The sequence below is a fragment of the Eucalyptus grandis genome, chromosome 4 (genome assembly GCF_016545825.1).
Source record: "Eucalyptus grandis isolate ANBG69807.140 chromosome 4, ASM1654582v1, whole genome shotgun sequence".
Taxonomy (NCBI): Eukaryota; Viridiplantae; Streptophyta; class Magnoliopsida; order Myrtales; family Myrtaceae; genus Eucalyptus; species Eucalyptus grandis.
In genome coordinates, this window is record NC_052615.1 from 15,075,015 (window position 1) to 15,219,193 (window position 144,179).

Here is a 144,179-nt window from a genome sequence, read left to right on the forward strand (position 1 = left end):
TCTCTACGATCCGAGTGAGCGATCGATTGATCGAGCAAGACTTGGCTTAGGCGATCCAAAAGAGCCTGAGTCGCCGCACGGTCACGATCTCAATCGATCAGCCTGTGACACAAACATATGAGATTCCACATCTAAATTATCATTGTACTTCATCACATTCAGCTCTTTTTTTTTTTTTTTTTTTTTTTTCTCTCACCAGTTCTATTTTTCTCCACTAAATAATCATCTTCCTCGATAAAAAAGGCAGGGTCTTTCTCTAATCTAAATCCTCACGTCTGAGACAAGGAGCTTCTATCTATGGCAGCTTCAAATCTTTTCTCTCTTAACCCTCCACGCATTTTGCATTTGGCTAAGTCTACGTCCCCAACACCTTCCTTCACGGTGGTGAACCTCTCCATTCCAACCTCGAAGAACATTTTGAAGAGCTCGATTTCGTTGAACAATGAGGCCGTGAAGGAAACGAGAATTGGAGGTCACGTTGCTAAATCTCCTCTTGTTAAAGAGGCCGGTTATGATCAAATGCGTCCAAACTCCTTTTGAGAAATTGGACCGTGCAAATACGGGCTCAAATAATAGCAACAAATCAACCGAATACTTAGGTGATGCTTTTTTAATTATTTCTTAGGCATTTCAAATTAAAAGTACGTTGTGCTTGCTGACGTAAGAAATCTCGAGCTACTTAGGATTACTCGAACTTAGTTTGATGGTTACCCAACCTTGTGTTGATTCTTATAGTTGTTTCTAGGTATCTAATCGGATGATGAGATTAAACATTAAGGCTCCATTTGTTTCGTGAAAAATAAATAATTTGGATAGCATTTTCCTAAAGATAAATCACTCGTATCACCTGAAATAATCAGGCAATTGAGAATTTTTCATTATCAACAACAATTTAAGTTGAAATATTTTCGTGAACGCTGAAGATATTATTTTTTCTTTTATTTTTTGTAAGTGACACAAGTAATCATATTTAGGAAAATGTTTTTCAAATCGTTTATTTTTCTCGAAACAAAGGTAACCTGATACTAATGTTGAGTTTTAATGCACGTCATAAGTAGCTTGAGTGCTTCGTGGACCTTTCCTTGAACTTAAATCAACAGAATATTGAGATCAATTTCTGAAATAGGCATTGAGTTTCCAATTTTGGAGTCACGAAATGGAGCTTGACAATGGCAATACCAGTGCTTTGTTCTGAATTGAAATCTTTATAACATGGTGCTTCTACACGATTGACCCTACTGGACTGATATGCTGGCTCTGTCCCTGAATTTATTTATGCACGCATTCCATCAATTTCATTTACAATGTTCCATACTGAAAAGGAACTTAGACATATGATAATGGCAATAAAACAAGGAAAATTTGAAAGGAGAAAACACTCATATCTATCAAGAAATCTTGTTTCTCCAATGGCCGCAGTGTGTGGTTTGTGATAAATGAAATGGTAACTATTTTTTCATTCTATTTTTGACACGTGATTGATATGTAATCGATAATACTAGAATTAATCTATAAATACTTTTCATTTTTTTTTCCCTAAAAGTCCCCCTAAATACTTTTTTATGAATCTATACTGAAAATGTGGATGTTAAGTTATTGCAAGTGATGGAATTGATCCTAGTTGGGGCTGTTAGTTAGATTGTGGACAAACGCAGGAACGATCAATTAATAATTTGTTTTAAATTGACATTTCCATAAGATTTATGATAATTATGCGATGAAAGAAATTAAGTTCTTATTGAAAATTAATCAAGGACTAATCCTATAACTAAAACAAATTATAGGACGGAGATGGAACACTCTTCAAAGCGGGAGGACCGAAAGCGGGAGGACCAAAAGCACAATCGATAGGCACCACGTGTCGATTTGCTGGTGCTGACCGAGCACATTCCGTGCACATTTGGAGAAAAGTGGAATTATTACGTAGGAAATGCCATTCCTTGGTCGCGGACCCATTTAAAGGGTGTCAATGCTGTTGCTTATTTTAACCTAATAAATATGAGGCTTCTTGCGGCACTTCCCATCGACTCATAGATTTAAATAAAAGAAGAAAAAAAGATGCGTTTACCACTTGTGGAGAGAGTTGACCACTCCAGAAAATGTGGTTGAACCCTTCACCAGTTATAGCCTACAACAAACTCCTTTTCCGAATTTCATTGGCTTACCTCTTCCATGTGATTCTCGTTCATCATCACCATTTGGATCCCACTCCAGAAAATGTGGTCGAAACAGAACCCAACTACTGAAGCAAAACAATGTGGGTTTGTCCACTCACTTATATTTAACTATGTTAAACTGCATGTTGGGACAAAGCGTGCATTAACAGGCCCATGCTTAGCCACGACAGTGGTTGGACCTAACGGTAGATGAGACACATTTTGGCCAGGGTCATGAGTTTGATTCACGTCTTAAGCAAACTTCTAACGACTCGATTGCGTTGTTTAGTTGCGGCATATCTTGTATGGAGAGATTTCTGAATCGTTAGCTTACATCTTGAAGAGATTGCAATGATGTGCTAGCCAAGCTCAAACCTTTGAATCACGAGTGGTGTAGAGTAGTCATGGTTCAAATTGAATAGTCCGTATTAGGTATCGGGACTCATATGACAACTCTTAAAGGGGTTGTAGCACCAGTTGCCTTTCCTTGCTCCATTAGTTTATAACAGAGAAAATTAACCCGTGCCAAAATAGCTTCTAGCTCTATCTCCTCTCTCATGCGATGTCCTACCATTTGAGAATCTACAATCTAAAAATTTTAAGCCATTGGAGGATAAGACCGTTTGCGTATATAAAGCTTATATTAATCGTCATTAGGTATTTCCTCTTTTTTGTTTTTTTCGTTGCTGTCATATCTTGGCTATAGCCATGATGATGGCTGACTTGGTCAAGTTAGCATTTTCCTCAGTAATGTTGCAAAAAATCAAAGAAACTATTTTTTTTTAAGAGTATTGAAATATATCACATTAAACATTTTCCATTACTCAAATTTGATGGAATTAATGAAAGTTTATGACTGTACAAATTGATCAAGTTTTAGGACTTGATTTTACTATTTTAAAGTTTCAAGACGTGAATAAATTTTTGTGACCAGTTTTAGATTTGCTAGTACATTGATCCTTTATTTATTTTTCAATTTACCATGTTTTTTATGGTTTTTTTTCCTTGGTTACCTGTGCATTGAGCTTATCAACAAAATATCAATTTTAATTGGAGTTACTTACTAGCATTTTTAATCTCACTTGATCGCGACAAAGATTTTATTTAAACCTGTGTAAAAGAGGCTATTCCCTCTACATAATTTATTATATTCTGATCAGAAATTGGGAGGCAACCGCAAGTGGGAGCTGACGCAAGAACTTACAGGTTGAGAAAAGTTAGAGCATAAAACCTTTGTTAATTTTGAACTTTTTGTCTTCTGAAATGACAAAGTGGACGGTGTTTGACTTGTGAGATTTACTAATTTGAGTTTGATTGGCCATCAAAAAAGAATTTTACTAATTAATAATTAGGGAGGTGCTTTACTCATTAAGGACCACATGCTTCAATGGATCTTGCACAACAACGATCTTATCCCATGACTTTACTTTAAGTGGGGTCGTCTCCCCCCTTTATGTAGTTTTTAGACCCTAACCTTTGTTGTGTCGGAAGAAAACAATTTCATTTATTAAATCAAATCATTAAAGAAGACGCACTTAGTATATACACATATTAATTAGTCAGCCACTCAACAATATTTTTGATGAAAAATTTAAAAGATTAAGCAAGAGCACGCGAAGAGAATACTGTCATGTGACCAAATCAGTATGTGCAATTTCTTAAGTTTCTAGAAGAAAGTCTCAAATCTGGTTATTAATTGACCTTATGTGTATAATGAGGTGTCAAATTATCTCACATTGATTATTTATAATATTTTATACTCTTTGTATACTTTATATATATATAGATAGAGAGAGAGAGAGAGAGAGTTGGACATATTAAGTTTTTCAATAATCATCACAGGTACTACCAATCTATAAATAACATATCATTTCTTAAGAAATTTTCATGAAAAGATCATTGAATGCCATTAAAAATCAACAAAAGACATTAAAACAAACAAATAATTAAGCAAACAACCTTCTCTAGCTTTCGTGGGAAGTTTGTTCTTGCTCTTAATTATTTGAATGAGGTCCGTGTCAACATTCTCACATGATGCTTAACAAATTTATCTAGACATGATTCTATTGGTTTAAGTTACCAAGTCTCATTTGAATTACTTATCGAGGTATTTTTGGAATTTTCCACACACGTATCAGCTTTTCTATTGCTTTACCAAATTTTATTAGTTTGGCTAATCAATGTTTCAATTTACGAACTCTTTTATGAAACTATCACTTTCCTTGATTTTGGAGTCGTTAAGTAGAGCTTAAAATGGCAGCATAAGTGCTTCGTGCTGAGTTGAAAACTTTGTAACACGATGCTTCTACAAGATTGACCCTTCTTACTCGATATCGTGGCTCCATCGCCGTATATGTTTATGCAATGATCTGATCATTTTCATTTACAATTTTCCATATTATTTTTTTTATCTGTTATCTAACTTATAATATGATAATGGTCCTAAGAAAAGGAACATTTGAAATGAGAAATGCTCCTACATAAATTGAGAAAACTTGTTTTTCCCGTTGCCATTGCATGTACTTCGTGATGTTCCACACGTCATAAGTGGAATGCTAATTGTTCATTTCATTCTAATTTGGACACCCCTAATTAATATATCTTAAAAAATACATTATGATTGGAATTGTCATGAGTGAAAGGAGTCCCCGGCGTTTGCACGAGCTGATGCTGGTAGCCTAAATGCGATAATATTTTTCTATTCTAGTTATATGGTATTGCCCTTTTTAAATCGAAAGGCAGGCATGTTTCCGATGTCGGTCTGTTCATTCCCACGAATCAAAGTGCCGTGACACACCCCACCAAGCATAGGGCCGATACATTGTTACTAGTCAGTCTTAAGTCCTCAGAATTTTTATTATTCTGGTGCGTCCGCTCTCATAAAGTAATGTTTGTAAGTCTAGTATACTTGTGGGGAAATTACAAAAATCGTCCCCGTACTATTAGCCAACTTCAGTTTCGGTCCATGTACTATACTTCATTATAGTTTAGTCCCTCAACTTTTCTGTGGCAACGATTTTGGGATTAAAATTTAATTCAGGGATAAATGCATTGGAAGTCTTAAAATTAGTTATGAAAGTGCAATTAGATCATAAAAATTTTAAAATATGCTGTTAAGTCCTAAAGCTTATTAGTATTTTCTGTTTGCCAAGTTAAACGGAGCAAATGAAAAGACTTGATTGCACAAACTTGACAAATTTTAATATTTGATTGCACTTTTGAAAGTTTTAGGATTTAATTATATTTTAATAACAAATTTTAGAACTTCTAGTACACTTATCTCTTTAATTTACAATCAATGTGAGAATGGAATATGCTGACTACGCATTGACAAATCAATATGTGGCACCTACGTATAAAAGTTTCAATAAAAATTAGACTTTCGATCCACGTGCTAAAATAAATATTTAAATTGAGTCCTTGTACTTTGTTTTAGTTACCAAAACCAGTCCTCCTATTTTTTTTTTCAACAAAAATTTAATTTCTTTCATCTTAATCCAAAATCTCATAGGAAAGTCAAATTGAAATACGAGTGTTAGTTTAAAATTAGTTTAAAATTGCTATATTTACAAGTTCAACCAATTTAATTGAAAGACTTATTAAGATAAATGCCATCGTTAAGCATTTTCCATCACTCAAATTTGAAGAAGTTAAATGATTGTACTTATTGGTCAAGTTTTAGCCATGATTTCACTTTTTAATAGTTTTAGAACTTAATTACACTTTTGCGACAAGTTTTTAGTCACTTGGTACATTTATTCCTTATTTATCCATTAATTAAAAAAACTCTTCTATTGTATTACCATTTTGCATTTCTTTTTTGCCTTGATTACCGACGTTCTTGAATTTATTCACATGTTTTACAAAGTTCCACAAATATAATTGGAACAATTTATCTAAGTCAGACTAATAGAAGGTCGTAATTTTGTATAAGAATTGATATATTTAAGGTGTTCATAAAAATATCAAAACACCCTCAACTATATATCAATCATAAGAACAAAACTTGTTCTATTCAGAACAGTAGAATTCTCCTCTTATTTAAAAATCCATGTTGGGGCCTCACAATTGAATACAAAGAACGAATCTCCCTTCTTCATCATAATTCACATACCACACGCACAGCAAAAGAGTGAGAAGATGCCAATGACGCTTTTTCTACTTCTTTGCACGCTCAGCTTTTCCACCATCAGTGCTGCTGAATTCACACTCACCATAAGCAGACATTACTGCTCAAACTCAAGCACCATCGCTCCCAATAGCACCTACCAAGCCAACCTCATTCGTGTTCTTCATGATCTCGTCTCTAGTGCAAGTTCCGACCGTGATGAAGGATTTTCCGTCACATCGAGCGAGGCCGTCTATGGCAGCTTTATGTGCAGAGGAGATGTCTCGAAGACAGAGTGCATGGAATGCATCAAGAACGCGAGCGTTGAGATAACCCGCTTATGCCAGTTGACCAAAGTCTCTATCCTGTGGTACGATCAGTGCATGTTGCGCTATGCCGATGTGAATTTCTCCTCAACTGTAGAGATGGAACCTCTGTTGGACGATTACAATGGAGAGAACACAGAAAATCCAGATGATCTCGTGAAGCTACTGAACAAGACCTTGAATAGCGCTGCAAGAGAGGCTGCTTGGCATTCTTCTAGGATGTATGGCCATCGCGAGGCCAAGTTCACTCGGGAAAAAAAGTTGTACACGTTTGCACAGTGTGTGCGTTATCTTTCCAAGAACGATTGTTGGGAGTGCCTTCGCAATGCAACATCTAACCTCTTAAGCATCCAAAAGGGGAAAATCGGGGGCAGAGTGTTGCTTCCGAGTTGCTTTGTCCGGTCCGAGATTTACCCGTTTTATCAGAGAAGCTCAAAAGGTAAGGTAGCCCCTCATATTTTATTTGTCGAAGTTCATCATCATACTTGTTGTTTCTTCTAAGATAAACAGAATTCATGTTGTCCGCTTAAGCTGAGTCTTTGCTCTTCCAGATGTCATTAGAGTAGTCTGCCAGCAAAAGAAATTTTTTCTTTTCAATTCAGCTACAAATAAAATATTTACAGTTATATCACTCACAGCTCGTTTTAGTTAAGTACAGTCCATTTAATTGTCTGAAACAGCTTTCGAATGGAGTTGGGGAATATCCTGCTCTTATGTATGTGCTGGAAGATGAATTTATAACTGGAAGAAGCCACACTTTCTTGTATGTCAATGACACTATTAGCTGCGACAATGCAGGGACGGTGCCCTTTCAAGTGAAAATATCTGCCGCAACTTTCGCTGCTATTGTAGGATTGACGCTACCTATTTACATGATAGCTCAGCATTTACTGAGAGGAAGAAGAAGAAGAAGAGGAGTTCTAAGAAGGGACAGCGAAAGTTGCATAGAAGAACATCCAATTGGTAACTCGGCAAAACAATGCTATTGCATAAATACAATTTATTGATTTCATTTCACTAGAGTCTAAAGATATGTGAACCATTTAACTGCCAGTTCAGAGGCAAATTTCTGAGCTCCGTTCCCTGCAATTTGATCTGCAAACAATAGAAGCCGCCACAAATAAGTTCTTGAACGACAACAAGTTAGGGGAAGGTGGATTTGGTCCAGTTTACAAGGTAATTAGGATGCTCAAAGATATCATTCAGCTTTTGATTTATCAAGAAGCCAACACTAACTAATTCTCGTGTATATTCATAATGTAGTATTGTCGTTTACAGTGAAGCCTCTCGAAGCACCAGGGGATTTTTTTTTTTTTTTTTTTTTCATTTACATTAGTTAGATAGGAAAAATTTCGAGATTATGCATCTGGTTATCCTATTTCAATGCCCAATTGCATATACGCAATAACCAAAAGTATAACAAACGAAGAAACAATAAGATGTGTCTATTTTGGTAAATTTGATTTTATGTCTATTCTGTTATCAGGGCACATTGCCTGGTGGTCAAGAAATTGCAGCAAAGAGGCTATCTAGGAGCTCTGGACAAGGTGTGGAGGAATTCAAGACCGAGGTTGAACTAGTAGCCAAACTTCAACACAGAAACCTGGTCAGGCTTCTGGGGTTCTCCATGGAAAGAGATGAAACGATACTGGTCTATGAATACGTGTCCAACGGGAGCCTCGATCGCTTGTTATTTGGTTTGCCTCTCTTTTATCTCCTTTTCACCACGTTAATTCTCCAGAATTTCAATCTAAATGATATGTTTCGTTAAGAGAAGATGAGACGAAAATGTTATTCTGGCTAAATGAAGACAAAATAGATATATTAGTGACAGCTGGACAACGTAATACAAATAAACATCTTGTTATTATTCTACTTAGTTTCTCCGTCACTTCATTTCTACATGCACGAATGCAACTTTAAAGATAGAACACAGTGAAGAAGTAGATAGGGAAAATGAATTACTTGATAATGAGAACATTGATCCAAAGTTTATGAAAGCAACTATATGTGATGATTTGGGCATGAGCATTTTGCCAGTATTAGTCGATGGAACTTACAGATTAATTTCTTGACTGATGAATAGATCCTGAGCTCAGGGGACAACTAGATTGGTCAGTACGTTACAAAGTCATGGTAGGGGTGGCGCGTGGACTGCTATACCTTCATGAAGATTCTCGGCTTCGAATTATTCATCGTGATCTCAAAGCTAGCAACATTTTGCTAGATGCTGACATGAACCCAAAAATATCTGATTTTGGTGCAGCCCGGATCTTCAAATCTGATCAGACTCAAGCAAGCACTAAAAGAATTGTTGGAACATAGTAAGTACAACATCGGTTAATCTGACTTGTTATTGGCAATGAACAATGTGCCATTGGCATTGACTTGGAGCATCTTCTTGACAAGCAAGAAAAGCAGACTCGTCCTAATTTGTTTCTGGCAGAATATGTCCATAGTTAAACATTCTCTCAACTGTGTTAACATATTGTGTTCAATGTAGTGGCTACATGTCCCCTGAGTATCTGACGTTTGGACACTTCTCCATAAAATCTGACGTCTTCAGCTATGGTGTGTTTATGCTGGAGATTATAACTGGCAAAAAAACAGCCAATTCTTCTCAGTGGACTGCGATGAGGACCTGCTAGGCTATGTGAGTATCTTAATAAAGCCATTCCTTTTGGCTAAAATCACTTTTAATAGAATTACAACAGTACTTTGAACAAAAATTACTAATATAACTATTCTTTTAGGTTTGGAAGCACTGGAGCAATGGAATGCCATTGAAAGTAGTGGACCTAGCTTTAAGTGGTGCTTATTCTGTGAACGAAGTGATCAGATGCATGCACATTGGCTTACTCTGTGTCCAAGATGACATGGAAGACCGCCCTACCATGGATTCAGTGATTCTGATGTTAAACAGCGATTCTATTAGCATACCAGTGCCTCAAAGACCTTCGTTCTTCTTTCCTGGTAAGAAGTGCAAACAGGCACCTTGTGGTCTGAACTCTGATCGATCAAACAGCAAAGTGGACCAATCTGTTAGCAACATAATGTCGCCGGGGTCTCCGAGTAATAGCAATCATGCTGATCCAGGTCCATGGTAATCGAGATTTTGAGGCTATCATTTAGACGATTCATTGTTTAGATTACCAGATAAATTGTGTGGGTACGCTTCATAGCACATCATTGCCAGGATTCTGTTAAAGGATTGCAATGGTGGATACCTTTGATGAAAAAGTGGATATCACTTTTGCAAATAACGTTTATGATGGTAGCCTCTAAAAGGTTTTCCAGAGCAATCAGTGGACTCCGATATCTATTGCCATTACCGAATCTGTCATCATTTAGTCAGAGATCACCATCGTCTGAGTTTCTGAAAATTTTAGAAGCTTTTGCACGTTATGGCGTTAGCATTTTGAACTTTCTCAATAGTTTCTCAAGAAGTCTGCCTGAACTTATTGGCTGCTAAAATGTTCCACGGAGGATCTTATTCACCCTGCGCGTAAAGTATTCTCAGCCAATCACTCACGCAGAGTAATGCAAACCTGCTTTCAATATCTTTCTTCTATCTTCTTGACCTCAAACAGATACACAATATTCCAGCAATTAAAAGAGATAATCCAACAGCTAGGATTATGATAACGAGGGCAATATGACCTGAGTTTGTATTTATCCCGAAAAAGGAAGAGCTCTCATGTTAGATAATAAACTCATAGACATCAATCAGTGTTGAGAACCAATTACCAAAACTAGTTTTTAGGAGGGCCTGCACATTGAAAGGAGGACATAGTGTTATTCTATCAGTTTCAGATGAAAACTTCAGACACCGGCATATTAGTGAATACATATGGACAATGTCTAAGGTGGAATATCAGCTGGCAAGTAGACCTCAAGTTTCTTGTGTTATATTAGGGTGACCAAACTGAAGTCGGACAGATGAAATCAAAGTGTTTCAAACTAGATGAGGATTTGATAATTATTGCTATCCCATTCCTCCAAACGTTCCACAACTTTGTCCTCAGTTTCACCGGTAATAATAGTAGGTGACGAATATCACTGATAACATATCGCCAAATCTACCTCCTCTCAAAAAATCAAATGTTTTATGAGCCCAGAATATATAGTTTGATTCATTGTGAAATGGTCTGAATTTAGACTATCAGTTTATCTACTACGTGACTTTGCAGTGTAAAATTAGTAGATTGGAAGAAGAGATGTGAAGAAACCGGCACTTAGAGGGCACACGGGTAGAAAATAAAGCCGAAAACAGACTCAGCACATTGAAATGCCTTAGCAAACGATCGGAAAACGTGGGAACGATCGGTCAATGGTCAGGCCGGTCTAACTGAACTGGTCAACAGTCGACAGTCAATAGTTGGGCAAGGTCAACTGACGACGTGGCACGATGATGTGGTGGTGACGTTAGTAGTAATTGGCTAGAGCATGCACGTGGCTGGCAGGTGAGAGATGACGCCCGCAATGCCGTAGAGGCTTCTAGCGTGTGACGACGCGTAGATCGCAATTATAGCGGCGCTCGCTCGGTGGCATTTGCGGTGGCGATTGGCGATTTGGTCCCCGAGATTTGACTCGTTGGAGGACGGCGAGATTGATCTTGGAGTTGATTTCAAAAACAAGCCACCAAAAGCATCAAAACATCACTCAAAGGCATTGGTTCATTGGAGGCGCATGAATTCTATTCGCAGTGGCGCGTGTATGCGCCTGAGAGCTTGTGTGGCGGCAAATTGTTGCAAAATTTCAGGATTTGGCTTTCTAAGGGTAAAAATTCTGATGGTGATGGTGGTTTTTAGAAACAAGCAACGGAAAGTGGCGAAACAACACTCAAGAGCAGCAGCTTTGGTACTGTCACTCTGTAAAAGACTCAAATGGGCATTGCTCAGACAAAAAGTGATCGAATAAATAAATTATAACATTTAAGTGAATATCGTATAAAGGATATGACACTTGTGATATTTTTATCTCCACATATAAGGTTAGACTTGTTCATTCGGAGTACACCTATTATGAGTAATGTAGATTTGAGTTACCCTTAGTTTTCATTAATAATTTATTTTTTAGGACATATTTCAGTATTTAGCACACTAGCGAAACTGAAAAATTTCTTCCGAGCATCACCCCATAACTTAAGTTGATGTATTTACTAGAGGAAAAATGCATCATCTATTCACGCGAAAAATTTGTTATGCCTCGTCTTCTAGTATAGCAAGACAATCAGTAACCAAGCCTTATGTCATTAAGTGATCAATTATTCATGAACTGCTTCAAGCCCATGCACTCTCTCTCTCTCTCTCTCTCTCTCTCTCTCTCTCTCTCTCTCTCTCTCTCTCTCTATGTATATTCTGCGTTTTTTTTATTTGTTTATTTGTTGGCTTAATTTGGCTCTTTTTGTTTTGTTTTTGGCACCGTGGTAACATTTGTTCAAGTTAGCATTTTCCTTAGAAATATTGAAAAACCTATTATTAAAAAAGTTAAAAAATAGACGTTAAGCATGTTGCATCACTTAAATTATATTGGGTGATGGAAATTCATACTTGTACTAATTCGTCAAGTTTAGGATTTGATTGTACTATTTGTAAGTTTTAAGACTTAATTATACTTTTGCAATAAGCTTGAGGTCTTATACATTCATCATTTTTCTTGAATGTACCAACTTTTCTATTGGGTTATTTTTCCATTTTTACCTTGGTTATCGACCCCTTATATTTATTAACATTTTTTTAGAGAGTACCAACTTCAATTGCACTAACTTACTAACTTTTGTTCCATTAAGTTACCAACTCTATATATGTATATATATTTGGTTTTTTTTTTTTTCATACATTTGCCAACTAGTCTATTGATTTTCCAAAGTTTATTTGCCTCGCTTACCAAGTTTCGATTTATGAACCTTTTTATGAAGTGATCACTTTTCAATGATCTAGTTTCGAAGTTGTAAGTATTATGTTGTTAACTCTTATTTAGAGTCAGTTATCCATTCAAATTTGTTTTTCTTACTAACACTTGAAATTTATCAACTGTTAGTCAAAATTGCCTTCTATTTTTATTGGATGTAGTAATCAACTTGTTGACACCTAAATTTTGGCAACCCGATTAGTAATTTATTGCACAAAAATTAGAGGTTAATTTTAACCCCTACAAAAAATTATTATTTAATTGCATAGCATATAATTTTAGATGCATTTATTTATTATTATTGCATTTGCATTGGTGACGAATGGACCCGAATTGGTGGTTATGAGTAAATTGACAAGTTAGGCTAAGCCTATGAAAAAAGGGAATTAGCCCGAGCTCGTTATTTTTTTTATGATTGAGAATTAACTTATGAGGTTGACAATTTAGCGTTAGAGCCTTAATTTAAAAAAAAAGAAGAACATATTCAAAAGGCTAGAGCTCTCAAGGGCCGAAGCTCTCTCTCTCTTCCTACGTGGTTCGGACGATTCCATCTCGGTGCTTGGTAGTTTCCTTGATCATTAGCCGTTCCTTGTGTAGCCCCTCGTCTGTGAAGTGTGACACTAGTGGTTCCTATTTGGTGTATATACGCTTTGATCAACATCACAACAGGAGACCACAATTGAATCAAGAGTAGACGGTGATTGTTGGTTTCGAGTGGGGGTTTCTGGTCATGATCTCCACGGCTTGGGCAGCAAATTCGGTGACCAAACATTTGGTCAAGCACACGCACGTGAGAATAAGTTCTCCCTATCGCCATCGTTTCTCCACAATATCTTGTCCCCGCACCTTGGAGTCTTGTTTGCAAATTTCTCAAGCCGCGAGATACTGTCACTTATAGCCTCGCGAAGCTCCTCCATGTACGACGACTTTCCCTGCAAGTTGTTGTCCCGGCAATGCTCCGCGGCTTAAGCAGAGTAGCTATCGGTGGATCGCCTTGGAGGTTATACCGAGCTAGTTTCCAGTTTTGCAAGATTCCCCATTAACTACCGGGCCGAGTAACCATCGGACAACCCCTCCTAGTTGACGAAGTCGAGAACCACTGCTGGTTACTTCCACGAGCCATCACTGCAAGCTACACCTTCCTTGGTTGAGACCCCATAAACGGCCACATGGAGAATCGCCAACCGTCTACCTGTTTCGATTTGAAATCAAATTCTCGATTAAATATTCGTGCAATCTATTCAGGCGCGGGAAGGAGATATTGCAAGCCCATCTTTGTAAGGTTCGGAATCTAGGAAAAAGTCTATTATAATCTTGAATTTTCAGGCTGGTATTTGGTTTAAAGAAATAAAATCGGCGGAGAATATTCATCATGCATGGCCGGATGTGGGAAGATACGAGCATATGCACATAGGAAATTCGAAAGATCAGCATGAGCAAGGAATGTTGGGCACGTTCTACACTGCGGGCACATTGATTTGCAAAAAAAGATATATTCCTGCAGAGAAGGCATTTGGTCAACGAGGAAAAGAAAAGGAAATAGAATATATTTCAAAGCATGCACAGAAGAGGAAACGAAATATGCTGTTTTTCGTAATAAGTTCGGACCCTCTCCCTATAAAAGGGACCTTTCGCAGACTAGAGAAAAGGGGGATTTTCGGAGCAATACACAGAGAACACACGAGAGAGTTGAGGTTTTCTTCCTTGAGAGTGAGTCTTCGTAGCTGCAATTGGGGTCTACCAGCTTCACGATTCAGCGCTGCAAAGGACGTCGTTGACTTTTGCTGGTGTCACCCTCCACTGATCCGAATGGTGCCGAGAGTCATCCTTTCGGGCCGTCATCTCCAGCTGCATCTGTGACGCCGAAGCTTTTATCCCGACGTTGTTGCTGACTTCGTTGCGACGTCTAGGCCATGCACGTCATACCTTCTCCCTACTGCAGTGATCAATGAAGTCTGGCGAGTCAATCCCTGCGAAGCCACATCTCGCGCTTTCATGACGTGAGTTGGACCAGCGTACAAATAGCAAGCAACGGCCGCTATTCGCATCTTGTACTCCACGACGCCCCGGCTACTGTTCAGAACCGTTCCTTAGTCGAAGCAAGCACCACAGCAAGCTGTCCTTGCGCCATCACATTCGAGCCCCTATCGTGATTCACGAGCCGCCGTTCGAAGGCCAAATTTGGAAGCAAATATTTGGGATAGGTAAGGATTTTGTCTATGTTAATTTCCGAAAATTTTGTTTCCTTATTTGATATATTCATCGGTGCACATGATGAAATCTCCAATATGCCATGATATTCGCAACACGATTAGCCTTTTAAATTGGGAAATCTTCCTAATTTCGCAACGTACATATGATTGACGGTCCGATTTCACGCTCGAAATACGACCCGCAATCGTGCGGAAAAATCACCAATCCAATCTCACGCTCGAGATATGATTCGTGATTTTATTTAAAAATTGGCCAATCCGATCTCATGCGCGAGATATGATTCGTCAATTTAGTTCCCAAAATTAAATGGATGTGGATGATGTCTTGCTTGATTTGGTGCCGTGTTGTTCTTGATGCTTTATTTGTTTGCTCCCGTAAAAGAAAAAATATTTGAGTTAGATTAGATGCATGTTAGGATGTTACTTGTTTTAGATTATTTTGCATGTCTAGAATAGGAAATTTATTTATTTCGAATTTTTGAAAAAATGAAAAATATAAAAAATTAGGATGTTAGATTTCTGCTTCACTAGTATAAATTGCATGTTTAATTATTTGGCAATTATTAATTTCGAAATTTAAAAAAAAAAGGAAAAAAGGAAAAACACAAAATAAAGTCATTATGCATATGTCATGTAAAATTAGGGCATTTTTTGCACGTCATTGCATATTAGGGTGAAATTGCATTTAGTTTAATTTTAGATGATGTTTTTCTTAATTTATTATAGGTTTAGGTATTTTATCAAATAGATTGCATTTTAGGATTATTTAGGTTAAGATAATATTTTAGTTTAAATTAGGATTTGGCTCAACCTAATTCCTAATATAAATTAATTAGGATCTTAATCTAATTAGGTAATTTTCAATTTCACCTAATTTCGAATTTCATGAAAAATACAAAAAAAGTCATAGGTTAAATTAGTTTTATTATTTAGGATAAAAGGCATTCTTTTAGGAAAAAGAAAAAATGCCATATGCATGTCATTAGGGTTAGATTCATTGAGATGTATGTCATTTAGTATTTTTGCTAGGCCCATTTAATTAGAAATTACATGTCATTAGAATTAGGTCATTTAGTTAATATCGCATTGCATATTGCATGATTTTCATTAATTAAGTGAAAATAAAAAAAATTGCGTGTTAATTAGAAACCATATCTAGGGTTGTTAATGTGGATTTTAATTTAACATTGCAGATGCTTTTGTTGCTTGGAGGTAAGTTTTTGCAATTTATTTATTGTTTAACTGGGTGTTAAATTGGTGGTTTGCGCACCCGTATGATCACCTTACATGTTAGGAGATAGTTTAAAATCAATTCAAGCTGCCTGCAAAACCTTTTGTCAAAATAAAAGATATGGTACCGAAAGGGCGTTAGAGAAATCTAGCGTAACCAAGTCCCCCCGTACCAAAATCTCTGGTTCGTAGGAGTAAAGTAAAACTCCCATTACTTTACTTGGGTTTCTAATCGACCCACCAAAAATAGATTAGTGGCGACTCCTAATTGAAAATCAATTGCATGTTAAGAACTTGAACCTAAAGTCGCGAATTGGTATGGGCTTGGGAGAGCCCGAGTTAAGTCTAGGCTTAACAATCCATTAGCCAAACCCTAGGTGGTTCACCCCCGAAAAATTTGGGTCGCGACACAACTTTTTCCATTTAACTTATGAGTTAAGTTTAGTTTATCAATCGATATTTAAGTCATTTACCAACGTCTATTGACTCCTTTTGAAATTACCATTGTTACCGATATCTTTTCGACTATTATTTGCCTTGTCTATTAACGTTTTGAATCTAGTACCTCTCATAGAAATCACCATCTTTTATATGACTGAAAACGAAAAATTAACCTTTATCCAATTAAAAATATCGCAACTATTTTAGGACATTTCAAATGTAAAGTACCTTGTGCTTGTTGATGTGATAATGTTGAACTACATAAGATTACTCAAACTTAGTTTGATGGTTACTCAACCTTGTGGGGACTCTTTGGGTTAATTCTAGGTATCCAATTAGTTGATAAAGATTAAGCACCAATACTAAAGTCGAGTTTTAATGCATGTTATAAGGGATTTGAATACTTCATGGACCTTTCCTAGAACTAAAATTAACCAAAAATTAAGCTCAATGTCTCAAACAAGCATTGAGATTCCAATTTCGAGGTCATGACAATGGTCCAAAAAAAGAAGGAACATTTGAAAGGAGATCCACTATCATATTTGTCGCGACCAAATTTTCGGTTGTGAACCACCTAAAGTTTGGCTAATGGATTGATAAGCCTAAACTTAACTCGGGCTCTCCCAAGCCCATACCAATTCGCGACTTAAGTTCAAGTTTATAACATGCAAATGATTTTTCAATTAGGAGTTGCCACTAATCTATTTTTTGGTGGGTCGATTAGAAACCCAAGTAAAGTAACGGGAGATCTACTTTACTCCTACGAACCAGAGATTTATGAGTTCGGGGACTTGATTACGCTAGATTTCTCTAATACCCTCTCAGTACCATTTCTTTTATTTTCAAAAATGCTTTTGCAGGCAGCTTAAATTGATTTAAATCTAATTCCCTAACATGTGAAACGATCATGCGGGTGCGCAAACCACCGATTTAACACTCAAGTAAAGCAGTAAATAAATTGCAGGACTTACCTTAAAGCAACAAAAGCATCTGCAGTGTTAAATTAAAATCCACATCAACAACCCTGGATATGGTTTCTAATTAACACGCAATTTCTCTTTTTTTTTTTCACTTAATTAATAAAAATCATGCAATATGCAATGCACTATAACTAAATGACCTAATTCTAATGACATGCAATTTCTAATTAAATAAACCTAGCAATAATCACTAAATGACATGCATTTCATGAATCTAATTCTAAATGACATGCATATAATATTTTTGTATTTCTTATAAAAATTCGTAATTAAAAATTACTAACAATAAAAATCTAACTAAAGTGAGATATTATCATTTTTAAGTTAGGAAATAGACTAATCTGAATTCTATCTTAACTTAGAAATTTATCTCGACATGCAATTTAATTCAAAGATATTATCTAACCTAGATACCCCCTAAAAGTGCATTATAATATAATTAGAAAAGAATCTAACTATTCTATCATGCAATTCTATCTAGGAAATCAATTCTAATCTACATGATATGCAAATGCAATATTTTTTGTATTTTTGGGATAAATAAAGCAATTAAAGCAAGATAATCATCAAATCATTCGCGGTCATCAAAGATATTATCCATTGTTCGAATTTGGAAACGATATCTAACCAACTTGATTATTTCGCTTATAAAATCGATAAATTGATCTTAAGCCTTAAAGATCAAAATATCAATTTTATTCCATGGAATCAATAATTTCATCTAAAGCCTTATAGATGAAATCAAAGATTATATGCGGTTACGAATTAGGCAATAAATTCTAATTAAAAATATGCCTATCATTTAAATATGCACGCAAGATAGTGAAAGAAAAACATATATGTTCGGAGATTCAATCAAGATCACAATAGTTCAAACGAGGAAACAAAATATTCAAGAATTAAATCAGAAAGGATTTTAACCTACCTTGATTATTTGTTTCCAAGTTTGGACAAGCGACAGATCGCGAAAGTCATGGATCGATGACGCTTCATAGTGGCGATGTGTGGACTCCACAAATTACAGCTGGCTCGGGATGCTCGACAAGGGTGCTGGCCTGCTGTGTTGCTAGCTACGCTAATGGTAGATCATGGACGCTGCTGCCATTGGGCTGGAACGGAGGTGATATTGCATGAGCTATTGAACCGCGTTGAGTCACGACAGCAGGGACTGATCTGAAGTGTTGTGGTGCCACCGGGCTCGCTGAATCTCGTTCGCTGGTCGCCAGCAACCCCGAGAGTTTGCTGCTGGGGTGTATCGATGGAGGAACGGGGAGGTGTAGTAGCTTGGGCACTTGCTGGCCACAAAATTTGTCGAAATCAGCGAGCTTTCTCGGCGAAGGAGTGGACATCGAGAGAAAGTCTTCGTGTGTCTTTCGTGGACTTCAGGAGGCATGCGTCTTAGGAAGAATATCTATGCCCACGATTTTTATCCTCTGTCTTCATGTGTGGATTTTATGAGTTGGGTGCTGCAGAGAAGGGAAGGAGGCATGCGTACTCTCCCTTTTGTTGACTATTGTCTCTGGACTTTTTTTAAAAAAGAAACCTCCTCCTCGATTCCCTCATGAACCGGCGTGCTCTCATGATGCGCCACCTGCCTTTTTGTTGCCTTCTTTCCTTTGGAGTTCTCTACTTCAGATCACGTGGCCATGGGTTTCCCTGACTTGGTATTCTTGACCTTGGCCGACAGGTTGTGGTGATGGGACAAACGAGCAACGGGAAGCAGCAGCAAAGACACGTCACGGCCATCGGTGGCGCATGGCGAGGGGCTAGGAGACAATGCGAAGCTGCGACTGGCTTCGATCAAGAGAGCCTTGACTGTCTCTGCGGTTCACTCTTTCGTTCGTGTATTCTCGATGTGCGCTCCAAAATTCTGATTCGCCGACTCTCACCGTGGAGAACGTGAGTTCTCCCTTTTTTCGTGGCCGTGTGTTTATATTGTGTGGCCCCCGTGAAGAAACCTGGACTCGGGTGTGACGCGTGGATGCCCATGTGCTCCTTCACGGACGTCCTTTGCTTCGTATTTTATAGTGGGAGTTGGGCTGGAACTCTCGATCAGCAAACGACGTTCGGCAGCTTCATCGTCAGAGGGCTGGTGCAGCATCATTATACTGGACTTCTTAACGGTGCACTGAGTTCGTTGGGCCCGGATGGCGATGACTTGATGGCAGATCACGAACAGCAGCGGCTTGGCGTGGGCAGCTCCGTCATCATAGGAGTGGTTGGCTCGTGGCTGAAGGAGGGGCGATGCAGTAGTGTTGTCGATGATGAGAGCACAGTGGTGGTGTCGTGGCACGCCAAGACGAGCGTCTCCGCCAAGGGTTGACCGAGAGAGCTTCTTCTCTCCCTCTTTTCTCTCTATTGTGGCCGTATGTTTTCAATTGTGTGGCCTCCAAAACTTCGTGACTGTTGATCACCGCCAGACGAGGGGGTGCACGCTGCTACTTTATCATCGGAGAGGATCGCGACAAAGCTGGCCGTTGTCAATGCAACGGACGATTGGCAGCAGGGTCGGCGTCGAGGCACGGCCACGAACTTGACAAATTCATGGCCGTGAAGGGGTTTCAACCGTGACTTGTTCAGCTCTCGCGAGCGTGCCCTCTCTCAATCGTCTCTTCTCACGTGTGTCTCTCTATGCTCTCAGAATTGTAGCCATCCCCCTTTTGTCTATAGTGCGCCCATCTTTTATAGGTCAAGGACGTGACCGAAATCTCCCGGCCTATAATTTATTTCTTTCCTTTCTTTTTTGCTCCAATGGACGCACAAAATCCTGTCTGAGAGCATCCATGATATATATTGAAATTCCTTTTCCTTCCTCACGCTTGCATATCATGCATTTGTAAGCCAATTTTTCTTTATTTCCTGTTTCTTTTCTTTTCCAGCTCACATATGAAATCTACCATGAAATATTTCTTGTCTTGAAACATTGAATATATCACTCAAGATATGCCCCACGTGCGATATCCCCTCTTGATATTTCATCCTTAAACTTACAATCTTCAGTAAAATATATCACTTAATGTATAAATCACGTGAATATATGATATATTTACCGAATATTAGAAGAATAATATGAATCATTTATGAAAATACCGAATTGTCAATTCGTAAAATTGAAGCTCATCCGCCGATGATCAAATGCAAAAGTAATAAACAAATGAATAAGTGCAATTAAAATTATATGCTATGCAATTAATATTTTTTCAGGGATAAAATTAACCCCTAATTTTTTAATGCAATAAATGATTAAACGGGTTGCCAAAATTTAGGTATCAACAATATTTATTGAAGAATCTTGTTTCTCCCATTGCGGCTACGGGTGCTGTGTGATGTTCCCAAGTCATAAATGAAATATTAATTGTTCTTTATCTTCTAGTTTTGGCAAGTGGTGATAAGATATAAACGAATTACGTTATCTTAACGGCATTGACCGGGATGCAATATATTTCCTTATAATGGAATAGTCGGGAGTCAAAGGAGATCTTGGAATTTTCACAAGTTGATCATTGTGTAGGGAGCGAGTTTCCCTCACGGTACTTGTACGCCGTTGGTCATTGAGGAATACTTAGGCTTAGAGGGTGATCCCCCTTTCTCGTGTAAAAGTGACTTTGAAATCCCACTATAGTAATGCCTATAAAACTAGAAAATGAGAGACCCAAAGTAATGAGAAAATGACTTGTAACTAGCCATGGAGCTTGGATACGGTTTCCCAATCAGAGATCCATGGATCACAGACGGTATCTCCCCATGGCCTTTTAGCTCTGAAAGCATCCTTCCTTCTCAATGCCTGGGCATCCATCCAATGCATTCTTTTCATTCTACCCGCTTGCTTTGCATAGGCTCTGTCGCACCCCGAATCCTGAGCGCGCAAACATCCCTCGATGGCCGATTAAAAATGCGATGTCCTAAGACACATCACCGACTCATTCTTTTTATCTTTCCACATATACGGAAGCAACTAAAATAAACACCCAGTCAACCAACAAATTAGGGATAGTAAAACACAATAGGCGATTTCCCAAAAGCGGCACCTTTATTTATTCACTTGTTAACCCTAGGAAGTTTGATATTTACAAGCTTACCTAAGAAGAAAACTTCCTAACAACTAATAGGCAAAAAGGTTAAAGAGGGTTGGGGTTAGCTTAAACTTCACTAATGACGAGGCCAACCAAAAGTAACACCAGACATGCCTGCATCTTGGTCCATCAAGACCTCAAACCGCACGTTACGGTTCTCCATACTACGGATCTGAAAATATTTAACAACAACGGGATGAGATATAAATTTCAACGAGTCAACTTCCTAAACCTTAATTAGGAAGCTAATTTGCCTCGGAGGCAGCCTAAACACGTAACAGCATACAATCTTACCTCGCCTTCACACACCCCTTCATTTTAGTACATCACATATGCCATTATCAATAAGTACACTAATCACAATTAATTAAGCTAATTGCGATTAATTAGGATAATTACAATTAATTAAACTAAACTCAATTTAATTCGCCTAACTATAATTAATTAAAAAGTAATCGATGTTAACTAAAATAATTACGATTAATTAAATAAATAACAATTTAATAAATAAATCACGATTAATTAATCTAACCACGATTAAATAATATAATCGTAATTACTTAAACTAATCGTACTTAAATTTAATCTAAACCATCTTTAATCGCAATTAAGGCTAAACTAAAATTAACAAATAGTAACCGCCATTTAATATTAAACTAACCACCCCTAAACGTAATTAACACCTTAATCCACAATTAGGAAGTTAACTCGTAGGTTTCCGGCGACGGTGAGCTCGCGGCGATGGTGGCACGACGGCTTTGAGAACATGAGACTTGTGACTCAAACAGAAACTTGACGGTGGCGGTTCGGCGAAGTTGAGCTCACGTTCAAGGGGGGCTCGGCTTGGCTGGTGGCTCGACTTGCGACGGCGAGGGTGGCTTGGGGACGGTGATGATGATGCAGGCGGCTTGATGGACGAGTGGCTTGAGCGGCAGCAGCTCGAAAGCTCGGCAGTAGAGATGGTGATGACGGAGGTGCGGTCAAGCTTGATGGGGACTTGGCGGTGGTTTGCCGTGGCGAGGAGTGGTGTGGGTGGTGGTGAGTAGTGGTAGCAATGGCAGCGATGGATGGTGTGGTGGATGGAGATGGTGGTGAGGGGATGAAGATGATGGTGAGGGCGAAAATGGCGTGAGAAGAAGAGAAGGAGGGGAGATGGAGGTTGGTCGGCAGAAAGAGGGGAGGGAAATGGCGTGGGGGAGGAGAGAAAAGAGAGGGAAGGGAGAAGAAAGAGGGCAAAAAGAAAAAGGAAAGGGAGTGGGTGGGTTTGGCAGAAGGGGGAGGAGGGGTTGGATGTGAGAGGAGAAGGGGGAGGAAAGGGAGAGAGAAAAAGAGGGAGAGAGAGAGAAAAAAAACTTCTTTAAGATTTTCCTAAAATCTTGATGACTTTCCCTTCCATCCACTCTCCAAAATTTCCTCTCAACTAAGAACTTTGTTCCCTCAAATTTCTTTTATCTTTAATTTTATAAAAATAGTCTTTTTGGTCCAAAATTTAAATTTTGTCTCTTGATCCGAATTTCTTTTTTTTTTTTTCCGATAATTTCTTTTCTGAAAATTTCAGACTCATCGATAATTCGATGGACAATGTGACGACGTCCAATAATTTTAAAATCTCGAAACCTTCGAAAGTTCAATACCCGAAATCGAATTAAATTTCATGATTAAAATTTATAGAACGTAACTTTAGTACGACCTATTCGATCGATGGGCTTTTGGAGGTTTTCGCGCAGTTGACTGGTGGCCGATTATTTTCGATCCACATATGTGCATCTTCGAATTGTGGATGACCCTTGGTTGTCGTGTAATCGCGAGAGTTCACTTACGTACTTTGAATATAATATCAATAGAAAATCGATTTATCGTGGTTTGACGCGAATATTTTAATCGTGCATAATCACCTGCGAATCGACTACGCACTTATGTCGAATCGATTTATATCCGTTCGCTAATTGATTTATATAGAGTAATATTGACCCTCGTCGATTCTTATGGTCAAGCGGTCTATTCCTGATCGAATTCTTCAGTCTTTCGCGTTTTAACCCTATACGGTCTTGCCCAATAGATCAATTAACTCATGAGTGATCAGTTTAGAGTAAAGTGACTATAAGCGCATCGACAAAATAACCATTTCATATATTTTGAAATAGGGACCCATTTTCAGGATATCATAAGCTCCATAAGCTTTGGTGCAGTACACTGAAGACCAAGCCAGTCTTGATAAAGAAAAAAAAAAGTAAAAGCAGCTACATCTCCTTCGGACCCTGAAGTGAACTTTTTAGAGTTTACCAAGCAACAATAATGAGAAAGCTTTTTTGTTTACTCAGGCAAACAAAAAAGGTTTGGAATAAATGCAGGCTGCTTGCTAGGCTAGAAGGGATCCAACGTAAATGATTGTTTAGTTTAGTTTCTCTAGCTTTCTTCTTGAGCTAGAAGATAAGTTGTCATAGATGGAGGAGGTTTTTGCTTTCAAAGCGAGTCATGACTTGGAACTGAATCTGTGGGTAGTCAAGACATCAAGTAATCAATGAATCGAGTAGTAAATATTTGCAAATAAGACAGAGAAGACCTCTTTAGCTGGGGAAGACCCTTACTCAGAGAATAACCCCATTGACGAATAGGGCAGAGCTAATCCTTTTGATTAATAATGAAACTCTAAGAGCTTAACTTAGCATTACTCAAAAGAATGAAACTCCAAAAACCGGCTATGTAATAGCCATAAGCCATAAGGAAAGCTACTTCAGGAGCGAAAGCAACTGAACTAAAAGGATAGGAGTTTAGCTTAGGACTCAAACAACTATTTAGATTTCATTGCCAAATGTCCTTCCAATTCTTACGAGTAGTGGATGTATGATACCTTTGCTTAGGAAGATTGTAAAGAGGGAACTTAAGTCCGAATACATCAACACATCTAGTTGAACCCATCTTGACTCAAAAATTTAAGCCAATAATTTATTGGCCAATTGGATATATTAACTACTCCATATCATACCAATTTTCCAATGTGAGATTTTTCTAACACAATTCACATGTGCCTTTTAACAATTTCTCCCATTGTGAACTTCCCTCCATTGAACCAACTAGGGGATGGCTAATGGATTACTAAACTTGCACTTTTTTCCCTCAAATCCATACCAATTTATAACTTTCGAGTTTATTAATGTGCAAGATCAATTCATTTATGAGCCATCACTAATCGGTATTTTAGTAGGTTGATTAAATATATAGGCTCAATTCGTTTCATAGAAAATAACTTCTAGAAAAATGTTTTTTGGATTTTTTGGCGTTTGTTTCATGGACAATGAACTAGTTAAGAAAAACATATTCCACTATTAACAAAAACACCTTCAAGAGTGGGAAAATATTTTCCACTATTTAGAAAATGGAAAACATTTTCCATAACTTCTACTATCTCACTTTCTTTCATCAAACACATTTTCCTTTTATTTCTATGTTTTCATTTTCTTTTTTTAAATCGAGTTTTTAATATTTTTTTCTTTTCCTTTTCTTTCATTTTCTTTTTCTTATTGGGCGATCGCTGACCATGATGGTGGCTAGGGGTGACTATGGTGCCAAGGTAAAACTTGGAACCTGAGAATCGGATTGGTGGAAACATGTAGGTTTCATATTCCAAGGTATGTAAGGTAAGTTCCAGGTTTCAAAAAATAAATAACCTATTTCGATGGGTAGTTTTTAGGTTGGTAGTTGGAGGAACTTGGAATCTAGAACCTGTAACCTAGAACCCGAGACTGGGACAAGTTTTTAATGTTTTTCTTGGTCCATGTTTGGGTGCAAATTTCCAATATTTCATACCATTCGATGATGAGTATATAATCTGAAAGCACTAGTCTAAGAATTCATTTAATTACTAAGATTTTTACTCTATTAATGTTCATATTTATCATGTGTTTAAATATAAGTTATGGTTAGTGAACTAATAATAATATAAGTGAAACTTGGGTAGACCCTACAACCGATCTTGGAACCTGTGACAAGGTAGGGTCTTAGTTTTAGGATATATAGGGTAGGTTCCAGGTTCCAAAAAATGAGAAATCTATTATAATGGGTAGATTTCAAATTCTAGTTGGAACCTACACAACCTAGAATTGCTCACCCCTAACAGTAGTCGGTGACCAATCATAAGCCAGCTCGAGTCTTGCTACAAGTCGTCAAGGCTTGAGCTCACCAAATATCGACTAGGCTCGAGCTCATCAACTTGTGGCGAGATGGGCGAGGCTTCGCCTCTCCTAATTCAGTTAGCTTGAGCTCGCCTGAGGCTAAATCCAAGGAGCTGGGGGAGGCTCAAGCTCGCCCGACCTACCTTAGGAGAACTCGAGTTTGCTTGGATTTGGCAAGCTGTGAGCTTGATGACCTAGGCAGAGCTCGGGCCTATTAATTTGCATTTTGATGGGTCACGGGGCAATTGGCCATCGCCAAGGCATGCGGTGACGGAGGAAAAAGGAGAAAGAAGGAAGAAGGAGGAAGGAAAAGGAAAAGCAAAAAAGAAAATAATAAAATTAAAAAATATTAAAAATAAAAAATAACTAATAAATATATAAATTAAAATTAAAATTTGATTTTTTTGGTAATTTTTCCCAAAAATAAAATCAGATACCACACAATGGAAAACATTTTCTGCTTCTTTTTTAGGTTTAAGCTGAACATTGGAAAATATCATCATTTTTTTGGAAAATGGCTTCTTGGAAAATATTTTCCAAAAACATGAAATTTTCCGTGAAATAAACGAAACCTTAAGTAGACTATAGGAGATTACTTACTTTTATGAACCAGAGATTATGGACTTAGGAACTTGATTCAGATTACTTTCACGCCCTTTTAATAAATTCACTATTTTATTTTCAAGAATATTTTGCAAGCAACTTGGATTAATTTGTAACCTAACCATTATCATGTGAGGAATGATCATATAATCATAAAAAAAATAACATTTAATAAAATAAATACAATAAACATATTGCTACAATAGATAAAGAGATTTAAATTCCTCAAGGCAAGCAAAGGACATAAATCAATTTCCCAAATATCTGCAAAGTATCTATTAAAATGCAATGCCTAGCCTAAAGTGTTTTTTACTAACTAATTAACAACTCTAATTAATTCCCTTTTGTTTGGTTTTTCTTTTATTTATGAAACTAAGCTATATGCTTTGTGTAAAATGAAAATTCTAGATTATGACCTAATTTGACATGACATGCAATTAAAATAAAACTATTTTAATAAACATGCATGCTAAGTTAAATGACCTTATACAATCACTAAATGACATGAAATTGATGATATGGCATAGAAGGTGATATGGCATACGTGATACATGGCATGAATGACATGGCAAAGATGACATGGCACGATGACATGGTTCATAACAATGACGCAGAATTAAATGACATGGTGAGCTATTCCTATATGACATTCACATGCTCCTTTTTCTTGGATTTTTTTTTATTAAAACTCATAATTAATAAATAATTAAAATAAATGATTTAAAGTGAGATATTATCCAATTCAAACTAGGAGAAAAAAATAGATTTTTTTTTTTTTTTACTTAGAAACTTATCTAAAAGTATTAGATAATATCTAACGTGCAATTTTATCTGGAAAAACCATCTGAATCTAACATGAGATGCAATCTTCTTTTTCTTTTCTTTTTCTTTTTTGTATTTTTTCAATATAATGAAATTTCACCAAATTGAAGCATGAAATATATGAAACCCACATCAAGTTATTCATTGTAAATCAAAACGAAACATCAAAACAATCGAAAAATATTATAACATCTCGTGTTTCAAATTAACAATTATCATAATCTAAATTCAATAAAAAAATCCAAATAATAAAAAATGATCCGACATCTCGTGGACCAAATTAGTGATTATAGTGATTTTTTTAAACTTAAGATCTCCTAATTGGATAATGCCAAAAATATCTCAAATTATCACATTAGTCCAAGATATGTTCAAATGAGGCAATAAAACATTAAATTCATTTATTGCCTTCTACCAAAAAAAATATTAAATTAAAAACCGATAAGAAAAGTTACATATTGAGAGATTTAGGGCCTGCATGGTTGCGTTCTTTTTCTATTCAAGAACAGATTTTCTGTTTTTTTGTTTCCGAGAACAAAAAAGAACAGAAACGCGTTTGTTTGCGTTTTTGTTCCAAATCTGTTTTTTGTTCGGGAACAAAATTGAACCGAAACAAGAAACAAAAAAGAACTTGTTTTGGAACAATTTTTAAGAACAAATTTTCTCTCTCATTTCTTTTTTTTTTTCTTTGGCCGGCCGTCGGCCTCGGCCATGGTCGGCGATCGGCCGTCAAGGGCCGGCAATCTCGCCCGGAGCATCGATGGCACCCGATGAGGCCGAGTGTCGTCGGCCCCAGGCGAGGCAAACTCGCCTAGCCACCGGCGAGGCTCGGCGTCACCGAACCACCGCCGTGTCGACGTTGCCTAGCGGTGGCTCGGCGAGGCTCGGCCTCGCCGGTGGCCGGGCGAGATCGGCCTCACCGGTGGCTGGGCGAGCTTAGCCTCGTCGGATCTAGGTGAGCTTGAGCTCGCCTAGCCAAGGCAAGGTCGAGTTTCGCTGCGCCGGTGACGCTCGGCCTCGCCTTGGCTCCGGTGAGCTCGGGCTCACCCATCCTGACGAGGCCAAGCTTGCCCAACCACCGCCAAGGCACCGCTAAGCGATCGGTGGCTGGGCGAGCTCACCTCGCCGGATCTAGGTGAGCCCAAGCTCACCCAGCCAAGGCGAGGCCGAGCCTCGCCGTGGCTGGGCAAGGCCACCGGCCCTCGTCGACTGGTCGCCAGCCATGGCCAAGGCCGGCGACCAGCCAAAAGAAGAAAAAAAGAAAGAAAAAAAGGAAAATAAAATAAAAAATATTAAAAAATTAAAAGAAACAAAAAAAAGAACACAAATTTAATAAACATGTTTCTATTCTTTTTATTTCGAAATAAGTTTACCAAACGCATTTTTCTGGTAAAAAATTATTCCCCGGAAACACTTTTTGAACATAAACACAAACAAACGCACCCTTAGTTTCCAATTATAACAGGTGGCTAGGGAGATTTGTGGACAATGGTCAGCGGCCAGCGGCGGTGGTTGGACAAGTGGGTTTGCCAAGGTGCTCGTTGTGGCTCAGTAATAGCTCGGCTTAGCTACTTGTCGCGACAAGGTTGCAAGCAGTGATGTCTCGCCTAGAAAGACCTGTAAAAACAAATTCAAATTTTGGTGTAGGCGGCTAGAGGCACGGCCGGCAAATCCACAGAGGCAGTAGATCGTCGCGATAATTCAGGGCTCGTTGATGGCTTCTCAGGATGACGTCATCGAAAACAGCAAGAGGCAGCGCCGGGCTCGGAGCAGGGTAGACAGCAGCGTCGTTGGTGTAAGGGAATCGAAGCAGCTCATCGTCATCACTATGGAGGGCTTCTCGGATCAGGGTAGCAGCTTTGCCATCGTCGTTGGAGAGGGCTTCTCGGATCAAGGCAGCAGTGTCGTCGTAGTGAGGCAGGGAGGGAGGTTCGTCGCGGCAGAGCAGCAGCAGCGGCCGAGGGTTGGACAGCGTCGTGGAGACATTCGGCGGGGAAGAGTCGCGTCGTTGTCGATGGACCCCGGCCATAAGGGTCTTGGCTAAGTCTCCCACTCCAAGCACTTTTTTTCTTTTCTCTCGTGTTTTCTCTCGATAAGCTCTCAATTCAGAAATTGCCGTCCTCGCAATTGTGTAGACCTAGTGCGTTTTGGGCATTTTAATAATAAAAGGCCTAATCCTTATGGGCTTATTAAAATTAGACTCAAAGCCTTTTATTAATTTGGGATTGGTGCACTAAAAGTGTTAAAACTTATTATAAAGTACAATAGAATCCTAAAATTTTTGAAAAGTTCAATTAATTTCCTAAAAATTGTCACGAAGTGTAGCCAAGCCCTAAAACTTGTTATGAAAGTGTTATTGAATTCTAGCATTTTCAAAACGTGCAATCAACGAAGGGACTTGATTAGATTAATTTGGTAAGATTTAAAACTTGATTGCATTTTTTTAAAAGTGTTATGACTCAATTTTACTTCGTGACAAATTTTAAGAATTAATTAAATTTTTAAAAGTTTTAAGACTCAATTGTACTTTCATGACAAGTTTTACGACTTCTAATGCACTTATGTCTATTAATTTCAACCTTCGCGGGCTAAACCTAAGTCAATTAAAACTCATAATCTTTAATTTTCTTTGTGGTTTTCGGCAACTAAAACTTCGTCCTAGACTTGGGCCGAGTTTTGTCTCTTTCTCGGGCTTAGTCCAAATGATTTAATTAAGTTCATAGTCATCCATTGCCGGTCCAAGGCAATTTTATGGGTGTACATTTAGGATTAGGAATTAGTTAGTAGGTAGATATCAAATATCTCAACTTAAATCTCCATTGATACCATGTTCAAAAAAAAAAAAAAAACATGTAAAAAAAAAAAAAAATCTCCATTGATACCCAACTTTATCCTTGGTCTCTTTCTTCAGACTTAACTTTAAAGTCTGCCATTGGGTTCATGTTGTTCTAACACCATTTGTTGAAAGCATACAACAAAAGCTTGATACCTTCGCCAAGGGAGATCACCGAGGAGAAGCTAACTTTGAGCCCATCAACATATTTAGTTGGACTTACATTTACTCAAATGTTTAAGCCAATGAGTTATGGGTGAATTATGATATATTAACTACTTCACTTCACACCACACTACATCAATTTTTTAATGTGGGACTTCTTTCTCAACAGTCTCCTCTCACGTATGAGCTCAATGTTAAGTTTTCTCCACCTTAATTCGAGTATCCTTTTGCATCAATTTATCTCAACTTGAATATCCATCGCCCACCTTCATCCCTAGTCTCTTTCTTAGGACCAAACTTTGAAGGCTGCCATCCTCTTTGCTACATCACACCGCCCATCACCCAAAAACTGTGTTGGTCACCATATTTATTACTTGAGATTGATAACTCTATAAAAATAGAGTCATTTTACCTATTTTAGGCAACAAATAATGCAATATCTATGAGAAAATATTTGGATTTTCTTATGATTATTTGAATTTTCCTTGTTTATGCAAAATAATGAAATATGGAAAAGATAAGGAAAAAGATAGCAAAAATCAAGAATTCATATCAAAAAGCAGTCGAAGATAGATATCGAATCAAGATCCTCTGATTTACTTCCTAATTTTATTCGCAATTGATTGGAGATAGGAATCTTGGATATATCCTATAAATGGGAGAAGATTGAGAGCCCGAGAGGGCAGTTCGGTTTTTGTTAGATCATTTTTCATTGTTTTGAGAATTTTTAAGTATTTTCAATAGAAGACCAAAGTAGTGACAGAATTCTTGTTATTTGACTCAATATGCTGGGTTTGATTTATACTTTTATTTCTTCTTCTACTATGTTCTAATTTTCTTTTGTTAGGGCTACGATATAGTCTAACCATGATAATGTGAATTTCATGATTTTTATGTTTTGCAAGTGATTTCATTCATGTGAGTTTTATATTATTGTGTATAATACTTTTGAGTGACTAGCCATCACTTGAATGATCGGATATGCATATTTGAGACTGAAAAGTGATAACATGCAACTGTTTATTATAATATATAACCATGAATTAAACGTAGATATATATATACCACATTATTTGTGTAACTTCGGTGATAAGATGATCCAAAAGACTCATTGTAAGCCGAGAATATTAATAATTTTTAATGCACTTATATTTATTTTAATTCATATAGAGATATAGTGGATTAATAAACTGAGTAGGTTTGTTATACCTAGAGATATGATAATAAATAGATTAGGAAATTTCACTATCACATGTTTGATATTGTTCTTGTACCCACAACAATATGAAATTCATATCTAGTGGTTATGGTAAAATCGGATGCTCTAACATATTTATAATATTGATTTATTGCATTTAGTCTCCAAATTTTATTTTTAATTTATTATCAATTATATTTTGATCTTTTAGATAAATTTTAAGATTAGTCTATTATGGTATTTAATTAGTTTATTAATCATCAATCTCCGTGGAACGATACTCTTTCTTATCATTATATTACTTGTTCGACACATTCACTTGCATTTAGAATTTTACGAACAGAAATGAACCAAAAATAGTTGGGTTGAGCCGGATCTAAATGTTAGCTAGGTAAGCATCCTATGATAAGAGGAGTGTTAGCACCATAAATAAGAACTAATAAAGAGACCTACAATACCGTAGAAAGAGATCACAATCCCTTGTGGAAAAATAATAATTTGTTGAGATAGAACTAAAGATATCAAATTCTTACCAAAATAGCTGAAAGATCCAACTAATACGAATCCTAGTAAACCTAAATAGAATTATTTTGCTGTATCTAGACTAATATCGATTCAACCAATTTCATGAAAAAAAAAATTATGATGCTTTCGCAGTAATAGGCTTTATGTACATCAATTTGAACTTGCTTGCTCTATTCAATTGTGGCCCTATAATGCAATCACATTCTTTGGTCCGATTGCTGTTTTTGTTTATGTATTCCCTATTTATCCATTAGGTTGATGGTCCTTTCCACCTAGTTTTGCTGTAATAGCTATTTTTCGCTTCATCCTTTTTTCCAAGGGTTTCATAATTGGACACCAAACCCATATGACCAAAAATTCAATGTGTAATCTTAGCATTCAATGTGAATTCCTGAAGAATCTCATTTTTCAATTATTGAACCATTTCATTTACCAAGTTCAATGTTAGCTAGATTCCTCAACTGGGAGCTTGACTGCAAGACTCATTTATCGAGCAGAGATGAAAGTTGGCCTTAGTGATCCGATGGTGCCAAGTAGAAGGGTTGTCGCTCAATAAATAAAAGTTACTCTAGGGGTAATGGGCCAATCTTCATTGCACCTACAATCCAAACAATTGGGAGAGAATCAATAAATTCCTTTTCAAGAGCCATTCATCATTCTCGAATGCAACATACAACTCTCCTTCGTACGGTACTCTCCAAGTGGGGATCAAATGGTATAATTCTTTTGTTTTGTTGGTAGATTAGAGGATCAAAAACATGACCATTGCTTTTCAATTGGCTATTTTTGCATTAATTGCTACTTCATAATCCTACTGATTAGGTACTCGTAATTGCTTCTCATGATGGTTGGTTGAATAACAAGGAATAGAGACTTTACATATAAAGCTTGAGGATTGGAATTCCATTACTGTCATTTTATATGTATATGGTTATAATTATCTATGTTCCCATATATGGTGGACTATTAGCTAGCGCGTGTCATCTTACGATAATAGAGTATGGTGTATGTCGTGACCTAATCTCAGATAAACTACTTAAGGTTTGGCTAATAGATTACTAAGCATAAACTTAGCTCGGACTCTCTCAAGCTCACACAAATTCGCGACTTAAGTTCAAGTTCTTAACATGCAATTGATTTTTAATTAGAGTCACCACTAATCTATTTTTGGTGGATCGATTAGAAACCCAAATAAAGTAACGGGAGATTTATTTTACTCCTACGAACCAGATATTATAAATTCGGTGACTTGATTACGTTAGATTTCTCTAACGCCCTTTTGGTACTTTTATTTTTATTTAAAAAAAAATTGCAGGCAACTTGAATTGATTTTAATTTACTTCCCTAACATATAATGTGATCATACGGGTGCGAAAACCACCAATTTAACACCCAAAAAAGCAATAAATAAATTACGAGATTTATCTCGTAGAAACGTAAACATCTGCACTGTTAAATCAGAATTCACATCAACAGTCCTAGATATGATTTATAATTAACACATAATCATTTAATTTTTTTCAAGATTTTCTCTTATTTAGATGAAGTTAGGAAAACTACATTGCATTAACGTACACAATTTTTAACCAAAATGACATGTAACGTGCAGCCTAACACGCAAACTATATGTCATGCGACATTTATTAAATGACCTAATCTAATGATAGGAAAAGATTAATGCAGCCATTCTAACATATACACATTTAGATGACGTGCAATGGATGACCTAATTCTACATGACATATGTATGATAATTTTTATGTTTTCTTTTATTTTTAATTAAATTTCGAAATTAAAATTACCGAATAATTACACATGCAATTTAAGTTAATGAAAGGAAAACTAACATCCTAAATTAATTTTTTTGTTATTTCAAAATTCGAAATGAATAAATTCCCTATTCTAAACATGCAAAACTATCCTAAAATAAAAGTAATGTTCAAGCATGAACCTAATCTAACTCAAATATATTTTGAGCAATTAAAACAAGACGAGCACCAAGTCATTCAAAATTGTTGAAGATATCATACATCATCCGTATTAGGAAACAATAGTCAAATCAAGCTTGATTATTTCGCTAATAAATTCAATAAATTAATCTTAAGCCTTAAAGATTAAGATATCAATTTATTCCGCGTGATTAATTATTCCATCTAAAACCTTATAGATTGAATAAAAATTGGTGTGCAATTGCGATTTAGGCAATAAATCCTAATTGGGAAATACGTCTATCACTTATAAATGTACACATTAGGTTCCAATAGACATGTATTATGCAATAAATATATTAGACACGTGTATCTTACCTAAATTTGAAGATAATCTTTCCAAATTTGGGCTAAACGCAATTAGACCAAGATCACAATCAGCTCCTCGGGCAGAGGGCAGTGATGGCAATGACGAGGGGGCTCGGTTGCCGGTGTTGGCAACGGTGGCAGCGGGTGCCGTAGGTCCCATTCGGAGCTGGGATCGGGTTGTTGGCGTTGTGGTTTGCTATAGCAAATGGAGCGGGGATCGATGGAGTGGTGGCGTTGGCAACAGTAGCGGCTGATGCTGCAACAGGTGGGCGGAGACCGGCTCGGCAGAGGGCTGCGGCGGAGGCTCGGCACAGAGATGCGGCAACCGTAAGAGGGCGAGCTGTTGTGGGGTCGGTTGCGGGAGCGGCGGTGGTGCTCGCAGTTTGCTGGCGGAGCGGTGGTGGTAGAGGTGCGGTGGCTGGCGCGAGGGCTCACGGGTTGCTGGTGGAGCAGCGGTGATGGTGGGTAGTGGCGGCGTTGCGGCTTCGAGCAAAGGCAGTGGCGAGAGCTCGCGGGTGAGGGGGAGCTCCGACGGCAGGCGGAACGGCAGTCGACTCGGGCGAGCTGGCGGAGCGGCGGCGATGCTCGGAGACCTGCCGAGGATGGCTCGGAGCAGCGGTGCAAGGGATCGGCCATGGTGGCGGAGGAGCTCATGAGGAAGAAGAATGGTGTTTTTTTTATTTTTTCTGATTTGTTTATTTTTTCTTTTTTTTTCTCTCTCTCTCTCACGTCACTCTCACATCTCTCTCCGTTGTACCCAGTCTCTGCACACCTATATAGCACGGACACTCTTTGGAAGCCTTCGTGTCGTGTCCGACACGCTCCGACACGTCCCGACACGTTCCGACACGCGGTCAACGAGTGTCGAAAAATCCGACACGTGGTCAACTCTCTCCGACACGCTCCGACACGCGAGTCCAGAATTTCGACACGCGATTCCGACACGCACGGGTTAATTTTAAAAATTTCTAATACTTCAGGGGTCAAAAATATAAATATACACAAAAGAAGTAATAAAAGAAGTAATAAAATTGCTATAAATATACACTCACGGGATCAATTTTTTTTTTTCAGTTTTTTTTTTAGAATTGTTTTAGTTTTTTTAAAAGTCTTTTACTATGAAAGAAGTAATAAAAAAAATGCTATATATGATAAATAAATAAATTTAAATTCAGCATTTTTCTTTAAACAATGTTTTTTCCTCTAAGTTTTATGTATTATTATAACAAATTAAAATAATGAATGATATTATTTAATATTTTTCGTGTAAATTAATTCTAGGCTATTTTTATTATATAATGTGTCGGAACGTGTCGAAATTCTCTATTTTTAAGAAATGATGTGTCGGCGTGTCGTGTCGTGTCGTGTTGCGTGTCGCGTGTCCGTGTCGATGCTACATAGCTGCACACTTCAGAATTTCAAAACCCCACATTTTGTACTGACTTTGACCCAAAACCAAAGAAAACCCAAAAAAAAAAAAAAAAAAACGAAAATAGAACCCCCTATGAAGTGATGAAAAGAGAAGCTCCCTTTGTCTGTACGCGGGCCGGCTTTTATAAGCGGAAGACTTAATTTTTGTAGAATATTTTATTTCATTTTTCAATATGCATGAAAATCAATTTTACTAGTGCATAACCTCCTAAATATATTGTCAAAATATATGCACTCACGTGTAATATTCTCTTTTATCTTTTTTTTTTCTAATATTCCATTTGAAACCTTTCTTTCTATCCAAAAAATATATCCCTCGGTGTATATTGCCTAAATATATAAAAAATCTCCCGTCATATCATTAAATATTGAAAAAATTAATGTTTCTGTATCGTCAATCCAATGCAAATGGAGCAAAATAAAATAAAATAAATGCTCATAAAACTATATGTTATGCAATTTTAATTCTATATATTTTTAGGGGTAAAATTAATCCAACATTTTTTTTGGGTAAAAGGTAAGAAATAATCCCCCATTTTTATGCAATAAATAAATAACTGAATCGCCAAAATTTAAATGTCAACAATTGCCCATCTTTGAATGTGAGCTCGTAGAGAACAAATTAAGACTTAAATTTTGATTATGCACATGTATTGAATGATTTTTTTGTTGGAAAATGAATTCCATTTTGGAATGCAATTTATATAATGCTTGGAAATGCTAATGCAAATGATAAAAGAACCTACTTGGAATAACTTACTTTCAAGAATGGTAGGTAATTCAAAATATTTGGTATTACATTTCAAAAACCCGTACCTTTTTACAGTAGCCCAAAATAGTAACAATGTTTTGTAAGGAAACTGTTTTTCTAGGATCTATACCTTTCTATGGTCTCTAGTATGGCAGTATTTGGTTGTCTAGGACCCAAACATTTCTTCAGTCACCTTGACGAAAAATTACTTTTCCAAGACCCGTACCTTTCTACAGTTGCCTGTTGGAGCAATACATATTGTCTAGGACTCGTATCATTCTACGGTTGCCTAAACAAGAAATCACTTTCTAGGACATGTACCTTTCTTCGGTCACCTATTAAAGCAACAAATATTGTCTATGACCTATATCATTCTATGGTCGCCTAAACGAAAAATCACTTTCCAGGACTCGTACATTTTTACGGTCGCCTGAATGAGAAACAACTTTTCCAGGACCCATACCTTTCTACAGTTGTTTGTTAAAACAACAAATATTGTCTAGTGCTCGTACCATTCTACGGTCACCTAACCCGTACCTTTCTTCGGTTGCCTGAATGAAAAATAGCTTTTCCATGACCCATACCTTTCTATGATCGCCTGTTAAAGCAAAAAATATTGTCTAGAACCCTTACCATTCTACGGTCACCTAACATTGTGGCATAGATCATCTGACCAAGGCCTAAACCTTTCTTCAATTGCCTTAATCAGACTGAATATGGGGAAAAAATTTTGGGGACAGCTCGACCAAATCGAGTGTCAGTGCAATTGAGAGAGAATATCTGCACAATGACAAGTATCTAGAATATGGAAAGAGATATACTTACCTTGTGATATCTATGATTCTTGGGGATATGTCTCCTATAAAGCCTAGTCAAAGGAGAGGTAACATGCATTTGCATTTGTGGTCACAGACATACATCAACTCAAGTGAGGTTCATGCGTGATAATTTCTATCAATCTTGCATCACCTAACTTCCAATGAGAAGAAATTCAAAAGAATATTCAAATTTGAACACATTAGTGTCATGAATGTGTCGAATGAAGGATCTTTTGGTCTGAAAGGACTTTTCACTCATCCTCATTCAAAAGGCTATTTCATCTTTGACCTTTGATGTAGGAATCTGAGAATCACTTTATCTCACTATTATCATGCCAAATAAGGGTCTAAGCAATCTTACAAATAATACAACCTTACCAATCTGAGAGGTCTTTAACAGGGACCGTAATGTGAGCTTGGTCAACGGCTTAACGAAGGGGACTCTTTGAGTCAAGGCTATTGAAAAATGATATTCCACAATTATCTTTGGGTTTACAAGTCAAGAAGCATATGAAATGAAGTAGAAATTGTCTTACTCACACTTTTTTGAGCGATGCTTTCAAACATATGAACTTTTTTACGTTAATTCAAGTGCTCTAATCTGAAGAGACTTTGCAAGGGACGTAACGCAGGCTTGGTTGTCACAACCTACCCCTCGGGGGGAGGGAACGAGTTTAGGGGTATTGCCTTAAGGACGAATTAAGGCTCATGATTAGGCGCGGGCTCTCCCAAGCCCATACCTTGCGTGACGTTGGGATATTCTTAAAAATCATGCACAAAAGGAGTCACCACTAGCCTATTGGGGTTGGCTAGAAATGAAGTGAGGCATAGGAGCATGCCTCACTTCCTACGCAACCAAAGAATCTAGAGTCGGGGACTTGATTACACTAATTAACCAATTAGTGCCCTTTTGGTACCTAATCTTGTTCATTTTAAAAGAAATGATTTTTGTCAGGCAGTTTGGATTGTTTTTATACCTATCCACTAACATGTGAGGTGATCATACGGGTGCACAATCATTAAGGTAACAATTATAGCTATCAAGATCTTAATTGCAATAAAATTAAACATGTGCAATTCAACATAATTAAATATGCAAACTAAACATGCAATATAATCAATATATGAGTAAATAAATGACTAATTACACTCAAAAGGCAATACATGACAATTCATAACCAAACCCTACATTTATTAATTTTCGCAGCTTCGGGTTGTGGGACGGTGTTTGGAGGTCAGCGGCGTGGACGGCGTCGGGCAGCGCCGCCACTACCCTCCTCCCCTCCGTTCCTTCTCTCTCCTCTGGTTTTCTCCGTTTCTCCTCCGGTCTTCCTTATTGTGCTCTTTCTCGAGCTCTCTCCCTTTCTCTTCCTCTAGCTGTGTTCTGGTTCCCCCCCCCACCTCCCTTCTTTTCCTCTAGCTGTGTTCTGGTTTTCCCCCTCCCTATCTCTCGATTCTCTTCTCTCTCTACCTCTTCAGTTCCCTCTCCCTTGTTGCCCTACTCCTTAGGGTTTTTTGCGCGAAGATGGCTGGAGAGGGAAGACCAAGGCGTGGGCTGGGCTAAACAGGAAAGAAGAGTGGGCCGGCCCAACGCAAGGGAAAGAAAAAAAGAGGGGGCGGCGGGCCGGGCTAAGGTCGGATCCGGCCCGACCCGCCCCTAAGCATTTTTTCATTTTTTATGTTTTTCTTTTTCTTTTTCTTTTTCTTTTTTTTTGGTGTTTTGCTTGTTTTTTTTTTTTTAGCGATTTAATCCTAACTTTTAATGCTATTAATTCTTAAGTAAAATGGCAAAACTTAGGTGTCAACATTGGTTCATTGGTGAGAAACGAAAGGATTGTTAGACGCAAAATATGATTAGGGGGGTCAGAGTTGGTGGTCATCTTGACATTGCCACCAATTTTCTTCTCCACCATCGAGGATTTTCTTCATATCAAAATTCCGTTAATTGTAATATCTCAGCATTTAAGTTTTTTTTTTTTTAGTACCACCTTGCTGGGGATACGACTTACTACAACCAACGTTTGATTTTTCTCTTTGGGCATTGGCATTACTTTTACCGGGTACACTGCTTTTTCATGCTTCTTATTCTTCACACATATCTTCTTTCGACTCACAAAGTCCTCATCTTTTATCAACATTCTAAACCATGCTATTTGAATTATTGTTTTTTGCTTTGCCCTAGTGTGGGGGATGATCACTAACTGGATTTAATATGAAATGAATTCGTAGGCTCAAGTGGGTTATGCAATGGACAGAAGTGTATAAGATAAAGAAAGAACCGCTCTTCGTCATCCTAAAGCACTTAAATTTCCGTATAAGTTACATTGCAGAAGCAATACTCAAAAATTGATATAAGTATGAGCAAGAAGATTCTTACCATTCATTCTAGATTTGTCCCAATGTGGGATGATTCTTGATAGGGATAATTTAAAAACTTTTCACATGTGTGGGCTCAAAGGGCTAAACAATGGGTATACCTATAGTATTTCGAGTAGAGGAAGAAACTGCCTCTCATCACCCCGGTTGACGTACCATTTGCGAGATAACCCTTTTCCTTGTGGGCATGTAATTTTTCCACATAACTCACTGGGGATTAGTGTATGAAATAATGTATGGAATAAGGCTTGCCTTTCATAATTCCGAAGTATCTCATTTGACACATTCAATTTATCTCACACAATTCGTTAGGGAAACCATGGCCATGCAAGATAATAAATGTTTTCAATTCAAAATATGACATAGTTAATTCTATCATGGGGTAATATTTCTCAACAGTATCGGAAATAATTGGATTGGAAAACTCACGACCATCCATTTCTACTAGGATCAAGGCACCTTTAGGGAGTACCTTCTTCACTAATATAGGCCACTGTAATTTGGAGCAAACTTGCCCCCAGGATCCAGAAAAGTCGGCAACAGCTTCCTTAGGACTAGATCATTTACCTTGAAATGCCTCAATCATACCTTTCGGTTGAAGGACCTGGCCATTCTCTGTTGATATGTTTGACCATGGCAAAGAGCCTTTAGTCTTTTCTCATCAATTAAGTTTAACTGTTCAAATCTTTATTGTGATCATTCCGCCTTTGACAACTCCACTTGGGACCAAACTCTCAAAGAAGGAATTTCCCCTTCCATGGGCAAAACTGCTTCCATGCCGTACATCAGAGCAAAAGGAGTTGCCCCAGTAGAAGTGTGAATCGACGTCCGGTATGCCATTAGTGCGAAGGGTAACCTATCATGCCAATCTCGATAATTCTCGGCTGTCTTACCCAAAATCTTCTTAATGTTCAAATTGGCCACTTCCACAACCTCGTTCATTTGAGGACGATATGGGGACGAATTTAGATGCTTGATCTTGAACTCGCTAAACAACTCATCAACAAGTTTGTTGTTCAAATTGGTTCCATTGTTAGTGATGATTGCTTCAGGAACGCCATGGCGAACAATTATGTCTCGATTGATGAACTTCGCAACATTGCGAGCGGTGACACTTGCAAAGGATGTAGCTTTAATCCATTTGGAGAAACAGTCTATCACCACCATGATGAATAGATGCCCATTTGAAGTCTTATGATTTATTGGGCCAATTACATCAATGCCCCATATTGAGAAGGATCATGGCTCGAAAATTTGGTGCAGCTCAGTTGGAAGAATATTTATCTTGTTTCCATGAATTTGGCAACGGTAACAATTTCAAACATGTTGGATACAATCACTTTCTAGTGTGAGCCAGTAGTAGCCTAATCTCATAATCTTCTTAGCTAACATGTGCCTATTCATATGAGGGCCACATACTCATTCGTGCACTTCTTGCATGATTTGAGTGGCTGTGGCTGCATCTAGATACCGCAATAAGACTGAATCATAAGATCTCTTGTATAAATTCTCACCATTAATGAAAAGCTTTGAGGCCATCCTAGTGATATATTTCCTATCAGCTGAAGTACTTCCCTCGGGAAATTTCTGTTTTTGAATGGAATTCATAATGTCGTAATATCATGGTTTTTCATCAGGTTCTTCAGTCATGATCATACAATAAGTTGGCTTTGCCAAAACTTCTATTTTCAATGGCTCAACTTCTAATCTGTCAATGACTTGCAAAATAGATGATAAAGTTGTGAGCGCATCAGCGAATTGATTATGAGACCTTGATAAGTGCTCAAATGAAACTTCATAAAATTCCTTCTCTAGATCCTCTAGATACTTGTGGACGTGCGGACCCCTCAAGTGCCTTAACTTTGCCCAAAGGACACTTAAGTGCCATAACTTACGAAATGTACACTTAAGTGCCAAAATCGAGTAAAAGGGATCACTTGAGTGCCAATCCGGCCAAAATCCGGCCAAAACGCCAACGTGGCGTTTTTCCGCGAAGCGCCAAAACGGCGCCGTTTTGCACGTTGACGTGGCCAAACGGCGTCGTTTGGGCTGACGTGGAACAAAATAAATAAATAATTAAATTAAATTAAATTTAAAATTAAATTTAGTTAAAATATTTTAAAAAAAAATTAAAAAAATTTAAAAGAGAAAAAGAAAAAGGGAACAGGGGGAGGCGGCCGAGGGATCGCCAACCGCCGCCGGGAAGAGCCGGCGACGACAAGGGAGGGTCGGCCGGGGTCGCGGCCTCGGCCGTGGCCCGGCGCCCCGGCCGACCGGGCGGCGAGGGCTCGCGGCCTCGCCCGGCCGGGCCAAGGCCGCCGCCCGCCGGGGGCGACCCGACCGGGCGAGGGCCGCCGACCCTCGCCGAACCGGGCGAGGGCCGCGACCCTCGCCCCGGATCGGGCGAGGGCTCGTGACCCCTCGCCGCCGGTCGGCCGGGTCGCCGGCCCGGCCGTGGCCCGCGACCCGGCCAACCCTCCCTCACCGTCACCGCCCTCCCCGGCGGCGGCGGGCGGCGGCGGTGGCCGAGGGCCGATCCCTCGCCCGCCTCCCCCATTCCCTTTTTTTTTTTTTTAAAAAAATTTTTTAAAAATATTTTTAAAGTTTTTTAAATTATTATTTTTTAAAATATTTTAAATAAATTTAATTTTAAAATTATTATTTTTAAATATTTTAACTAAATTTAATTTTAAAATTAATTTAATTAATTTTTTAATTTTCTTTTTACCACGTCGCCCCAAAACGACGCCGTTTTGGCCACGTCGGCGGCAAAACAGCGTCTTTTGACGCGTCGCGGAAAACGCCACGTTGGCGTTTTAGCTGGATTTTGGCCGGAGTGGCACTCAAGTGATCCGTTTTTTTTTCGAATTTGGCACTTAAGTGTACCTTCGTAAGTTATGGCACTTAAGTGTCCCTTTGGCCAAAGTTATGGCACTTGGAAGCGTTCTTTGCCGATACTTGTGATATGGGAGCAATTTGACATCCTTAGTCTTCCATTCCCCTATAGTCTACAGGATGATTAACGCGGAATCTCTGAATACTTTTATCTTAGCCATTCCTATCTCAACTGCAACTTGAAGCCTGAGGATGCAAGCTTCATACATGGCTACATTGTTAGCACATGGGAAAATCAATTTTGCAGCTACTGGGTGGTGTTGTCTGTATACGGATATCGTAACCGCTCCAAGCATTTCGTAACTAGACAAGTTCATGGCTCCATCAAAGAACATGTTCCATGAATCTTCACTTACATTCAAAACACAGTCGTCTAGGGAACAATTATCATTATTTGAGACTCCTGAATTCTCAGCCAATATATCAGCGATCACTTGACCCGTAATTGACTTTTGTGGCATGAACTGCACATCAAATTCCGAGATTAAAATTTGTCATTTAGTCAACTTACCCACAAAAGCTGGCTGATCAAGTAAGTACTTGATAGGATTGTTTTCAGTCACGGGAAAAGTCTAGTAATATAGTGTGTACTATCACAATCTATGCAATACCCACACTAATGCAGCATAAGTCTTTTCAGCATTAGAATATTTCAGTTCTGACACAATGAACTTTTTACTTAAATAATAAATGGCTCGCTCTTTTTTTTTTTATCAACGGGACTTTCTTAAGCCAACATCGCACCCAATGATTCACTATGAATGGTGAGGTAGAGAATCAAAGGATGCCTCAGTAATGGCGGGATAAGAACTGGTGGATTCATCAAGTATTGCTTCAGCTTGTCAAACTCTTCTCGACACTCATCATCCCAGTTGACTCGTGCATTCTTCTTCAAGAGCTTGAAGAACGGCTTGACAGTTTCGGAAAGTTGGAAAATAAATCGAGCAATGTAATTCAATCTCCCCAAAAGGCTCCGAACTTCTTTCACCGTTGATGGAGGTTGCAACTCGCATATGGCCTTAGCTTTAGATGGGTCGATCTCAATCCCTTTACTGCTCACAATGAATCCGAGTAATTTATCGGATGTTGCTCCAAACACGTATTTAGCGGGATTTAGATGATGCTTGAACTCGTGGAGTTGATCAAACAACTTCTTCAGAGTTTTGACGTGGCTTCTTCCAAGTCGGGTTTTTGCAATCATATTATCAATATAGACCTCAATCTCTTGATACATCATTTCATGAAACAGTGCTACTATGGCTCGCTGGTAAGTTGCGCCTGCATTTTTTTAGTCTGAAGGGCATGGCCTTATAATGAAAAGTTCCCCACAGAATGATAAATGCAGTTTTCTCCTTGTCTTCCTCCTTCATCCTTATCTGATTGTACCCAGAAAAACCATCCATAAATGAGAACAGTTCAAATCCAGCAGTACTATCCACAAGGACGTCTATATGTGGTAACGAGAAATCATCATTTGGGCTGGTCTTGTTCAAATCCCGATAATCGACGCAAACTTGAACTCGACCGTCTTTCTTCATCACCAGTACGATGTTAGCCACTCATTCTGGATATTGTGAGACTTCAATGAATCCCACCTTTAAAAACTTCATTACTTTTTTCTCTATTTTTTTCGAGAGCTCAGGTTTAGTTCTTTGTAGTCTCTACATTTTAGGTGGCATGTCCGAATTAGTAGGCAAACAATGCTCCACAATTAATGGGTCTAAATCAGGCATGTCGGCATAGGTCAATGCAAAAACGTCTTGATATTCTTTTGGTAACTGAATTAGGCGCTTGGCCTTGTCTTTGGGGAGATTTGCTCCAATTTTCACTTCCTTGGCTTCTTCAGTGTCACCTAAATTAATAGTGACGATTTGGTTAGATGTAAGAGCCTTGGTTGTTTCATGTTATTCCCAATTACGCTGCACCTCAATGGAATCTTCGATCGAGTTATTAGGATCATCATTATCAGCACTTGTTGCATTGGATTGCACCATTTCCATGCCTTTGCATACTATAAGATCGTCCTTGAAACAAGAAGCAGATGAATCAAAAAGACAAGCAAGGTAAACTACATTTTTTTTTTCGTTTTTGTTTTTGTTGTTTTTTTTTTTTTTTTTTGAAATTCTCTAACAAAAACATTTTTTGAAACATTTTAACACGAGAAAGCATGATGAAGCCTAGGCCTCATAATTCTCCTTGGATTTTCTTTTTTATCGGTTGGATATCATCACCGGGGCTGGTTTGGTGTGCTTCATCATGCCCTCAAAATAAAACTTGTAATTTTATTGAAATTCATCAATCAATTACATTTATTGAATGGAAATAGCAATTCTCAAGCCCTAAAAAGAAATTGAAAACAATTCCTAGAAATCAATAAAGATTCCCACGCGGGGGAACGTGCAAAAGCAATAAATAAGTTACTTTTGTGAGCTAGCGCCCATTTCCTCCAATGGTCCTTTGTTAATGTCCTAGGGTATCCGTCACTTCTGCTTCATCTTACATCATTCTTGAAGGGCTAGGAAATGTCTCACGAATGTTAAGAGGTAACGAGTTTTGCCTTCCTCGCCCTTGCTCAAGTGGTGAGTTTTGCATGTCTCTGTCCTTCAGAACTTTCTCCACCTCTTCTATGGTAACCTAATCCAGCAGTACGGGACTTCCAAGGGGCTTCAATAGGGTTTCGAATGCCTTAACCCTTTCTTCCAAGACCATGGCTAGGAGCAAAACCGCTCCAAACCATCACCCTTCCCACCATAAGGGCTGCATATGAAACCTCAGGAGTGGGTGGTGACGAACCTCAAGAAGCATGAATAGTGGACACTAACTCAAATGAGTGGTAACTTGATTCGAACTCAAAATCTGGCTCTACATAAGGGATATCCGTCTCATGATAGATCTGATGGTCCTCTTCGCCATACACAAAGGACCAGTTTCCCTTTAATCACAAACTTCACGCTTTGATGTAGACTTGATGGCACCGCTCCAGCAGTATGTATCTAGGGACGACCTAGCAGAAAATTAAATGCAGTAGGCATGTCCATAACTTGAAAGGGGATGTTGAAAACGACCGGCCATATTTGCACATCAAGATAGATTTCTCCAATCACCTCATTCTTTATCCCATCAAAAGCTAGCACAGAAGTCTTCACAGCATGTATCATAGATGGGTCTATCTTAAGGCAGTGAAGAGTGGCCAACGGATATATATTCAGAGTGGGCTCGTTATCGATGAGCACTCGGGACACATGAGAAGACTTGTGTTTGACAGATATGTAGAGTGCCTTATTATGCTCCTTACCTTCAATAAGGAATTCTTCATCAGAAAAAACAATCAAGCCTTTAAGAAGAACCGATCCCATGAATTCCTCTAACTTATCCACCTCAATCGTTTCTGGCACACGGATTTCACTCAACACCTTCATCAAAGACTTTTGATGCATCGGGGATGTTAGTAAGAGTTTGAGCAAAGAGATCTAAGCGGGCATCTTTCGCAATTGGTCGACCACATTATACTCACTTGCTTTGATCACATCTAGAAATTCCTTAGCCTCTTCATCTGATAGGCTTTGCAGTTGAGCGCTAGCATAAGTCCGACCAAATCATGTAACCGGGTCAACATCTAGGTCATAGGACCAAGGCATTGCCTTATTGTTGATATACTCATAAGACTAAGGCATCTCAATCACTATTCCTCCGTCGGATGCGGGGATCTCAATAGACAATTCTTCATCTTCTAGTGGAAGCATGTCCATGAGCGAAGGATCTATTTCATCCTTATCAGCATCAAGCGCAACCTGCTCCTACTCCCAATTGATAACAATATGAGAAATAGTAGAGACCACGCAATTATGGTTAGCATACACGATGATACCATCATTCACCATTTTGGCAACTCTTTCTTTCATCAATGATAGGGAAATGTCCTCATGATCCTAATGATATCCAGCTCTCACCAGTCCATTGTAGGCATCCACCATGTGCACCTTCAAATTCTTGGTTTGACCGGCCAGTTCCGTAATAGCATTCACCCTACCTTCATGCTCTAGTAATGGATTTTTTTGAACATTTGGCTGAGCAGTTTGAAATGAAAAGGCCTTCGTGTCCAAGAGGTTTTGGATCCGATGCTTGAGGGTAAAACATTCATTAGTTGAATGTTCCAATTTACCGCTATGGTAGTCACACTTTTTTGTCAAGTCATAACTACGAATGTGTTCATGATTAGGCCGCTTCAGCTCGCTAGTAAGCAAACCTTTCTTTCGAAGAATTGCCAATACTTGGGATGGAGATCCGGGGAGATGAGAGAACTGCCTTCTCTTATTTGCTTGGACAAATGATTAACGGCCAGCAGTTTGTTATTGCCTTGCATTCATCTGGATAGTCGGGATGCGATTGGTATTTTCTTGGCTGTAAGCCACATTCACATCTATGGCGGCCTCTTTTTCCTTTTCGATAAAAAGCCTTTTGGTAGATGGCTCAGTAAACCATCATTCTCTTATCCCCATCTCAACTTGTTCTCCCACGGAAATAAGTTGGTTGAAGTTCTTAACGTATATGCTGGTCATTCGGTTACTGAACTCAAACGGGAGAGTCTTGACGAATAACTTCATCAACTCTTTGTCAGTAGGCTCAGGAGTGATTTGAGCCGCCAGGTTTCACCACCTCACGACATACTTCTTAAATGACTCACTGCTCTTCTTCTCCATTCTCTCAAGATATTTTTAGGAAGGTGCAATGTCCATATTAAACTTATACTGCTTGAGAAACGCACGGGCTACTTCATTACAAGTGTCGAGAAGGTCTACATTCTTCATGACATACCGGTTTAGTGTGGGCCCGGTCAAACTTGCATAAAATGATTTGATCATGAGGGGCTCATTCTTGACATATTGGGCTATGCATATGTGGTACACCTGCAAATGAGCTTTTGGACAACAAGTACTATCGTATTTCTCGAACTCCGGTATTTTGAACTTCTTTGGCATTTGATATGCTCATAAACTGACAGGTCGAATGGGAGTGAACTTTACAACTCTTGTAATTGTTTCACTTTCTCCTCGAGTTTTGCAATGCGTTCATCTTGCTCCATCTTAGAAACATTGTCAAGCTTGGCCTTTTCAATAGTGAAAGGTAGTGGGTCATCTTCCAACTCAGGCATGTCATCATCACTCATTTAGGTCATGTTAGCTTGCTTCGGGACTACTATCTTGGGAAGAGCGGGTGTAGGAATTGAATTCACTTGGAGGAATTGAATTTGAGCTATCATAAGTTGCATAGAGGTGAGCAACTGTTGGAGTTGGTCTTCTATAGTGGAGATACAATCATGCATTTTAGTTTAGTCAGCCATTTTAGCTCTTGATCGTGTAATAATGGGCAAACGTGGAGGATCCGTTATCACCTAAATTTGAAGATATGAATACACATAAGCATTTAATATAAAATGTGCCAGTCCATGACAAAAGTCTAATCACTTTTATTCATTAATGAAATTGTTTGACATTAATAATGTAAAAACTTGAAAGTCCCTGAACAAAGAAACTAATCAAGTAAATGACTCGACTTCCGAAACATTAAGCTAAAGTAGAAATACTAAATAGATTCAAGCTACGTTTATTTGGCCCGACCTATAAACAGATGGGAAGCCAACGCTCGACATAATTGCCTTTTCTCCTTAGTCCTTCTTGGCTTACTTTTCAAGTTCTTCAATCTTCCTCTTGTGACGATTAAGCTCTGCTTGTTGAGTGGGCTTTTCAGTCACATTTGGCACTTTTGGGAGAAACTTGGTCGGGATCTTGTGCTAACGGATGCATCGAGCTGTGGCATAGTAAGTCTTTTCCTTCCCCTCAAGCTCATCTTCAAGCAAGCGCAACTTTTGTTCATGACTAGCGAGCCAAGCTTGTTTGATATAGCGAAGCTCTTCTTTGTCACCATCCTTGGCAATGAATCAGACTTGGAACAAACCCAGCTTAAGAGGAGGCGGTAGATCCCGCACAACTTGATATTGATGGGCCACTCGAAGTGGGTAGTAGGAAGTGGCACTAGTGATCCCCAATAGCGGGATCGGCTTATTATCGCCATGAGAGAGGCGTGCCTTGGAGACTTGGAACCATTTAGTATGCCATAGGAGAATCTTGGTATTTGGATTTTTCAACAATTTGACCCATTTTGAGAAAGAAAAATTTGGAGTTCTATCTTGATGATGTCTAAATACCTCAATGGGGTGATAAGACTTGGTGATGATAATAATTGTCATGCGAATATCAATCATACTCATATGAGAAAAGAACCAGATTTGTAAAAATTCGATTAGTGCACAAAATGTTTTATCTTCATCTTCCGTAAATCAGGTGAGTGATAGAAATGTTCCAACTAAAATAGTATTGACGAAATTAATTCCAGCACACACTTGTTTGACTACCCATGTGACAGAAGGATCGATGGCACTTTTACGAAGAGGAAAACAATAAACCAGAAAAATGCTAGAAGGAAGATCTTACTTTTTAAAAGAGTATTAGCCTTAGCAAAACTCCAATCTAGGAAGGAAAAAGGACATGTATGACAATTATTTTTTAAAACTCTTTTTATTTGATTCTTATCCATCCTAAGAAAATCAGACAATATTGATTATGGTTCTAATCCAAGGGGTGGATTTATTAACTCCAATTCCAAAGGTTTTCCTATGGCGATGCTATATTCTTCTAGAGTCCGAGTCAACTCATGCTTACCAAATATGAATATTGATATTTGGGGGCACCAGAAATGAGCGAGTGTTTGAATGACGCCGCTTTGGACATTGATGTCAAGAAGGAGAACAAGGCGACCAAGTATGCTTTCCACATAGCTCACGGCCTAGACGATCCCACCATGATTTGAGTTCAATCTTTGGTGCAGGCACGAATCGAATGTCGGATCTTCCCATTGTTTATAGATTAGGACTCAACTAACATAAATTGTCATGGATCGACCAAAAACATAACAAGGTAAGTAAATTGTAGGAGAAAAGGGTAGAGAACTTACTTTATCATGCGATTAAAGCAACCACATAGACAAGCACATGAGATGTGGGGTTTGATTTCTAACTAGGAAGGTTAAGCAAGGTGAAATTAGTAGGGTGGGATGACTAGTTGCAACCTCGCGTACTGAGTCAAGTTCTCCTAACTCCGGTTTAGTCAAGAATGATACCCTAATGCGGCGCAATCTCGCGGGTAGAGGTAAGCATTCTTGACACCAAGAAAGAAACTTTCGGGATTGAGTTGGACAACTTCTACTACGCGGCCTCACGATCGAAGTCATATCCAACTCAATACCATCCTAAGTATCCTAGCACGGCCCAGGTCCGGCGGTAGGTTGAGTATGCGATAGTGTAGTGCTAATGCAAAGCATGCACAACAGTTTATATTAAGCAACACTTCATATATGAAAGTAAACTATACATTCCTACACCTTCTTGCAAAACAAATGTTAGCAAACACTTCCCCTTATATCTCTCATCTTGCAAGAACATTTAACACCTTAAATTTTAGGGATGTACCTTGGATCATTGCTACCAAACAAAAATATATTCAAAAAGAAAATTGGCTTAAGTCCACTAAGCATTTCAACTCAATTCCCTAGTGGAATCGTCAAACTGTCGCAACCTAACCTTGGGTGAACCACTTAGGGTTTGGCCAATGGATTACTAAGCCTAAACTTAGCTCGGGTTTTTTTAGCCCACACCAATTCGCAACTTAGGTTCAAGTTCTTAACATGCAATTAATTTTTAATTAAGAATCGCCACTAATTTATTTTTTGTGGGTCGATTAGAAACCCAAGTAAAGTAACGGAAGATTTACTTTATTTTTATGAACCAGAGATTATAAATTTGGGAACTTGATTACGTTAGATTTCTCTAACACCCTTTCGGTACTTTTCTTTTTATTTTGAAAAAATATTTTGTAGGCAACTTGAATTGATTTTAATTTACTTCCCTAACATGTAAGGTGATTATATGGGTGCGCAAACCACCAATTTAACACTCAAGAAAGTAATAAATAAATTACAAAACTTACCTTGTAACAATGAGAGTATCTGCACTGTTAGATTATAATTCACATTAACAGTCCTAGATATAATTTCTAATTAACACGCAATCATTTACTTTTTTTCAAGATTTTCTCTTATTTAAATGAAGTCAAAGCAAACTACATTGCATATGATGTACAAATTTTTAACCAAAATGACATGCGACGTGTAACCTAACATGCAAACTATATGTCACGCGACATTTATTAAATGACCTAATCTAATGATATGAAAAGATTAATGCAGCTATTCTAACATATACACATTTAAATGATGTGCAATGGATGACCTAATTCTACATGACATATGTATGCTAATTTTTATGTTTTCTTTTATTTTTAATTAAATTTCGAAATTAAAATTACCCAATAATTACACATTCAATTTAAGTTAATGAAAGGAAAACTAACATCCTAAATTATTATTATTTTTTATTTCAAAAGTTCGAAATTAATAAATTTCCTATCCTAAACATGCAAAACTATCCTAATATAGGTAATGTTCTAGCATGAATCTAATCTAACTAAAATATATTTTCTTTGGGATAAATAGAGCAATTAAAACAAGACGAGCACCAAGTCATTCAACATCGTCAAAGATATCATACACCATCAGAATTAGGAAACAATATCCAAATCAAGCTTAATTATTTCGCTAATAAAATTGATAAATTGATCTTAAGCCTTAAAGATTAAGATATCAATTTTATTTCCACGTGATTAATTATTCCATCTAAAGCTTTATAAATGGAATAAAATTGGCGCTGGCCGAATTAAGCAATAAATCCTAATTGAGAAATACGTCTATCACTTAGGTACCAATAGACATATATTAGGCAGTAAATATATTAGACACGTGTATCTCCAAATTTGGGCCAAATGCAATTGGACCGGGATCGCAATCGGCTCCTCGGGCAGAGGGCAGCGATGGCAACAACGAGGGGGCTCGGGCTGCTGGTGTTGGTGGCAGTGGCGGCAGGTGCTGCAGGTCGTGTTCTGAGCTGGGATCGGGCTGCTGGCGTCGTGGTTTGTTGCAGCAAGAGGTGCGGGGATCGACGGAGCGGTGGCGTCGGCAGCAGTAGCAGCTGATGCTGTAGTAAGGGGGCGGAGACCGGCTCGGTAGAGGGCTGCTGGCGTCGGCGTGGTGAAGGCTCCACACGGAGATGGCTGCAGGAGCGGCGGGGGTGCTCGTGGCTTGCTGGCGGAGCGGTGGTGGTAGAGGTGCGATGGCCAGCACGCGGGCTCATGGGTTGCTGGTGAAGCGGCGGTGACGGTGGGCAGCGGCGGCGTCACAGCTTCGGGCAGAGGCGGTGGTGCGAGCTCGCGGGTGAGGGGGAGCTCCGGTGGCAGGCGGAATGGCGGCCGACTCGGGTGAGCTGGCAGAGCGGCGGTGGTGCTCGGAGACCGGCTGAGGATGGCTCGGAGCGGCAGTGCAGGGGATCGGCCACGACGGCGGAGGAGCTCGTGAGGAAGAAGAACAGTGCTTTTTATTTTTTCTGTTTTGGTTTTATTTTTTCTTCATTTTTTCTCTCCCTCACGTCACTCTCACGTCTCTCTCTGTTGTACCCACTCTCTGCACACTTCAGAATTTCAAAACCCCACCTTTTGTGCTGACTTTGACCCAAAAACGAAAATAGAACCCCCTATGAAGTGATGAAAAGAGAAGCCCCCTTGTCCGTACGCGAGCCGGCTTTTATAAGCAGGAGACTTAATTTTTGTGGAATATTTTATTTTATTTTTCAATACACATGAAAATCAATTTTGCTCATGCGAAGCCTTCTGAATATATCGTCAAAATATATGCACCCAATGGCAATATTCTCTTTCATCTTTTTTCTAATATTTCATCCGAAACCTTCCTTTCTACTTAAAAAATATATCATTTGGTCTATATTATCTGAATATATGAAAATCTCCTATCATATCATTGAATATTGAAAAAATTAACGTTTATCTATCGTCGTCTAATGCAAATGGAACAAAATAAAATAAAATAAAATAAATGCTCCTAAAGCTATATGTTATGCAATTTTAGTTCTATATATATATTTTTAGGGGTAAAATTAATCTCCCATTTTTTATACAATAAATAAATAACTGAATCGTTAATATTTAAGTGTCAACAGTATAGATCAATTGGAGGAGGTATGCATGAAAGTACTTGCCCCAAGGATTATTGCTCTTATGAACATAGTAGCTAAATAATCCAAACATGTTACATAAGGTAAATATTGTATAACAGTTCAATTTCCACAAAATTTTCCATTCCTCTCTGTAAATAATCTAATATTGATTCACAATCAGTAATATCTTCACCATCTAGAGTAAGGATTCCTTGATATGTGGAATCGTCTTGCGCCATATGTACTGAGATTGTTTGGGACACATGGTCCAAGCCTGGTGAAAAATACAAATTTCAAAGATTTTGCTTGTTCTTCAAGTTGACTACTGATGAGAAATGCTTACCTCTATCTAGTCAAGGAAAGTAATCGATAGAAAAGGCATGTTTTTGACATGATGCATAGAAGAGATATCCTTGTTCGATAGGAAAGTCAAGTCGTAAAAAGTAAGTCATTTGCACGGAGGGAATATTGCTTTTGATATTGCACTAGAAAAAAAGCAAAGTTTTCCACGCGGTTTAAGCAAAAGCTACTATTAGAGGCATTTGTGCGTTAAGCAACAATCACTTAGTGGATCCAGTACTCAAATGCTCTTTCTCTGCTTTCTTTGAGACATGATGAATCCTATGTTGAAATCCAGGATGGATGGAAAAGAAGTTTCAAGCTTGAAGACAAGTTTTGTACGCATAATAGCCCAACTACAAAGTATTGGATTTGGTTCCCTAGAATGCCTGAAAGCTTACAACAAGAAGGAGCTCCGTAGATATGTCAAAGGAATTACCATTCTTATGTTGATGCGGAATAAACCTTGAATGCCATTGTCAAAATGGAAAAAGGCTCTGAAGAACACCATGCATTGATGGGTGGTGAGGTCCCATAATCCTCAATTGATTGAACATGTATTTCATGAGTGGACAAATACTTTGAAAATTATTGTTGCTTTATAAGCTATCTTGTTCAAGGTGTTGTTGGGGAATGGTTATATCGACAAATAATCAAATACTTATGACTAGATTGATCAAATTAAAAAATTTGGGGCTAAATCAATGGCAACTTTTCCACTATTTCATGACATTGGAATAGTCACGAATCAATGGAGATCCTGGTAATATATTTTCTATTCTATCCTATTATATTATATTATCCTTTCTCAATTATGGTAGAATTATTTTCCAATATCGGTGGTGAATAGATCGGTCTTTTCTTCATTCCCACGAAATCAAAGAGTCGTGATAGATCCTAAAAAGAAGCACTTTTCCATATATGATAGAGTTCCTTAGTCAAGAATGTGATCAAATACACCGTCATTGGTTGGTCTTAAGTCCTCAAAAGTTTAATTATTTTGGTTTGTTGACTCATAAGGCAACGCATTTAAAGCTAGTAAACTTTGGGAGACCACGCGTGCTAAATGCATAGTATAGAGATCAATATTAAATTCCTCTACCAGCACGGACAATGAGTTTTATAATTTCTCCTAAGCGTTATATGTACGTCGTTTCTTGGCTTGTTCTGGGCAAACTTGCAATAAACGGCATCTGAGGGCGCGTTTGGTTGTGTTTCTGTTTAAAAATTGTTCCAGGGAATAGAAATAAAAAAAAGTATTTCTGTTCCGGGGAACAATTTTTGAACAAAAATACGCGTTTGGTAAACTTGTTCCGGAATAAAAATAAACAGAAACATGTTTGGTAAATTTGGATAATTTTTTTTGTTTCTTTTTTTTTTTCTATTTTTCTTATTTTTCCTTTTTTTCTTTTTCTTTTTCATTTTTTTTCTTCTTTTGGCCGGTCGCGGCCAAGGCCTTGGCCGGCGACCGGCCGGCGAGGGCCAAGCTCGCCTGGGGCCGGGCGAGGCGCGGCCTCGCCGAGCCACCGCTAGGCGAGGCCGAGGCTCGCCGCCGCTAGGCGAGCTCGAGGCCGGATCTGGCGAGATCGAGCTCGCCGCCGGGGAGGCAGGCGCGGCCTCGCCGAGCCACCGCTGGCGAGGCCGAGGCTCGCCGGCCGCCGGGCGAGCTCGGCCTCGCCGGATCCGGGCGAGATCGATCTCGCCCGCCGGCGCGAGGTCGGCTCGCCATGGCCGGGCGAGCTCGAGCTCGCCGGATCCGGCGAGGCCGACCTCGCCTGGGCCGGCGGCGAGCCTCGGCCTCGCCGTGGGCCGGGCGAGGCCGCCGCCCTCGTCGGCCGGTCGCGGGCCATGGCCGAGGCCGGCGACCGGCCAAAAGAAAGAAGAACAAAAAATAAGAGAAAAAGAAAAAAAAAGTGTTTCGATTTGTGTTCCGTAAAACAAGAAACACAAAATTTGTGTTTTTTTGTTTTGTTTTCTTTTTTGTTCTCGGGAACAAAAGAAAAAAAAGTAAACGCACCCAAACGCGTTGCTCCTTTTTTGTTAGGAACAAAAAAAACAAAAATGAAAAAGTGTTTAAAAACACAAAAAAAAAGAAATACAAACAAACGGGCCTGAATTGACAATTTTGACATGTAGGGTCGTCAATCATTTCAGTTGTGACACTTCACATAGATTATTAATAAAAAGGAATGCGTTTATGACTTGTGGAAAGAGGCCTTTTTTTCGGTAGTGGAAAGTGCTGACCCACTCCAGGAAATGTCGATGAACCTTCATACTAGTTATAGCGTTGACTCACCTCCTCCATAAGTTTCTCCTTCCTTGTCTCCATTTGGATCCCCTATTTATCATTTCTTTTTATCTACCATACTGATCATTTTGTCTTCCTACTTGTTGACTCATTTATCTTTTTTCTTTTAAGTTAATACTACGAAAAACCCTAAATTGATAAATTGTAACAAATTTGCCTCTAATACATTTATAATAAATATCCTATCTATTAATTTTCATTAAATTGAGTAAATACAACAAAACCACAAAACTCATATAGTCATGATAGATAGAGGATAAAACCCTAAATTGACATAGCTGTCAATAATCACGAGTTATCTAAGTCAATAATTTGATAGCAAAATTTAATAGAAATTAACTAAGAGTAAATTTGCCACATGTGTACCAATTTGAAATTTTTGGTGGTTGAAAAATTAATTTAAGGTAAATTTATCATAAATGTACTAGGTTGAAATTTTTTGTAGTGTTAACCACTTTCTTTTAAATGACCATGAAGGGGATTTGTGACCAGTAAACTTCTCAGGTGAGCATAAGATCTCCTCCTCACCTGTCATGCCCCAACCTTGGAGCATGTGATGGCCCCTAATTCACTTTGGTCATTTAAATGTGATGTTCTAGAATACGTCGCTAACCCATTCATTTTATCATTCAATTAAATGCAAACAGAAGCATATAATAATCACCTAGTCAATCGTAACAGTAGGGATAGTGTAAACATAACAACAAATATTTTAAAAAGCACTACTTTTATTTATATACTTGTTAAACCCTGGAAGTTTAATATTTACAAGCCTTTATAACCAAAACTTCTTACTAACCAACACAAAAGCCAACAGGGGGTTAGGGTTAATTTAAATTTCTCTAAAGCGAGGGCCAGCCAAAAAGTGATTCATCTCACGCCCATCAGAAGTCGTGGTATTTGAGTGGAGTCTTAGGGTTGTAATCAGAGGGGTACTCCTTGTCCGGATTAGACTCCGAATCCTCTACGACATCGTTGGGGGTATCAATATCCATTGGATCCTAGATCTGCTCCTCAGGACACTTGTTGGGTAGTCCATCAAAAGCACGCATCGGGACAAAACGGTCATCGCCAACCTGAATTTATCAGGCCTTAAATTGGTGAGCCACCCAGTTGTCCTACCCCTCTACCCTACTAGTGGAAACAAAAAACTCATACACATGGTCGCTCCTCATGATGGGGTATGGGGTCACAACAATGTCTTGACTCCAAACTGAATGTAACGGTTCTCCATACTACGGGTTTGAAAACAATAAACAACAACAAGTGAGATAAAGTTTTAGTAAGTCAACAACCTAAGTCTCATTTAGGATGCTCACTTGCCTTGGGTGAAACCTACATATGCAGCATTATATCGATGGCAGATCAATAGCAATGCCCTCTACTTTGCCTTAACTATAACCATGATCAAGCAATTTGACCCAAAGACAAACATCAAAGCCATCAAATAAACTCGCAAGTATTCTTACCTTGCTTTGGCACACCCCTGCATAACATCAACTAGCACATGCCCATAGCAATGCAATAAGCATAATATATAATTAGAACACTTCTCATGCTTTTCCATGCACAATGCATTTGCGGGTGTTCCAATTACATATCTAAAATTAACCATGATTCAATGTTAAGATAACATTAATATTTTTTAATGTTTGGTTCAGTTAGTTTAATTTATCGAAATGAATTTATGATTATATAAATATTTCTATGAAGGACAAGAGAATGGATTATAAAAAGAATATATATATATATATATATATAGATTGCTGAGTTATTTATGCTTGATTTTACTCAAACAATCTGAAGGGCTTTAAGCCACATTTGATTTTCCTCAAATTTGATTTATGAAAATTACAGAGAAATCTAGATGATTTTGAATGCTAATATTTATTTGCTTTTGGGCTTTTTGCGTTTAGAGTAACAATTTCACACTTTAGGTATAAAAATAAAAGTCAAGAGTAAAAGTGAAAGCAAATACCTAACTCTTTTCGCCCTCTGGAAGACCCATATCGCAGGTTCATGATCGAACTCCTCTTAAAATTTATTCTTGAGCTGCGTTAAAGCAGCCTCTGACATTTTCTATGATCAACATCTACTACGAGAAACTTGATTTGAACCATAATTATTCAAATCGGCAGTGGTCCGCGGTCCAAAGATTCGAAATTGGCCTTCCTCCTTATGTATGTTAGCAAAACTCAAAAAAAAAGAAAAAAAAAAGATACTGATTGAAAATAGATCATAAAAGCAGATTTCTCTCTTCTTATTGTATAAGAAATTACATTTTATTGTGAAATAGGGGTTATATGTACAAAATAGAAAAAAGTTACTTGCATTGAAAAATATTTACATGCATCGGAGTATTTCTTTTATTAGTTGTAATATTATTACTATGATTGATGTGTGGCTGTGCATATGGTGGCATCAATAATCAACAGTTATTATTAATGGACAATTTGTTTGATAAATAATTGTAATTGCTAAATTTTCTCTATTATCACAATATAAAAATTGGATTAGAAATTTAGGATATCTCATTTGCCTGTGCCATATATTTGATACACGTTAAGAGTCATGGTACTATAGACTCATTAAGCCTGCAACTCAAATCATCAGTTGGAAAGAAAAGGGAATCCAAAAATGCTAAAATGCAACTCAAAACATCAGTTTCAAGGCATAACAACAGTCAAACTTCAATCTCTTAGAAGGAAATCCGAAAATACTAAAATGCAAGATATTTGAGACCGTAAACAATAGTGGGGTAGATTAATGGAATTACAAATGAGGGCATATGGAGATGATACCAATTACTAAAGGTCAGTAAAAAAAAATGTTAGTGACACTTACCAGAAAATACAACCCTATTATCATCTTGAAGAAGAATTAAGGATTTAAGAACCCCGTCTATGAGTGGCTTTAATTGGCTCTCTAGAGGCACACGAGAAAAGACCCATACAAGATCGAGAATTAGTTGAAAGTGCCTTTCAATCTCATGTAAACAAATAATCTCATAAAATTAAAAATGGGAAGGAGTTTGTGGAAAATAAAAGAGGAGGAGAAACTGCTTCAAATGAAAATATCAACCCTACAGTATTTGCAAGAAACAAGTCACCTGGAAAAAAAATATTTGGTTTCCTGGTAAACCATAAGGTTGCTCTTGTAAAAAGTTTGGCCACCTAGACAAAAATTGTCACTTAAAAGCAAATTACTGAGCTAATTATGTTGAAGAAAAAGTAAATAGAAACAATACTACCTATGTAAGCCAAGCAACAAAGGTGTTGGAAGAATAATATGTATTATATTGATAGTGGGACTAGTACTAACATGATGGGGGGTTCTCCAAAAGGTACAAACGATAGCCATTTTATTATTAAAATTTTCAATTATACCAATTTAGTCATAAATTTTTTGATGATATGTCATTTTAGTTATTTTGGCCAATTTTAGTCAAAAATTGCCTACGTGACCCGACCAATACTGGCCAACATTGATGTGACTGATTTTTGGAAAATTTTAATTTTATAATCTAAAAGTCAAGCCATGTGGCACTCTAACAATTTTAATCATGTTACTCCTCCTAAGGTTTTTTTTTTTTTTTTAATTTTTTTTTGCTATGATGTCATGGTTATGGCTAGGATGATGCCCGATGTTGTGTGTACAAGTCACCCAATCCAGATGTTTCGTTTCACATATAAGGTCCGACTTGTACATGCAATTGTACACCTGTGATGATTAGTACAGATTTGACTCACCAATATTTTTCAATGGTTTTTTCTTAAGGACATATTTAAGTATTTAACATACTAACAGAACTGAAAAACCTCTTCCTAAGCATCACCTCGTAACTTAAGATTACGCATTTGCTCTAGTAAAATTCCATATCTATTCACGCCAGATATATGCATCTACTTTTAGTCGTTGGCTTTATTTCGTTTTTTTTTTTATTTAATAATTCGGTGCTGTGTTCACATTTGTTCAAGTTAGCATTTTAATTGGAGAGTCCTTTTAACTTTTTTTTTTTCAATTAAGATATTTGGTAAATTTAGATTGTAACATAATGGGTTTCCATTGTACACATATTGTCCATTTTGGACACTAAGTCTTCGTGGTTTTGTTCTTCTCAAACTAGCTTATACTACCTAGATGTTCCATTGTCTTATAAGGCAGCCTAGAACTCCTTCCCTAGGCGATGTGGGACAAGAGACATGCCCCCTCACTGCGCACGTCCAAGGACCGAGGGGTTGACACACCGCCATCCCTCCTCCCTGTGCATTACCGCTTGAGCTGTCACACTCTCCACTCCTTAGGAGCACACGGCATCCTTGTTGTGGCCTCACACATAGTCAAGAGTCGGCTCTAATACCACTTGTAACATTCTGGGTTTCAATTGTACACATATTGTTCACTTTGAATACTATGTCCTCACGGTTTTGTTCTTCTCAAAGCAGCCCATACTATCCCAAGAAAATACATATGTATAATTAGAGGTCCCATTACCTTATAAGGTAGCGCAGAACTCCCTCCCTAGATGATGTGAGACAAGAGACATGCCTCCTCCCTACACACGTCTGGGGACCGAGGCACGGATACACTGTCGCTTGGGCTGTCACACTAGGCTACCTTATAAGGCAATGAGATCTCTAATTGTATACACACATTTTCTTGGGGTAGTATGGGCTACTCTTAGAAGAACAGAACCGTAAAGACTTAGTATCAAAAGTGGGCAATATGTGTATAATGGAGACCCAGGATGTTACAAATGGTATTAGAGTCGACTCCCGACCATGTGTGGAGTCACAGTGAGAACGTTGTGTGCTCCTAAGGGATGGAGAGTGTGACAGCTCAAGCGATAGTGCGCGAGGAGGAGGGTTGTCGATGTGTCCATGCCTTGGTCCCCAGACGAACATAGGGAGAGGGCATGTCTCTTGTCCTACATCACCTAGGAAGGGAGTTCTAGGCTGCCTTATAAGGCAATGGAACCTCTACTTGTACACACACATTTTCTTAGGGTAGTATAGACTGCTCTGAGAAGAACAAAACCGTAATGATTTAATGTTCAAAGTGGACAATATGTATACAATGGAGACCCAGGATGTTACATAGATTACTAACATTTTTTTAAGGGCGATGCTATTTTCACCCCCTAAATAACTAAATCCACCCTCATTTACACTAAAAAGACAAAACTGCCTTCAATCTTTCAATTGCAATTTAATGTGATAGCCCCACTCCTTTGTTTTCTATTGTATATTTTCCTGTTTAGCAAGTTACCATAATAAAATATTTCACATGTTTGTTTTTTTAGCGTATTAAATAAAAGTGCATTTTCGGCTACTCTTACAATGTTTTACATGTTCCGTGTAAAATTATCTCACTCATATTAAGGAAAAATGACATTCTTTGATATGGTACAAAACTGAAAAGTCTTTTTCTTTATTATTGATCTTACAGCAATGTATCTATTAGTGTCCCTCTTTGTCAAAAGCTCACTTTCATGGGGAAGTTTTCATTAAGTTCATTAGTCTAAAAATATACCGTTTCTTTATTTAATATGTTAAAGAATTTATCTTTCTTCCTTATTATATTGGTGAGATTATTTTATATAGAGCATGTAAGACATTTAAGGAATATTTATGAATACACTAAAAAATTATACCCAATAAGGTATCTTTATTTTTTTCATAAATAGTTCATAAATGATATTAATTTTTGTTAATCCAAAAAATGATATTTCATAGGCATTTCAAAAAAAAAAAAAATCTTACTTTATCCAAAAATTTCATATACGTAAAAATTTATCCATAAATTTGATTGACAATATGGAAAAGAACTAAATTTCTTGAAATTTTTCTTTTGACATAACAAAATTTTATGGAAGTAATATCTACTGATTAAAAAAAAACATACCGTCTTTAATATACATGAAAAACAATAAAAAATAGATATAATCCTTAATTATGGTAAGTAGTTCCTACACACACATATATATATATAGAAAACTAATAGAAAGGGGAAAGTAAATACATTTGGGACCACCAATTTGACTTGCAATTGAAGATAGAGGACAATTGTGTCTTTTGAGAAAAAAATTGAGTGGATTTAGTCATATGGGGGTGGAAATAGCATTGCTCTTTTTAATGATAAGTTATAGGATTGATGTAAACATAAGGTTTACCCATCTTTATTAACAATTTCTCTCGTTCAACTAGTTTCAGGTTAGCCACGTTTATGCGATTTACTATCCAATTCTATTGTTGCAAATATCAAAACTTTGCCATAAGTCCCCAAGCTTTATGGTAACTTTTTTTTTTTTTTTTTAATTAGATATATTTCTTTTTCTAAAATTAAAACCACAATTTCAGTGACTTTCCATTCTTTACCTGTTAATAATCTTATAGGAGAAAAGTTGACCAGTGAGGACAAATAAAATATGGTAAGTTCGTATGAAAGTTGATAAAGTGAGGCGTTAGATAAGACTATCCAAACACCCATCTCAACTATATAAGAATCATAAGAACAGAACCTGTTTTATTTAAGAACAATGCTGCTTTAGGACTACGGAGAGGTGTTCATTGTTAGTGAATCACGTATTCGAGCACCCATCTCAACTAGCATATCCATCATGTATCAAATTTTTATTGCCTATCATTCATTTGCAATTGTTCTGTGCTAAAATATTTATATATTATATCATGCTTTCATCAAATGGCTTAAACTTTTAGAACAGTTGATAGCAGTCTTACAAAATTGCATATTCAAATCTTACTCAACGGGATTTCGGCACGTTCCAATCTTCAGAAGTTTGACTTATTGTACTCCAATTAGAAATTTTCCATGTTCTATATTCCTCCACAAACACAATTAGCAACAGCTCACCCGGGACAACCTTTCGTCTTTTGAGAAGCCGCCGTGGAAGGAGGCCGATGTAAAGTAGCCACATAGACTCCTAGTCCTCCGCCATATATAAAAACCCATGTTGTGGCCTCACCCTGAATACAAAGAATAAATCCCCCTTATTCATTAGAAAAACCGCACGCACGCACACAGAAAAAAATAGAAAAGATGCCAATGACACTTCGTCTTCTTCTTTACAGTCTCAGCTTTTTCACCATCAATGCTGCTGAATTCACCCTCACCATGAGCAAACATTACTGTTCAATCTCCAGCACCTTCGCTCCCAATAGCACCTACCAAGCCAACCTCAAACGTGTTCTTCATGATCTCGTCTCCAATGCGAGTTCCATCCGCGATGAAGGATTCTTCTTCACATCGAGCGAGGCCGTCTACGGCAGCTTTATGTGCAGAGGCGATGTCTTGAAGGGAGAGTGTGCGGAATGCATCAAGCAAGCGAGCGTCGAGATAACCCGCCTGTGCCACTTGACCAAAGTCTCTATCCTGTGGTACGATCAGTGCAGGTTGCGCTACTCTGATGTGAATTTCTCCTCAACCGTGGAGATGAAACCACGGTTGGTCGGATACAATGAAGAGAACATAGAAAACAAGGATGAATTCATGAAGCTACTGAACAAGACCATGGGTCATGTGGTGGGAGAGGCTGCTCAGCATCGTCCGAGAAAGTATGGCCATCAAGACGTCAAGTTCACTCGGGAGAAAACCTTGCACACCTTCGCACAGTGTGTGCCTTATCTTTCCCCCAACAATTGTCGGAACTGCCTTCACAATGCCCTCTTAAGCCTCCTAAACGGGAAAATTGGGGGCAGAATGTTGCTTCCGAGTTGCTTTGCCCGGTTCGAGATTTACCAATTTTACGAGAGCAGCTCAAAAGGTGGGTAGACCCTAATACTTTCTTTTTAAAAAGTTCATCATCATGCTTGTTGCTTTTTCTAAGATCACAACAGAATTCACGTTGTTGGCTTCAGCTGTGTTTTTGCTTAGCTGTGAGTTTTTCTACCAGCAAAATAATAGTTTTCCTTTCAATTCGGCTACAATTAAAAGCTCTACAGTTAGATCACTCACAGCTCGTTTCAGTTAAGAACGGCCAACTTGACTATCTGAAACAGCATTCGAATGGAGTTAGAGGATATCATGTTCTTATGTATGTGCTAGAAGATGAGATTTCATGAGTAGAAGGAGCCATACTTTCATGTATGTCAATGATACTAATAACTGACTACAAATGCAGGAAAAGTGCCCTTTCCGTTGAAAATATCAGCTGCAATCCTCGCCGCAACTGTAGGATTGACCCCAATTATTTACATGACAGCTCAGCATTTAGTAAGAGGAAGAAGAAGAAGAGTTCTAAGAAGGGACAGCGAAAGTTCCATAGAAGAATATTCGATTGGTAACTTGACGAAACAATGCTATTGCATAAATAAGATTAATTGATTTCATTTCACTAGATTCGAAAGATATGTGAACCATTTTACTGCCAGTTAGAGGCAAATTTCTGAGCTCCACTCCCTGCAATTTGATCTGCAAACAATAGAAGCCGCCACAAATAAGTTCTCGAACAACAGCAAGCTAGGGGAAGGTGGATTTGGTCCAGTTTACAAGGTAATTAAGATGTTCAATCATAACATTCAGCTTTTGACTCATCAAGAAGCTGATACTCAAGCTAATATAATATTGTGGTTTACAGTGAAGCCTCTCAAAGCACCAGGGCATTTTTCTCATTCGTGTTAGTTAGATAGGAAAAACTTCGAGATTATGCATCTGGTTCTACTTTTTCAATGCCCAATTGCATATAAGTAATAACAAGAAGTATAACAAAATGAAGAAAAATTAAGATGTGTCTGTTTCGGGCAAATTTGTTTTGTGTCTATTATGTTATCAGGGTACACTACCTGGTGGTCAAGAAATTGCAGCAAAGAGGCTATCTAAGAGCTCTGGACAAGGAGTGGAGGAATTCAAGACCGAGGTTGAACTAGTAGCCAAACTTCAACATAGAAACCTAGTGAGGCTTCTGGGATTCTCCATGGAAAGCGACGAAACAATAGTGGTCTATGAATATGTGTCCAACGGGAGCCTTGATCACTTGTTATTTGGTTTGCCTCTTTTATCTCCTTTGACCAAGTTAACACACCAGCATTTCAGTCTAAATGATATATTTCATTAAGAGAAAATGAGACGCAAGCATTATTTAGGCTAAATGAAGGCAAACCAGAAATATTAGAGATAGCAGGATGATGCAATACAAACAAGAATCGTGCTAGTATTCTGCTTAGTTTTCTCCACCACTTCATCTCCACATTCATGAAAGGAACTTTAAAGATAGAACACTAATGAAGAAGTAGATCAGGAAGAAGAATTACATGATAATGAGAACACGGATCCAAAGTCGATGAAAACAACTATATGTGATGATTTGGGCATGAGCAATATGCCAGTATGAGTTGATGCAACTTACAAATTAATTTTTTGATTGATGCATAGATCCTGAGCTCAATGGACAACTAAATTGGTCAGCTCGTTATAAGGTCATGGTAGGGGTGGCACGTGGACTGCTATACCTTCATGAAGATTCTCGACTTCGAATCATCCATCGTGATCTCAAAGCCAGCAACATTTTGCTAGATGCTAACATGAACGCAAAAAATCTCAGATTTTGGGATGGCTCGGATATTCAATATTGATCAGACTCAAGCAAGCACTAATAAAATTGTTGGAACATAGTAAGTTCAATATCGGCAAATCTAACTTGTTATTGCTGATGAATAGTGTGGCATTAGCATTAAACTTGGAGCATTTTCTTGACATGCAACAAAAGCATACTTGTCCTAATTTGTTTCAGGCAATTCAAATCCATAATTAAACATCTTCTCATTTCTCTATTGATATATTGTGCTCAATGTAGTGGCTACATGTCTCCAGAGTATTTAATGTTTGGACACTTCTCCATAAAATATGACGTCTTCAGCTATGGTGTGTTAATGCTGGAGATTATAACTGGCAAAAAGAACAGCCAATTCTTTGCATTGGACTGTGATGAGGACCTGCTTGGCTATGTGAGTATCTTAATAAAGCCCCCTTTTTTTTTGGCTAACATAACTTTTAATAGAAGTGCAACAATAGTATTAATAATACTATTCTTTTAGGTTTGGAAGCACTGGAGCAACAGAATGCCGTTGGAAGTAGTGGACCCAGCTTTAAGAAGTGCCTATCCTGTGAACGAAGTTATTAAATGCATGCACATCGGGTTGCTCTGTGTGCAAGACGATGCGGAAGACCGACCTACCATGGATTTGGTTATTCTCATGTTGAACAGCAATTCTATTAAAATCCCAGTGCCTCAAAGACCTTCATTCTTCTTTCCTGGTAAGAAGTACCAACATGAACCTTTGTTCTAGACTCAGGTCAATCTAACAGCAAAGTTGACCAATCCATTAGTGAGATAGCATCGCCGTGTTCTCCAACTGACAGTGATCTTGCTGATCCAGGTCCACAGTAGCCAAGATTTTAAGGCCATCATTTAGAACGAATTATTGTTTAGATTTCACCAGATAAAACGTGTACAAGTTTATAAAAATTCTGACATCTCCATAGCTAGGATTCTGTCAGAGGATTGCAGTAGTGGATCCCTTTGATGTAAAGTGGATAACACTTTTCCAAATGCCATTGGTGATGGTAACAACCTGTGAACTTTGATATTTATCCCCCATACTGAATTCGTCATCATTTGGTCAAAAGTCATCAACCTCTCAATTTCTGAGAAGTCACTAGCTTTTGCACATCGTGGATTAGCATGTTGAGATTGGTCAACATTTCTCAGGAAGTCTGACTATTGGCTGCTAATATGTTGCACATAGGATTAATCAAAAGCTGCTTTGGACATCTTTCTCCCAGCTTCTTGACCTCAAACAGAAACATAATATTCCAGCAATTAAAAGAGATAATCCAACAGCTAGGATTGTGAAATTGAGGGCAATATAACCCAAGTTTGTATCTCGTCCTAAAATAGGAAGAGCTCTTATGTTAGTGATGTGACACTTGCGGAAAAATTGTTCTACGAAGGCCTGGATGGTGTGAATTGCAAACCTCAACCTCTAATCAAATCTGTGATTGGTAACCTTGGTATGAACATGACCTATTGACGAACGCGTGTCAACCAACCAATGTTATAGACACCACGAGCGAAAGAATTCACTATTTCGCTCGATAAGTTGAATCGATTGTCACAAGGGAACCTTGATAAGGTCAAGTCCTCAAAAGAACAATAAAAGAGAATCTCTCAACTTTTTTCCTTAAAAAAAAACATATCCCCCAACGAAATTCAGTGAGTCTTTAATATAGCCCTTCTAGCCGCCACACAAACCCTAAAACTAACCTTAGAAATCTGGTGCACCATATCTTAGAATATATCTAAACAAGAAGACATATATATTGACTTGGTCAAATATTTGGTGACCAGATAATCAAATTGCGCCAAGATTTTCAAGATTCTTCAAGATTTGCTCCAAGGTTATCTCCATGCCGAAGATCATGAACCATGACACCAACAGCTTGCCTGAATTGCTTGGCCCACACTCAAGTAATCGAACTAGTAGGAATAGATAATGGGTCCCTAGCACCACCTCCTTGATATGGCCCGATGTCCACATCATTCCCTCCCCCATGCAAAGGATTTGCCCTCAAATCATCACTTGCATCGAAAAGAGTCAAGTTAGAAACATTAAATGTAGCCCTATCGTCATACTTACCTAGAAGATCAAGCTTATAGGCATTATTGTTAACTCTTTCCAACACTATGAATGGTCCATCCCCTCGTGGTAATAACTTAGAATGTCGCTGCTCAAGCAATCGATCCTTGCACATATGAACCCAAACTCAATTGCCGGGTTCAAACACCACTTCCCTACGTCCTTTGTTGGCTTGCCTTACATATTGCTCAATCTTGCTCAATATTTGCGCGCGTTTCATATAACGCCTTGACAAATTCGGCTATCTTTGCTCCATCTAAATCCACAATCAACAGGTAAATGGGTTAAATCTAACGGAGTTAACAGATTAAAACCATAGACAACCTCAAATGGTGTAAATTTAGTAGCAGAATGCATGCTCCTATTATATGCAAATTCAATATAATCTTCCCAAGATTTTATGTTCTTTTTAATAAGGGAAAAAGCCACTAAAAACCCTGAATTTTGCCCAAAGTGACACATTTACCCCAAACTTTTTTTTGTGACGTGAAAAAAACCCCAAACTTTCCAAATCGTGACACATTTACCCCATCAAGGGCATTTTTGTCTTTTTATTATGTTTTTTCCTTTTTCCTTTTTTTTTTCCTTTTTCTTTTTTCTTCCCTCCGCCGGCCATGGTGGAGTCGGCGGAGGGAAGCCGCGTCGGGCGAGGACGGCCTCGCTAGATCCGGCGAGGGCGTGGGACACCTCGCCCAATGCAGTGAGGGCGGCCATCGCCGGCCGGCGGGACGGCCTCGCCGATCCGGCGAGGGCAGTGGACACCTCGCCCAACGCAGCGAGGCGGCCCTCGCGCCGACGGCGAGGACGGCCCTCGCCAGATCCGGGCGAGGAGGGCCTCGCGATCCGGCGAGGGTGGACACCTCGCCCAACGCAGCGAGGTGGACACCCGCCCGACGCAGCCGTGGCCGTCCCGCCCGACGCCGGCGAGGGCGGTGGACACCTCGCCCGACGCAGCAAGGGCCATCCTCGCCCGGCGCAGCGAGGGCGGCCTCGCCGCCGGGCGAGGACAGCCCTTGCCGAGATCCGGCGAGGGCACCCTCGCCCGACGCCGAGGGCACCCCTCGCCCGACGCAGGCGAGGGCGGCCCTCGCCCGACGCCGGCGAGGGCCGCCCAAGCCCGAGGCCGGTGAGGGTGACCCTCACCCGACGCCGGCAAGGGCAGCCCTAATTTTGGGGTAAATGTGTCACATAACGAAAGTTCAGGATTTTTCGTGTCACAAAAAAAAGTTTGGGGTAAATGTATCACGGTTGGCAAAGTTTGGGGTTTTTCACGTCACAAAAAAAGTTTGGGGTAAATGAGTCACTTTGAGCAAAGTTTAGGGTTTTTCGTGGCTTTTTCCCTTTTAATAATAGCATGCAACAATACCCCTAAAGTTCTATTAACTACCTCGGTTTGACCATCAGTTTGTAGATGACAAGTAGTAGAAAATAACAATCGTGTTTCTAGTTTTTTCCGTAATGTTTTCCAAAAATAGCTAAGAATTTTAAAATCTTGATTTGAAACAATTGACATAGGCATGCCATGCAAACATACAACCTCCCTAAAGAACAAATCAGTAACATGAGATGCATTATCAGTTTTATGTCAAAGTATAAAATGAGCCATCTTTGAAAACCGATCAACAACCACATAAATAGAATCTCTACCATACTTAGACCTAGACAATCCTAACACAAAATCCATAGAAATATTAGTCCAAGGATGTGTTGAAATAGGTAATGGTGTATACAAGTCATGCGATTTAGTTGTAGACTTCGATTGCTTACAAACAATGCATCTCTTGTGTCTATCTCTCTTCATATGTGGCCAATAAAAATGTTCATGCAACACTTCATATATCTTATTATGCCAAAATGCTCCATTAAACCACTACTATGCGCTTCTCACACCAACAATTCACGCAAAGAACACTTAGGTAAACATAGTTTGTTTTCACGGAAAAGATAATCCTCATGCCTATAAAATTTATCAAATGCAGCATGCTCACTGTGACATCCTGAATTTCGACCTCGTCCCAAATATATGAAATGGACATCCCGTCGGCGTGCCTATGGTCTTTTTTCTCTGAGCTAATTACTCATGAGTTAACAAATCTATTGGATGAAGCTGTGAAGGGATATAATCGCGGTAAAATTCCTAAAAGCTACCCAGTAGATTGGATCGGACTAAAAATCGTGTCGGATCGATTTTAACCATGAAATTGAATTCGGAAATCGGACGTTCGAGCATGTCATAGTTCATTTATAGAATGTCATCTTGTCTTTCGGAGAAATTCCGTTGAGTTTGGGATTTTTACGGAAAATCACTTCGAACGGTTCGGAAAATAACGAAAATTCAGATTGGCCAAATTGAATGGATTTTTGGCCTCCTTATCGAGCCTTTGAGTGTTGGGAACTTATAGAAAGTTTGTGGGATTTTTTTCGGCAAATTTGGACGTCGATTTGGAGAATTGTGTGAGGAAATTGAAGGTAATTTGAAGAAATTCGAATTTAGGATGGGGGTGCAACAATTGCACTCAAATTGGATAATTGTGATATTAATTTTCAAGAAAGTATTTGGGGCACACCTTGGATAAGCTTGAAGACTTTTTAGACAAGCTAATATTTTGTTGGGACTTTTATCCCCTCAACTTCACGAGCACGTCTCCCCTGTCTCCATCTTCTTTGCCCATCTCCTCACCGAAGACCATAACTACTGTGCCTTTTTCTTCCTTTCATTTACCCTTCCAGCAGCTCATCTTCTTCAATTGGACGGCCCATCTTCTCCAACAATTTCCACCTTCTACCGCGCGTTAGCTTCTTTGACGCCAGCATGTGGGTCAACAAACCGGCCAACTTCTTCCCTTAGTTGACCGAAGCAGCCTCTACCCTTGCCACGTTTTCTTTTCTTCCTTCCCAGCTCGACGCCATGCCCTCAGTTCTGCCGTGTCTTCATCAGCGTGGTCAACTCCCCTCTCCCGTTGAAGTCACGCCGTTGACTCCGAAGCCCTCACGTCCGCGTGACAACAGCCGCACGTCCCCAGCAACTCGGTCGAAGTTGCTCCTTCCTTCGTTGGATTTCTCTCAAGGTTGGCCCAAGGAGGCGTTTTCTTCAGCCCACGTGATCCACCCAAACAGCAGCTCCTTTGGGCCATCGAATCCACCGAGCCAACAACACAACTCAGCTCAGTTCAGCCCATTTTCAGTCAAGCCCAGCTCGCATTTGTTCAGCCCAACTTTAGTGAGCCCAATTCAACAAGGCCCAAGAGAGTTCAGCTTATCTTCAGCCCATCTTGGGGCAGCGAAGCAGGCCCAACCGCGAAGCCAAGCCCAGTTCAATGCAAAAACAAATATCAGATTGGGCTAAGATTTGTTGGTCCGAGATTTGTTGGGCCAATTCCAGGCTTGGTCCAAGCCCGTCAACGTTGCCAAAAATTCGAATTCCAGCCACTGTCGCATCGCCGTTGTGGTGTTTCGATCTTCACTTTGCACGAGTGAGTTTTGCTCACTAATCCCTTATTAGTATGCTAATGATGCCTAGGTTGATTATATTTAATTAAATGCAATTAGATGGTTAGATTAGATTAGAATAATTAAATTAATTTTTACTCATGTGATTAATATATAATTGACAATACTAGAATTGGTCTAATTAAAAAGTTTGGAACTGAATTAGTACAATTAAAAAGCTTAAGATTAATTTAGTACAAATGCAATTGATTTAGGACTTTTTTTTTGTACTTTTCTCTGCATTATCTCATAGGAATATACACAATGTAAATCATTTCCTCACATTGGCATAGTTATGAGTCAAGGTAAAGATTGTTGATAATATTTTTAGAGTTCAAGTCCAAAAAGGAAACCTATCCAAGTAGATTTTCTAGTTTGAGTAGGTTCCTAAAAGGGGATTCTTATTTTGAATCCATAATATTTTATTTAATATTTTATATATGTAGTGTCACGTCAATCTCGAAGCACGCGCACATCCCTTAATGATCAACTAAAAGGCGACGTTCTCGACGTGACGCCACCAACCCTTTCTTTTATCTTTCATTAAGCACACATGCGGAAGCGGATTAAACAAATACCCTGACAACCATCAAACACTGGGATAGTAAAAACACATGCCACGCCTTTTTCATAAATCACACTTTATATACATGTCAAGTTAACCTAATGGTTGTTAATCTGTGTCCAAAAGAAAACCTTAGACCATTTAGGCTCCAGACCCTCCTACCTTAGGCTCTAAGTTCTCCATCTAAGGACCTGAAATATTTAATACCCTTTGTTTAAAATTTTCCTTTAAAAATATAGGGATTTCCCTAATTTGAGAAATTTTTGAAGGAATTCTCGTGCACCCTTTAGAGAAAATGCTCTTTTTTGATTTTTTAAAATAATAATAATAAACTGGCTGGGATCATTCAGATCCAAACGAACGGGGGCCGGAAATCATGCGCCTTGGATAAACGACGAAACTCGCGACGGGGCAAAGCAGGGCAGAGAAAAGCAGGGGAGGTTCGGCCGAGGGACCCTACCCCGCTCACGGTGTCAGACGGCGGACGAGCCCGAAGATCGGGCTACATCCGTCCGCCTCGCGCGTCCCCGAGCCGAGATCCATGGGAAGCCAACTCCGAGTCGGGACGAACGACCAAAGAAAAGAAACGAAATACCACCCACCGGATGACGCCCCGAGAAGGGAAACAACGCCGGTGAGCCCGGCCATTTCTTTGAGCGTAATCGTTGCCTGGGACGCACTCAGCGACTCTCAACCTCTATCCCGGCTCGCTCTCTCAGATCTCTCTCTCTCTAGAATCCCCTCTTTAGAACGTGCTCTCTCTCTCTCCTTGGCCTCCTCCACCTCCTCCACCTCCTCCTTCATCGAGCTCCAGAAGACACTATTTATAGGCTGGAGGGTCCAGGTTTCTCGCTGGATCTCGCGCTGCTCCATTTGGCGGCATTGACGGCCCCTGCGAGACGTCCGATTCGTCCGGGTCTCTCTTCCTAGGTCGGCTTCCGCACGTGAGACGTAGGAAGGAAGAAGGAAGAAGGACGAAGGAAGAGAAGGGCCGAGGGAAATAAAAAGTGGAATGGCCCATTCCACCTTTTATAAAGTTAAAAGAAGGTCATGGGTTCAAAGTAGATTTCCTAATAACCCATTTCGACCTATTTCTTTTTGTACTTTACTTTCTCAGACTCATTTCTAACCTATATTTAATTTTCACTTGACTCATGTATTACCCATTTAACTAAAAATGAGTCATAATATAGGTTTATGAGCCATTTTGCTAGCTCTAGGAATGGGCCATCACAAATGGCATATGTAAAAATAGTTAAAGACCGTAAAGTAAAAGGTGTTGTTTGGCCAGAAAGTGAGATTGGACTGCATAATTTCCCTAGCAAAGACTTTTGAACAACTTTATAAAACCCACTCAAAGAGTTGTAAAAACTGATCACAGAAAGATAGAAAAAAATGACATTTGCAGTTTCGCAACTTTTATATAAGGCTCATTTTTGTGCTACAACTTTTCAACTGACTACTTAAGTATCACAACTTTTAAAAGTTAATTATTCAAGTAACATTGGCCACTTGTATTGTCGGAAAATCACATGTAGCATTATTTTATAATAGGTAATTCGACATGTCTGGCTCAAAGGAGATCCAGGCATTTGCTCCAGCCTATTCTTGTAGCTTATGGGTAATGTTCTTCCCATTCTATTTTAATAAATTAAATTATCATTTCTCAATTAAATGTAGCGTTGTTTTCTAAGGTCACTTGTGCAAAGGTTGGTTTGTTCTTCATTTCCACAGATCAAAGGACCGTGACAGACACTTCCACCAAAGAGAAGCATTATTCCATATACAATATAGTTTTTTAATCAGGAAGGAGGTCAAATGTTACTAGCCAATCCTAAGTACTCAAAGTCTAATTATTCTGGTGTGTCCACGCTAAATCAAAGTTTGTAAATCTAGTAAACTTTGAAAGGCTAAGTGTGTCGGAACATGGTATAGATAACAAAATTGAATTTGTAAAATAGTACTAAATAACGAGTTTTGTAATTTCTTGTAAGCTTCCTATGTATGTCCTTTCTAGGCTCGTCCGGGGTAAACTTGCAAGAAACGGTACTTGAATGGTGCGTCAAGCATCGGTCCTTGGTCATGAACCCATGTAAAAGGGTCTTTAAAAACCTTGCTTGAATTGACAAGTTTGATATGAAGTGTCGTCAATCATTTTAGTTGCGACACTTCACATGGTTAAATCTTGACAGCCCATCGTGACAAACACTTCCACCAATGAGAAGCGTTATTCCATATATAATAGAGTTCCTTAATCAAGGAGGAGGTCAAATACACTGTTACTAGCCAATCCTAAGTACTCAAAGTCTAATTATTCTGGTGTGTCCACGCTAAATCAAAGTTTGTAAATCTAGTAAACTTTGAAAGGCTAAGTGTGTCGGAACATGGTATAGATAACAAAATTGAATTTGTAAAATAGTACTAAATAACGAGTTTTGTAATTTCTTGTAAGCTTCCTATGTATGTCCTTTCTAGGCTCGTCCGGGGTAAACTTGCAAGAAACGGTACTTGGAATGGTGCGTCGAAGCACCGGTCCTTGGTCATGAACCCATGTAAAAGGGTCTTTAAAAACCTTGCTTGAATTGACAAGTTTGATATGAAGTGTCGTCAATCATTTTAGTTGCGACACTTCACATGGTTAAATCTTGACAGCCCATCGTGACAAACACTTCCACCAATGAGAAGCGTTATTCCATATATAATAGAGTTCCTTAATCAAGGAGGAGGTCAAATACACTGTTACTAGCCAATCCTAAGTACTCAAAGTCTAATTATTCTGGTGTGTCCACGCTAAATTAAAGTTTGTAAATCTAGTAAACTTTGAAAGGCTAAGTGTGTCGGAACATGGTATAGATACCAAAATTGAATTCGTAAAATAGTACTAAATAATGAGTTTTGTAATTTCTTGTAAGCTTCCTATGTACGTCCTTTCTAGGCTCATTTGGGGTAAACTTGCAAGAAACGGTACTTGGAATGGTGTGTTGAAGCACCGGTCCTTGGTCATGAACCCATGTAAAAGGATCTTTAAAAACATTGCTTGAATTGACAAGTTTGATATGAAGTGCCGTCAATCATTTCAGTTGCGACACTTCACATGGATTAAATCTTGACAGTCCATGGTACTTAGGGCTGACTGTTTTGTTTTCATTCTTTGTTTTTCTATAAGTCTTGATCTTTGCGCTCTTGAGACTATATATATATGAAAGGAAAAGAATTGCCACTTTCAACCAAGTCTCCCCTCCTCAAGACTAAATTGATCAAACTGAATATTTTTTTTTTTTTAAAATTGAATTAACCGCTGTAATATAGATTGACGTTTTTAGGTTATTTCATGTCACAAGTCAAAGGAGATGTCGACATTTGCACAAGCCTATTCTCATAGCGTCTAGGTAATATTTTTTCTATTCTATTCTATGATATTATCGTTCTCAATTAAAGGTAGGGATGTTTTACAATGTCGGTGATGAAAAGGTTCGTCTTTCCTTCATTTCCAAAAATCAAAAACCGTGACAGACCCTTCCACCAAAGAGAAGCATTTTTCCATATATAACAGAGTTCCTTGCTCAAGAAGGAGGTCCAAATACATTATTACTTGTCAATCCTAATTCCTCAGAGTCTAATCTAGTATTGAATAACGAGTTCTATAATTTCTCCTAAGCTTCTTATGTATATCCTTTCTAGGCTCGTCCAGGACAAACTTGCAAGAAACGGTACTTATAATGGCGCGTCAAAGTGCCGTTCCTTGGTCGTGGAGCCATCTAAAGGAGTCTTTAAAACCGTTGCTTGAATTGACAAATTTGATCACCCCAGAAAAAAATTGTTGTTCAACCTTCACTATTTAGAGCCTACAGCAAACTCCCTTTATGAATTTCATTGACTTACCTCCTTCATGCTCCATTGGATCCCTCTCTTTCTTTCATTATTTTTTTATCTTCCGTTCTTGCTACTTGTTGACTCACTTATCCTTTTCTTTTTAATAACTATAAAAGGAATCAGCACATCTAACCAATATGCCCTATTTCAAGACATTGTGCGAATCGGATCATTGTCTCATCGGGTGAGCGCCAGGTCACCTCCTTTCCACCACTCAAGTTAGTTAGGATCATTGTCTCAAAGGGTTTGGACTCGCACAGGCTGTACAGGTGAAGCCGTACCCAACTACTAAAACAACACCGTGTGGGATAGTCCACTCATTTATTTTATACCATATTAAATTGCATGTAAGTACAAAGCGTTCATTAACTAATCTGGGCTTAGGCACCATAGTGGTTAGCCCTAGTAGTAGACGAACGCATTTCAATGAGATTGTGAGTTTAATTCGCATCGTAAAAACCTTCAACTGGTTTAATTAAATTACCTAATTACAGCATAATCTCGTGCAAAAAAAAAAAATTTCAAAACTGTTAGCATACATCTTGATGAGATTGAGATTGTGGTGATGGGCTCATCAATCTTAGACTTTTGGATCATGAGCGGGATAAAATAGTTATAACTCAAATCGAACATTTCGCAATACGTACTAAGCCCTTATTGACAACTCTTAGAGGGGCTATAGTATTGGTTGCCCTTCCTCGCTCTATTTGTTGATAGAAGAGAAAATTAACTTGTGCTTAAATAGTGTGCGATTTTGCCTAGCTTATAGCTCTATCTCTTCTCTCGTGCGATGTCCTGCCATTTTGAAAGCTACAATCTAAGAAGTCAAGCCATATGGCACTCTAACAATTTGAATCATAATACTCCTCCTCAGGCTTTTTATTTTTATTTTTATTTTTTCTATATGATGATTCCCGATGTTGGGTATAATGTCCCTCAACCCAAATGTTTTGTTTCACATACACGATCGGACTTGTACGTGCAAGAGTACAACTATTATAATTAGTACATAGTTTTTTTTTTTGTCAGTCCTATTCTATTCCTACTCTACACTCACCCTCAGACTTTTATCCTGCCTCTTGCAGGGCGTGGGAGTCGAAACCCACTCCTGAAACTTATGCGTCCCCACCCCATCCCCCCTTGAGAAGGTGGGGATTTGAACCTCTCACCTCCCCCTTCCATGTTGGAAGGGTGGCCACTAGGACGAATCCCAGTGGTTAGTACAGAGTTGAATCGTCGATTTTTTTCATTGATTTTTTTCTCAAGGACATATCTAAGTAGTTAACACACTATCACAACTGAAAAGCCTCTTCCGAAGTATCACTCTAAAATAAGATTACTAGGATTCACCGCACAAGTACAAAGAAAAATAAAGAGTAAAAGCAAAAAGGAGAATTTAAGACATAAAGTTTTATCTTGGTTCACCCTTAAACTAGGGCTACATCCAGTAGATGATTCCAATATAATTAGCACTCTGCACCTCTCTGTTACATCCCTCGATCACAAGAGAAAGAGAATGTATATATCTAGTAGTTATTCATGAGCAATAAAATATAAACTCAAACTATAAAAGCTCTCTGGTGTTGTATGGGCGCTGTCCCTACACAGTTGATGGGAAGTATGAGGCACACCCAACAAAGATTATGCATTTGCTCCGGTAAAATTCCATCATCTATTCATGCTAGATATATGCATTTTCCTTTAGTTGTTGGTGTTATTTTATGTCATACTTTGGATTCTTTTTCTTCGGTTCTGTGTTAGCATTTGTTCAAGTTAGCATTTTAATTGGAGGGTCCTTTTAACTCTTTTCCAATTAAAATATCATTTTAATCACATAGTATTAGAGCAAGACATTCTGAGTTCAATTTTCAGGCCCATTATTTGCCTCCTCCCTTTATCATATCTTCCTACTAAAGCACCTGAAAGTCCTCATTGCATAAAAACTGAATGATTTCAAATGAGCTTCTATGATCTTATCCTCGATCGAAGGAGCATTTATTATTTTTTATAAGTACATTTATTTTTAATCCTGTCCTTTTCTTATGTGCCAGGCACCTGAGGAAGCTCTCTCTTCTTTCCTGCACTAATATGTGCACATATTTGATATTTAACTGGTAGCATTCTAATAGGTTAAATTTTTAGAACAATTTTACAATGATACCTCAAAATCTCACAGATTGCAACAAGACTAAGCCAAGGAAGAATTTTCTTCTCTCCTGCACTAGTTTGTGCACATTTTAATGGTTACTGTATAGCATTCTATGTCATAATGCATAGATGGCAGAGATTTTTGCCATCAAAGACCCTTAAATCAACAAGCAGCGGCTATATAAAGGTCGTAGCAACAGCCTTATTCCACTGATAAACTTGTTTAAAACCCAATCCTCCTTTCTTTTCAGCATTGTCATCAGATCCAGACCACAAGAAGGATATACAAGGGCTCTTAATCTTCTAGCACGCCATCTACGAATTCTGCCCACTGTCCGCTAAAGTTTTGAGGCAAAACTAAGAAAGTCCTCGTTGTCTACCTTTTTCTCTTTTCATCAGAGTTAAAGTGAGCTGACCATCGGGGTCGTAGTTGGATAACGAAAATTCTATCGCACTATTACCATTCCAAATCTAGGAAAGTTCACGTTGTCTATGTAAGAATTATTGTGGCCCATATTATGTGATTTATTATATGGTTTAATAAATCATTGAAATGCTATAAATAATTATTGGTTACGAGAAGGTATGACTCTAATAAATCGAAAGGGTATATAGATTTGATGGAAGGCACATTTTCAACGAACGTATAAATAAAGTCTGGTCCTCTCTCCACCAAAAAAAAAAAAAAATGAATAACATTAACTAAAAGAACGTATTCTCTGCTCCATCAATTGAATAGATTAAGGTTTAGTGGGTTAAGGGAGAGAAATCGGATTTCTTCTTTTGGTTCGAGATTCTTCGGTTTTCTACAACGACCATCATCAAGTGCAACGTTATGGATAAAGGTATGTCTTCATCTAATTGTGAAAATCATGAAGATCAAAATATCACTATTTGTTATGAATTTCCGCATCAAAGTATTATATGAATTGTCTAACAGTTGGTATTAGAGCATTTGGTTTATGATCTCATGATTTTTCCATTTAAAGTATGATTATAGTTTATGTTTGAGGATTCGTTGAACGATCATGTTCGTATTATTTATTGTTGTTAAAATGTTTTCCGATGATTATGGATAAAGAAAATCTGAATGATGGAACGTTCTTCATGGACGAAAATGGCGAAGAAAGTTACTGTGCGCGAGTAGAAAAGGACGAAAATGAAAAGAATTCAGAATTTTAAGGGCAAGATAGAAACTCTTCGATTCCGGGCAAAATCTGGTGACCCACCTTTTGATTTCGGACTCACACCGTCGCACTGCCATGAGGAACATTAGCCATGAGTTTTTCCGGTATATCAGTGTTCGCCGGAGGCTAATCGAGCGGCGGAAGCCGCGGTGGTGGAGTTTTTGTGTTCTGAAAATTTTGGTTTGATTTGGGGCCAATTTTTTGGTCATTTTCTCCGAAACTTGGACCCATGTGGTCGTGCCGGCATGCTCTTCAAAACCCATTATTTATTTGTGTCTGGGATGGGCTGCCGGAGAAGAAACGGGTGGCGAAACCGCGGCGGAACGGCGAAAAACCGGCGAAAAATCGCGTCTCGTGTGCGAGGAAGAAGGCGCGTGGGCTCCACGCGTGCGCTGCGGTTGCAGGCGCGTGGAACCCACGCGCCACGCACCGTCACGCACACGGTAATTCCAGCGTGGTTGCAGGCGCGTTGGACTCGCGCGTGCGGGGCACGCGCCCGCGGCGGAAGAAGGCGCGTGCCCGGCACGCGCCTGACGTCCCCGCGCAGCCTTATTTACGTTTTTGCCCCTATGCCATTTTTAAAATTCCAATTTTGTCCTTCTCGCAATTTATTTATTGTTATGCCCCTGTTTAATTAATAATTACAATTATGACATTGCTAATTATTTACCATTTTGCCCCTGGATATTAAATTTATGATTCTGCCCTTGTGGAATTATGATTTTACGATTTTGCCCTTATGCTTTGATTAAGTTTTTTTTTGTCCTTGTGTGCAAATTTGGTAAATATTTGAATTTTACAATGTTAAAAATTCATTTTATGAAAGGTTTGTTAGTCACTAAAGTGGCCGAACCTTGAAGTCTTGAATTTTTGATATTGTAAATTATTTTATTCAATTACCCATGATTAATTGATGCTATATATGAAATTGATATGTTTTATATCATTATTAGAGTTATGGGTATATTGACATTCATTTATTATAAGAACTTAGGGATTAACCCAAAGGTTAATTATTTTCTTATAATTCATGAACATGATGGTTGATAATTAATATGACTTGTTAAATTTGTTTGTATATCCAAAGATAACAAATAAATTTTAATAAGATATATTTACAATTATGAAATAAAATTTATTAGCATCATTATGGTATATATATCTTTGTTTATCATAGGATTGCCCAAAGGAGAACTATGATGTACATGTGTCATTTAGTTTGAATCTGATTAGGTGATATTCTCAAAGCATTAATGTATGAGTATTTTCTTGCACATTTGTAGTATCTGTACCTATTTCACTCCATTCGCACGCCTCATATGTTCCCTTATTCAATGGAATAAATTTTCCTGATTGGAGTGAACAAGTCCAGTTTCACTTAGGTGTCCTAGATCTTGATTTAGCGCTTCAAGCTGAGAAACCAACTGCTATTACTGATGAAAGTAGCAATGATGAAAAGTCTTTCCATAAAGCTTGGGAAAGATCGAACAAACTGAGCTTAATGTTCATGCGAATGACAGTTGCAAACAACTTAAAGACTTCTCTTCCCAAGACTAACAATGCTAAGGAATTTATGAAATTTGTGGAAGAGCGTTCTCAAACTGCTGATAAGTCATTTGCTGGTACATTGATGAGCACACTGACCACCATGAAATATGATGGTTCGCGTACCATGCATGAGCATATACTTGAGATGACGAATTTAGCAGCAAAATTAAGGACTTTGGGAATGAATGTGGATGAATACTTTTTAGTATAATTTATACTTAATTCCTTGCCTCATGAGCAATATGGGCCATTTCAAATGAATTACAACACTATAAAGGATAAGTGGAATGTAAACGAATTGGCCAGTATGCTAGTTCAAGAGGAAACAAGGATAAAAAATCAAAAGGCTCATTCTGTTCATCTCTCAAGTCATCAAGAAGTTCGAAAGAATTTTAAGAGGAAAGGTGGAAGGAGCAAGAAGAAAGGACTACATGTCCTGAATGACTCTTTAAAGGCTTCTCAAATCCACAAGAAGGAACACAATCTTATTAAGTGTCATTTTTGCAACAAAATTGGACACTTGAAGAAGGATTGTCTGAAATGTAAGGCTTGGTTTGAAAAGAAAGGTAAGCCTTGTGCTTTGGTATGTTTTGAATCAAACTTTACTGAAGTTCCTTATAATACTTGGTGGATTGATTCTGGTGCCACCACTCATGTGTCAAATACGATGCATGGATTTCTTACGATCCAAACTATAAAGCCAAATGAAAGTTATGTGATAACGGGGAACAGAGACAAAACTCCAGTTGAAGGCATTGGCACTTATCATTTGATTTTAGATACTGGACATTATTTGGATTTATTTCGAACCCTTTACGTACCTACATTTTCTCGCAATTTAGTTTCTTTGCCAAGACTTGATGTAGCGGGATTTTATTGTAAGTTTGGATCTGAATCTTTCAGTCTATTTAAGAGTGATACTCTTATTGGAACTGGAACTTTATGTGATGGTCTCTACAAATTTAGACTTGATAATACTTTTGTTGAGACAATAATGACCTTGCATCATAATGTTGGCACTAAACAAAGTTTGGTGAATGAAAATTCTGCTTACTTGTGGCATAAACGTTTGGGTCATATATCCAAAGAAAGAATGCAAAGATTAGTGAAGAATGAAATTCTTCCAAATTTGGATTTTACTGACTTTGGAGTGTGTATTGATTGTATTAAAGGTAAACAAACAAAACACACTAAGAAATGTGCCACAAGAAGCAAAGAGCTTCTTGAGATTATACATACTGACATATGTGGTCATTTCGATGTTCCATCTTTTGGTAAGGAAAGCTATTTCATAACTTTTATTGATGATTTTTCACGTTATGGTTGCATTTATCTATTGCATGATAAGTCTCAATCAATGAATGCACTTGAAGTGTATATTAAAGATGTTGAGAGGTAATTAGATAAAAATGTGAAAATAGTAAGATCGGATAGAGGCGGTGAATGTTATGGAAAATATGATGAATCGGGACAATGTCCAGGTCCATTTGCTAAATTCCTTGAAAGACATGGCATTTGTGCTCAATACACAATGCCAGGTACACCACAACAAAATGGTGTAGCAGAAAGGCGTAACCGTACTTTAATGGAAATGGTTAGGAGTATGATGAGTCATTCATCTTTACCCTTGTCTTTGTGGATGTATGCTTTAAAGACTTCTATGTACTTATTAAATATGGTTCCTAGTAAGGCAGTTCCAAAGACTCCATTTGAACTATGGATGGGAAGGAAACCTAGTTTATGACACCTGCATGTTTGGGGTTGTCAAGCAGAAGTAAGAATTTACAATTCACATGAAAGTAAATTGGATTCATGAACGACCAGTGATTATTTCATTGGTTATGCAGAGAAATCCAAATGGTATAAATTTTATTGTCATAATCATAGTACAAGAATTGTTGAATCTAGAAATGCTAGGTTCATTGAGAATGGTGACATCAGTGGGAGTGAAAGAATGCGTGATGCTTGCATTCAAGAAGTAATGGTAGAAGTTCCTATGCCTAAAGCTTCTAAAGTTGTTTCCTGATATTATAGTACAATCTAACAATAATCAAGAACAACAAATTAATGAACAAACACTCGATAATGGAGATGTCAATAATGAACCTCCAATGGCCGAGTCACAAGAAATAGCATTAAGGAGATCTCAAAGAGAAAAGAGGTCGGTTATTTCTGATGACTATATGGTTTATCTACAAGAGTCAGAAATTGACTTAGGAATTGGAAATGATCCAAATTCATTTTCCCAAGCCATGGAATGTGAAGATTCTAATGAATGGTTTAATGCCATGGAAGAAGAGTTAAAATCCATGCATCAAAATCAAGTTTGGGATATTGTTGAATGGATGTAAGAAAGTCGGGTGTAAATGGGTCTTTAAGACCAAGCGTGACTCAAAAGGTAATATTGAACAACATAAAGCCAGACTTGTTGCAAAGGGTTTTACTCAGAAAGAAGGTATTGACTATAAAGAGACATTTTCACCAGTCTCTATGAAAGACTCACTTAGAATTATTATGGCTTTGGTGGCTCATTATGACTTGGAATTACACCAAATGGATGTAAAAACCGCATTTCTTAATGGGAATTTAGAAGAAGAGGTTTATATGGACCAACCCGAAGGCTTTTTAGTTAAAGGAAAGGAACACATGGTATGTAAATTAAAGAAGTCAATATATGGACTTAAACAAGCTTCCCGACAATGGTATCTTAAGTTTAACGATACCATAACTTCATTTGGATTTAAGGAAAACACTGTTGATCGGTGTATATATATGAAGATTAGTGGGAGCAAGTTTATTTTTCTAGTTCTATATGTTGATGATATTTTGCTTGCTGCTAATGATCTTGATTTGTTATATGAAACCAAGAAATTTCTCTCTAAGAATTTTGAAATAAAGGATATGGGAGAGGCAAGATATGTGATAGGAATAGAAATATTCTGTGATAGATCACAAGGATTATTAGGTTTGTCTCAGAAAGCCTATATTGAGAAAATTTTAGAGAGATTTAATATGAGTAAATGTTTAGCAGGAATAGTTCCAATTCAGAAAGGTGATAAATTTAGCCTTATACAATGTCCAAAAAGTGAATTGGAACGAGAACAAATGAATAATATTCCTTATGCATTTGTTGTGGGGAGCTTAATGTATGCACAAACTTGCACCGGACGGACATCGTTTCTTTGTCGGAATGCTAGGCAAGTATCAAAGTAATCCCGGAATGGATCATTGGAAAGCTGCAAAGAAAGTTCTTAGATACTTGCAAGGAATGAAGAATCATATGCTCACTTATAAAAGATCTAATCATCTCAAGGTGATTGGATATTCAGATTCATACTTAGCCGGATGTGCCGATACAAGAAAATCAACATTTGGTTACTTGTTTCTTTTGGTTGGAGATGCAATTTCATGGAAGAGTGCGAAGCAGTCAGTTATTGCTACATCCACTATGGAAGCTGAATTTGTGGCTTGCTTTGAGGCCACAATTCATGGATTATGGCTGCGGAATTTTATTTCAGGGCTTGTGATTGTCGACAATATTGTCAAGCCGCTGAAAATTTATTTTGATAACTCTGCAGCAGTTTTCTTCTCTAAGAACGACAAGTATTCTAAGGGTGCTAAGCATATGGAGATCAAATACTTGTCTGTCAAAGAAGAAGTTCAGAAACAAAGAGTGTCAATTGAGCACATTAGCACCAATCTTATGATAGCAGATCCCTTAACAAAAGGATTGCCGCCCAAAACATTTAATGAGCATGTTGAAAAGATGGGCATTATTGGACGTCATTAATGTTTGTATTATGATTGTATTAAGTTTATGTATTTGACACTTTGAGCTCACTAACGTGTTTATGATATTTCATGTTTTCTATTTAGTATACATTATGGAAATAAATTAATGTTAAACAGGATAGTTTCTAAAGAAATATTATGGTTGGACTATTACTGTACTTCTCATTTATGGATCATGTTAAGTAAAGTGCTATAGTTGTAGTACATAGAAGGGACTATGTCGATTAATGACATATAACCGCTATGACTCGCATTAGTTTTCTTTACTTAATTCTGATTATTATGTGATTGCCAATTTAATGAAATTTTATAGCATAATCTTATTGTGCACATTACAGTATTTATTAAACCATGAAAGGAACATCATATGGGCCAAGTGGGAGAATGTAAGAATTATTGTGGCCCATATTATGTGATTTATTATATGGTTTAATAAATCATTGAAATGCTATAAATAATTATTGGTTACGAGAAGATACGACTCTAATAAATCGAAAGGGTATATTGCTTTGATGGAAGGCACCTTTTCAACGAACGTATAAATAGAGTCCGGTCCTCTCTCCCAAAAAAAAAAAAAAAAAACGAATAACAGTAACTAAAAAGAACGTATTCTCTCATCCATCAATTGAATACATTAAGGTTTAGTGGGTTAAGGGAGAGAAATCGGATTTCTTCTTTTGGTTTGAGATTCTTCGGTTTTCTACAACAATCATCATCAAGTGCAATGTTATGGGTAAAGGTATGTCTTCATCTAATTGTTAAAATCATGAAGATCAAAATATCACTATTTGTTATGAATTTCCGCATCAAAGTATTATATGAATTGTCTAACAGTCTACCTCCTCCTTTTCTATATCCAATTATCACGTCTTCAAATTCCAGTGAGCCACGACTAATGTCAACCAAGACATGATTCCTTTCACATTTCCTAAAGTTATAAATGTAGATATATAGAGCTAAGGTTTACCCATCTTTATTAACAACTTCTCTTGTTCAGCTAGTTTTAGGTTAGCCACGCTTATGCGATTTACTATCCAATTCCAGCTATTGTTGCAAATATCAAAACTTCGCCATAAGTCCCCAAGCTTTATGTTAACCTTTTTTTTAAAATAGATTTTTTTTTTCTAAAATTAAAACCACAGTTTCAGTGACTTTCCATTCTTTATTGGTTGTGCACATTTCTTTTTGTTTGGTAGAAGTTATTGCCAATTAAGAAAGGAATAATATGATTGTTATGCACGTAGATTACTAATATTTTCTATTCATTGGATAGCCACCGAAGAAGCTTCTTTTGAATTAAAAATAAATAAATAAATAAGCTGCACATTATGTTCTCTTTTCAAATTTATCGTGACGTTAACATTAAGTTTTGAGTTGGTACATCAAAACTAGTTGGCAATCTTATGGGAGAAAAGTTGATAGGTGAGGACATATAAAACATGATAAGTTCATATCAAAGTTGATAAATTTGAGGTGCAAGATGAGAATATTCAAACACCCATCTTAACTTTATGAATCATAAGAACAAAACTTGTTATATATCATATAAATCATGTATCAAAATTTTATTGTCTGTCATTCATTTTCAAGTGTTCAAAGCTAGAATGTTGATATATTATATTACATTTTCATTAAATGGTTTAAAGTTTTTAGAGTAGTTAGTAGAGATCTTATAGAATTGTATTTGAATCTTACTCAAGGGGATTTCGGCACATTCCAATCTTCACAAGTTTGACCTGTATTCCAATTAGAAATTTCCCCTGTCCTATGTTCCTCCACAAACGCAATTAGCAACGGCTCACCCGGGCCAACATTGTCTTTTGAGAAGCCGCGGTGGAAGGAGGAGGATGGAAAATAGTCACATACAGTCCTAGTCCTCCGCCATATATAAAAGCCCATGTCGTGGCCTCATCTGAAAACAAAGAACAAATCCTACTTTTTCATCATAATAACCGCACGCCGACACAGCGAAAGATAGAAAAGATGCCAATGACAATTATTGTACTTCTTTGCACTCTCAGCTTTTTCTTCATCAATGCTGCCGAATCCACCCTCACCATAAGCAAACATTACTGCTTAAACTCCAGCACCTTCGCTCCCAATAGCACCTACCAAGCCCACCTCAATCGCGTTCTTGCTGATCTCGTCTCCAATGCAAGTTCTGACCGCAACGAAGCATTCTTGTTCACATCGAGCAACGCCGTTTATGGCAGCTTTATGTGCAGAGGGGATGTCTCGAAGGAAGAGTGTGCAAAATGCGTCAGGAACGCGAGCGTCGAGATAACCCGCCTGTGCCCGTTGACCAAAGTCTCCATCCTGTGGTACGATCAGTGCAGGTTGCTCTACTCCGACACGGATTTCTCCTCAACCGTGGAGATGAAACCTTGGTTGAGCGGAAACAATGAAGAGAACATAGAACAGCCAGATGAGTTCATGAAGCTACTGCACAAGACCATGGTTCATGTGGCGAAAGAGGCTGCTTGGCATCGTCCGAGGAACTATGGCTATCAAGACGTCAAGTTCACTCGGGAGAAAACCTTGTACACGTTCGCACAGTGTGTGCCTAATCATTCCCCAAGCAATTGTTCGAAGTGCCTTCACAATGCCACAACGAGCCTCTTAAGCCTCCAAAAGGGGAAAATCGGGGGCAGAGTGTTGCTTCCGAGTTGCTTTGTCCGGTTCGAGATTTACCCCTTTTACATGAGCAGCCCGAAAGGTGGGGTAAAGGGCAGCTCAAAAGGTGGGGTAGACCCTCATACTTTATTTTTCAAAAGTGCATCATCATGCTTGTTACTTCTTCTCAGAACACAGCAGAACTCGCATTGTCGGCTTAAACTGTGTTTTTGCTCTTCAAGATGTTGTTAGATTTTTTCTGCCAGCAAAAGAACTCTTTTCCTTTCAATTCATCTAGAATTAAAAGCTTTACAGTTAGATTACTTACAGCTCGTTTCAGCTAAATACAGCCAATTTGACTGTCTGAAACAGCATTCGAATGGATTTGGGGAATATCTTGTTCTTATGTATGTGCTGGAGATGAGATTTCATGAGAAGGAGGAGCCATACTTTCATGTATGTCAATGATACTAATAACTCCGACTACAAATGCAGGGAAAGTGCCCTTTCGGTTGAAAATATCAGCTGCAATCCTTGCCGCAACTGTAGGATTGAACCTAATTATTTACATGATAGCTCGGCATTTACTAAGAGGAAGAAGAATTGTTCTAAGAAGGGACAGCGAAAGTTCTACAGAAGAATATCCGATTGGTAACTTGACGAAACAATGCTATGGCATGCGTACCATTGATTGATTTCATTTCACTAGGGTCTAAAAAAATCTGAACTATTTAAATGCTAGTTAGGAGGCAAATTTCTGAACTCCACTCCCTACAATTTGATCTGCCAACAATAGAAGCCGCCACAAATGAGTTTTCGAACAACAGCAAGTTAGGGGAAGGTGGATTTGGTCCAGTTTACAAGGTAATTAAGACATTCAATCATATCATTTAGCTTTTGACTCATCGAGAAGCTAATGCTCGTTAATATAATATTGTGGTTTACAGTGAAGCTTCTCGAAGCACTAGGGCATTTTTCTCATTCACGTTAGTTAGATAGGAAAAACTTCAAGATTATGTATTTGGTTCTCCTATTTCGATGCCCAGTTGCATATAAGTAATAACCAGAAGTAAAACAAAACAAAGAAACAATAAGATGTCTGTTTCAGACAAATTTGTTTGTGTCTATTCTGTTATCAGGGTATACTACCTGGTGGTCAAGAAATTGCAGCAAAGAGGCTATGTAGGAGCTCTGGACAGGGAGTAGAGGAATTCAAGACTGAAGTTGAACTAGTAGCCAAACTTCAACATAGAAACCTAGTGAGGCTTCTGGGATTCTCCGTGGAACGCGAGGAAACAATAGTGGTCTATGAGTATGCGCCCAATGGGAGCCTAGATCGCTTGTTATTTGGTTTGCCTCTCTTTTGTCTCCTTTTCACCGAGTTAACACACCAGCATTTCAGTGTAAATGATATATTTCACTGAGAGAAAATAAGAAGCAAATATTATTCAGGCTAAATGAAGACAAACCAGAAATATTAGAGATAGTTGGAGGACGCAATACAAACAAACATCCGGCTATCATTCTGCTTAGTTTTCTCCATCATTTCATTTCCACATTCACGAAATAAATTTTAAATATAGAACCCTAGTGAAGAAGTAGACAGGGAAGAAGAATTACATGATAATGAGAACACAGATCCAAAGTTGATGAAAGCAACCATATGTGATGATTTGGGCATGAGCATTATGATTGTATGAGTTGATGCAACTCACAAATTAATTTTTTGACTGATGCATAGAGCCCGAGCTCAGCGAACAACTGGATTGGTCAACACGTTACAAGGTCATGGTAGGGGTGGCGCATGGACGGCTATACCTTCATGAAGATTCTCGGCTTCGAATAATCCATCGTGATCTCAAAGCTAGCAACATTCTGCTAGATGCTAACATGAATGCAAAAATCTCGGATTTTGGTACAGCCCAGATCTTTAGTGCTGATCAGACTCAAGCAAACACTAATAAAATTGTTGGAACATAGTAAGTTCAACATTGGCTAATCTAACTTGTTATTGCCAATGAATAGTGTGGCATTAGCATTGAACTTGGAGCATTTTCTTGACATGCAACAAAAGTAGACTCATCCTGATTTGTTTCAGGCAATTCATATCCATAATTAAACATCCTCACATTTCTTTGTTGATATATTGTCTTCAATGTAGCGGCTACATGTCTCCTGAGTATTTGATGTTTGGACACTTCTCCGTAAAATCTGACATCTTCAGCTACGGTGTGTTAATGCTGGAGATTATAACTGGCAAAAAGAACAGCCAATTTTTTGCATTGGACAGCAATGAGGACCTGCTAGGCTATGTGAGTATCTGAATAAAGCCCTTTTTTCGGCTAACATGACTTTTAATAGAAGTATAGCAATAGTTTGAACAAAAATTACTAATATAACTATTCTTTTAGGTTTGGAAGCACTGGAACAACAGAATGCCGTCGGAAGTAGTGGACCCAGCTTTAAGAAGTGCCTATTCCGTGAATGAAGTTATCAAATGCATGCACATCGGGTTGCTCTGTGTGCAAGACGATGCGGAAGACCGACCTACCATGGATTCGGTTATTCTCATGTTGAACAGCAATTCTATTAAAATCCCAGTGCCTCAAAGACCTTCATTCTTCTTTCCTGGTAAGAAGTACCAACAGGAGCCTTGTGTTCTAGACTCAGGTCCATCTAACAGCAAATTGGACCAATCCATTAATGAGATAACATCGCCGTGTTCTCCAACTGACAATGATCTTGCTGATTCAGGTCCACAGTAGCCGAGATTTTAAGGCCATCTTTTAGAACGAATTATTGTTTAGATTTCACCAGATAAATCATGTGTACAAGTTTATAAAAATTGTGACATCTCCATAGCTAGGATTCTGTCAGGGGATTGCAGTAGTGGATACCTTTGATGTAAAGTGGATAACACTATTCCAAATGCCGTTGGTGATCGTTGCAAATAGAAGTTTTTGCAGAACAACCTGTGAACTTTGATATTTATCCCCCATACTGAATCCGTCATCATTTGGTCAAAAGTCACCAACCTCTGAATTTCTGAGAAGTCCCTAAACCAAGTGGGCTCCCGCTTGGCTTTATTACGTTTTGTGAATTTTTGTTTGAGCGATGAATGTCTGACTAATTTAGTCAAAACGAGCCTGTTTTGTAATGATTTATGTTGACTTAGACGTCGATCCATCTCGTCTAAGTCAAGCCCTGTAATGAAGTTACTTCTGAAATCCATAGTCAATTGTGCATGCTGTATGTTCGATGAAATGCCTCAATGAAACCCTGAAATATATTTTGTAGTTTAATGTTTGATTATTCATATATTTTTTTTTTTTTTTTTTTGGTCAGAAGTAAATAAAATTATTCATATATTGTTGAACTTCGTATTTCTTCATGTTTTGATACGCTTTCATGTGACTTTGCACCGTCCAAGTCGGTCTTGCATCCTCACGCCGGCGACCCCTACGATTCAAGAGCATTCGGATCAATTTCTCTCCTCACTTTTCAGTGCCATTGTGTTTGTTTGATTTCTTGAATTTCTGGTGTTCAAACCGTGATTTAGGTGAGGGTTTTTGTGAAATTTCGGGGTCGCCGGAGTGGGCGGCCAGCGTCGGTCGTCGCCGGTCGAGACAGAGGGCGCGCGCATGATGGTGATTTGGCAGCAACGTAGGTGCTGGCGATCGCCGGGCGGAGCAGCGTGGGCGTCGGTGATGATGGGTGACGGTGTGGCGTTGATGGTTCTTGGTTCGGCCAAGGAAAATTGCAGGTGAACAGGAGGCTCCGGGGTGGAGATAGCTGGAGGAAGAGGATGCAGGAGAAAAAAGACGAAATAGGGAAAAGGACAAAAAAAAGAAGAGAGAAAATAATTAAAAGAAAATAAAAAAGGATCAAAAGAAAAGAAACTGTAGAAAAAAAATGAAAAGGTTAGGGGTGTTCCTCATTTCAAAATATGGACCGAAAAGAGAGTTAAAAAATAAAAATAAAAAAAGTTTATGGGCTTTTGTAATTAATTTCGAGCGGGCTTTTAGGGCTAATGTTTTTAGTTCAACCCGATCCAATAGGGTTCCGATCAGTTTAGTTGGGTCGAGTCTCTTGACCGGTCCGAATCCCTTTTTTTTTTATTAACAATAAATAAATATTAAAAATAAAAAATTTGGGCAAATTAAAAAAATTCCAAATTCAAAAAATGATAAGAATGTTTTAGAACCGGAGGAAATAACAAAAAATTTAGAAAATTCGAAACAATAAAAAATCAGAAAATTTTAGAAAAATTAGAAAACCTTTTAAAGAATTGAAACCTAAAATTGGATAAGCCTTTAGGGTATTACAATAGGGATTCTTGTTTTCTTTTTTTGTTTTGGGACAATTTAGGATGCTTGCATATTTTCTATTATAATTATAATTTACCATACTTTTCAATAGTTGGATGTTATTTCCTTATTTTAGAATGATTAGGACAAACCTTAAATTTTTCTTGATAGGTTACCATGACGTTAATTAGTACATTATTAGGTTAGGTATCGAAAGAGATTAGCCTTTGGGCTAATGTAATCAAGTCTCTGAGTCCAAAATCTCTAGTTGCGTAAATAGTAAGGTATCCTCGTGTATATTACTGGGTTTCTAGCCAATCCCAAAAAGACTAGTGGTGACTCCTCGGTCAAAATTTACATAGGCTTAATTGATTAAAAAATTTGAATGCTCGATATCATACGAAGTATGGGCTTGGGAAAGCTTAAGTTAATGGAAGGCCGTCGGCCTGAAGTTGACAATACTCCTAAATCTAACATCTCCCCCTCCCCTGTGAGACAGGTCAAGTTGCGACAAATATCTTTCTTGAAAACCATTTTAAAAAAAAAAGATTTATAGGGATTCCCCTACGAGTTGCATCATGTTTTATTTGCCATGTTCTTTGGTCAAGACGGTCATACTTAGTCTATTCATATTGAAGGGGTGCCTGCATATGCAAGTTTGTTCTTATGAACTTCATTTCAATACATTATATGTTCAGTGAGGAACTTAATAACTCTTGCGCTTATACTGAAAAGAGAAACGAAAATGTGGGATCATGTTGCTAAATCTCCTCTTGTTGAAGAGGCCGGTTTTGATCAAAATGTATCCAAAGTCCTTTGGGGACATTGGACCGTGCAAATATGGACCCAAACTATAGCAACAAATCAACCTAACACTTAGCTGATGCTTTTTAAATTATTTCTAAGACATTTCAATTTTAACATACGTTGTGCTTGCTGACATAAGAAATTTCGAGCTACTTAGAAGTTACTCAAGCATAGTTTGATGGTTACCCAACCTTTCGTTGATTCTTTTGGTTAATTCTAGCTATCTGATCCAATGATGAGATTAAGCACTAATACTAAAGTTGAGTTTTAATGCATATCATAAGTAGCTTGAGTACTTCGTAGTTTGAGCACTTCGTGGACCTTTTCTTGAACTTAAATCAACCGAAAGTTAAGATCAACTGAAGTAATCATTGACTTTCCAATTTTGGAGTCATGAAGTGGAGCTTAACAGTGGCAGTATGAGTGCTTTGTTCTGAATTGAGATCTTTATGACATAGTGCTTCTCCATGATTGCCCCCCCACTAGATCAATATTACTGGCTCTGTCCCTAAATCAGTTTATGCACGAATTTGATCGATTTTATTTACACTAATCCATACTAAAATGGGACTTAGACATATTATAATGGTAATATAAAAAGAACATGTGAAAGGAGAAAACACTCTCATCGATAAATCTTGTATCTCCAATTGTCATGGCGTGTTTGTGATATATGAAATGCTAACTGCGCTTTTCATTCTCATTTTGACTCGTGTGATTAACATATAATCGACAATACTATAATTGATCCAAATGAAAAGTTTATGACTAAATTACTTCAATTGAAAAGCTTAAGATTAATTTGGTACAAGCATAATAAGTTTATGACTTTTTTTGGTATATTTCCCTATATTATCTCACAGGAATTTTTTTTTTTTTTTATCTCACAGGAATTTACACAATGCAATTTATTTCCTCACATTGGCATAGTCATGAGTCGAGGTAAAGATTGTTGATAATATTTTTAGACTTTGAGCTTGAAAAGGAAATCTATTCAAGTAGGTTTTCTAGTTTGAGCAGATTCCTACAAGAGGTTTCTTATTTTGAATCTAAAATATTTTATGTTATTTTTTATATATGTAGTGAGTGTCATGCCCCGATCCTCGAGCGCATGCCCATCCCTCTCTGGTCGATAAAATTTGCGACTTCCCAGGACAAATCGCCAACCCTTTCATTTCATTGCACATGCGGAAGTGAATAATAAATCCCCTAACATCAACAGTTTGGGATAGAAAAGCAGGGTAACGGATTCACAAACAAAACACACATTTATACACGTACTGAGTCATGTACAAAGTCTATGACCAAAAGACTACAAAAGACTGGCTTTCCAAAAAGAAGCGGTCCTAACTGACCTACACTTTAGGTCACCTCAGCACGACTCCAAGTCCTCTGCTCTACGGTCTTGAAAATTTAGCCCACGATGGGGTGAGATATAAATCTCAGCGAGTTCATGCTCTAAACCCCAATTAAGAGGGTAATACTCCCAGAAGCGCCCTAACCACACAATCACACAACTAAGGAGACTTATCTTGTCTCAAACCCTCCCTACAAGTCAGCACAATTTATATCACAAACAGTACAAGAGCATGAGCAACAACCAAGCTCAATTAATTGTAACACCACATTCAAATTCAAATAAACACAGGGGTCATAATTATAGGGCCAAATCATTATGACACGTTCCATACTGTGTCACACAATTTTGTCCCATAATCCAACACATTCAACTCAATTACACATGCGTTCCTAGTTTTTTTTTTATTTGTTCGCCCACTGTGGGATGCATACCTGCAGGAAATTTACTCTCCTTCATTGGTTCTAAGTCTAAGTCCATTCAATTGTATCAGAGCCATGGTTTTGTTTGTAATGTTATCCATTCCATGCGCTTGGTAGGTGAATCCAGTGCGGAGAAGATCTTCTTACATCATGTCTATAGAACTAGAAGTTCTCGAAGCACCTGTTTCTCTTGCTCCTTCTTCTTCATCTTCCACTCCTCTAGAATTTCGTGTTTCAAATGCTTCTAAGATAGATTATCTTTATGAAATCTCTCTTAGTGATGAAACCAAGATTTCTGAAACCCAACTCCCTCTCATGAACCCTTACTCCGCTTTTGCCAAACCTAACTCATCATTTTCACCTATCCGCTCCATCCGCCAACTTATTCACCAAACCCCAAAGCAAGTAAAGGAGTACATCCAATCCTCCAAATTCGACCAACTTCTCATTCCTGCCACTGAAAAAGAGTACTTTGTTACTCTTCAAATCCCTCCAGAATTCTTCAGACAATGGGCTCAACAGGGATACACTCATGTCTATTATGGAGCTGTTCGTCTTGCTCTCACCTATCGTGGTTGTAAAGGATTACCAGTTGTGGCAAGAATGGCATTGTTGGATACCAGATTTTTACAATACTAGCATGCTTGTATCGGTACTGTCCAAATAACCTTGAATGTGTTGGAGAAATCCTCATGAAGAGTTTTGAAGTTGACAAAACGTTTCCATCAGTCTAGTCTGAAGGTCTGCAGACTCTGTTAGTTAAAGTCTGAAGACTTCCGGACAGCCATACTCAAGACTCAAAGTCTATCCTCATTGGAGTCTCGATCCGTTGAAGAAAGGTTATCCCGAACTGGATGTTTTGTTTAGGATTTAACCTTATCATCACGGAGAAGATCTCGTGGCTGGAGAAGACGTATCGAGAATCCTTTGATTGATCAAGTTTGATTCAATGACTAAAGATTCGATGATTGTCTAAATATTATCGGAAGGTTCTACTTATGGAAACCGAGATCCTGATTGTATGGGCGAACATGATTGATGGGCTATCAACACGTTCCTTTAATAGCTCGAACGATCTTCCTAATTGATTCCGTCCAACGGGTAGATTGGAGGAATTCCTTTGGTAAGTGCCAACGGGTATGATGGCATAAAGGAGTATATAAGGAAGACGTCCTTAGTTGTTCGAGGAGTGCGCGATAGAAGAATTCCAAAGTCTGAAGCTCCTATTTGTTTAGATAAATCCTTTGAGTGAATACTTGTATACAAAAGAGAGTTTATATTTGTGAGAGACCTTGAGAAGGTGTGGTAGTACATCTACTTTGTGGAATCAAGGCAAAGCTGTGCTTTGTAACTACTCTTTTGATCATAGTGAAATCTAGCCGGTGGGCTGTCGGTGCGGAAGAGTGGACGTAGGCTTGGAAAAGCTGAACCACTATAAATCCTGTGTTCCAATTTCTCTCTTTCTACCTTGATCGTATTTCAATTTGTTAAGAATTGCTTCTGTATATCGATAAATTGTTTGTGCGCCTATTCACCCCCCCTCTAGGTGTTTATAACTAGCAATATCAATTGGTATCAGAGCCTGTGTACTTACTTTATTTGAAGTGTTTTACTTCATAGTAAAAGATCCATGGCTAGTATGTTAGCACCAGGGCTGATGGAAGGGCAAAGCAATACCAGACCACCCTACTTTGATGGAAAGGATTACAACATCGGAAGAACAAGATGAAAGCTTTCCTACGATCAAAGGATCCTCCGGAATGGGACGTTGTAGAAAAGGAATTACTCCTACCATTGCATCAGTCTCTGAAAGAGGAAAAGAAACTGAAGAATCCAGCGGAATGTCTCAGGAAGAAATAACCAAGAGACAAACACTCGATGCAAAAGCAATTTACTCCTTATATTGTGCTTTATCACCAATTGAATATAATAGAATATCTTCTTGTGGTACAGCAAAAGAAGTTTGGACAGATTGCATATCACCTATGAAGGAACAGTCGAGTGAAGGAAACAAGAATCAACATTCTTCTCGGTCAATACGGAGCCTTGAGAATGAAACCGGGAGATCAATATCGACATGTTTAGTCGTTTTACAGATATTGTGAATGGTCTTGAAAATCAAGGTCAACCAACTTCGATCCCATGAAGGTAAACAAGCTACTGCGTGGACTCTCCGGGATTGGAATCACATAAAGACTTCGATAAGAGAGACGCAGAGAATTATGCCACTATCTGTTGACGAGCTGATTGGAACTCTTCAGTCCTATGAAGTGGAAAGGATCAATGAAGATGAAGATCCAAAAGGTAAGAAATCCATTGCATTAAAATCAAATGATGATTCTGATGATACAGATTTTGAAGATGATATGGACGATGAGGAGCTTGCTCTCATGATAAGAAGATTCAGAAAACTAAAGAAAAGGAAGAAGGTTCAACTCAAAGAAACAAGGCTTTCAAAGACAGCGAGACCAAGTACGTTGATGATGAGGAACCAAATAAAGATGTAGTCTGCTTTGAATGCAAGAAAAGGGACACATAGACCTAACTGTCCTCTTACGAAGAAGAAGAAAGGAAAAGCTGAAAAATTTCGAAAAGCTCTCAAAGCTGAAACCTGGAGTGATACTGAGTGTGAAGAAAGTGATAATGAATATGCCAATCTATGTCGATGGCACAATCGGACTCGAGACTATGGATCGACTCGGGATCGACCGACAGTGAATTTGAGGCAAGTAATTTTAAAATTCTGTCAAAGTTTCTAAATATATTGATGAACTATGCTTTAGTCTTAAGACTTCTCTCAAAAGAATTTCCAAACTGAAAAAAAGAAAACTCAGCTCTAAAACAAAAAGAAAATGTTTTAGAAGAAAGAGTTAAAAGTCTAGACGTGTCTGTTTCCAATCTTAAAGAAAATGAAGAAAATCTTTTAAAAGAAAATGCTTTTTTAAAAACAGACTTATCAAATATATCAAAGAAATTTTCTATAGGGTCTGAAAAACTTGAGAAAATTCTTTCAGCGCAAAGACCTTACTTCAATAAGTCTGGTCTAGGTATGTGAAGAAGAAACAATTCCCTTGATTGATTTTCCTAAAGTAAAAGAAAGAATCAAGAAAAGGCTGAAAGTGAAGTTTACAAAAATCACTTCAAAAGAGTTTTTGTTAAACCCGTAGGAAGAAATGCTCTAAGATGTTCAAAGTGCAACAGTCCGGATCACTTTGAAAAAGAGTGCCCTATGGTATGGAAACCTGTTAAGAAAGTATGGGCTAATTCTGTTTATCTTACTAACACCAAAGGACCCAAGAAAATTTGGGTACCAAAGAAAGCTTGAGACTTTATTTTAAATGCAGGTCTCCATCAAGAAACAGGTAAAGTGGTATCTTGACAGCGGATGCTCAAGACACATGACAGGAGACTCAAATTGTTTTATAAAGCTTGCTCAAGTAAATGGTGGAAAAGTTTCATTTGGAGGAAACAAGCAAAGGAAGTATTGTGGGATTTGGAACCGTGAAAATTGGTACTCTCACAATAAGTAATGTCTCCTTAGTGGAAGGACTCAATTACAATCTTCTCAGCATTAGTCAATTGTGTGATACTGGTTTCAAGATCTTCTTTCAAGAAGGGACATGTTCTGGAATCAGTAAAGACTCTACTCAGTCTTTCATGGGTCGAAGACATGGAAATATCTATCTTCTTGATATGAAACCAAATGAATCGCAATGTCTTATCTCAATTCAAGACGAAGAAGGCTTATGGCACAAAAAGCTTGGTCATGTCAACATGAAGCAATTAGCCAAAATCTCATCAAAGCAGCTTGTTCGAGGTCTACCAAAATTACCATACCAAAAGAGGCGATTCATGCACTCCATGTATTACGGGAAAACAGGTAAGAAATTCTTTTAAGCCAATAAATCATGTCTCTACTAATCATGTACTACGGTTGCTGCATATGGATCTCTTCGGACCAACCAGAACTCGTAGTATTGGGGGTAAGAAGTATTGCCTAGTAATTGTCGATGATTACTCCCGTTTTACTTGGGTATATTTCCTTTCAAGTAAGTCCGAAACCTTTTCGTATTTTGAAAAATTTGCTGAAAAGGTTCAAAATGAAAAAGGTTGTGTTATCTCTAGTATAAGAACAGATCATGGAGGTGAATTTGAAAATCAAGATTTTAGAAAATTCTGTGATGAATCTGGCTTTAAGCATGTGTTCTCCTCTCCATATACTCCTTAGCAAATTGGAGTTGTGGAAAGAAAGAACAGAACTCTTCAAGAAATGGTTATAACTCTTTTAATTGAAAGTAAAATTTCTTCTCGATTTTGGGTTGAAGCTGTTTCAACAGCTTGCTATATCATCAATAGAGTCTTCTTAAGATCTATTCTTCAGAAAACCCCTTATGAGTTATTCAAAGAAAAGAAGCCTATTGTTTCATACTTTCATGTATTTGGTTGTAAATGTTTTATACTGAAAAATGCAAAAGATCGAGTTGGTAAGTTTGAAGAAAGATCAGATGAAGGTATCTTCCTTGGATATTCTACATCAAGCAAAGCCTTGAGTCTTTAACAAAAAGAGCCGGTCTGTGGAGGAGTCAATGAATGTCAAATTTCAAGACTCAACACAAGATGAATCAAGTCAGACTCATCAAGAAGAATCTGAACTGCTCCCGGACCCTCCAAAGTCTACATCTCAAGAAGCATCTCAGACTCTGGAAAATCAGCATCAGGTTGTTAGTGAAGATCCAAATAAAGAAAGAGATCAGCAACCGGACAAATCAACAAGTAACTGGAAGCATAAGTCCAGTCATCCCAAAGATCTTATAATTGGCGAAATTAATGAAGGAATTCGCACAAGATCCAAAAGGCGAGAAGAGTCTAGTCTTTGTGGCACTCGTTTCTGAAATTGAACCAAAGAGCATAGAAGAAGCTTTATCGATGAAAGCTGGATTGAAGCTATGCAAGAAGAGCTCGACAGTTTAGCATAAATGATGTCTGGGAATTGACATCCCAACCAAAAGGTAAAACTGTTATTGGAGCCAAATGGGTGTTCAGAAACAAGATGAACGAGAAAGGAAAAGTCGTACGAAATAAAGCAAGACTCATGGCCAAGGGATATACGCAAGAAGAGGGAATAGACTATGATGAGACTTACGCTCCGGTGGCAAGGTTAGAAGCTATTCGACTATTACTTGCTTTTCTTGTTATAAGAATTTCAGGTTATTCCAAATGGATGTCAAAAGCGCCTTCCTAAATGGATTTATCCATGAGGAAGTTTATGTGGAACAACCACCAGGGTTTGAAGACCCAAAGAAGTCGGACTCGTCTTTAGGCGAAAAAAGGCTTTGTATGGTTTAAAGCAAGCACCTCGGGCTTGGTACGACATATTAAGTAAGTTCCTAATACAAAATGGTTTTGTCAAAGGTAAAGTGGATACGACTTTATTTATCAAGAAGGAAAACAAAAGTTTCTTACTTGTTCAAATATATGTGGATGATATCATTTTTGGATCCTCTAATGAAAGTTTGTGTAAGAAATTTTCAAAGTCTATGCAGGATAAGTTTGAAATGAGTATGATGGGAGAGTTAACATTCTTTCTTGGTCTTCAAGTAAAAAAATTGAATGAAGGTACTTTTACTTTTCAAGAAAAATATGTTAATGATCTTGTCAAAAGGTTTGGACTGGAGAAGTGCAAAAAGATCGACATACCGATGTCAAGTTCTTTAAAGATAGACAAAGATGAAGAAGGGAAGAAAGTTGATCAAAAGCTGTACATGAGCATTATTGGATCACTTCTTTATCTTATCTTTGCCTCTAGACCTGATATTTTGTTGAGTGTTTGCATCTGTGCTAGGTTTCAATCGGATCCTAGAGAATCCCATCTCGGTGCTGCCAAACGCATCATAAAATACGTTGCTTCATCATCAAGCATCGGTCTTTGGTATCCTAAGAAGGAGACTTTAAACTTCTGGGATATTCGAGACGCGAGATCTAGCCGGTTGCGAGTTGATAGAAAGAGCACTTCAGAACTTGCCGGTTGCTTGGAACGAACAGTGTCTTGGTTTTCAAGGAAACAAAAAATCTTGTGTCTCTTTCAACAACGAAGCAGAGTATGTAGCTCTTGGAAGCTGCTGTTCGCAAATTCTATGGATAAAACAACAGTTAAGAAATTTTGAAATCGAAGACTCATGCACGGAGATTAATTGCGAAAACACCAGCGCTATCAACCTCACCAAAAATCCAATTCTCCACTCAAGAGCGAAGCATATAGAGATTCGACATCACTTTATTAGAGATCATGTTCAAAATGAAGACGTTTCAATTCAATTTGTTGACTCAAAGAATCAACTGGCGGATATACTCACAAAGCCTTTGGAGAAAAATCAATTTGAGTCTATACGGACCAGACTCAACATTTTGAGGTATGAGGATATCAAAGTCTAAAGACTTTCAGACTCAGGCTTACAAGACTTTATCTACAGTCTTGGCTCGACCTTCAGACTGTAAGTCTTTCTCTCTCCAATCTTATCTTGAAAAGGTACGATCATCGACTTGTTTAAATTGTTGCTATATTTAATTGACGTAAATATTGCATCGATTCATTTTCAAAAGGGAAGTTATTTTTGAAATAGCTATTTTTGTGGATAAAGACAGTTATTTTGAAAATGCATATTTTTATTTCCTTTGTGACGGTTCGTTTACTCTTCTTTTTAACCGAATGAACACTGTCGATTTCTCTTCACTTTTCTAATCTCTTCTCTCTCAAAAACCCTAGAAAGCATCGATCCTCCATTCCCGTTTGTCTTCTTCGCTAAATCTTCAAAAAGTTATCATCTTTTTTGGGAAAGTCAAGCAAGGAAACTTCCAAACACTTTGTTAAAGATGTCTTCTTCACGAAAGTGTCAAGAATCGCAAGCGGGGACCCGAGAGAATGAGTGAGGGGCCTACGCACTTCGATCTTGCGAAGATGAAGTTACTCCAAATCAGCAACCGAGCCCACAACATTCTCAGCAGCGTCATTCTCCACCATCTAGTCCTCAAGGCGTTGTTGATCAGCATCAGGAAGAAATCATCGAGGATGCAGACCCCGTAAGAGTTCAAAAGCCCACTTTTATTTACAAGCTATATCGTGCTTTAAAAGGAATTCGTACTCCTTTGAACTATGTTGATAGTTTTGTTAAAGAAAAAGGATATAGGAACAGTATATTTTTCTGCGAAAAATGGAAAGTTTGGGAATCGCTCGTAAAGGGGTGGTGAGGAAACCCTTGCGAATATCCCAAGTGATCCTCGTGACTGGGGGCTAAATCCTGTAGATGGGAATGACGATGACAATCTGTTCAGTCTATTTCACCCGAAAATGGGAATTGCGGCTGAAATTCAAGGAGAAATGGGAGATTTGTTCAGATCAAAGGAACAAAAAGATCTGTACTGGAAATTGCTAAAGCGTGGGGTAATAAACCCTAGAAGTGTGGACTTTGATTTTCCGGATCTTTGTGAAAGTGAACTTGAGGGAAAAGTTCAGTACTCTACAACTTGAAAAGTTCGCTTCCGACTCAACGAGGCTTATGCTGAATTGATGCATATTTCTATTCGAATCTTAGCTTTCTAGATGCGAATAGATTCTCCTTCAAGATGTTAAAGAACACGATTATGTTGTGGATATGAATATCTTTGGCGGACGTGTTAGAAGTTGAGAGAGGCAGATATCAACCAATCAAAGTTTCCATTGCTCGGGCCACACTTGAACGGTGAAGGACGGAGAACGGATGAGAAGATCACCTACTCAAGGATGAATGCATTCAACATCTTGCTTCACAAGCGCGTGATTAATTGCCTTCGGCCGAAATCAACTTCCAAAACTGATGTTTCAAGCTCTGAGGCAAAGTTGATGTATGCCATCCTCAGTGGAAGGAAGTTCTCTCTTCCTCATACTGTTATGTTTCACATGTATAGAGCAGTGATGAAGGACAGAGGTCAACTCCCTTACCCAAGCCTTGTTACGAAGTTATTCAGACATCTGAATATTCAGCCTCCGCAAATCTTTTGTGTTCGACCATGCGATCATATGGTGGTAGGACTGAAAATGGTGACCAAAATGCGTACGGAAGGAACCGAGCAAGGAATTGGAGAAATTCAAGGAGAAGACTCGCCAAATCTCATCAACTCTCTTCGCTGCTAAGAGAAAAGGGAAGGAGCCCATGGTTGCTCCATCAAAGAAAAGAAGAGCTCTCCTCGTTGAGGATGAAGATGATGACAATGACATCACCATCTCTGCAATGGCTTTGAAGAACTTAAGTCGTCCTGTTCCATAGAAAGAATCGGAACAAAAGACGAAAGAAGCAGAGGAGAAGGAAAAGAACGAAAGAGAAGTAGAGGAGAAGGAAGAAGAAGAAAGAGAAGCAGAGCAAGAAGCAGAGAAAGAAAGACCTGAAGAAGAAAGAAGAGAAGAAGGAGAACCTGAGGAAATCTCTTCTCCACCTGTAGGCATGGAAACAGGGGTAGATCAGGAGAAAGGAGTGACATCTTCACATCCAGATGCAAGTGAAGGAGTCAGTCGCTCGCCTGCAGACCCAGAAGATGTTTATGCATCTCAATTTCTAGAGGAAGGTCATGAAGCTTCATCGCCAAACCTGCGAGATTATGCTGATCCACCATCGTCTGCTTATACTCCAGATCGAGCCGAAGCAAGTACTCGGGCGATAATGGAGCAGATTTTCGCGAGAATCATGGATATTCTCTTGGAGATGAAAGGTCAGATTTATGCCTTGGGATGCAAAGTTCAAAGCTTGAAGAATGAAGGTCAAGCTTCTTCCTGTTCATTGAATGAAAAGATGCAAGCCCTCTCTATTCAGAATCAGGCCAATGCCAAGAGTGAGGAGGTTGTACAGCTGAAGGAAGACTTTAAAAGGCTGGAAGGCATTGTTCAGTCTATGGAAGATTTCCAGCTTGCCCGCGTTCCCAAGCAATCTTGATTTCATCTCATCCTTTTTAAATGATGACAAAAAGGGGGAGAGATGCATGATTTGATCAAAAACTTTCAATCATTTTTTTAACTGTTTGTTGGATTGTGTTTAAGCTGTTTTTTTTGACAGACTTGACTTTATTTTGTGTCCGGATAAGAAGCGCCTAGACTTGGACTTGACTTTACTGCTTCTATTAATCAATATTGTTATCTTATGAATGGCTTAATCATATACTTGGACTAACCTATTTTCTGTGGTTGTAGATTCTAGTGTTATTCTATTAGCCATTTACTTCCATAAGATATGCATATGTGTTTGAGAAATGTTTTGCAAGTCAAAGTTATCCAAATCTGCAGGAAGGTTTTGTCACCATCAAAAAGGGGGAGATTGTTGGAGAAATCCTCATGAAGAGTTTTGAAGTTGACAAAACGTTTCCATCAGTCTAGTCTGAAGGTCTGCGGACTACGTTAATTAAAGTTTGAAGACTTCCCGGACAGCGAGACTCAAGACTCAAAGTCTATCCTCATTGTGATCTCGATCCGTTGAAGAAAGGTTATCCCAAACTGGATGTTTTGTTCAGGATTTAACCTTATCATCTGGAGAAGATCTCGTGGCTGGAGAAGACGTATCAGAATCCTTTGATTGATCAAGTTTGATTCAATGACTGAAGATTCGATGATTGTCTAAATATTATCGGAAGGTTCTACTTATGGAAACCGAGATCCTGATTGTATGGGCGAATAGGATTGATGGGCTATCAACACGTTCCTTTAATAGCTCGAACGATCTTCCTAATTGATTCCGTCCAACGGGTAAATTGGAGGAATTCCTTTGGTAAGTGCCAACGGGTATGATGGCATAAAGGAGTATATAAGGAAGATGTCCTTAGTTGTTCGAGGAGTGCGCGATAGAAGAATTCCAAAGTCTGAAGCTCCTATTTGTTTAGATAAATCATTTGAGCGAATACTTGTATACAAAAGAGAGTTTATATTTGTGAGAGACCTTGAGGAGGTGTGGTAGTACATCTACACTTTGTGGAATCAAGGCAAAGGCGTGCTGTAACTACTCTTTTGATCATAGTGAAATCCAGCCGGTGGGCTGTCAGTGCGGAAGAGTGGACGTAGGCTTGGAAAAGCTGAACCACTATAAATCATGTGTTCCAATTTCTCTCTTTCTACCTTGATTGTATTTCAATTTGTTAAGAATTGCTTCCGTATATCGATAAATTGTTTGTGCGCCTATTCACCCCCCCTCTAGGTGTTTATAACTAGCAATATCAGAATGCTGGAACAGTCTTTGTGACTCTGTATCCAAACTTCAACATCGCTCTTTCAGACCCCCAATTACTCTCTTTTCTGAAAGTCCAAGTCCAGCTCACTGGAGCTCCTCAAACTGCTGACTCTGTAGCTACAACTCTACATTACCAGATGGTTTATCGAGTTTAGAACCATGCACTTGACCTCAACTTCAACAATGGTAATGAAGATGCTTTGTTCATTTCTATGCAGAATGACCAGGCATCCTATATCCATGTTCCTAGACAGATCCCGAAGGATACATTGGCCAAGCTCTTTCCAGAGACCTGGATAACCAACTACGAAAAGCTACACTAGCATAACAAGCCTTTTCAGTCTACGGACTTAGAGTTTGTATGAAAAAAAGATGGAATTGTTTCCATCAAATTTGGCAAGAAAAAGAAAGAAAGTCCTTCTATCTTTCAAACCCTCTTCATGATTGAACCATGTGTTCGTCAATCAATTTCCGAGCCAGACCCAAAAAAGCTTGTTAGACACTTTGACGGTGATGGACATCCTGTCCATTACTACAAAGACAATCATGGTTATTGTTTTTGGGATCCTTTTTGTCAATGTTCCTATTGTACAAAATCCCCTGACGAGGTAGATCCTTTTGCAAAATCTCCACCTCGAAGGAAAAAGCCAAAGGATAAGGTGTACCAAAGGTACTTAAATGGAGATCCATCTGTTGACACTCTTGGTGAGTGTGATAAATACCAGTTCATGATCTCCTATGCATCACCTCCACAGAGCACAATACTACATCCCAAGCCTTACCAGATCCACCAAAAATACCCCTACCATCTCCTCCTCAGAAAAAACAAGCTCTCTCTTCGTTTTATAAGCCAATCCTCAAATGGGCTAAGAAACACTCTTACCCACTTGAAACTCCACTAGAAGCACCATCTACTTCTTCCATTGCCATGTTCCAGGAAATTGACTTTCCCCCTCTTGCCAAAGAAAGTTCTAAACTCTCATTTCCGGCTTCAGAGGAATTTATTGATCCACATGGTAGATATCGCCATGTTCCTAAGATTCCAACCCCCACTGATGTTGATGAACATGGGAGACAGAGAAAGACTCCTGTTGCTGAAGCTGTTCTAAATTGGCAATCAGAGACTTTGTTGGCACAAAACAATGCCTTTAAAGCAATTGATTCCAAGATTGGAAATGTGCAACAAGATCTCCGAAGGTATGATGAAAGCACCAAAAAGATACTTTCTGAATTCCAGAAAAGGCTTCACGCCTTGGAATCAGGACAACATCTTGGGTATCATTATCTTGAAAGTCCAAAGCCAGAAATAGAAAAGCTCAAGAGGCAAATCCAACTTATTGAAGAAGGAATGTTTAGACCTTTTGATCCATTAGCACCTTCTGTTAGAACCGGGTATTTACCTCCACCGCCACAGAGACATATATTTTTGCCACTATTCCGAGAAGATCCCTACAGAGAAGAGAACCCGACATGGCGAAATACGAAATCGTCTCAAGGCCCTGCAGAAGGACAAAGGAAAAGAAAAAATACCGCATGCAGAATCAAGTTCGATTATTATAAGAGAAAGATCGGATCAGATGATGTTATCCAACCCATTAGAATCCTTTCTGAAGGATTTGGGTGCTCAGGAACCTGAATCTGCTACTCAACAACCTGATCCTGTCATTCCAGAAAAACATATTTTGTTCCCAGTTGAACACACTACTCCTGAGACTGAATCAGATTCAGCATCTCTTTCCTCTTCTTCATCTTTCTTTATTCCTACAATTGACTCTCTCCCCATTGCACCAGTAACTTCATCAATATTCATGGCTGACCCTCCTGATGATGAAATGGAATCAAACTATTCTGAGCCAGAAAATGTTCAGACAAACAATTCTGCTCAGCATGTGTCCATAGCATCAAAACAGTTCTTCACTATCGATGATATTCCTTATCATAAATGGCAACAAAGACTTGAAGACTTTCATACTTGGTTGAATACTCAGTCCATCACCACCCATGATATGAATGATGTCCTTTACAACTTTGTTACAAGGTTCACGGGCAGCCTGAAACTCTGGTGGCAATCAATTTCCGAACAGGACCAGATTCATTTCTTGATGTCACCAAATTTCGGCCATGCCATCGCTCTCTTATATCATGTCTTTGTGGGAAAACCCACTGATCTCATAGAGATGAAAAGAAGAGAATTTTCGAAAGAAAATGCTGCTCCCTCCAAAAGAAGCATCTTGATAAGCATTATCGAGTGATGCTTAAGCTTTTTTACCAAATTGGCGCAGATCCAAATTTAAAGCATGTTCTCCTTACTTCCATCCCTAAGGACCTATCTCAGATGGTGGAAAGATCTTTTTTTTTTTAAAGCAAAGAAGAGTACAAGATATTCCTTTGGGAGAAATACAGCAAGAAGTCCATCTATGCCTAGAAGAATTATGCTTAAAGCGCCAGATGGTCCGTACATACATCACATATGACAAACGCCTTCAATCAGCCTGCTCTCGCTAGAAGTTGAAAATCAAATGCTCCAAGCAAGAATGTGATGGTACTTGTGGTAAATACTCTTGGAAAAAGAAACATTACAAGAAGTTTTGGATAAACAAATCCAAACATGGTTCCAAGCATTTTCAAAAAAAAAAAGAAGAAATGATGATACCTACACAAAAGGAAGGATCGCACAAGCCACAAGAAATCAAACCGTTGCTACATTTGCAACCAAAAAGGACATTTTGCCAAAACTTGTCCACAAGCAAGAAAATGTCAGAATCGTCTAATTCATCACATTGAGAATGAAACATGTATTTCTCTTGAAAATGATGATGTTGAATCCTTATTCTCTGCTGACGAAGAACCATCTAAACAAACTCTCTGTGTCATTTCCTCTTACCAAACTTCTAGTGAGACTAAGTCAGACTCAGAGTCTGAAGATATTTTTCATATATCATCCTCATCTCCAGAACCTAACTTTAACATATTTTCAAGTCAAACTCACTGTCCCCATTTCCCTGTAAAAATACTCACTTCAAAGTTTGTCAAACCCATCACTGTTATCGCCCTCATTGACACAGGAGCAAGTTATTCAATATTAGACACTAAGGTTCTTCCTGAAGAATTCTGGACTCCTTACATTCGATATTTCAATTCTGCCTCAGGAGATACTTTTCTCCACAAATGTTAGAACCACTCCTGTAACAGTCCAGTTCGTCCCGCAGTGTTCTATAACCACAAAAATCTTTGGATCAAGCCTCCCCAATAAAGACCTGATAATTGGGTGGGATATCATGACTCAAATCTCTCAACTCCGTATCATTCTTGGAAAATGTCTTAAATATAAAGACCAATTCTCGAGTTCGTCAATATTCGAGACTCTTTTCCATCCAGATGAGTCTATTAGATCCAATCATGCAAAAGTTGTTAGAATCTTGTTCGGAATCCCATTCAGAATTCGCTCAGAAATGTTCGCATCCTTTATGGAAAAATCCAGAGTTCTTTGTTCGTCTTCCCTTTAAGAAGAATAAAGATATAAATCCAACTAAGGCAAGTCACATGGGAATGAATCCAGAATATTTGGCTTTAGCTCAAAGGGAATGCTCAGAATTATTGCAACAAGGCCTTATTGAAATTTCTGATTCTCAATGGGCCTGTGAAGCCTTTTACGTCAATAAGCATTCTGAGCAAAACAGAGGAAAAATGAGATTGGTAATCAACTATCAACCTCTTAACATTTTCTCCAAGATGATAAATTCCCTTTACCATCCAGAGAGACTCTCTCTTTGTTGGTCTAACCAAAGCCCATATTTATTTCAAATTTGACCTCAAAGCTAGATTTTGGCAATTGGGCATCCATCCCGAAGATAGATCCAAGACAGGATTCTGTATCCCAAACCAGCACTTCCAGTGGAAAGTACTTCATTTTGGCTTAAAAGTAGCACCATCCCTTTTTTTCCAAAAGGCCATGTGTCGTATTTTCCAACCAATCTTATCAAGTGCAGCCGTATACATTGATGACATTCTGCTCTATAGTCCTGACGAGCAGTCACACTGCCAACTCCTTGAGCAATTCGCAGAAATCGTTAAAAAGCATGGCATCATGCTTTCTCAAAAGAAAATGAATATTGCCCAAACAGAGATTGAATTTCTTGGTATGCACCTCAACAAAGGTACGTACTACCCAGGGCCACATATTACTCAAGAATTATTGAAGTTTCTTGAAGAAAACTTCACTACAAAACAAGTTCAGCAATTTCTTGGGATAATCAATTATCTCGGGATTTTGTCCCAAACATTGCAAAGCTTCCGATTCCTTTGCAATCCATGCTAAAGAAGAATCCCCCACCTTGGGGAAAACCCAGACTAAAGCGATTCTTTGAGCTTAAAGAGATTATGCAGAATCTCCCACCATTGCAAATACCATCAATAGGAAAAAGAATTCTTCAAACTGACGCCAGTGATGAATACTAGGTAGCCATCCTGTTCGTAGAAATTGATGGTAAGAGACACCTTTGTGCTCATAAAAGTGGAAAGTTTTCTCCAACTAAAATGCATTACCATTCCACTTTCAAAGAAATCTTAGTAAAAAATGGAATAAAAAGTTTGAGTTTCTTCTCATCGGCCATCACTTCCGGTAGAATTAGACATGGCATCTTTCCCTCGATGACCAAGTTAAAAATGAGGCAGATTCCAAATTCCCAACTGCTTCAATGGGCTGAATGGTTCTCAAAATACTCATTTGAAACCAAACGTATTCCTGGAAAGAAGAATGTGCTTGCTGACTTCTTATCAAGGCCAAAAGCACCAGCCGAAATCAACATGTACATCAAGAGGCCTGCTTTTCATATGCTCAATCATGTAGTGGAATACAAGATTGAGAAAATCAAAGATTTGCAAAGTTGGAAATATCCCAAGGAGATTATTCAGCAAATCCAGAATGACAGCCTTGCTGAGAGCTTGGAGAATCTCATGTGGCAAAGCCACACAGACTTATTCAGATTCAATGGAGGTTCGATTCTTTATCATTTTGGGTTAAATATGAATTATCCATTCATTCATCCTCTTATTTGGAAGGAAGATGATTTCCCTGAACAGCTCAAGACGTTATTGTGGTACTTAACCAATAAGTACTTAATAGCCATTGAAATTCCAACCAGAAGGTTCATTGCCAACCTCACCAGGATATTTTTACTTGGAAGAAATGTTGAAAAGGAAAGTGATAAGAATCTCTTAGACTTTCTTAATTGGTTCCATTCTCCTACTTATTAGAAACAACTCTTAGAAAGGGAATTGAGAACCATGACACTGAATCCCGAAGTCCATACCATCCTGTTTTTCATACGTCCATGGCATTTTTTCACAAACAATGGAAGAATCATTAATGCCCCACAGAAATAGGAACCACATCCTATAAACCTCACTTGGACAGCCGAGAAGCACGCATTCACAAATCTTATCCAAGATCCGTTAGATTTTGTGAACACGAATATCGAGAACTCCGAGAGAATCTGTGCCGGAAAACAAAACCATTCCCGAAAATGTTTGGAATAATGTACCCACTACGTGGGATCATTATGACCTAGCACCAGAAGCTAAGGAAGCACTCGGACAATACAGACAAGCTACACCGTCTCAAGAGCATGAAATGACAAGCGAAGATGACATTGTCCAATCCACCCAAGATCCCTATGCACGCTTTGGAGGCCTTCTATCCCAGGATCCCTACGAATGGGGACCTTCGTCCTTATTCCAAAGCATGAACACATCTTTCTATGCACAACCATTCAACTGGCCTCAACCAAGAATTCTTGCCGACACTCAAGAAAATGAAAATACAAACTGGGCTGAAGAAGAAGCATCACATTGGGCTCATGAAGAAGCATCCTCATCATGAAAGCTAAACCAAATCCTTTCACCTGAAGACCTTGAAGCCCTTGAACAGAAATACGAGGCACATCTCCTAGAAGACAGCTCAGATGACTTAGTCTGTAGCTACAATGCTCGTGACGGACGAGACCGTTGAGTCCGTACATTTTCACTATAGCAAGTCACTGTTTACTTTTACTGTAGCACTAGGCTAGGGAAGGTACTGTTCACAGTACAATTACTGTTCATAGTGTGCGAATAATTCACTCTCGGAAATTTCCAGTGTCTCTGTTTGTACCCGGACCCATGAGCTTGGTCCTTGTTTGTTTGTGACCTCTAATCGTCTATAAAATGCGAGGATGATGTATTGTGTTGGGCAGAGTCCCTTGAAGTGAAGTGTGTGCTTTGTGAAAAACCTCTCCATGGCTTTCTAAATTTCTCTTCTTCTCCAGCCTGGTAGGATCCTCCAAGAAATGCAGCTTGGGTAGGTTAGAAACGATTCCATCTTAGAATGTTTCGGTGTCTCTAGGCTCTGAACTAAAGGGCTAAGTGATTTTCTGATAAAAGGTTGTCCCTAAAGGGCTTGAATGAGAGTTGTTCGCCCACTGTGGGATGCATACCTGCAGGAAATTTACTCTCCTTCCCTAGTTCTAAGTCTAGGTCCATTGGCCTACTCTCTATTTTGCGGTATTCTGGCATTATTAGGCTTTGTCTCACCTCATTGAACACGGCTACGTCTCTATCAGATGGTTTTCCCGAAGGAGCAAGGGTCCAGAATCTACTGCGATTGGCTTCCCGTTGTCTAGGGGCATCCCATATAGGGGTAATGTCCAGCTTAATAGCCCGGACGAGTTCTCTTAACCAACATGACCATTCAATCTCAGCCTAGGACACCGTACATTACACTCAAATGCCTTAATTAAAATGGTGAACCTAGCCTATTTGCTTTGTATTAAAAATACACGGTAAAATAGTCATGTGTGGGTATACAGTCAATTCACACTAGAAAAATTAATATCTTCTAATTTAAAATCACATTGTTTTATATAGTATATAAAACCATTTTCGGTATTAAAATCCGACACCTGGGATTTGAAATTCACTATTTTAGGAATTATATACTCAAAATTCCAATCAGCACTCAATTGTAGAAATTAACCACACCATTGCAATTAACACAAAATTCTGATCATCGGCTATCTTGGTCTAATTTCTCGAAAATATTTAATAATTAATTAATTTCTAAAATTAATTAAATAATTGTAATTAATTACCATAAATACTAACCTAGGCCAAAATTGCTAATCTAAATGCCTAAACGGGCCGAGAAAATTTATAAACATGTCTAGATAAATAGTACATCATATCTAGGCCTTAATTAATTTAATCTAACCACCTAACATGCATAATTGAATAATTAAATTGCTAATTTAATCTAACTAACCACATAATCCCTAATTAACATAAACTAAACACCCCTTAAATGTCATTAGCCTACTAAGAAAAGTTTAGTGCATAAACTCAACGGTTTAACGCGAAAACCGATTCATCACAACAGCGGCCGAAACCCGAACTTTCGACGGTGTCAATGGACACTTGGACCAGGCCAAACAAAGCCCACAACAAGCCGGGCTTGGGCTGCGGCTGGGCTTGCTTTGTGGGCTTCAAGTGGGCTGGACCAAGGAAACAGCAATTTGCTGGGTTTCAAAACTGGGCTGAAATGCAACTGAAGATGGCCTGAACATTGGGCTGGGTTACTGAACTTGCGGACTGAATTGGAGCTGCAAATTTCGTGGGCTGCTTCTGGCCGAAGACGCTGGATGGGCGGACCGAATCACTGGAGAGAAGACACGGACGAGCGAGGCGGTGGAGAAGCGGACGAAGGAGTGGACTTCAACGGGGGTGCTGCGACTTCTGCCGATCAGCTGATTTGGTGGTTGAGCTGCTTCGGTCAGCTGATTTGGTGGTTGAGCTGCTTCGGAGTGGACTTAAATGGAACTTTGGCTTCTGCAAGTCCCCTTCGCCATATAGCTTGGTCTAGAAGCCAAAGTTCCATTTAATTTGGCCCATATGAATTTCTGTGATTTTCTGAATTGTCCGAAACGATTTTCCAAAAAAATATTGGGCTCTCCGAAAAGTTCTTCGGAGGATGAGTCAATGTTCTTAAAATAAATCGTGATATGACAGAACTTTCAATTTTTGAAATCGGGTTTAATTTCCCGGTTAATTTCAGTATGATGCGATTTTAGCGTAACCTAATCTATCGGGTAGCTTTTGGGAATTCTTAGTGCAATTGTCCCATGGTTGATTATTTTTTAGCCACATTATACATTTTTGACATATTGGCGACTCTCGGTTGTTGTGAAAATCTTGAGATTTCAAATATGGACACCGGGTATAGAAATGACATAAAAATTGGTCTAGGACCATTCGATGGGAAATTTACAATTAGGTGGAATCACCCACACACTAATCACATATCTTTATCGAATCGTCCTATCTTCGGTCTCTGATCAATTTTTGACGGTGCCGTAATGACCCTTACAGATCAACACGGTCGAGCAATCGATTCTTGGTTGAATTCTCAAATATGTTGCATAAAATCCCTTAATGGATTTCCTAGATAGTCTAGTTATTTCATAAGTGATCAGTTTAGAGAATAACACTATTGTGTCAATGAAAAGCCCAATTTATTAAATGAAAATAGAAATGGAAAATCAGGATGCCACAATGAGTGTTGGTTTTTGCCCATTAGAGAGAAGATAAGTTTTTTGCCGTAATAATCAATTGTGCAGCGTGCTTGTGAATTACATGTTCAAATGAATTGTGAGTGTCTTGAAATCAATAAATCATATGGTAAAATTTGTGAATTCATTTATGAGATTATGAGATTATTTCTAGATGTTATTAGGGGCTGGAAAACATGGAGAATATTTTTAGTAATTTGATTGTGGTTGTAATATCTTTTGTATTCACTTAATTTTAGATAAATCTTGTACTCCTCTTCCTATTGAGTTGGTCCCATCGATTGAGCTTCGTAATCAAGTGTCCAATTTATTCCCTTAATATGTTTATTATTGTGTTTGATTACTTGTTTTTCACAACATATTTGAACAACTTCATTTATAATTTCTCATACTAAAATGTTTCACCTGTTGTGGAACTTAGATCTTTGATAATGGTCCGAAAAAAACAAAGGAACAATTGAAAGGAGAAACACTGAAAAAAGTACACCCTAAGTGTCAAAATTTCACATGAGTTGATACATAAGTGCCAAAACTTCCAAAAGTATACATAAGTGTCACTTTGTTTGAAAATTGGATACTTAAGTGCGAACTTAGATGAGGCTTGCCGGAAATCCAATATAATATTATTTTATTAATAAAACAGTGTACATGGCTTGCCTAAATGTCCACTTAGCAATTCTCGTTCCAAAACAATGTCGTTTTGCCCCATAAATTTGATTTTTGATATAATATTAACTAAATTAAATTAACAAGACTAAATTAAAAAAAATGAAGGGAAATTAATGAAGGCCTCCACGACCCTTCCCTTTGCCGCTCAACCATCGCCGAAAAGGGCTGACAATAGTGAGGTGAGGGCTGGCCGAGGTTGTTAGGCCTTGGTCAGTAGCCGGTGACCCTAGCCAACCGTAGGCATGGATGTCAAGCTAGTGTTGTTGGCCCTCATCTGGTCTGAGGGAGGGTCATAACCCTTTGCCTTAGAACTAGGTGAAGGCATGTAAGCCCTCGCCTATTATCGACTAAGGTTGCTAGCTACTAGGTGAGGGTCAACGATCTCTGCTGACCTCGCCCCACCATCGACGGCCCTTTCCGGTGATGGTGGGACGGTGACGACGGCCGACGAGAGATATGGAGGCCCTACTTGATTTCCTTTTTATATTTTAGTTAATATTTATATTAAAATCAAATTTGAACCGAAACGACTTCATTTTGAGCTTATTTAGCAATGCCAGTGCTATGTGGATAAATTTCTTCTTAAAAGAAATGCCATGTCATTTAAAAATTTTGCCCAAAAATGCCACATCAGTTGTTTGACTGGAAATTCTCACCATTGGCATTTAAATGTTCATTTCTTCTTTGATTTTGACACTTAAGTGTACATTTTGAAAGTTTTGACACTTACATGTTCACCCGTGCCAAGTTTTAGCATTTGAGTTGTCCACGCCTCGAGAAACACTTTTATATCTATTGAGAAATCTTGTTGCTCCCGCTACCATAATGTGTGCTATGTTCCCCAAGTCATAAATGGAATGCTAATTGTTCTTCAACGAATTACGTTATCTTACCGGAATTGACCCTAGGCAATTGGTATAGTCATGAGTCAAAGGAGATCCCAAAATTTGCACGAGCTGAACATCGTAGATAATAGGAAATAATTTGTCGCTTATATTCGATTATATTATCTTCTTTTTTTTCATTGAAAGGGAGGAATGGTTCAATGGACGGTGGCGAAAACGTCGGTCTTTTTTTCATTCCCATGAATCAAGGAATCGTGACAGATCATACGACCAAAGAATCTGATTCTTTCTTGTGTAATACAGTTTCTTAACTAAGAATGTAGTCAAATACATTGTTACTAGTCAATCTTAAGTCTTCAAAGTGTAACTATTCTGGCGTGGCCACGCTTGTAAAGCAATGTTTGTAGTCTCAGAAAAAAAGAACCTAGTAAACTTGAGGGGACATTACTAAAATTGTCCCGGTAATATTATCCGAATTCAGTTTTGGCCCCTATATTTTCATTATTTATTGGTCTCTCATCTTATCTCTGACGATAATTTCATGACAAAATTAATTTTTCCATCAAGACATAGATGGAATATGTTGAGTCAGCACCGGCAAATCTACATGTGGAGTACAAATGTACAAGTTTCCACAAAAATTACCTTGTTGTTTTACATGCTTTTCGTAATTTTTGCACTTTCTTTTAGTTAAAAAACTGGTCCTCATATTATTTTTTATACAAAACACTTAATTTCTCTCACACCCCAAACCAAAAACTTACGGAAGAGTCAAGTTAGACCAAGTATTAATTGGTAATTTTCGCATTTACAAGTTTGTCCAATGTGATTGAAAGTATTATTAAGATAAATGCCATCATATCTCCAAGTCATTTAATTCAATGTGATGTGGAGTTGCTTATGATAATGTAGTTTGATGGTTTAATATAAACTTTATAGAAAATATTTACCTATAAAATAGCAGATTCAATTGTTGTTTAATAATTTTAAATTGATATTTCCTGTTAAAATATGTCTTGAGTTTAAGCCCAATGCGAAATTCTGAATATTCCGAATTGGATATGTTGCGGACGTTCGAAATCGAGCAAAGAAGAACCGAAGATCAACTCCCCAAAATTTGAATCTGCGTTGAAGAGTCTGGCCGCTAAAATAAGAAAGTCCAACTTTTACTAGAACTTGGATTTTGTTTAAAATATACAGAGATATGTTTTGGATAAAATCGTTTAAGATATGAAACAAAATCCTATGAGAAGTTGACAAAAGAATAAGGGTCTTACTTATATATATATATATAGACTTGTGGCCGTGGGTGGTAGGAGGTTAATCTTGAAGAATTGATCTTAAAGCACTGTCTCATTGTTGAGTGCTTGGGAGGGATTTTTCTTTGTCGTTCTTGTCCATGAGTTACATCCAAGAAGATTTAGTGTTCAAGCCGATTTAAATCTTGTGGTAAGATTTGCGTGTAATTCCTTTGTGAGATTGAGAGATTATTTCTTGAGGAATTTTAAGGCTAAACACTACGTGCATTATTGGGTGTAATTGGAGCTTGGGAAACACCGAGAGAGTGTTTGAGTGACTCGAGTGTGTAATTTCCTTGTATCGCTTGATCTATAGTGAAATCCGTCATTGCTCTCCCCGTGTACATAGGTCTTTACGACTGAACCATGTAAATCTGATATCCGGTTTATTTTCTTCTTCTGTCTATATTATTGTTCGATCATTCACGAAATTTTGTCAAAGTCTATTTATTCCAAAAGTCTTTCCCACTCTAACGAAATCCATATTGAAACCAAGTCTAGAACAAAGATATAATCAGACTTAGGATTATTGATCTTTCAACAAGGATTCAGTACGAACGTTATAGAAATTTATCCTTAATATATGGGTTTCTGGCTAATAATCTCATTTACCTTTTATAAATATATTGATGGAATCAATCTTGAAGACAAGTTTCTGTTTGGGAAACATCTATTTATGGAAACCTAGATTCTAATTGTATGGGTGACCAAAATTATTGGATTTTCATCTCAATCTTTAAACGGCTACAAGATTTTCTTAATCGATTCTATTCAACGGATTAATTGGAAGAAATTGCCCTCTAGAGAATGCCAACAGTTAGAAAGACGTAGAGGAGTATTTAAGGAGGTCATTCAATCCATTTGAGAAAGTGTGTGAAAATTAAAAATCCAAAATTTGAGGCTTTTCCAAACACTTATTCTTCATAGACAGTGCTTACAAATTGTATTCAATAGAGAAAACACAAGAAGAGTGACTTAGTGAGAGAAAAAGAAATCTTTCACTGAGTGATCCTACTCAAATCATTATATTTATCTATTGATACTTTAGTGAATTTCAGCTAGAAAGCTGTTAGTGTGGAAGAGTGAACGTTGGCTTAATTTAAGCCGAACCACTATAAATCTCATGTTTAATTTTCTCTTCTCTCAACTCTTTTTGATTAGTTTGTTGCAATCTTTTTTCTGAACTTTTCAAATTTCTAAACCATATCTAATTGGGTTTGAATTTACTTCTGAAGTCTGGTGGCACTTTTAGTTAGACTTTGCTTGCAATATAACTTATTATGCATTTATTTGCTTAATTTGTTTTTACACCTATTCACCCCCCTCTAGGTGGGATTACTAGCATTTTCACGCTTGTGATTCAACATTCGTTCCAGGATAAATTATTCATTACGCATCAAAGAGATTAGTCGTTTCTTCTGCTAACTTTATTCTTACAATTGAATAAGTGATTAAACCATGGACTTTGTTGTGGGGGTCTCCCCATGATGAAATATTAAACTCTTGCGTTCTTGTCAAAATGACATATAAGAATGGCAGTTATTATAGTAAAGAAACGAACATTGAAAACCAGCATCAAGGTCCCATGTTTTCTAGTCTTCGAAGTGGAGCTCAAAATCCAGAAAAAATAGAGCAACCCGGTCGATAATAATGGATTTAATCGGTCACTTGTGCTCCGCGAACAAACTGTTATAGAACAAAAACAAAAAGAATGAAACATGTAGAAAGATATGACTTGTAATTTACCCGAGACCTACGTGAGGAGGATACAGCAAGAAAATGATAGCTCTACGTTATAATTTACCACAGAAGATATATATATATATATATATATATATATATATATATATATATAACTAGTGATGTGAAACTGTGAACGTTGTTACCATCGAAGGATGAAGCTAAACATTAAAAATGCTACTTAAAATAGTCCTAGAAACCCCCGGCCATCTTGAAGTACATTAAGGGGGAAAAACTAGTGCACCTGGTGACTCTAACTTGACCAACAAGAAAATTACCAATTCGTTCTTAACCTATGCTATAGATGTCAATATAATTCTAAAGTTTTCAATTTTGCCAATATATTCCTTCACCATGATGTGAAAATATAATCATTCCTATCAATTACTGCTGAAAATCGCAAACATAACCATCCATGTGCTACCTAAATCACTTGTATGCAATTAAAGAAATTTTGCAGTTTCGAAATGCATTCTCCTATTATATAAAGCTTTGAAAATAAAAGTTATTTCATTTAAAATATGCTTAATAAAGTGTTTCGAAGTCACTCACATCCTTAAAATAAAAATAAATGTACGTTTAGATCTCAAATTCTCTTATCGTAAAGAAAAGTTTATATTGGCGATATTTTAAGACATGGATTTATCTCACAATCTTCTTTTGCCTTTCCTTTATACTGAAAAAAAAAAGGTTGCTTTTGATACATGAAATTTGCGCACAAAGTTCTGCACATCATCCATTTCGTTAATGAAAGATTTTATGGTAAATGAACCTAAATTATCGCTCCCTTCATGTCTCTTCCACTCACTCAAGAACAATTTCGTCATACATGTTATCCATTATTAGATTATGTCTTGAGTTGAAGCTATCGAATAAAACCAGATCTGCAATAATTCACGTAAAGCACCTCGCTGATTTTGTGAGATTTTACTTGCACATGGGTTTTGTTGTTTTTTCGTTTAATGTTCAGTCGTTGCGCATGGGCTTTCATTCATGATTAGCCGCAAGAAGATCTGTTCTCACCTGCAGATCAATTGAGAGATTTGCTGTTTTCAGTGGAAGACAGCTGAGATGGTGAGTCTTTTTCAATTTCTTTAGCTGCAAAGGTGACTTTCCATGCTACTATGAAGACATGATGGTGATTCACGCGCAGCAACAAATTAAATTAAGGCATTATGGTGACGTTCTCCCGGTGCACTATAAAAGGCAATGGGAGACGACATGAAAGGCACGGTCGAGAAAGGTCGACAAAAAGCAAAAGAAAGAGCATCCCTCCTTCTTTTTAATTGTAAGTAGACGGGTCCTTTTGTTTTGTCCTGTTTCTGAAGAGTCTCTCTTAATCTGGGGCGCAAGAGAGTGTTTTAAACACCCAAGTTCTATGCAAATTATTGAGCGTTTATGTGAGATTAAAAATTATGGGTATAGATGTAATTTAGGGCTGAAAAATACTTGAACGCATAAGTGATTGAAACTCTATGATTATCGTATTATTTAATAAATTATTTGCTGTCTCTCCTCATGAACATAAGCACTAACTGTTAAAATATTATCCCACATCACTTGATAACTGGTCTTAAATATTCTTTATATTCATGTGATCTCTCTCAATTGATGAGATTAAACCTTTGGGTTGGACTTTTTATCATGTTATCAGAATGTGTGTTCACCCTTATCAAATTACATGGGTCACTCGTAATCTGGCCTAAATGTAAGAGAGGTGGTCTTTCCCTGCCTATCAGTAAGCTTTTGAGTTGGATATTTCTATTATAGACATCAGACCAAACTATGTAAATCTCTCCTGTGTCGTTCATTGTTCCTCATGTTGTTTGCTCTAATAATTTCATTTTCTCGTGTCTCCGTATAATTACTAAGATCCGGTCCATCTTATAACGTCCTCTCTCTCTCCAATCATCACTACTATTATTATACGAATGTGAATGCCCTTCATACAAATTAGGAGAAAGAAGAGCATTCGACTGACATGACAGGAAAACAGAGCAAAAAACGCAAAAGCACTGGAAAATTTCATTAGCAAAGACTTTGACTGAACAGAATCTCTGTAAAGCCAAAGGAGAGGAGAGTGAATACGAGAGATGTTCCACTGTTATGTCAGGAAACAATATAAGTAATACTTTATATTAAAACTAGTTTCCAATATTAATGCAATAAGTTAGGCAGGGAAAGATTAATATTGAATAAACTTTTGAACTCCAAAAATAAGTAGGAAGCATAGTACGAGAACAGATAGAAATGCTTAGGATGAAACTAATTCTAGTGAAAATAGTAAGCTTGACCTACATATAATATTGCTAGTTTACTTAATACGGAGAAGTTATGACTAAACACAAAATTGTTACTTGAAAGTCAGGTGAATAAAGTTTGTTATCATCAATGTAACCATATGCTCTCATTTTCAGCCTTCCCAATATAGCACTGATGATATATTGGCCTTGAGATAAATCACAAGACAGATGCCTCACAAGGATTTTAATCCAATTTAGGGCACAAGGGTTTATTTTTACGATACTTGCTAAAAAAAATATCAAATTTAGGAATCGTAGACAAGTTTGCTTGCTAATTGATGTGAAAGGTACTCATAAATTAATCCACCACGTTTTATGTTAGCTGGAGTGTGTCTACAACAATAATTGGATAATTCCCACTATGGAACCTTCGGTTGGCCAACACAATATACTTTTGACTTTGTCTTAATGATTTACTTTAAGACATTTTCGATCATATAATCCATCCTTTGTTGAGCGTCCACCACAATAACCAGGCTAGACTTCCATTCTAGCATCAAACAGTGGAGAGATGATTGATTTTCTCGGATCCATGTCTTTGTACCGTCTATTTCTGCTTGTATCGCAAGTTCTACTGCTAGTAAGGAATTGTGATGCGAAGAAGAATCACTTGTGCACTACTTCTTGCAGCGAGGTTCGTAATATAAGCTATCCCTTTCGATTGAAGGGCGACCCAAAAGAATGTGGCCTCTCTAAATATGAGCTGACTCGCGAAGATAATTGCACTATTCTATATTTCTTTGCCGGGCGATATTATGTGAAATAGATCCATTATAGTCACAATCATGAGAAAGATTACATCCTTGGTAATATCACGGTGGTTGATGATAAACTGCAAAAGGGTAATTGCTCGTTCCTCCCACGCTCCAACTCTATACCCTCCAACAATCTATACCATCCTTATCGTCCATCCTTTCAAGCATCGGTGGTCTTTATGAAGTGCTCACAACTCGTTGCTTCTACTTCGTATATCAATACCAAACCATGTATCGATGGAGCATACTCTGTCGACACACTCCCTAACTTTTTCCAAATGAAGGAGAACTCATATGCTGTACAGCATGGGTCTGGTCTAAAGGTAGGGGATATTAAGGATTCTTGCACCATAACCATGATAGCATTAGCACCGGACTTCTGGAGGTGGGAAGGGGATCAACATAATGGGAGCTCACCATACAAGGACCTCCACAGCATGATGGCCGAGGGATTCAATCTCTCCGTCTGGGAAGATGCAAAAACACAGTTTCCAGTGTGCTTCTTAGGTAATCAATACGGAAGGATGATGTGCGTACCCTACTTCGCCCGTAAGTGTCTTTCCATGTAACATTTCTTTCTTCTACCTCTCGGTTACATTCATTAAAGCTTGTCTTAAAAGAAATTGTGTATATATTATATATATATAGACCATGTTGACCCAGTTCACTTGACTTAATGATCATATAGTTTCACAATAAGACCCATATAATTATTAATTCAGATGATAGTCCAGATTTTACATGGTTGAACTCAGGCAAGAAGTTGAGAGAAGTGTCAAAATGGGTCATGGAGTCATTATTTAATTTATACTTTTAGGACCAAATTGTATATGGATTTTTTAAACGTTAAAGGGTCATGTGAAAGTCTGATAAAAACTTGGAAGTTTAATCAAAATTGGGTCTTAATGAATTTCCAAATATGCCTTTTTGGGGCCTGTTTGGCTGATGAGGAAATGTGGTCAAGTAAGCTTGCAAAGCACACTAGACTGGGAGTGTCTAGTTGTCCTATTTATGCTCATGTTGGATGGTGGTACACTGGAGCCGAAGGCAAGGGGTGCATATTTCTAGGCTATGTACAAGTGGTGGAAGGATATGGTACAAATAAGAATTCATTTAGTATTAAGATCAGCAACAACGTTACCTTCAACGAGTCTCTTCTATTTCAGAATAAGAGTGAGGGACCAATTTTTGAAAGAGATTTAGATGGTGTTTAAATTTAGGTGGGGATTCAAGGTGAGACAGAGACGAGGGTGCTGTAGAGGTAATAGCTTCTATAGAGTCACCAAATTCCCTAGCAAATGACAGATCCTTCGAGGCTATAATTGAGAGTGAAGCTTCGACTTGGTTGATGGAGGTTGATAAGCTGGAGCTATAGTTAACCGCAGACGTGGAGATGGATGATTTTCGGGCAGTGAAGGAAGTTTTCGGTATGTGGATGCATAGATTGATGATGGCTAAGGTGTTGCGAGCGACTCTCGAGAGAGTTACGATGGGAAAGAATCTAAGTGCTTCAAAATTCAGCTAGTGAAATCTGTAACAACCTCTTTTGCTACTTATTATAGATCACATAAACTATCAGGGCACATTGAGGTAGAGGTGGAGCATTTGTCCCATGCTTTATATACTTGTACCACTATTTGTTGGTATACTAGACCTGATCTTTCACATGCCATGAAGAGAATGCATATGACTAATCGAAGTATGCATTGTGAGGTAGTGAAATTGACCCTCGTTTATTTGTTTGGGATAAAGGCTCTCTGGCATAAACAAAAGAGAACTAAATCTGATTATAATTTAAAAAAAAAAATGCAAAGAAAAGATAGATTTACATCGTTTTCTAGAGGATGGAAGTTCAAGCAGTGAGGTAGTAACAGATTTTGCGGACGAGAGATACTTAAGGAGCCTGAAGAGTCATGGATTTTAATGCTAACATCATTATGCATTGATTGGAGTGAATTAATTGAAGAAAAAAAAAAAAGAACTAAATCGTTCATATCCAAGCTTCAAACTTTTAAAACTAAAATAATTGGGTTTTCCCAATTTTGAGCCAAAAAAATTTAATTTAATGCAACCAAAATGTTCTAAAACACACACACACACACACACACACACACACACACACACACACACACACACACACACACACACAGCAATACCCATATAACAATTTCTAACATACATCATTCAATAGAAGGCAATTTGAAAATTTTAGAACCTTTTCAAATTATGAAACCTAGAAATTCAAATTCAAAATTCTCATTCAATATTCAATGAAACTATACAAATTATATATGGTTGGAAGTATCTCGACTTGTAGAACAAAAGTCCTAAGGTTTTAGAATTGATTGATCATAAAAATATAATGAAAGCCTATTTGGTCATTATTTTTGTGAAATTGGGATCAATGATTTATTGGGGCTACATTGGTAAAGGAAAATACCAATTGGAATGATGAGGTGTTGAATAAATTATAAGGGGGTCAATTTGATTTAATTCAAGAGGAATTAAGGCCCAATGAAAAGAAAACCTAGCAAAATTCGGGTTTTATGCCACACACGTTTTTACCCCCACATTTTGGCTATATTGGTAAGAAAAAAAATACTTACCGAGGTGTTGAATAAATTAATGGGGGTTAGTTTGCTTCTAGAAGGGGCAAATTTTGTCTTTTGCAAATTTGTCTTTGAGTGGAGGGACAGCCCATGGTGGCCCATGTGCGGATGATATAAGAGAGAGAGAGAGAGAGAGAGAATGAGAGAGGAAAAAGGGGAAACCGGTTCCCCATTTCTTCCTCGTCGCTGCCTCTCTCCCCGCATCTCCATCTTCTTCCCTTTCTTTGGGGTTTCTTCTTCAAAACAAGAAGAAGCCGAAGACCAACGAAGACCGAGCTCCGCCCGTCATCGCCTCCGCCGTCATCGTCGCACGCCCGCAAGCACCGGAGCTGCTCGCGCACCCGAGCCCGCCGCCGCCGTCTGCCGTCCGCGCATCTCCGCCCCTCTCCCTCTCTCGGTTCGAACAGAAACCGAAAGCGTACGAAGCAGCAACCACCGAGAGAAGAAAACCGGAGCTGCCGTCGCTACTCGCCCCACCCGCGCGCTCCGCCGCGCCGCCGGTTGCCTCCGTGCGCCTTGGTCGCTCTCTCGCCCGCTCGCTATTCCCAGCCAAGCTGCTGTCCCGTCCGCCCCGTTCCGTCTCGTTCGGCCGCCTGCAAGACCCGCCGAGCTTCCTCCGACCACCTCCGGCCACCGTGAAGACTCGCCTTGGTCTTGTTCAGCTCCTCCGCCCATTCCCGAGCTCAACCAGCCCCGGATCCGCCCACCTTCGCCTCCAACCAGCAGCGATCAGAGGGTTGCAGAAAATGGGTATGACAGTGGGTTTTGGCCCGTTTTGGCCGTCTTCCCGAGCCCGGATGCTCGGCCCGCTTTGGGAAAAGTCGATCCTCGCGTCGAGCCCGTCGTTTTGAGTGAGTTTTACTCACTAATGCCTTCTTAGTGCGCTAATTATACTTAAAGGTTGATTAGTGGTAATTAAGTGTAATTAGGTTGTTAGATTAGAATTGATTAGTGATTATTAGTTAATTGCTTTGCATATTAGTTGTGTGATTAGTGTAATTAGATAGAGAATTGCCTGTAGTATTTATTGGATGCTTCTTGGGATTTTTCCGTCCCTTATCGGGTGTTAATTAAGCAAATCGGGCCTAGGTGGAATTTTTAGGAATTAAATATTAATTTTCGAAATTAATTATTTAATTATTTATTTCCGGAAATTCAACTGGGATGGCCAAAGTGACCGGGATTTTATGCTGATGATCATGGCGCAGTCCGTTTATTTAATTGAGCTTTATATTGTGCTAAATTGAATTTATGTATTTATTTATTTAATTTTCGAAAAATTAATAAATTAATTAATTATTTTTCGGAAATTAAGATTTTGATGGCCGACGACCGAAATCTCGTGCTGATTGTCGTGGCGCAGTCCGTTTATTTATTTGAGCTCTACGTTGTATGGAATTGAATAAATTGTGATATTTTAGGGATTTACCCTAATTTGATTGGAATTGAATTGAGATATGAATTGGTTTATATATATGTATAATTGAGCAATTATGATATACACATTTATATATGCAGCTTGAGTGAGCTATAATACTATATTGAAATGCGGCAGCGTTGGTTGTCGGTGAGCTGAAAGAAGATTCGTTACCACTTGAAAGAGGACACGATCTATATCTATATCAGCTTGCGAGCTATCATCTATGATATATCAGCTTGTGGTTGAGACTATCATCTATATCAGCTTGTGAGAGCATTGCATCCATTTCAGCTTGTGCGAGCCATAATTGTATTGATGGATGAATAGATGGTATGGTTTAATAGATGATATGAATTGATAGATATGTGGATCGTATGATATCAATTGGATTGACTGAATTGATAGACCGATGGGTATGTTGGTAGATTCAGCTTGTGCGAGCATTGTTTGAATATTGAATTGTTTACGTTGGCTCGGTGTGATGGTGTATCACCTTGGCGAAAAAGACGCCTGAGAGTATTGATGGAGCTCTGTGACTAAGTCCGGGCATCTAAAAGGGCACGTGGACTCGGCGAATTGATGCATCGCTTTGGTGAGATGCACCTAAGAGAATGCACGTGGGCCCGGGCATCTAAAAGGGCACGTGGGCTCGGTGACTTGATGTATCACTTTGGCGAAAAGGTCGCCTGAGAGAATGCACGTGGGCCCAAGGTTTGAGGCACGTGGACTCGGAGACTTAGAATGTCGTCCTAGAGAATGCACGTGGCCTCGCTCCGTGGAGAATGATTTTGATACTCCTCCGTGGAGAGTGATTTGTATGACCGTGATGTAATCGACTCGATGATTCGATCTCGAGTGTGATTTCGATTGCTTTGATTTGATGTTGTGAATTGATTGATTGAATGAAAGTGACCGTGAGTGGTCTTGTTGACATGTAATCGACTAAGTCGATTAGATCGATGCTTCGATCTGTGATGTGATTGCTTGTGTGCCTATTTGATCTGTACTAATATGCAGGTGGAATCGAGGCTAAGGTAAGTCCTTTGACTCATGTTGTGCATAGGCAGCCCTAAGGTGTATTAGTTTACTAATCGGGTCTTAGGAGGTAGAACTTGCTGAGACGTGGTCTCAGTGGTTATTGAATAACCATTTCAGGACCTGGATGAGGAGCCTAAGGAGCATGAATCTGACGAGGAGATCCTTGTTGAGGAACCCGAAGAGGAGTACGTGGAGGAGGACCCCGAGTATGACATCGAGTACGACCCGGATGAGGACCGAAATCCTATCCCGTCTTGTCGACCTTGTTTGCATGTAAAAAGTTGTAGTTGTGAATTTTCAGTAAGAAAAATGTATGGCCTGCTTTTCTATCCCATTGCTTTATTGTCTGGGATTTATAATCGCTTCCGCATGTGCATATATAAAAGAAAGGGTCGGCGATACATAGTCCTGGGATATCGCATTTTTAAATCGACCAAAAGTAAGGGATGTGTGCGTGCCTGAGGGTCGGGGCGTGACATCCCCTTTTTGTGGTATCAGAGCAATGGTTAGGTATTGGAGTGATAAGGTGCGATGACCTATGGGATAGTAGTAGGAAAGGCCTTTAAATTCATGAATGATGCATGTCTTTGATAGCTGATTGGTAGAATTGGTTGTCGGGTGTGAATTGCTTGCTTTTAATTATTGTGGATTCGGAAGGCAGAGTGTTGACTCTGGCCAGCTTGAGTGTAAGAGTGCCACCGCAGGTTGGTACTAGTGTAGCAGCATTGAATGATCCTAAGTCCGATGAGATTGATTTGATGCAAGTGTTCCTTGGGATCTGGATGAGCCGGTAAGATTAGAATCAAGTTGTTGTTGTTGCTACCTTTGTTGAGGTCCAACCTGGAAGGATAATCAGAGAATAGAATTCGATATTTGAGTTCAGATTCAGCGAAGCAGATTTGGAATTCGGTCAGGGGAAAAGACTGATGTTGAGGGAAGAGTATTTTGTTCCACTCAATAGGAATGGTGGAATAGTCAGGTTAGCATTTAGACAAACGTAACATGTTGTTCTATGGAAGATGATATGGATTAGTCTCGTGTATTTTGATGACAGAAAATTGTGGTAAGTGTCGCCAGTACGGACAGTGATTTATGGTGTACCCGCATAAGAAGAGGGAATCTTGACAATGGTTACTGCTGTCACCGTCGATAAGACAGGTCAGAAGAAGTGCGCCATAGAACGCACTGTGGAATTTCTGGGATAGGTCTCTGGTACAAGAAGTAGTGCATCCTAGCACTTGACAAGAGGTAGAAGACTCACCAAATAGGTGTCGAAATTGTGGAAGAAAACCTGGATGAATTTGAGTATCTAGGTATGGTGAGAAGAATTAGAAATGGAACCGTGTGAGTCCAAGGAGCGGCACTAGACATTAGGATGGCAAAAGAGGAAGAATATTTTGGGGAAAATTCTATCGAAGTTTTGATGAAGTTTGGGGTGATTTTATTGAAATAAGTGGAAGAAAGGGGAATCACTAGTAATAGTCATGCTTGACTAGTTGCTGAGGTGTAACTTCGACACTACATGAGTAGAATGGGCTCATGGAGCATCTTATAGTAATAGATCATGGTCGTGGAGCAATTTAACTTAGTCCAGGAGCAAATGAAAGTGTCGAGTTTATTGGGAGTCGAAATGAATATTCGATTTCTTTAATCTCGTTGATTGAAGACAACCCACTTGTTCAATGGAGATTGTCGAGGTTACTTGGTGATGGTTATAGTTAAGACAGATTGGAGAATTGGAGATAGAAGATATCTCAGTGGTCTGAGAATTTCTAGATGTGTTGTCATAAGAACTGTCAGACCGTTGCCAGAGAAAGAGATAGAAATTATGATCGAGCTAGCACCAGCATAGAGCCACTCTCGAAAGCTTCTTACTAGTTATTGTTCTTTGAATTGATAGAACCAAAGGTACGGATGTGAAGATTGATGAATGAGGAATTCATGCATATTAGTGCATCGCTTTAAGGAACATCAGTTTTGTGGAAAGATAAATGAAGATGGTTCATTGCAATCATGCATCAACCATTGTCAACTTAATTGGGTGACTTGTTATAAAGAGTGTTGATGTCTTCAAGGATCGACTTGAGGACAGGTTATCGTCAGTTGAGAACCAGGAAGGAGGTTATACTGAAGACAACACTTCGCACTTGATTTAGCCCTTGTGAGAATAATGTAAAGCCATTTGATATAACGAATGCTCCAGCCGTTGTCATAGACTTGACAAACCGAGTATTCAAAGAATATGTAGATCAATGGTGATCGTGTGGTGTAGTGACATTCTAGGGTATTCATTAAGTGATGAGGATCACGAGAGCCCCTAAGAATGGTCATGTGATTACAGGTTAAGGAATCTTCATGGACCCAGCCAAGATCGAATCAGTTGTTAATGGACAGAGACCAACATCAATGTCAGAGATCAGAAGCCGTGGGGATTGGACAGATTACTACAGAAGGTTTGTGAAAGAATTTTCAGCATCAGTACCATCGTGGGCTTGACCTCTTAAGAAAGAAGAGAAATTCATCAGCATAGACAAGTACGAGGATAGTTTCCAAAGCTTAAGTAAGAACTGACTATCGTACTTGTGCTAAACTTTTCATTTGGCTTTGGAAAGTACGGAATCTTTAGTGATGTGTCTTGCAGAGGACGAGGTATGCATTGATACAACATGAGAAGATTGTTGCATCACCGTTCCGCCAGTTGAGACCCAATAAGTGGAATACGAAGCGGTGTCGTGAACCAGAATTTTGGCAGAACTATAATAGTGATATCGGGTATCACCTTGGAGGAACGAAATGAGTCATTAATGTGTTGAGCCGAGAGTCTTCAATTGTGCATAGACTGGCTAAAATGTAGACTTTACTTGAAAAGGATTTGAAATTTGGTTTTCAAATTTGAGGTAGGCTTCCTTTTGAACTTATAGCCGCCCTCAAGATTGAACCAAATGTTCAAGTTAGAATCGGCGCCTAGTTGGCAGACAAAGATGTTCAGAAGATCTTATGAGAGAATACTGGTAAGAAAGAATCTGACTTTAAGACTTCTGAGGATGGAACATTCGAGTTCCATGAGTCATTGAATGCACTTGACAGTGTAGCCCTCATGGAAAAGATCTTGTCAGAAGTTCACTATAGTATTGCAGCTTTGACCAAATGGTGCAAGTAAATCGAATTGACATCAGCTAGATTAGTAAGCTGATATGAAGATAGATATTGCTGAGCAGGTTGCAAGTATCAGAAGTGGCAGTAAGTGGAAGCTCGGTAATGCAAATAAGGAGAAGTTTTACCATCACTCGAGAGTCCCAAGTGGGAATGGAAATATATCACAATGGAACATTGTGATAGGCTTACTAAGGATTCGGGGGATTATTGATACCATTTGAGAATAGTGGTCGATCGATAGATGGAGTTGGTCCACTTTGGTACAAAGCATACGAATAGATCTTATTTTGAGTGTGTAACATCCATATTTCGGGCTCTGATTTCGATTAGATAAATTGGGCATTTCATCGACGCGATTACAGTGTTTTTCTCTGAGTTGGCCACTCATGAGATAACTAGACTAGCTGGGTGAGTTATTAAGGACCTTAAGGCAAATAGACTTGAGAATTCGACCATGGATCGACTTCTCGACCGTGCTCATCTTTAGAGATCATTGCGGCACAAGTATAAAACCGATTTGAAATCGAGATAGATCGGTTCGACCGAGATGAATGACCGATCGTGGGTGACTCCACTAAATTGGAAAACTCTCATCGACCGGTACTAATTTGATTTTCTGTCGTTTTGGTACCCTGTGTCCGTATTTGAATCTTGGAGATTTTCACGACAATCGAGAGTCACCAATGGGTCGAGTGGGTTTATTGTGGCTCGAAGAAAATCGACCACGGGTCATTTGTCCTAAAAAGCTCTGAACACTATCCAGTAGCCTAGGTTACACTAAAAGCGTGTCGGAGTGAAATTAACCGCCAATCTAAGTTCGATTTCAGAAATTGAAGATCCTATATTGTCACAGAATGGGTATACCGAAGTGTGTGTGCATCAGATAATTCGCCGGCATGGAGTACCGGGGATGAATTATATTTCGAATCTAGATCAAAGATTGTAAATTTGGCAAAGTTTTCAAAGGGTTCTTTATTAAGCAGTGTATAGCAGAGGGTACATAATTTCAATTGCTGAGATGGAGTCAGGGAAAGAAAGATCACAGCCGGAAAGTTAGATCGGTAGTCGGTGATTGCGGTTGCCGAGATCGGTGTCGAGTTATATTAGATCTTGAAGAGGTTCCCTGTTTCATAGATCGGTCGATAGTTTCTTTTTAATCCGTGCGGAGCGAGTGTACGTAACCTCGTCGTTGAGATGAGATCGAGAATGAAAGGTTATAGCTCGAGTTGGTTTAGAATCGTGATGAAAGAGTTGCAAATTAGAGACAGATTTAAGGACTACTCAGAGCCGTCGGGAAATTTACGTGGTTAAGCGTCAGAAACCTTTGAATTTTCACGTTGAGAATCCAGTTCATTCTTAAATGTCGCTTATGAAAGGGACATCGTGTTTGGTTAAGGAAATGAAGATGAAGCAGCATTTAAATCGGAATCCATCGAAATTTGGGTTCAAAGAAGGATTTTGGCTTTAAATGGAAAAAGAAAGCGGTTTGGGACACCGTCGGCGCCTCTAGCCGAGTGGTATCCGGGATGAAGCCGCAGGTCCGAAGTCGGGAGTTCGAATCCCCGACGCGGCAGTTAGCCGCTTTGTGGAAAAATAAGAAGAAAAAAAAAAGGAGAACCAAAACTTTTGCAACTTTCATTTTTGCAAAGATGAACAAGTGCTTAGCCTTTTTGGGAATCAAGAATTGGTCTGGTTAATTCGGAAATGTTTCGACGGCACCGAGGATCTTGGATAGCAAGTATGAAGCAGAATGAAGGGCAAAATCGATGAGACGACAATACCCCACCATTTTGAAGAAGAATTTTTAATGGTTTAAATTTCGAGGACGAAATTTTTATAAGAGGGGAAGAGTTGTGACATCCAGATTTTCGGGTTTTAATTCGACTGGATAAATAGGACCGTTTTTATTCAGTTGAAGCCAGGGATTGTGAAATTGGGATGCAAGTGGGCTATATTGGTAAGAAAAAAAATACCAATTGGAATGACGAGGTGTTGAATAAATTAATGGGGGTTAGTTTGATTTAATTCAAGAGGAATTAAGGCCCAATTGGAAAGAAAACCTAGCAAATTCGTATGCCACACATACCCCATATTTTGGCCTACCTAAATGCTTCTAGAAGGGGCAAATTTGTCTTTGAATTGTGAGTGGAGGATAACAGCCCATGGTGGCCCATGTGCGGATGACATAAGAGAGAGAGAGAGAGAGTGAGAAAGAGAAAAAGGGGAAACCGGTTCCCCATTTCTTCCTCCCTCTCTCCTCCCCGCATCTCCATCTTCTTCCCCATCTTTCTTTGGGGTTTCTTCTTCCAGGGAACCGAAGACCAACGAAGACCGAGCTGCAGTCATCGCCCTCTCGCCGTCATCGTCGCACGCCCGCAAGCACCGGAGCTGCTCGCGAACCCGAGCCCGCCGCCGAACTGCCGTCCGCGCATCTCCGCCCCCTCTCCTCTCTCTGGTTAGAACAGAAATAGAAGCAGCAACCATCGCGGTTGAAGGAGCCGAGAGAAGAAAACCGGAGCTGCCGTCGCCGCACCCGCCCCACCCGCCGCTGCCGCCGCTCGCGGTTGCCTCCGTGCGCCTTGGTCGCTCTCGCCCACCTCGCTATTCCGAGCCGCTGTCCAGCCCCGTTCCGCCTCCGTTCAGCTCTCGTTTGATCCTCCCGGCCACCCGCCGCCCTCCGACCACCTCCGCCACCGTGAAGACTCGCCTGGTCCCCAGCTCCTCCGCCCTTCCCGAGCTCAACCAGCCCCGGATCCGCCCACCTTCGCCCCAACCAGCAGCGATCGAGGGTTGCAGAAAATGGGTATGACAAAGGTGGGTTTTGGCCCGTTTTGGCCGCCTTCCCGAGCCCGGATGCTCGGCCCGCTTTGAGGAAAGTCGATCCTCGCGTCGAGCCCGTCGTTTTGAGTGAGTTTTACTCACTAATGCCTTCTTAGTGTGCTAATTATACTTAAAGGTTGATTAGTGTTAATTAAGTGTAATTAGGTTGTTAGATTAGAATGGATTAGGGATTATTAGTTAATTGCTTTGTATATTAGTGATGTAATTAGTGTAATTAGATAGAAAATTGCATGTAGTATTTAGTGGATACTTCTTGGGATTTTTCCCGTCCCTTATCGGGTGTTAATTAAGCAAATCGGGCCTAGGTGGAATTTTTAGGAATTAAATATTAATTTTCGAAATTAATTATTTAATTATTTATTTTCCGGAAATTCAACCGGGATGGCCAAAGTGACCGGGATTTTATGCTGATGATCATGGCGCAGTCCGTTTATTTAATTGAGCTTTATATTGTGCTAAATTGAATTTATGTATTTAATTTATTTAATTTTCGAAATTAATAAATTAATTAATTATTTTTGGAAATTAAGATTTTGATGGCCGACGACCGAAATCTTGTGCTGATTGTCGTGGCGCAGTCCGTTTATTTATTTGAGCTCTACGTTGTATGGAATTGAATAAATTGTGATATTTTAGGATTTACCCTAATTTGATTGGAATTGAATTGAGATATGAATTGGTTTATATATATGTATCAGCTTGGGCGAGCAATTATGATATACACATATACATATATATAATGCTTTCGGTGAGCTATTTATATTATATTGAATATTGTTGGCATTGGTTGTCGGTATTGAGCTAAGATCGTTTTATCACTTGTGCGAGCACGATCTATGTATATATCAGCTTGTGCGAGCTATCATCTATATCAGCTTGTGAGAGCATTGCATCCATTTCAGCTTGTGCGAGCCATAATTGTATTGATGGATGAATAGATGGTATGGTTTAATAGATGATATGAATTGATAGATATGTGGATCGTATGATATCAATTGGATTGACTGAATTGATAGACCGATGGGTATGTTGGTAGATTCAGCTTGTGCGAGCATTGTTTGAATATTGAATTGTTTACGTTGGCTCTGTGATCAGTGTATCACCTTGGCGAAAAAGACGCCCGAGAGCATTGATGAAGCTCTGTGACTAAGTCCGGGCATCTAAAAGGGCACGTGGGCTCGGCGAATTGATGCATCGCTTTGGTGAGATGCACCTAAGAGAATGCACGTGGGCCTGGGCATCTAAAAGGGCACGTGGGCTCGGTGACTTGATGTATCACTTTGGCGAAAAGGTCGCCTGAGAGAATGCACGTGGGCCCAAGGTTCAAGGCACGTGGACTCGGAGACTTAGAATGTCGTCCTAGAGGATGCACGTGGCCTCGATCATTGTTTTTGATACTCCTCCGTGGAGAGTGATTTGTATGACATGTATGATCGACTAGGTGATTGATTCATTGCTTTGATTTGATGTTGTGAATTGATTGATTGAATGAAAGTGACCGTGAGTGGTCTTGTTGACATGTAATCGACTAAGTCGATTAGATCGATGCTTCGATCTGTGATGTGATTGCTTGTGTGCCTATTTGATCTGTACTAATATGCAGGTGGAATCTGAGGCTAAGGTAAGTCCTTTGACTCATGTTGTGCATAGGCAGCCCTAAGGTGTATTAGTTTACTAATCGGGTCTTAGGGAGTAGAACTTGCTGAGACGTGGTCTCAGTGGTTATTGAATAACCATTTCAGGACCTGGATGAGGAGCCTAAGGAGCATGAATCTGACGAGGAGATCCTTGTTGAGGAACCCGAAGAGGAGTACGTGGAGGAGGACCCCGAGTATGACATCGAGTACGACCCGGATGAGGACCGAAATCCTATCCTGTCTTGTCAGACCTTGTTTGCATGTAAAAAGTTGTAGTTGTGAATTTTCAGTAAGAAAAATGTATGGCCTGCTTTTCTATCCCATTGCTTTATTGTCTGGGGATTTATAACTGCTTCCGCATGTGCATATATAAAAATGAAAGTCCTGGGATATCGCATTTTTAAATACAAAATATGTCCCGAGGGGGATATACCTTAATGCCAATAAATTATTTATATTGAACACAACTTAAATAAAACGTAAACATTTCCAATCAAAGTAAAGAAATTTTGGATCAAAAGTCCTGATTTGGGAACGCCCCAAACAACCTTTTAAGTCTATGCATATGAATCTATTGTTGGTTGATTTCCTTTTCTTGTATTATTGCATCGCGTTGTTTATTAGTACCAATTTTTGTATTCAATCCAATTTATGTTCCTTCCGAAAGACCTAAAGAAAAGATTACTCAATGCTAATCCTTTGACAATTTTCTCTGCAGTTCACTTCATGGCCGCAAAATTCATACTTGGAGCTCCATGCGTATTGATATTTTTAACCTATAAGTGGATGAGAAGGCATCAAGCAATGGATGCAAATATCGAAGAATTTCTTCAAGCTCATAACAGCTTTTTGCCTATAAGGTACTCTTACTTGGATATAAAAAAAAAAAAAAATCACAAAAAATTTCAAACACAAATTACGGGAAGGAGGTTTCGGTTCTGTGTACAGAGGAACACTTAGAAGTGGCAATGAAATTGCAGTTAAGATTTTGAACAAACCAAAATCTAATGGCCAAGACTTTATAAGCGAAGTGGCTACTATAGGAAGGATCCACCACATCAATGTCGTACAACTTGTTGGCTATTGTTTCAATGACTCCAAACAAGCTCTCATGTATGCTTTCATGCCAAATGGATCTCTGGATAAGCACATTTTCTCTAGGGATGATGATAGATTTCTTGATCATAAGAAGATTTATGAGATCTCTCTTGGTGTGGCTAAGGGAATAGAATATCTACATCGGGGATGTGACATGCAAATTCTACATTTTGATATCAAGCCTCACAATATTCTTTTAGACCAAAATTTCACTCCAAAAGTCTCTGACTTCGGGCTTGCAAGACTTTTTCCTGTGAACCAAAGCATAGTGTCGTTAACTGCTGCAAGAGGAACCTTGGGATATATGGCTCCTAAGCTATTTTACAAGGATATTGGTGGTGTCTCTCATAAAGCTGATGCTTATAGTTTTGGGATGTTGCTCATGGAAATGGCTAGTAGAATGAGAAATGTAAATGCAAATATTGAGCGTTCGAGCCAAACTTATTTTCCTTTGTGGGTTTATGATCAACTCAGTAAAGAATATGTGGTTGAAATGGTAGAAGTAGACGAGGAAAGAGAGATAACTAGAAAGATGGTAATAGTTGCTCTTTGGTGTATACAATTAATGCCTAACGATTGGCCATCAATGAGTAGAGTCATAGACATGCTTGAAGGAAATATTGATAAATTGCAACTACCCCGAAGCCGCTTCTGTATCCGTCCGATGAACCAGTTGATGATGTCGACACTGAAATAGAAGTTGAATCATTTTCAACATTATCAAGTTCTCCAACAACTTTTGAGGGGTACCAATTTCGAAATAGCAATGAAATTACAAAATCGTGCATTGTTTAATTTTCTTTTGTCCATGTGACTGTAATGCATGATGAACATAGTTCCATCTGAAGCATAATTGACATGTAATTGGTGAACCTAGATTTCATCGTTTGTTAATTCCTGTGTTTTTTTTACAAGAATTGCCTCATGGCTATTTATTTACACTTCTTATTTCCCGAGTGCTCTTGATATGACAGACCAAACTCCTTTTGTATGCCTTTCTCCCGTTCTCTCCAACGCCCAATATAAAGCCGATTCAAACTCTCTCCTTGCCGCCGAAACCTCACACCATCAACCCTCGACTGCCACCTGATCACCCACCTCGATGACGGCCACCTCAACCTCATGTCCGGAGATGGGTCCCATACCAACCTTCTCTCCTTCTCTCTCCTCCTCAACTCCTCCATTCGCTTCCGTGCGTTTGAGCTTGGGAGCCACGTCCAGCGCGCTTGATTGGCCCCAGCTTGAGCCCGACTCGGCGATCCTCATATCGCTCATCTATCTCTATTGAAAATGCAATGACCGGGCTGAGGCGGAGAGGATTTTTAGGGACACGGGTAATAAAAGGGACTTGGTTTCTTAAAGTTCCACGATCTCTTGCTTTGCCAATAATCTCATGGAGTTTAAAACAGTTAGTACTTTCGTTCATATGCTTGAAGATGGTTGTTTCCCTAGTGATTATAGTGTGGCAGCAGTTATCCAGACTTGTTTGGTTCCGGAGAATGCATTGACTGTTGATACAGTTCTCGGGTTTATTATCTAAAGTGGGCTGTCTTGATTTCGATGTGTGTTGGGTGTGCACTGGTTGACATGTTTGCAAAGGGTAGTACTGATTTGGTTTCAGCTCGTAAGGTATTCGAGAAAATGCCCAAGAAGAATATGGTTGCTTAGACTTTGAAATCATAGAAAAATAATAATTTATTATTTTTTAATTTATTTTTTGTGGAATTATCTTTTTGCTGGAAACTGAGTCTTGAAACCCGCATTCAGAACTTTTTTTAAGTATAAAAACAACTTTTGCCAAAATAAAACTCAAGTTAACAAAGAGTAAAATAAATAGCTAATGAAGTACTTATGCAAGTAAAAACTTACGGCCTTTGATCAAACTAAGATTTTAACTTCGGTGAAAGACCAATATTACGATGAATTTTTTTATGTTGCTAAGTAAATAAAAGTTTACAAAACAAATCTAGAGAACTCTACTTATAGAAATAACTTCGATAATACCCTTTATTATTTCCTCTCAAGAAAAATTAAATGTATATATTTTCGTTTTACGTTTCACATCGATCTTATGTGCAGTTCCCACATGCAATAAAAATAATCATTGATTATTGGTGATTACATATGAATTTCGCACCCACCCTTTGTTAGGATCCTAGCTCTGTCGAGGACCTATCAAAGCAAATAACATTACAAGTGATAGTTTCTGATACGACATAATAACATAACTCAAATGGTATTGAGTTTTTTTGTGTTTAGATCAATTCCAAGTGAATACACGACACTCAATTAGGGCATGCATGACAAAATTTTTATTTCTCTATTTCTTTATTTTTTTGTTACCTATAACAAGTTTGGAATAGAAATCTATTTGCTAATATAATTTCACTTTTTCTATTTATGAAACGGATTTCTATTCTAAAAATAGATTTGGAGCAGAAATTAAAAGTTAAAATTTTAGCTTTTCTATTTCTAGAACAAAAGTGAAAAATGAAAATTCTTATCATTGTTTACTCTCATCATTGCCCGTCGGCCACCTATCGCTCGTGGGATGCTGGATGCTCGCCATCAAAAGTTAGACGCTCACCACCAATCACCAATTGCTCGCCACCAGTTGCCGCTAGACGTCGGTCGCCACCAGAGACTTGGTGCTGGACGCCAAGCGTCGACCACTAGATGCTAGTTGCCCGAAGCCAAACCAAACCGCCGCCTCCTTAATAATAGAAATTTATTTCTATTATCAAATGAATTTATATTCCAAAAACAGAAATTTTGAATTGTTATCAAACGCATTTCTTTGCTCAGAATCTCATCCAAGGATTAGAAGTTGAGAAATCAATTTCTGGCTAGAAATTTTGTCATGCACACCCTTATTAATCATGTCATATAGCTGCAAGACATGAATAACTTGTTTAATTTATTAGATAATATCGACATGATCAGTGTGTGACCCGCTTAGCCATAATTAGTTAAGAGACAATTATATCCATGTCATTCACTATAAGATTTAATAGTATCCCATTACCCATAAACATTATTTTAATACGATTCAATTATAATCGGCAGACAATTTATTGTGATTTGTAAACAATTTTTTTTTAAAAAAAATTGAGGATAATTTATGTCAAGTTCGTGGGTTAATTTCATGTCATAAATCAAGCAATTATGTCAACCTGTTATTTGATTTTGTTACATAGATCATGTCGTGTGAACCTATCAATTTTTGGATCATGCTTATAAAAAAAATTAAATATTAAACTACACTTTTATCCAACAATTTAAAATTTTGGATCAATTGAGATTGGTCTTCCAAAATTTTAAATACGGTTGCTGAGTTCAAATATCTTGGGACTCAAATTGCCTTATTATATATTTCAAAGCCTTATTCTAGCCTACGTAAAAGTATGTTAGCTTCAAATTAGCTTCATATGTAGGTTTCAATCCTCACGCATTTTTAAAAAGTAGGATAAAAATTTGAGAGTGAGTTGAGAGTAAAAGTAGAACTCAAAAAAAAAAAAAAATTGGGATATGCCACTTTTAGATTCTTTTCTCTTTTAATTAAAGGAGGAACAAATGTACTTATGATGCGCTAGAACTAGTGCGCAAGGACCACTGCCAGGTTTCTTAAGATGCACGTCGTAAAAAATATAGTTATTATATGTAGGATTGAATATCTCGTTTTCAGTAACCATTATATAGATGTGTATATATATACATATATATATATATATATATATATATTTAAATTATCAACAAGTACGACTCAAGCTATAAAAGGGAAAAAAAGGAAAAAAGAAAGAGCTACAAGAATTAATTGACAAGGGGCACATAAAATTTGTACTGTAACTCGTGTTGATGCTTCCCCTATCTAATGAAGAGATCTCGATGAAATTGACATACAAAAATTTACTAAGCTCCATCTTTTACAAAAAAAAAAAAAAACAGATTTTTGGTACCTCACCATGCATTTTGCAAGCTACGACACAAATAATATATGGCACATTAATATTGAAGGAAGTATATGGACTTATCCATTGTCTGAGGCAGCTCCCTCTAATTCCATAACCTAGGCTCCTTATTTCATGAAAAAGAGTAATTGGGGAAACATTTTTCTGAAAAAAAAGTTGCTTTTATTGCTTAAAGAAATAAATTAACCAACGATATTTCCATCCTCCACAAAAATATTTAGATATAAGTTGTTATTGATATTGAAGATATTTTTCATTGATTTAATTTAATTATTTCAAACGATACAAGCAATCATTTTTCAGAAAAATATTTTTCAAATCATTCATTTTCTGCAAAATAAATGAAATGTTAGAAGAAAACCAAAATAGAACACTTGGATCAACACCCTTCAATGGAACAATGAAAAGTCATTTGAGCACCATTACAAATTCTCTTGACAACAATAAATCCTTTAAGAAAAAATTGGCATCATGCATAATTCTAGACATGTTCATACTTTGGTAATAAACTTGCATCAACTACATCCAGGGCTCGCCCCTGGCTTGCTTGGATCTGCTCCACCTGCAAACTCGTAGAAGAGATGCACAGAAGAAACTTAATAATCCTACTATATGAAATTATGTTTTTTCCATTTCAATAAAATGTAACTTCATCAAAATTTCATGGGCCAGCGGTTAATAATTAGAAGTCGATTGTTACGAGACTCGAATCAAAAGTATAGCCCTTATCTTCATTTTGCTTTTCAGCTAAACCATCTATATAGTTGATGACAATGTTCAAAGCTCCATAAGTGTAAGATTTTTCTGGCATATGTATAGTGAAAGGTAGGTATTAAGATTGCTTTTGCCCGTATCTGCATTGAGATTGATGCTTCGAGCTCATTCCCTGAAGTTATTGATTTTATGTTGAATGGTGAGCCTCGTTCGGTGGATGTCCACTATGAATGGGTGCCAACTCTATGTCCGAGTTGTTGTTCGTTTGGCCATAGATGTGCCGACCCTAAAGCACCTGGCCCCCCTAAAGCTGGCCCTTCGGCGCGTCCCTCCAGTGAATGGCGTGAAGTTGGTGGAAAGCGAAATAACAAACCCTGTGCTTCGGATGTTGCTCCACCTACCTCTCTTACTATTGCGCCCCCTCCCTGTAGAATTGAAGTTCATTTACCTGCACCACAGATAGCGGAGCCTACTATGACTCCTCCGGTATAAGTCAATGAGGAACTCATCCCCGGTACCTCCCTAGCTCCTTCACAACCCGGTCATCTACAGGCGCCTGAAAGATCAATGTTGGAGTCATCATCGTCCTCAGAGGATGAAATTGTGGATGACATTAGTTTTGGAGGAAGAGATTCTGACTCCCCCCTTGTGGTTGCGTCTTCCATCCTTGAGGAGCTGATCCCTCCCCAGCTCCCTCCTGAACCTATTATGGCTGTCCCTAGCCGCCGAAAGGGTAATCTTTACTCTGCTTCTGCTGATGCGGCTATTCCTTTGAGCCTAAAGCCAATGACTTCCTCGGTGAAGAAACGAGGTGGCAAGAAACAGTAAAGCCCTTCTTCCCTCCCTCTATGTTTTTTGGAGTTTGGAATATTATGGGCCTCAGGTCCCCCCTTAAGCAGGCTGAGATTATAAATTTTTTCAGACCAATCACCTAAGTTGTGTTGGTATTTTGGAGACTAAAATTCCCCCTGCGGCGTTTCCTTTGGTCTCGGGCTCTCTCATTCCGGGATGGTGTTGGAGCGCTAATAATGTTCACTCACCTAGAGGAAGAATCTGGGTGGGATGGAACCCCGAGACTGCCTCTTTTGCTTTATCTGCTTGCTCGTCTCAAGCTATCCAAGGCCGCCTGGTTTGTCTGAATAGCGGTATTTCTTTTATCCTCACTGTGGTGTATGCGGAGCACTCTTTTGTCTTGAGAAGACCCCTTTGGGCTGACTTAATTCAGTCTAGTCTCCAAGTTGTGGACTCGCCCTGGATTATTGTAGGGGATTTCAATGCCATTCAGTTTGCATCCGATAGAGCTGACAGTTCCAACTATTGGATCCCGGCGTTTAACGACTTCGGCGATTGTCTTAATCAAGCTGGGCTGGATGATCTTAGATATGTGGGGAACATATTTACATGGTCAGCTTCCTCGAGTCCTACTCGCAAACAAAGAAAAATTGACAGGGTGTTGACTAACTCGACCTGGAACTCTATTTTCTCATTTTCTGAGGCATCTTTTCTTCCTCCTGGAGTCTCAGATCATTCTCCTATGATTGTTAGGATTCTGCCTATTCCAACACCTATAAACCCTTTAAATTCTTCAATTTTTGGTTTACCCATCCTTCCTTCTTTGATCTTGTGACTCAAGTGTGGGACTCCCCCTTCTCTGGAATGCTGATGTACATTCTCTGTTGCAAGCTGAGGGCTCTTAAATGTAGGCTTAAACTCCTGAATAAAGTAGGCTATGTGGATATTTCAGCTAAAACAGCTGAGGCTAGGAGACTGCTCTCGCTAGCCCAAGATGCCATTCAACTGGACCCTCTCAACCAGGAGCTGGCGAATGCGGAAAAGGAACACCTACGGGTTTTCTCCGAGTTGCGCCTTCAAGAGGAATCCTTTTTTAGGCAGAAATCCAGGGTTCGTTGGCTCAAAGAAGGAGATCTAAACACTAAGTATTTTCATCACTCAGTCAAGAGAAGCCACCTCCGAAATAGAATCCTTTCAATCTACAATGGGGACAATCTGGTTTCTGAGACTGCTGAGGTACAACAACTCATTGTCTCTCATTTCCAATCTCTCTTGGCAGCATCCCCCCTTCCTATGTCCCTACAATTGAGGAGATCAGAGAAAATCTAAATCATACCCTTGATGATGATCAGATTCAGACTCTCTCTAAGCCTGTCTCTGATAAAGAAATCCAAGATACCCTCTTCTCTCTTGCGAGTGGTAAAGCTCTGGGCCTGGATGGGTTTAATGTGGACTTCTTCAAGCGGTCTTGGCAAATTGTTGGCCCTTCGGTCTTATTGGCGGTTCGGGACTTCTTTGCAACTGGTCATCTTCTTAAGGAGATTAATGCAACCATCCTGACCTTAGTCCCGAAGATCCCCAATGCTTCGTCTATCAATGACTTCCGACCCATTGCTTGCTGCAACACAATCTACAAATGCATTACCAAGATTATGGCTAACAGGTTAGCCGCTGTGCTACCTTCGATCATCGGTTTACCTTTAATGCTTTTGTTAAAGGTAAACGCATTAGTGATAACATTATGCTAGCTCAAGAATTGTTCGTAGATTTTCATCACGAACCTTACCGCCAAAATGCATCATTAAGGTCGACTTCGCAAAGCTTTTGATTCGGTAGACTCGGAATTTTATTGAGTTAACCTTATTGGCCTTTGGGTTTCCTCCTCTCTTTGTCCACCGAATGATGACTTGCATTCGGTCCCCCAAATATTCTATCTCCCTTAATGGTGAGCTCCATGGCTTCTTTCCAAGCGGTCGAGGGATTCGACAAGGTGACCCCATGTCCCCTTATTTATTCACCCTTGTTATGGAAGTTTTTACTAGAATTCTCAACACCCAAACTGCCAAGCTGGGTTTTGATTTCTTCTGGAGATGTAAAGCAACCAGGATATCTCACCTCTTGTTTGCAGATGATGTTCTATTATTCTCGGAAGCTAATATGACATCTTTGCGGCTTCTTTTGGATGGAATTCATTCCTTTGCTAGCTGGTCTGGGCTCAATCCTAACCTCAACAAAAGTGAAATCTTTCTTTCGGGTGGCCCTGATTCTCTAAGGAATGCTCTGGTGCGTACCTCTGGATTTCAGCTAGGCTCTCTCCCTTTTAGGTACCTCGGTGTACCTATTATTTCTTCAAGATTGGGCAAGGAGGCTTGTGTTTCCCTAGTGAATACTATTACTTCTCGTCTTCAATCTTGGACAAAGGAGGAAGGCGGTTTGGGTATTAGATCCCTTCGAGTGAGCAATATTGCTGTCATGCTCAAGCACCTATGGCTCCTTTTTACCGATAAGGAGTCGCTTTGGTCTAAATGGATTCATTTCATCTTCCTAAATCGCAAAAATTTCTGGATTGTCCCAAGACCTACCTATTACTCTTGGGCTTGGAAGAAGTTGCTTGGCCTTCGTGACTTGATCCAACATCATTTTAAATGGCGCGTTGGTAATGGGCTATCTGTCTCTTTCTGGTTTGATCACTGGCACCCTTGTGGTCCGCTCTACAAGCTGTTCTCTGACCGTGAAATCTACTCCTCTGGTATATCAAGACTTGCTACAGTAGCTACTGCTTTAACTGCCTTTCCCCTATCTTCTGTTGTTGCGACCTCTATAAGTAATTGGGATGATCCCCTTCCAAACCTCAATGAGGCCAGTGACCGTCTTCTATGGCTTGGTCATTCCTCAGGAGTGTTTTCTACTGCCTCAGCTTGGTGCCTTCTAAGGCTGAGGGGTGTTGCGGTCCCCTGGTCGAGGTTTATATGGAACGCCTCCTTACCTCCTCGATATCAAACCCATTTTTGGTTAATCTCCCGTAATCAACCAACCCAGGTATTGTTATTAGCCCACGAGAGAATCCCTAATGTTTCTTGTGCCTTCTGCTCTTCTATACCAGACTCGGTTGATCACATTTTCTTTGGATGTTCTATCATTAATCACCTTGCATCCTTTTGGGCGGCTAAGTGCAACTTACCTTGGAGGAATCTTGCTTGGAATGACAATCTTTTATGGGTTATTGAACACCTTTCTGATGCATCCTTCCACCAATCCTTGGCTCGCTTTGCCTTTGGTGCCTTATGTTATCTCATTTGGAAAGTAAGAAATAACATTATCTTCCGCAATGAAAGATTATACATCCCGGCTCTAAAGGACCTCCTTCATAAAGCTGTCAATGACAGGGCTCTTTCTTTTCCCAAGGTCCCGGACAACCCCCGCAATAGAATACTACAACTTAGTTGGGGCATCCCTCCCTCCATCTTTCATTGATTTGGCTTACTATTGACGCCCTTTCCTTGGCCGGATGGTTGATGATCCTATCCTTTGCTACATTGCTGTCCATCTCGCTGTTGCTGGTTGATACTTCTGATGTATCTCTCCTGATCCTGTTGCGGGTTGGGTTCCCTTCTTGCTATCTCTCTTATTCTTCTTCTCCTCTTTGTGTCTTTTCCTTGTGCGGGCCACAGTGTTGTGTGCTCTTTGCCCTTGGCCGCTGTTTTGGCCTCTTTTGCTGCTGCTTTTATCTGCAATGTATCTCTCTTGCAGCTCTTCCCACCCCCTCCCCTTTTTCTCCCCTTGGCCCTGGCCCCCTTCCACTCGTTTGGATTTTCTGTCCTTCTGAGTGTGAGCTGGTGCCGGGTCCCCTCCCTTTGCTGTACTTCTGTATAGCTTTTTGTGCTATTGTCTATATACCTATTACCTTTTACCAAAAAAAGGTAGGTATTAAGATAGAGAGAAAACATAATTACCTCGGGGACTTTCTGAGCATGACCAGCTGGAGACGTGAAGGATTTCAGCCAAGAGAAGATATCAAATCTTCACAAGTGAATAGCAAGAACCGAAAGAGGAAGAAGACGAGGAAACAGAAGCGCTCTCTGCCATCTTCGTTTGTTCCTGAACGTCTCTGAAGAGCTTGACAGGGTCGTGTCTTATAAAGAAGTGGTTCTGTCAGAGTAGTGCTTCATTCGCAAAAATCAAAGTCTTCGTTCATGAAACTTCGAGGATCTCATCATTTCCCTTTTACTTATCATCAGATGTTGCGATGCCCTTTCCATGGTGGTGTTCAAACCAAGGAAGAAGGAAATTGAGTTAGAATATATAAATAAGTTTCGATATGTTTGAAATTGTCTGGACACATAATAAGGAGATGATAAAGAGTTGTTCTGCCCTATCGACTCATCAAAGTCAATTTAATTTTTTTAATCGTAAAAAAAATTTCAATTACGAATGAAGGTTGGCATTTGTGTGCTCTCGAAAATTAGAGGTATTTAAATAACTAGTGGAAATTTAAGCTAAAATAAGAGGTTGGACGACGACAACCACCACAGACAGATAAATGAATTATGTAAATTTGTTAGGCTTGTGGCCTTTATCTCATTATCCCCATTTCCCAGCTAGAAATATCGTGTCGATCACAAAAGTCATCATAAATTCAGTAAGCCATATGTAGAAATTATAGATGGGTGAGTTTGGGGAGTATGGCTGAATTCCAGGCCTAAACATCTTTGCCCGAGCAGCCCGCAATTTGACAACCATTACGTTTTATTTATAAAGTGATCAGGTCTAAGTGGGCGCAGACTGGCTCAAGTGAACGAAGTAAAAACCTAAAATAAAAATTGTTTGTTCAGGCTCACCAAATTTTTCTAAGGACTTTTGTGAGCTTAGGTAAGCCCAAGCAGGGAGCCCACTTAGCTGAAAGGCCTTTGATGAAGTAGGATAGAAGAACAAAATAGTTTTTAGATAGTGAACACTCTTTGCTTGTGGAAAAAAAATCAAATAAGTATATTTTTCAAGGAAAATAAGTGTTTTAGAGATTCGGTTCGTTATTTTGTAGAAGAATAAGGCCTTAGTCTCCTGGAAAAATTAAAGATTTAAAGAATCGTGATTACAATGTCAAAGATTTGATTTACTTTTGATATATGGTTTTTTTTTTTTTTGATACCCAAACTTTTGATATATGGTTTTGCCCTCGTTAAATCAATAGTGTTGAGATTGAAACTATTCTTTGGGTTTGCTTTTATATATATATGATATTATTGTTCTCGAACATCGAGTGTAGAAACTAGCAAGCCTAAAAACTAAGGGAGGACAAAGAAGGTTAAGGAGCCCCCTTCAGATGCCATGTTCTCATCTACTTTCACTACCTTAAATATGCTAGATCGCATTAATTTTAATCATTACTTTGCAATTGAAAATCCTGTCAACTTAATGACACTATTTATTGTTCGTAGCAACGATGTGTAGGATTTAACTGCTCCTATTGAGAAATCATTGTACTGAATAACTATAGATAGTTAACTAGTAAATAGCTTACTAAGAGGTATGAAAAAAATCATGAA

The 144,179-nt window shown here is 38.6% G+C and overlaps 5 protein-coding genes and 1 pseudogene across 5 annotated transcripts; 5 read left to right on the plus strand and 1 right to left on the minus strand.

Moving 5' to 3' along the window:
- Nucleotides 1-6,253: 6,253 nt before the first annotated feature.
- LOC104441143 (cysteine-rich receptor-like protein kinase 5) lies at nt 6,254-10,053 on the plus strand. Its single transcript, XM_010054149.3, has 7 exons — nt 6,254-7,029; nt 7,389-7,553; nt 7,645-7,766; nt 8,077-8,287; nt 8,677-8,914; nt 9,094-9,243; nt 9,344-10,053. Exons 1-6 carry the CDS (start codon nt 6,297-6,299, stop codon nt 9,236-9,238), a joined length of 1,614 nt encoding a protein of 537 aa, XP_010052451.2. The 5' UTR covers nt 6,254-6,296; the 3' UTR covers nt 9,239-9,243; nt 9,344-10,053.
- Nucleotides 9,368-9,875, plus strand: LOC120292509 (cysteine-rich receptor-like protein kinase 4). Its single transcript, XM_039310734.1, has 2 exons — nt 9,368-9,693; nt 9,800-9,875. The coding sequence occupies exons 1-2, from the start codon at nt 9,368-9,370 to the stop codon at nt 9,873-9,875; spliced, it is 402 nt and encodes a 133-aa protein (XP_039166668.1).
- A 35,938-nt stretch (nt 10,054-45,991) lies between the features above and the next one.
- Nucleotides 45,992-55,171, minus strand: LOC104442738 (lysine-rich arabinogalactan protein 19-like). Its single transcript, XM_010056135.2, has 4 exons — nt 55,139-55,171; nt 51,272-51,841; nt 46,277-46,447; nt 45,992-46,123 (listed from the first exon to the last, which is right to left on the minus strand). The coding sequence occupies exons 1-4, from the start codon at nt 55,169-55,171 to the stop codon at nt 45,992-45,994; spliced, it is 906 nt and encodes a 301-aa protein (XP_010054437.2).
- Nucleotides 55,172-62,215: 7,044 nt separating this feature from the next.
- LOC120292510 lies at nt 62,216-65,454 on the plus strand (annotated as a pseudogene).
- A 19,941-nt stretch (nt 65,455-85,395) lies between these two features.
- Nucleotides 85,396-86,240, plus strand: LOC120292511 (cysteine-rich receptor-like protein kinase 25). Its single transcript, XM_039310736.1, has 2 exons — nt 85,396-86,127; nt 86,211-86,240. The coding sequence occupies exons 1-2, from the start codon at nt 85,396-85,398 to the stop codon at nt 86,238-86,240; spliced, it is 762 nt and encodes a 253-aa protein (XP_039166670.1).
- A 794-nt stretch (nt 86,241-87,034) lies between these two features.
- On the plus strand, nt 87,035-88,784 carry LOC104442736 (cysteine-rich receptor-like protein kinase 10). The gene is made up of 5 exons (XM_039310737.1): nt 87,035-87,043; nt 87,159-87,369; nt 87,761-87,998; nt 88,181-88,331; nt 88,431-88,784. The coding sequence occupies exons 1-5, from the start codon at nt 87,035-87,037 to the stop codon at nt 88,782-88,784; spliced, it is 963 nt and encodes a 320-aa protein (XP_039166671.1).
- Nucleotides 88,785-144,179: the final 55,395 nt, after the last annotated feature.

Bases quoted from the DNA above. Each gene is read 5' to 3' on its own strand.
- LOC104441143 (XM_010054149.3), top strand. From the start codon at position 6,297: ATGCCAATGACGCTTTTTCTACTTCTTTGCACGCTCAGCTTTTCCACC. The intron at 8,288-8,676 runs GTTTGCCTCTCT...ACTGATGAATAG, and splicing joins CCTCGATCGCTTGTTATTTG to ATCCTGAGCTCAGGGGACAA. The intron at 8,915-9,093 runs GTAAGTACAACA...TGTTCAATGTAG, and splicing joins AAAAGAATTGTTGGAACATA to TGGCTACATGTCCCCTGAGT.
- LOC120292509 (XM_039310734.1), top strand. From the start codon at position 9,368: ATGCCATTGAAAGTAGTGGACCTAGCTTTAAGTGGTGCTTATTCTGTG. The intron at 9,694-9,799 runs GTAATCGAGATT...ATTCTGTTAAAG, and splicing joins CATGCTGATCCAGGTCCATG to GATTGCAATGGTGGATACCT.
- LOC104442738 (XM_010056135.2), bottom strand. From the start codon at position 55,171: ATGGAGACAAGGAAGGAGAAACTTATGGAGGAG. The intron at 51,842-55,138 runs GTGAGTCAACGC...CTTCCTCACGAG, and splicing joins AGGAGAAACTTATGGAGGAG to CTCCTCCGCCGTCGTGGCCG. The intron at 46,448-51,271 runs GTCCAATTGCAT...TTTACCCTCAAG, and splicing joins AGGAGCCGATTGCGATCCCG to CATCGGATCCAAAACCTCTT.
- LOC120292511 (XM_039310736.1), top strand. From the start codon at position 85,396: ATGACAATTATTGTACTTCTTTGCACTCTCAGCTTTTTCTTCATCAAT. The intron at 86,128-86,210 runs GTAAAGGGCAGC...ACTTCTTCTCAG, and splicing joins TGAGCAGCCCGAAAGGTGGG to AACACAGCAGAACTCGCATT.
- LOC104442736 (XM_039310737.1), top strand. The intron at 87,999-88,180 runs GTAAGTTCAACA...TCTTCAATGTAG, and splicing joins AATAAAATTGTTGGAACATA to CGGCTACATGTCTCCTGAGT. The intron at 88,332-88,430 runs GTGAGTATCTGA...CTATTCTTTTAG, and splicing joins ATGAGGACCTGCTAGGCTAT to GTTTGGAAGCACTGGAACAA.